Below are 144179 nucleotides of genomic sequence, written 5' to 3'. Positions count from 1 at the left end.
CCTACGTCACTTTGGCACCCCACTGAGAGAAGAAGCACTTTAACCACTTTACGTCTGCTCATAGTAATATTACTGCGGCAGAGTGGCTCGTTATCGTCTGACGACGTAGTACTACGTCGTCAGACACTCCCCCTTCTGGGCGGCGCTTGCGCGCCGCCGGAGGCTCGCTCCCGCTGTTTTCATTCACAGCGGGAGTCGGGCCAGGGGAGGAGCAGCGGCGATCGCCGCTGCTCTTACCCGATCGTCGGGGATCGAGTCTGGAGATCCGCCCGCTGTGTGTAAACACAGCGGGCGGATCTCCATAGTGACAGGGAGTGACAGATCGGACTGTTCAGCATAGCTGGACATCCGATCTGTCCATGACTCACTCAGTCACCTCCCCCCCTACACGTCAGTAAGCACCAGGCATACATTAACCCCTCCCTCTCCAATAAAATTAACCCCTTCCCTGCCAGTGTCATTTTTATAGTAACAGTGCATATATATAGCACTGATTACTGCAGTAATGTCACTGGTACCCCCAAAAGTGTCAAAAATGTCAGTCAAGGGTCCGATCTGTCCGCCGCAATGTCGCAGTCCCGCAAAAAAAATCGCAGATCGCCGCCATTACGCGTTAAAAAAAAACACCAAAAATGACAGAAATCTTTCCCTTTGTTAGTAAACTCAATAACTTTTGCGCAAACCAATCAAAATACGCTTATTGCAATTTTTTTTACCAAACATATGTAGCATAAAACAAATTGGCCAAAAATTTTTAAAAAAATTGGTTTTTACATCTTTTTTGGGGGGAATTTAATATAAAAAAATGTTAAAAATATTGTTATTTTTTCAAAATAAACGCTCTTTTTTTGTTTACAGCGCAAAAAGTAAAAATCGCACAGGTGATCAAATACCACCAAAAGAAAGCTCTGTTTGTGGGAAAAAAAGGACGTAAATTTCGTTTGGGTACGGCGTCGCACGACCGCGCAATTGTCAGTTGAAGTCGCACAGCGTCGAATCGCAAAAAGTGGCCTGAACGGAAGACAGCAAAATCCTCCGGTGGTAAAGTGGTTAAGGAATCACTTAAGAAATTATCACCCATTTTGGAAAGTTCATTTTCCACTATAAATATATATTTTATTTTTAATTACCTAATTTTATACGGTGTGTCACTTCGATTTTGATTTTGATATCTATATCTGTGTTTTATAACGCATCCACATTTATTTGATTTACACCCACATTCTCCTTTTTGTATTGGAGTATGTTTTCCTCTACGTTTTTTATTGCATGAAGCAATTTATTTATTTATATATATTTATCAGTTCTAGTGCACTTATTCACAACACCTGTATGGTTTACCTGAGAAGGATATAGCACCAGCACTTTATTTTTTCCACCATCTGGTTAAGTTTACAATTTTGCACTATCACCTATACTTAATAGGTATTTTTGCCCATTTGCACGAATACAAAGCACTTTTTGATGATTTAATATATATTGAGGTTGTGATTTTCATGATTTTTAGGATTGATTATATCTGTGTGTTACTGCCTCATTACTTCAGCAAAAAAAGTCCACACCATATATTGTCTTGACTTTCACCTGCTATGCTGATGTGTTGTAAACAGCTTAATCATAGAACCTCAATAAAGTGTTTTACAAAAAATAGTACTATAAGAGCTGCATCTTGGGACAAATAAGGCATGACAGTGATGGAATACTTTATATACATATGGCTTATGCGGCCCTTTGACCAAACTCTTTGAACATTACCTGGATATTTAGAAGCACACTGGGATTAGAACCTGCAATTGCTACATCTTGCTATTGACAGTAGAGTTCAGTCTCCTTACTAAGTGCACCACAGAAACATTCAGCTATGAACCTTCCGAAGGACTTGCATATTACATAAAAAATGTTAACTGTAGCAATCACTTTAAAAAGAAGGGCTGTATAAGATAATATATTAAAATAAATGACAGGACACACATATAGAAGCTATCAATGTAATATCAAGAGAAGGCTACGCACTAAAAAAAAAAAAAAAAAAAGCTACAGAGAAGATTAGGACATAATGTTTAATATCATGTTTAAAGCTGAAGTTTATTCTGCTTAGAATTTTCTTTCTCCAATTCCTTCTTTCCCCCTCAACATCATGCTAATGACATTTTTAAGCTGAACTCTGGCCAAATTTTTTTTTTTTTTTTGATCATTTGCACTATAAAAATAGCACAACAGTAACTAATATTCATACTTTCACTCCCTCTGTGGAGTAACTGGCAAAAGGTTTTGAGATAAACCCCAGTGGTATTTCATAAGTCTAGGTGAAGGGGTTGGCTCTGTGGCGCAATGGATAGTGCATTGGACTTCTAGAAAGTGTAGTAATTCAAAGGTTGTGGGTTCAAGTCCCACCAGAGTCGCTTTTTGTTCACATGCTTAAATCATAGTATCAGGTCAGCCCCCCCACCTTGGCAGAAAGAGATCCTTTACCATTTATATTAGGTTGTTCCTTGTTTTTTTGCACTTGAGGAAGGTGATATACAGTAGGGATTTTAGGAGAAAGTGGTACTAAATACTCACTCTCCTTATCCAAAATCCCCAACAACTTTCCCTACCTTATTAGATTTTTGCTAAAATCATTTATTTTCTTCACAGTTGGATCCTCCCTAATATTTTATAGGTATCGACATCAGACAGCAGTTTTCCCTTCCCCTCTTTTAATCCTTCATATTTAAGATCACAATTCACTCCCTCGTTATCCACAGGGCAGATCACAAAATCTTTTTTAGCTGCTAGTGTCTTCATCCTTTTAATAATATCTTTAATCTTCTCTACCCTTTTAGTTCTCAGAATCCTTATTTCATTGTTAACCACTGTCTGAAGGACATCCAAAAAGAGGTCTGTTGTGGATTAAATATGGACCTATTCAATAAACCATTATATCTACAGTATACTTAGAGCCATGTAGCTCCCAGGTTAGTAAGAAAATATTTCATAATATTCTGTTTTCTAGAGAATGTCTGTAATTCAATATAAGTATCAGATTTATTGAGCCCTTTCTTATTGAGCATATTTCAATCCCTAATCAACCACCCTAAAGGGTTGGTAAAGGGTTGCTAAATCCAAAACTTAAAAAAAAAAAAAAAAAATTAAAATAATAAACACGTTATACTCACCTGCTCCTTGCAATGGTTTGCACAGAATGGCCTTGAACTTCTGGGGTCCCTCGCTGGAAATATTGGCTCCTCCTCCTATCCGTGTGCCCCTATAGCAAGCTGTAAGCATCTGGCGATCTCTCAAGGTAACGGTGGAACTTACTACCCCCATCAGAAATATACACTGCTCAAAAAAACTAAAGGAACACTTTTTAATCAGAATATAGCATCAAGTCAATTTAACTCTTGGGATATTGATCTGGTCGTTTAAGTAGCAGAGGTGGTTGTTAATTAGTTTCAGCTGCTTTGGTATTAATTAAATTAACAACAGGAGCTCTGCTGAGGGGAAGGCCAAATAGATGGCTCTGTGGCGCAATGGATAGCGCATTGGACTTCTAGGTAAAGTAGTAATTCAAAGGTTGTGGGTTGGAGTCCCACCAGAGTCGCTTTTTATCAGTTGTAGTATTAGGTCAGGATGGTCATAGCCCATATCATATTACAAGCAGTGAGCTCTCTGGTGAATTCGATTTGTAGCAGTTGAGTATTTACAGTATGTATTTGACCAAATTGCAGCTCACGCCTGCAACCTTTGAATTACTATAATTGCAAACTCATCAAAAAGCTGGATAAGTTTTTCAATAATAGGGATGAGCTTCGAGTTTGAGTCGAAGCTAAGTTCGCCTCAAACATCGCTCGTTCGATCATTTGTCAAATGACGAACAAATGTGCTTCTTCGCGGGAAATTCGAGTTTCCCATAATGCACAGCATGCGCCGCGCGTGCAGCTCGTTATGTGATTGGCCAAAGCATGCACCCTGACCTCATGCTTTGGCCAATCAAATGATCTCTGCCACGATTGGACTAAAGGCAGGCTGCCTTTAGCCAATCATGGCTCAGGGGCTAAGTACACGCCCCACACTACATAAAGGCTGCTCGCGCAGCCGCAGCATGTAGTGTCATTGTGCGGGCGATGAGACAGGGACAGGCATGCGTTTGAGGCAGGGAGAGAGTAATTTTTTTTGGAGTTTGTCAAACATTGCAAAGACATTGCTAGCAGTGTAGGGAGGGCCAGAACGTGTGTCAAGCAGGGCGAGATATCTTTGATTACTTCATATCAGGTCATTGAGTATCTATGGGTCAGTTGCGTATACCCTATATTGATCTGTATCAACATCATGTCCGAAAGGCCGACAAGGAGAGGCTGACGCTCACAGGCCACGAAAAGAGGGCAAGCAGCCTCTGTGTCCATTGTGAAAAGTGGTGGACACAGTTGACATAGTGCATCCTCTGCAGGTGGGGCACGCCCGTTCTTTATTTCTGGAGCTGCCCGTGGTATTCATCCACAAAATGTGGAAGAGATGATGGAGTGGATCAATAAGCCGTCCTCATCCTCCTCTTCCTCTGACACCCAAGCTCCCAGTAGTTTGCCTTCCACAGCAGCTGCCAAAGCGGCCCATCCCAGGCTCCTTCTCCACAGCTACTCCTTCAGTCGCCCCACCATCATGCACGGAGGAGTCACCTGAACTATTCGATCATAGTGTCAATGACATGCTGCTGGAGGATGCGCAGCAATTTGAAAGCTGTTATGTTGGTTCCCAGGTTGATGAAGGGAATAACATGAGCCTAGAGAGAGAGGGTGACAATGACGGACAAGAAACCAACAGTAAAATAAATTTTTATTGATGGATATTTATAAAAACCTAGAAGTACAATAAAATCTAAATATTGGCCTTAAACAAGGCCCACATACATTGTTATAGCAGTAGAATTAATATGTGCTTAGTACAGAATATCCAACTATATATAACAAGAAGTTATGGAACTGAGTGTAAACAAATACTTCACATCAAGAAGATCTTAACGAGGGGTGACAGGTGATGAGACCATCCAACAAGATCAATTGATGCTATATTCAGTTGTTCATAATGTTAACATTCATATTGCTCGACATGTTTTGCCATAATTAGCTTCGCTAGCGTTATAGTAAAGTATTCTGTATATTGCTGTAACGAGAAAAAAACGGCGGTTCCCCATCCGGGGAGGGATATCTGGTTGCTCACACAGGAGCTTGTGGATGTACCCACTTTATGGATTCATAGGCTGTATCTGAGCTACATTATCCATGCTTACTATGATTTACTGATGTCAGCCAGGCATCTACCAACCTTTGGTTGTTACAGCTCCAATGGCTCACTGTCTATTTCATTATATGCTCCATCCACTCCCTCTGTGATCCACGATACCCTCCTCGTTAGCTATATGTGACGCTATTGCGTTTTTTTCTCGTTACAGCAATATACAGAATACTTTACTATAACGCTCCAGACGAAGCTAATTATGGCGGAACATGTCGAGCAATATGAATGTTAACATTTTGAACAACTGAATATAGCATCAATTGATCTTGTTGGATGGCAGTCTCATCACCTGTCACCCCTCGTTAAGATCTTCTTGATGTGAAGTATTTGTTTACACTCAGTTCCATAACTTCATGTTATATATAGTTGGATATTCTGTACTAAGCACATATTAATTCTACTGCTATAACAATGTATGTGGGCCTTGTTTAAGGCCAATATTTAGATTTTATTGTACTTCTAGGTTTTTATAAATATCCATCAATTAAAATTTATTTTACTATTTCTATGTGCCAAAAAATCCTTGCCTCCCAATCCTTCCATATTTAAGTTAATTAAGGATTTGGCACCACCAGTATTTTTTATATGCTCAGACTGCTACTGTTTGAATGCATATCTCCTTCATTGTTAAGAAACCAACAGTCATGTTGCCACAGCTGAAGCATATTGCCAAGTTTGCTCCAGTGACGAGGAGGGAGGGGATGATGAGGTCACTGACTGTACTTGGTTGCCTGACAGGATAGAGGAGGAGGAGGAGGAGGAGGAGGAGGAGGGGGAGGAGGAGGAGGACGCACAACTCCAATGAGGCAGGATGTGCTCCAGGGGCCGCCATAGCAGTAGCCAACCTATTGCATCACAGCACAGAGCTCCACAGATGCAGGGTGCTGCAAAATCCTAGCGGACTCCAAAAAGTTCATTAGTGTGGGCTTTTTTCAGCATCTGTGCAGTAGACCACAGCGTTGCTGTTTGCAACATCTGTCTAAAGCGGATCAAGCGTGGCAAGAACACCAGCCGCTTGGGCACCACATGCTTGACAAGGCATAAGACGACCTGCCATGCAGTCCATTGGCAACAGCACCTGAAAGAGGCACCAGATCAAAACAAGCATACATCACCTTGCTCCTCATCTGTCATCTCTAACCCTACTATACCTCATGCCTTCTCAAATACCAGCATTGAGATAGATAATGGTATACCAATGAGTGGCACAGAGACTTGCATCCAATCTGCTAGCAGTACACCCCCGCTGGATTTGAGCAGCAGGCAAATTTCACTATCCCATTGTTTGAACCGTAGAAAGAAATACTGTCCCAGCCATCCACATGCTCAGCATCTTAATGCTAGCTTGGCCAAATCGCTAGCATTAAATTGCTGCCTTTTCATCTGATAGACCTGGCTCCCTTTCGCAAATTTGTGGAATGTTCCGCACCACAGTGACAGGTCCCAAAAAGGAATATATTTTCATGTAAGGCCATTCCCGCTCTCTACCGTCATGTGGAAGGTAGTGTTTTGGCCTCGTTGGACAAAGCGGTCAGCAGGAAGGTGCACATTACTGCTGACTATTGGTCCAGCAGGCATGGACAGGAACGTTACATTTCTTTCACGGCGCACTGGGTAACTCTGCTAGCAGCTGGGAGGGATGCAGGACAGGGTTCGGTGTTGCAGCTTGTTTTGCCAACACGCCTCCAAAAAGCTGATGCTGGTTCTGCCACATCTGGCTACTCCACCACCTCCTCCTCTTCCTCTTCCTCCATGTCCTCTTCTACTCAGTTGTCCTCTGAAGCAGCAGTGCTTCCTAAGCGTTCAAGGGGCTACGCAAGCAGTCAGGCTTAAAGAGGCCATGCTGTGCTTCAGTTGGTTTGTCTAGGGAATAGGAGTCACACTGGTGCAGAGATTCTGTCAGCTCTGCAGGGGCAGGCTCAGAGATGGTTGACTCCACGACAGCTTGAGCCAGGATTGGTAGTATGCGATAATGGCACCAACCTTCTCTCTGCCCTCCGACGGGGACACTTGACACATGTTCCATGCTTGGCACATGTTCTGAATCTGGTGGTGCAGGGTTTCTTGAGCAGATACCCAGGCTTTCAGGATCTCCTGAGGCAGGCCAGGAAGGACTGTGGCCATTTCCGCCGTTCGTTCAATGCCAGTGCTCGCTTATCTGACATTCAACGGGAATTCAACCTGCCCACCAACCACCTCATTTGTGACATGCCCACCAGGTGGAACTCAATGTTGGCAATTCTGCAGCGGCTGCACATGCAGCAGAGGGTCATCAATAAGTACCTGTGTGAGCATGGCACAAGGATAGGGTCAGGGCAGCTCGGCTTTTTTTCGCCACGCCAGTGGCTTTTGATTAGGGATGCATGCATCGTCCTGTCACCATTAGAGGAGGCCACAAGGATGGTGAGCTGGGACGATGCATGCATCAGTGACACTATCCCGCTAGTCTACCTGCTGGAGCACACACTGCGTGGAATCATGGACAGGGCACTTGAGGCAGAACAGCGGGAGGAAGAGGAGGACTTCCTTTTCTCACAAGGCCCCCTTTATGCAGATATCATTCCTGCAGGGCCACAAAACACGTAGGAGGAAGAGGAGGAGGATTTCGGCAGCATGGATGTAGAGGAAGAGGATCGCATACAGCAGTCTTCATGGGATGGTTTTGATTCCCCAGAAACCACAGGAGTTGTACGTGGTTGGGGAGAGGTTGCTCCTGCTGACAATTTCATCCTTAGTGACCCAGAGGACTCAGAAGCTCATGCCTCCTCCAACTTACAGTATCTCACAAAAGTGAGTACACCCCTCACATTTTTGTAAATATTTTATTATATCTTTTCATGTGACAACACTGAAGAAATGACACTTTGCTACAATGTAAAGTAGTGAGTGTACAGCTTGTATAACAGTGTAAATTTGCTGTCCCCTCAAAATAACACAACACACAGCCATTAATGTCTAAACCGCTGGCAACAAAAGTGAGTACACCCCATAAGTGAAAAAGACCAAATTGGGCCCAAAGTGTCAATATTTTGTGTGGCCACCAATATTTTTAAGCACTGCCCTGACCCTCTTGGGCATAGAGTTCACCAGAGCTTCACAGGTTGCCACTGCAGTCCTCTTCCACTCCTCCATGATGACATCACGTTGATGGTGGAAGTTAGTGACCTTGAGCTCCTCCAACTTCCGTTTGAGGATGCCACACAGATGCTCAATAGGGATTAGGTCTGGAGACATGCTTGGGCAGTCTATCACCTTTACCCTCAGTTTCTTTAGCAAGGCAGTGATCATCATCATGGCCACGTTGCAGGCAAACCAGGAACATGCACCTTTCAGTTCACAAGTTAGACACAGGAGTGCATTCTACCATTAGACAAAAAGGATCTTGAGACTTTCATTCAGAAGGACCCAAAAAGGATCAGAAATCTAGGTTGTGTGTTAGTTACAAGAAGCTGCAGGCCATCACCACTGCTGATGCCAACCCCATGGCCAGGGTTGATCAGTTAGATAAGTTGACAGCTGCCTGCTAGCTCAAAACACAAGAACAGGGCACTGGATTTAGATTTTTTGTGAAGGTCACTGAAATTTGTTACTGGGCACACAGGCTCTGGATCACAGTACTTCAAGAAGGGGACGACTCTAAATAGCTACTACAGTGATGGCCACAGTCTTACAAGTGCTGTGCCAAGAAGCTGCCTTTCTGCACAGTAACCACCACAGGGGGTCTCACTTGGCACCATGACATTATCACTCCCTCATCCAGTCATCCCTGTAGATAGGCCTCAAGTTACAGCCACAACATCTAAGGACAAGGAAGCAAAAAAATTACATAAACATTGGGGTTAGAGATCCTTTAAACCTTAAAACCGAGCACAGTGCTTTGATTCCTGCAGCCAGGCTGTACTTCAACCCAACCCCCACTAGATTTTTTCAGTCTGAAATCCAATTTTTCTAACAAGGGACATGTTCCCAAGCACCCACCGCATGCCCTATACAGAAATATTAGTGTAACAAGGACTAAAAGTCTCACAGCCACCAATAAGTTTTCTGTCCACCAAGAAGCCTTGAATCCAAGTGGTGGCAACATTGAGAAAAAGCTACATAGCATTTCAGGAAAATCAATTGAACACAATAGGAGCTCTGGATTCATTTGAACTCAGTATAAAATAAATGGATTCTCACATCTACAGATGTGATTTAATTAGTCTAAATAACTTATCAGCAACCCTGTGCCACTCAGAGTCCAACTCAGACTGGATTGAAACTGAACATCTGATGAAAAGCAAATAGGCTGCCATTGCAAGCTTTCTGAAATTCTGGCTACAATACTGATGAACGATGAGTCCCTGCTCTGAATCATATATGGAGATCAGTCAAGGCAGCATCAAATCTAAACGCCTTACACGTATACTTGTTTAAGGTAGGTGATCCAAAGCATTGAAGCTAAAGCCACAGTGAGCTCAAGGCGTAGGTAACTAGCTTTCCTTCAAGGGCACAAGTACAAGACCATTTGTCGACTGTCGTACATCAATTGCGTTCCTCTACATACAGGGTAAAATAAATAAATACAAGCCTAAGACATCATAGAATATTGCATTTCCCCACCAACAAAAGTCTTTACAGTAAAGGTTGAAAATAAAAAAATAAATAATAATAAAATAGCAAATACTGGAGCCATTTTCCATAGTAAATAAGGCTTCAAAAAGACAATATATCACATTTCTACGGACAAATGTTCCCCAATGTTCTTTTAATACACATTTAAGACAGAAAAATGCATAACAGTGTTAGCTGTCTCCAAGTCACACTACATCTAGCTCATTATGTAAATGGCTACAGTATGTGGCCATTATCAAGCTGCAAGCACCAGAAGCAAGGCAGACAAACCCAAGAAAGACAACAGAACCTCTCAATACAGATAAAAAAAGGTCCTTGAAGAACACTTACCAGTGTAATCTCTGGATGGTAGAAAATCAGCCACATGTCATAAGATTCAGGTCACTAGCCTTTTTTTTTTTTCTTCAACCACATTCCACAAGTGCACCATTGGTAAGGCAGCCTGAGCAGACATCTTATATAGGCCCGAACGGGAAATTAGACTTCAGCATTAACAGCATCAGCCATCTTTGAAAAGGGCAACATTATTTTGTAGTGCTATTTTCCAGTAATGTCATTTGGCTGCAAGAAACTACCGATTTCAGCCTTATGGTACAAAAGCAACAACAAGGTGTTTCCAGGGTCGTATTTCTCAATAGGTCGTATAGGCTGTGCCTAAGGAGCCAGGACTGCATCTGGCTGCCCTATGCTGTCAATTCTTATTAAGTTCTTGGGTCTTTAAAGAGGAATTTCAGTCTGCTGTGAAAAAATAAAAGTCAGCAGCTACAGCCACTCACCTGTCCCACAATCCAGCGGTGTGCTCACCCCAGCCGGTTTCACCCGCTGTCTTTATTTCTTGGCGCCGGCATCTTAACTATGGGCACCCAGCTGTGACAGCTTGTGGCTTCACAGCCAGGGTGCCCACTGCCCATGGGTGAGCAGAGCTGTGCATGGTGAATGGTCAAGCAGTCTTCTGGGACCTGTCACGTACAGGGGAAGAGGGAGGAGAACTTCCGCTTCTGATCGCCTAGGCGGTCGGAGCAGAAGTGCGAGCGGGTACCTGTCAACATCGGGTATCCGCTCCTCAAAAGTGCCAATTGTTTAAAAGGAGCGGGGGACAAGTCCTTAAAGCGGAATTTTCCCCTTTGGGTGGAGCTCCGCTTTATTCACTTGACTTCCAGAAGATTTACTTTATGACCAGGCTATTTTTTGCATTAACTGCTTTATTTTAACTGACAATTGTGCGGTCATGCAACACTATCCATAAATGGAATGTATGTCATTTTATCCCCACAAATAGAGCTTTCTTTTGGTGGTATTTGATCACCACTGTGTTTTTAATTTTTTGCGCTATAAACCAAAAAATACCAACAGTTTAAAAAAAAAAAAGAACAATATTTTTTACTTTCTGCTTTCTGCGACATATCATACAAATTTTAAAAATCAAATTTCTTAATCAATTTGGGCCAATATGTATTTTGCTACATGTTTTTGGTAAAGAAAAATCCCAATAAGTGTACATTGATTGGCTTGCACAAAAGTTATAGTGTCTACTCTACAGACTATGGTATATATACTGAAATTATACTGCAATTTTTATTTTTATTTTTTTTTTATACTAGTGGCGGCGATCAGTGACTTATAGCAGAAAGGTGATATTGCGGCGGACAATCTCACACAAATTGACACTTTTGACACTAATACAGTGAACAGTGTTAAAAATATGAACTGTCCATGTACTAATGACACTGGCTGAGAAGGGGTTAAACATCCAGGGCAATCAAAGGTTTAAATGTGTGTACTGCGTTTACTAAGGGAAATGCTGGATTTTATTCCCTGCTTTGAAGGGAAACAAAATCCATTACATTCCCACTGTCAGGACGGAGCTCTTCATAGTTTACATATGCAGAGCTCTTTCCAGCCTCTCTCCTTGTCGATCAGAGGGTGCCGGTGAACATCCATTGGCCGCCACCCGCAGATCGGCTTCTGCTTTGACTAATCAGTACTACCCGGAAGTGCAGAATCATGTACTGTATATATATGTGATTCTGCACAGAATCCTGTAGCAGTAAGTCCCCGGTCACACCGGTGCGACTTGGCTTGCGATTTGATCATTTCAAATTGCATTAAAAGTCGCACCCTATTGTCTGCAATGGAATCGGTAAAATCTGTGCGACTCCAACTCCATCGGAGTCACACCAATTTTGAAAGTAGTTTCTGCACTACTTTATACAAGTGCGATGGAAGCCTAAATCTGCTATAGGGCAGTTGGTAAGCAGGTAAAGACAGCATCTTAGTACTTAGAAACTTACAAATGTCAAGAAGCCTGAAATCATGTGGAGAGAGTAGTGGTAAAGGGGGAGAGGCTAGTCAGAGTGCCTATAGTGCATAACAACAAATCAAAGGTTTTAATAGCAGCACATATAGAATGATAAAACAAAATAAGGGGATAATGGCATTGTGGTTTGAATATGTGTATGCAGTCCATTGAATTAGGGTGTTCACCTCAAAGCTCAAACACGCTTGCCTTTCTCTGCAGCCTCAGCTGCACTGGACAGTGAATGAACGGGATAGTGCTCTGCGCTGAGCAGCTTCCTGTTCATTTTCAAACTGAAGCATAGGAAACACAGTTTACTATGCTTCAGTTATGAATGAACACAGTGAGTGAGTGTGTGTTCATTGTGTTAATTTAGAAAAGGAAGGGGTAAATTACATATTTACTAGCCCTATCCCCCACTCTCCATTCTTAAACATCCCCCCCAGAAGCCAGGGGGAGAGGAGGGAAGCAAGCAGCACTACGCGGGAAACCCAGGCATTGCGGGGGAATCAGCACTGCAAACAGTGATTCAGGTGTGCCCAGATAAACCTGGCACACCCCCAGCGCATGCCTATGGTGGTTTCATAGAGGTAGGTTGTTGAACCCGTGTGGTTTGATTGAGGTCCAAGCCAACAATGCTGGCTTGGAACTTGAAGGTTAAAAAGGGAAAAATTAAAACCAACCTTGAAGTGATGCTCCCACCCCCATAACTGAAAAGTTTAAATGCTAGATTTTAAGTGTTAAATGCGCTTTTTATTTACCTTATCCCTCACTCCCCCTGGTAGCTGACACTCATCTGATACCCCAGCAGCCAGAATCACAATAAATCCCATAAATGTGTTGCAAAAAATAATAATCGTTTACAAACTGTGCGGAGCTATACCACCCCAATTACTATGTGCAATAAATAATGTGAACACAAAACAAATTGTATATAATGACATATATGAAAACAGAACAAACAGCTTCAGATTCGTGCAATCAAAACAAAAAGAAAGTTGTCCACATAAATAAGAATCTTTTACTCCAGCCTTTTTCAACCAGGGTGCCCATGGGGTGCCTTGAGGTTTCTTCAGGAGTGCCTTGGCAAAATGCCTAAAAAATCACCCAAATATTGTATACAAGCCGGTGTTTGGCTGAAACCTGCCTTTTAGTTACACAAAGCTACAAGTTTTCATTTTGCACCATTATGACCTTCTAGCCACCGGCATCCTAACAACCAATGGCATCATCAGTTGTTATGGAGGATGTCAGGCGCAGGGCCGGACTGGCGTACCGGGATACCGGGAGATTTCCCGGTAGGCCGACTGCCCTGGGGCCGCTTTGAGAGCAGCAGCACTCAGAGGGCCCGCCCACCCGCAAGTTCCGGCCGCCCGCCCGCCCGCAAGTTCAGGCCGCCCGCCCGCCATTCACGGCCGCCCGCCATTCACGGCCTCCCGCCCGCCCGCAAGTTCTGGTCGCCCGCCCGCAAGTTCTGGTCGCCCGCCCGCCGCAAGTTCTGGCCGGCCGCCCGCCCGCCATTCACGGCCGCCCGCCTGCAAGTTCCGCTGCTGTGTGTGACTGCTCGCAGCTAAGGGGAGGCTGGCTGAGCAGTGTCACTGCAGACCACCTATCCTCTCCGCCCATAGCTTCAGAGAGAGAAGCTGAAGGTGCCGGTGTAGCTGACGACCAATAGAGTGAGGGGAAGGAGCTCTGCTCTCTGCTGGGACTGGGAGACCCACACGTCAGAAGAAGCTTCCCTGCAGGCACGTGTGAAGAGGCACTGAGGCTGAGGAGGAATCGACTGACAAAGTAAGTACACTAATCAGCAGTGCAATTAATCCCATCCTCCATCACCACTGCCCCCTGCTGATCTCACCACCCCCACATATCTTATCCCTGATAGGATTGGGGGGGGCACCCCCCCATCACCACTGCCACCAATCTCCCCTCACCACTATAGCTGCCACTGATCCCACTCCCTCCAACCCCCCCACCACCACCACCCCTGCCACTGATCCCACCCCCCTCACCACCACCACTGCCACCGATCCCACCCCCCTCACCACCACCACCCCTGCTGCCACTCATCCCACCCCCCTCATCACTACCACCATCGCTGCCACTGATCCCACCCCCCTCACCACTGCTGCCACCGATTCCACCACCGCTGCCACCTCCCTCATCACCACCACCACTGCCACCGATCCCACCCCCCTCACCACCACCACTGCCACCAATCCCACCCCCCTCACCACCACCACCACTGCTGCCACCGATCCCACCCCCCTTACCACCACCACCGCTGCCACCCCCCTCACCACCTCCACCACCGCTGCCACTGATCCCACCCCCCTCATCACCACCACCGCTGCCACTGATCCCACCCCCCTCATCACCACCACCACTGCCACCGATCCCACCCACCTCATCACCACCACCGCTGCCACCGATCCCACCCCCCTCATCACCACCACCGCTGCCACCGATCCCACCCCCCTCATCACCACCACCGCTGCCACCGATCCGACCCCCCCCTCACCACCACCGCTGCCACTGATCCCACCCCCCTCACCACCCTCACCACCACCGCTGCCACTGATCCCAACCCCCCCCTCACCACCACCATCATCATCACCACTGCTGCCACTGATTCCACCCTCTTCACTACCACTGCTGCCACTGATCCCACCTCCTCACCACATCCACTGCCACTTATCCCACCCCCCTCAGCACTGCCACTGATATCACCCTCCTCACCTACAACCAGGGCTGCCGTTAGAAATTATAGGGGCCCTGTATAGCCTACCAGACCTGTTTTTTTTATCCTGAAGCTATTCTCCCCTACCCTGCAGCCGGCAGCAGAAAAAAGAGAAGCGTCAGCGCTGCTGTAGGGGCACAAAGGACAGCAGGCGGAAAGTGGTTTACTAGAACAGATCTCCTGTGGTCCCCCCCCCCCTCTGCAGCAACTGAAAACTGGTGGAAGGGAGAGAAGATGAAGCCAGCAGTGCTGCGAGTAAGGGGGACACTGGGCAGCAGGGAAAAGGGGGAATCTTATCATGGACAGGAGAGGGTGATCAGTATAGAGGGGGGCAATTGCAAGAACCAAAGCAGCAGGAGAGGAAGGAGGAAAAGCCAGCTTTCAGATGCTGCAGGGAGACCCATACAGGGGATCGGTTCCTGTAATTTTCTATGGCCCTGCTTCCTAGCTGGGGGGAGGGGGGTTGCCTAGGGTGTCAAAAATCTTTCCACCAGCCCTGGTGGCACCCATATAGTATATGGCTGCAGCTAGGCTGGGAAAGGCCAGTAGTGACGTAATGGCACTGGGCGGTGTCATTTTTACAGGAAGGCACTGATCTTGGTCGGGGTGGTGGAGCGTGCCTTTCTACACCAAGGGCGGGTAAGACTGGACCCCTCCGCAGCCTCTGACATCTCCTGTACCATGTCTGCAACCTCTGACATCTCCTGTACCATGTCTGCAACCTCTGACATCTCCTGTACCATGTCCGCAGCCTATGACCTCTCCTTTACCATGTCTGCAACCTCTGACATCTCCTGTACCATGTCTGAAACCTCTGACCTCTCCTGTACCATGTCTGCAAACTCTGACATCTCCTGTACCATGTCCGCACAGCCTATGACCATCTCTTGTCTTTTATCATGTCTGCAGTCCCTGAGGGGGAGTCTGGAGAGGAGTCAGGAGTGGGAGGGCTGCCGGGATGGGGGTCACGGGAGAAGTCAGATGTATGTGGACTGTGGAGAGAAGACTATAGGATAAACCCAGAGCCAACAAGCTGGAACCAACTGACTGAGCCCTGCACGGTCCCCCTGAGAGGAGGTCAGTGACAGCTCCACCAGACCAGTCTGAGTGGGGGTCAGTGACATAAGGGGGAAGTGAATACAGTAACGTAAGGGGGCACTGATATAAAGGCCCCCCCTTATATCAGTAACCCCCCCCCCATTCTTTCTGCAGAAGGTGGTCTCTGGTCACATTTCCAGAGTTCCTGGGGTTCCCCTTTACATCAGTCTGCAGGATTCACCATTACAGTGCAAGGGGGAACTCTGCGGACCCTCATGTAAAGGCAGACTTTGATTATTTTTTATTCTGGTAATATATCACCATCGCAATAAGTGGACTGTTCTTGATAATTGCTCCACTTTTAACTGGAATTTGCTCTTATGTACAGTATGTATGTATCTATCTATACACATATATATAAAACCCTATGTGATTTCATATCTGTCTTATCTACATATAATACACGCTTCACATGTGCTTTAAAATGCATGGTTTTCCCTTTTATGATCAAGAAAATGACGCTATGCTGTTGGGCCGGTATAATAATGCTATGGGGCTGGTATGAAATTATTTCCAGGGCTGGCTTTTATTCCCAGTCCGGCCCTGGTCAGGCGCCTGCACAGCAATCCTTGTATTCCCCCTCTCCAGCCCCTCTCCATCAGTGTTGGGGTCACATTAGCTAAGTGACGGAGAAAAACTGAGGGAGAAGAGAAACATTGGAATACTAGTAGTATCATATTGCAAAAGTGTAATTCCTTTGGAAGAATAAATCCTATTTATGTGGATGTTGCTGCATTATGTAAAACTATTACAATAGTTTTTACATTTTAGAATGGGGTGCTTTAAGACTGTCCATAACTTTTTAAAGGGTACCTCAAGATTGTCCATCATTTTTAAAGGGTGCCTTGACTAAAGAAAAGTTGATAAACACAGTTTTACTCCATCTGCTCCTTTAGTGCTCAAAATTGGTGAGGACAACTGAATCACCACGAAAAGTGCCCCCCCCCCTTCAAAGAAATCCCCCTGTGGAAGACACATAACCTTGTGTCGACACGCATAGGGGAGGGGCACGGATGGTGACGACACCTTGAACTGTGTTAATGAGCACTACAACGCTGCACAGTTTGTAAAATATTAATTTTCCTAAAACTGCCCGCCTCTCCTACCATTGAAGGCTGAACATACTTGCCTATTTTCAGGCCACTCCGATCCGGTCACATGATCTCCCCTGCGTCAGCCAGCTGCAGGGGAGATAAGAGAGCACCCCAACAATATCTGGTTGTCACGTCACACCAAAGACTTTAATGGTGCATCCATTGTGGGCACTCCCACCTCTCCCCTGCAGCGGAGCTGGCTTGCACAGGGGAGCTAGATCATGTGACTTTACCAGAGTGGCCTGAAAATGAAGTGAATTAATCTTTCCTACACAGGTTAGTATAGGTGTTAAGAGGATGGAGGGGACAGTATTAAGAGTAGTAAAGCTTATCTCAGAATTCCACTTGAAATGTATATTTATTATATTATATTGAAATTGTAGAAAGGTGGCGTTTGGTTGCTATAGGTTACGGCACTTCCTGAATTGGCGCATATGTTAACTCCTAGTCACTGTATGTATCTTGTATGGTTCTGCTCTCTTCCTTTAATGCAGTGAAGCAGGGCTGTGCCACTCACACTGCTCAGAGGGAATAATGAGAAGGTAATTGATCTCTTCACAAGGGTTTGCTGAGGACAACATCTTTTAATAGAGAAACACAATGACTTCCCACTGAAATGCTGTAATAGTTACCTTGATGTGAAATAAATCACAAGGCGGAGAATGCCATCATGTCCTAGCTGCCTACGGTTTAAAACATTTTACATAATTTACAATATGCAGCAAATAACCAAGGCTCGGGATGCACACATGAAAGCACACAATTTCTCTGATGCTGGCAAAATATGTTCAGAAATATTCTCAAAAATCACTTAAAATAGCTGCTAATAATAGAGATCTTATAGAAAAAATCCTGTGCTGTGCAAAAAATATAATAATCTTAAAGTAGCTCTAAAACCTAACTTGGACTGCACTTTGTTTTGCTAAAAGCATGTGTATTAATCAATTGCCATGTTTTTTTTTTTTTTTTTTTTTAAATAAAAAATTTCGTGTTTTCACCTTTTTCATCCTTTTTTACATCTCAATGCTGCTGATCTCCTTCTGCCTTATTCAGCCACTTCCGGTCTAAACATACTTATCCCAGCCTGAGCTGAAAATCATAGACCAATAGGTGTTGGATTGAACATTTGTTATCACCAGGGATGATGCGTGCGATTGGGATGAATATGGATGCAAAAGTCAGTTCACAGTTCATGAACGGGCAAACAATTTGTCTGCTCATGTAGCCAGAAGTCTGTCATTTAGCGATGGTATTGCCCCAGCCTTCATATGACAGATCCAAAGTGAATTCTGTTTGAAATTGTAATTAAACTGGGATCCTGGGTAATGTCATGGACCAAATATGGTCAATGATGTCACCCAGGTTCCCTGGAACTGCGGTAACATTCCAGAAGAGCCTAGGAGCTGTCATTTGCAATGCAGGTAGTGACGCAGCAGTGTTGTGGCAGCAGGTCATAATGGAGGCGAGTCTACATCGTTGGTTGTGATTGAAGTGAATATATACATTGCTAGATGACGTGATTGACATTTGATTTAAATTGGGTGCATTATTTATGTACATATACACTATAATACCAAAAGTATTGGGGCACCTGCCTTTACACGTACATGAACTTTAATGGCATCCCAGTCTTAGTCCGTAGGGTTCAATATTAAATTGGACCACCTTTTGCAGCTCTAACAGCTTCAACTCTTTTGGGAAGGCTGTCCACAAGGTTTAGGAGTGTTTCTATGGGAATGTTTTACCATTCCACCAAGAGCGCATTTGTGAGGTCAGGCACTGATGTTGGAGAAAAGGCCTGGCTCGCAGTCTCCACTCTAATGCATCCCAAAGGTGTTTTGTTGGGTTAAGGTCAGGATTCTGTGCAGACCAGTCAAGTTCCTCCACCCCAAACTCGCTCATCCATGTCTTTATAGACCTTGCTTTGTGCACTGGTGCCCAGTCATGTTGGAACAAGAAGGGGCCATCCCCAAACTATTCCCACAAAGATGGGAGCATGAAATTGTCCAAATTGTCTTGGTATGCTGAGGTCTTAAGAATTCCTTTCACTGGAACTAAGGGGCCAACCCAACCCCTAAAAACAACCAACACCATATTCTCTCCCCCCCAGCCACTAAATTATTTGGACCAGTGCACAAAGCAAGGTCCATAAAGACATGAATAAGCGAGGTGGAGGAACTTGATTGGCCTGCACAGAGTACTGACCTCAACCCGATAGAATACCTTTGGGATGAATTAGAGTGCAGACTGCAAGCCAGGCCCTCTCGTCCAACATCAGTGCCTGACCTTACAAATGCACTTCTTGAAGAATGGACAAACATTCCCATAGACACACTCCTAAACCTTGTGGAAAGCCTTCCCAGAAGAATTAAAGCTGTTACAGCTGCAAAGGGCGGGCCTACTCAATATTGAGCCCTACAGACGCCATTAAAGTTCATGTGTAAAGGAAGGCGTCCCAATAGTTTTGGTAATATAGTGTAAATACTGTATAAATATTATATATATATATATATATATACAGTGCCTTGCGAAAGTATTCGGCCCGCTTGAACTTTGGGACCTTTTGCCACATTTCAGGCTTCAAACATAAAGATATAAAACTGTAATTTTTTTGTGAAGAATCAACAACAAGTGGGACACAATCATGAAGTGGAACAAAATTTATTGGATATTTCACACTTTTTTAACAAATAAAAAACGGAAAAATTGGGCGTGCAAAATTATTCAGCCCCCTTAAGTTTATACTTTGTAGTGCCACCTTTTGCTGCGATTACAGCTGTAAGTCGCTTGGGGTATGTCTCTATCAGTTTTGCACATCGAGAGACTGAAATTTTTGCCCATTCCTCCAAAACAGCTCGAGCTCAGTGAGGTTGGATGGAGAGCGTTTGTGAACAGCAGTTTTCAGTTCTTTCCACAGATTCTCGATTGGATTCAGGTCTGGACTTTGACTTGGCCATTCTAACACCTGGATATTTTTATTTGTGAACCATTCCATTGTAGATTTTGCTTTATGTTTTGGATCATTGTCTTGTTGGAAGACAAATCTCCGTCCCAGTCTCAGGTCTTTTGCAGACTCCATCAGGTTTTCTTGCAGAATGGTCCTGTATTTGGCTCCATCCATCTTCCCATCAATTTTAACCATCTTCCCTGTCCCTGCTGAAGAAAAACAGGCTCAAACCATGATGCTGCCACCACCATGTTTGACAGTGGGGATGGTGTGTTCAGGGTGATGAGCTGTGTTACTTTTACACCAAACATAACATTTTGCATTGTTGCCAAAAAGTTTGATTTTGGTTTCATCTGACCAGAGCACCTTCTTCCACATGTTTGGTGTGTCTCCCAGGTGGCTTGTGGCAAACTTTAAACAACATTTTTTATGGATATCTTTAAGAAATGGCTTTCTTCTTGCCACTCTTCCATAAAGGCCAGATTTGTGCAGTATACGACTGATTGTTTTCCTATGGACAGAGTCTCCCACCTCAGCTGTAGATCTCTGCAGTTCATCCAGAGTGATCATGGGCCTCTTGGCTGCATCTCTGATCAGTCTTCTCCTTGTATGAGCTGAAAGTTTAGAGGGACGACCAGGTCTTCGTAGATTTGCAGTGGTCTGATACTCCTTCCATTTCAATATTATCGCTTGCACAGTGCTCCTTGGGATGTTTAAACCTTGGGAAATCATTTTGTATCCAAATCCGGCTTTAAACTTCTCCACAACAGTATCTCGGACCTGCCTGGTGTGTTCCTTGTTCTTCATGATGCTCTCTGCGCTTTAAACGGAACTCTGAGACTATCACAGTGCAGGTGCATTTATACGGAGACTTGATTACACACAGGTGGATTCTATTTATCATCATTAGTCATTTGGGTCAACATTGGATCATTCAGAGATCCTCACTGAACTTCTGGAGAGAGTTTGCTGCACTGAAAGTAAAGGGGCTGAATAATTTTGCACGCCCAAGTTTTCAGTTTTTTATTTGTTAACAAAGTTTGAAATATCCAATAAATTTCATTCCACTTCATGATTGTGTCCCACTTGTTGTTGATTCTTCACAAAAAATTAGTTTTATATCTTTATATTTGAAGCCTGAAATGTGGCAAAAGGTCGCAAAGTTCAAGGGGGCCGAATACTTTTGCAAGGCACTGTATATATATATATATATATATATATATATATATAAACCTCAATTCCTGCACCTTCATACCTCAGATCACCGCAATTCCTGCACCTCAACACCTCAAATCACCCAATTCCTGCACCTTCATCTGGCCCACCACTGTCCCCTCTTCTCATCTGCCCACCAGTGCAATGCTGTATCTTGGCCTAGGCCTAGGGCGGCACTTTGCAGGGGGGCAGCAAAAAAGCTCCCCCGCATGAAAAAAACAGCCTGCTCTAAAACGAAAATAGTCCCTGCCGGCTTGCGCTACACTTTTAGTGTAGCGGCAGCAGTGGCATTACTATGGAGGTGTGGGGGGTGCGGTTCGCACCCAGGTGGTACCCACCAGAGGTTGTGGTGTGTGTCACTAGCGTTGAGGGGACGTCCGCAAGTTGACAGGACAGGCTAGATGGAATCTGATTGGCCAGCGCTGTCCATGTGATGGTGCTGACCAATCAGAATGCCTCTTCTGCTGAGAGTTACAGATGTACGTGATGTCAGGTTTTCAAATCCTCGGACTTGTGAAGCGGAGCCCTGACAGCGGGGGGGGGGGGGGGGGGGTCGCAGGTCATTGGAATAGGGGGACTGGGGGGGGGGGAGGGTGTCCAGTGAAATTAAGCTTTAATGTCATGCTGAGATCCAAGGACAGCAGAGGAGGGAGGGGAGGGCTGTGCTGTGTACACAGTGGACGATACTCACTGCTACCTACCTGGGACCCGCTCCATCAGTCCTCCTCACCTGACATTGACACAGCTGACATGGATCTCAGGGGGCTTCTATCTGGGTGTCCCAGGATGTATCCCCCCCCCCATAGGAGAAGAATGTAGGATGCCTGGCTCAGGGAAGAGCTGCCATATTACATGGGCTCTCCTCTGCCTACCAGGAATACTACCGTGTGACCGATCCCTGTCTCCTGGATCTTCCAGGATGTCTTCCAGCCTTTGGTGACCTGTTGGGATCTTCCAGGACTGGGAGTGATAGGAAAGTCCTGATCACTCTTCCCTCCATCATCCTGGAGAAGAGTACAGGGATGACTCAGCACACCTGCAGCCTGCTCCACACTGACTATGGCTACGGCTATAGCCAGCTCTCTCATCTGACAGAAGAGAGAGGCAACGGAGTCCAACAGTGACTGAGTGTGTACCTCCAAGAGACGCAGCAGCCCCAGCAAGGACAACTGGTCCCAGTGTGAGAGACATGTCTGGGGGTGTTCACTAAAGTCCACTTCTGCAGTGGGGGGGGGGGGGGGGAAGAAGCCGGTCCAGAGAAAATTAGGTAACAGTCCATGACAGCTACCTTCACTCCATACATCCCTCCATACATTTGTCCCCCCATCCACCCTTCCCTCCTTCCATTTATCCATACATCCATCCATACATCCATCCATCCGTCCTTCCTTTCATTCCTACATCCATAAATCTGTCCATCCTTCCATTCATTCACCCCTACTTCCATCCATCCATTAATCCCTCTATCCATCCATCCCTTCTTTCCTTTCTCCAACAATCTCAATAAAGCTGACACTAAAAAAAAAAATCAGATTGGACATTCTCCTTTATATTTACCAAAACCATGTAATATAAGCACATACCTAAACATACATTCACTCTGTATTAAATCGAGCAGGCCCTTGTACTACACATTTAATGGTAGCTCAAAAGGAGATTATACAATCAGATTGTAGAGAATATGGCCAGTTTAAGGCTCACCATGCATATTACAAAAGGTGGGGCCTAAAGAGGAAGGGGTGTGGTTTACAGATGGCAAGGCGGGTCCTAAATGGTAAGGGGCATGGCCTTGACAGGAAGGGGTGGGTCATATTTAAATTAAGGGGTGCACGAGTTTAGTCAGGCCTAGGGCAGCACAAAACTTAAATACACCACTACCAACCACTGAACCTCTTTTCTCATCTGCCCCACTGCTGTACCCCCCTGCTTATCTGACCCATTGCTGTACTCCCTTCTCATCTCCCCCACTGCTGTACCCCCATGCTTATCTGCTTCACTTCTGTACCCCCTTCTCTTCTGCCCCACCACTGTATCTGCTTTCTCATCTGCCCCACCGCTGTACCCCACTTCTCATCTGCCCCACTGTTGTACCCCACTTCTTATCTGCCCCACTACTGTACCCCACTTCTCATCTGCCCCACTGCGGTATCTCTTTTCTCTTTTGTCCCATAACTGTACCCCCTTCTCTTCTGCCCCACTGTTGTACCCCCCTTCTCATCTGCTCCACCACTGTACTTTCTCTTTATCTGCCCCACCACTGTATCCCATCTCTCATCTGTACCTGGCATTGTACCTCCAGCTCATCTTTTCTAGACATTGTACCTCCCATTTATCTACCGGACACTTGTATCTTGCACTACACCTCCCTGTCAACTGTATCTGACAGTGTTCTCTCTGCTCCGCTGTCGCTTCCAGCACTCCCTGGCAGGGGTTTATGTGGCTGTGTGCTCTGGGGGCAAGAGCTGGATGTCTGGGGCAATAAAAAAGAGAAAAACAAATTTACAGGCCGTGCTAGGTCAGTGGAACTGTCCAGGAGACCAGCGTGTGAAGGCAGCACGTGCCATCTGAGGCAAGCATGCTAAGGGTTACAGACCTCTAAACCAGGTTATAACAAACTTAATACCAATATCATAAACTGATACAAATGAGAAACATCATTAAAGTCACTAAAAGATAATAAAAATAATACAATATAACAAACAGAAGAAAAAAAAAAAACCCTGTTAACCACTTGCCGACTGCTGCATGACTATTTACGTCGGCAGTCAGCCCCTCACAGGCAGAGTGACGTAGGTCTACATTGCTAGCCTGTAAGGGTTTTGGGAGCGAGCGCGCACCGCCGGATGCGCGCTCCCGCTCCCGCTCAGTCACGGACCCCCCTGCGCGTGTGCCCGGTGGACCCGATGTCCGCAGGGCACTCGCGATCGTCCGTGACAGCGGAAGAAAGGCAGGCGGCTGATGTAAACAAAGCCGCCTGTCATTCTCCCCTGTGTAAGAATGGAGAACACACGGTTCTACTATGTAGGACCGTTGATTACTGGTCTTACACATCAAGCCACAGCCAATCACAGTTAGAAACACGCCCCTAGGGACACACTTAACCCCTCCCTCTCAAAAAAAGTTAACCCCTTCACTGCCAGTGTCATTTTTACAGTAACAGTGCATATGTATAGCACTGATTACTGTAGTAATGTCACTGGTAACCCCAAAAGTGTCAAAAATGTCAGTCAAGGGTCCGATCTGTCCGCCCCAATGTCGCAGTCCCGCAAAAAAAATAGCAGATCGCCGCCATTACGCGTTTAAAAAAAAATAACAAAAATGAAAAAATCTTTCCCTTTGTTAGTAAACGCAATAACTTTTGCGCAAGCCAATCAAAATACGCTTTTTGCAATTTTTTTTACCAAACATATGGTAAAAAAAAAATTGGCCTGAAATGTTAAAAAATTTTAATTTTTACATTTTTTTTTGGGGAATTTCATATAAAAAAATGTGAAAAATATTTTTATGTTTGCAAAATTGATGCTATTTTCTTGTTTATAGCGCATGATCAAAGAATCGCACAGGTGATCAAATACCACCAAAAAAAAGCTCTATTTGTTGGAAAAAAAGGACGCCAAATTCGTTTAGGTACAGCGTCGCATGACCGCGCAATTGTCCATTAAAGTCACGCAGTGCCGAATCGCAAAATAGGCCCTGGTCAGGAAGGGGGTAAAATCTTCTGGGGCTTAAGTGATTAATAAACCATTACAAAAATAAATGTAAATCAATATCCATTATACATATACTTACTGTATATACAGTCTATTTTTTTGGCAATAATGAATTATTTATTGCTTGATGATTACTCTCTGTCCTGCTGTAAACTATAGATCTATATTGGCCGTGTTCCATCAGTGTCAGACTCGTACAGTATTTTGCTCCTGCTGTTTATTCTGTGGTCTCCTAGGACACACCATTGTTCACAAGAAGGACTAGTTGTCAGGTTTGAATGGAGAGTCTGTTTACCACAACATGATGAGTACGTTGGAGGTTGTGTACACAAGTTGGGGAAGTATTGATCTCTCCCATAAAAACGAGCTGTGGAAGTCCTGACAATGCTGCTGGACCCCCTATCCCATAAAGGTATGTTCATGTAATAATGGATTTTTATTACTGTATGCCGATTCTCGCCATCTGCAGGTTTTAACACTAAATATGAACAAGACTAAGCATGAATAATCTTGAGCTTCACAAAAAACAATATATATATATATATATATATATATTGAATGTTTTGCTAATTAATTTTTTTTATTTGCCATAGTATTAAAACGGTCGATGGTCTAATTGATTTTTATATAAATCAGGTTACTGCATTTAGGCAGCAGTTGGGAGTCACAGGTTTAAGCTGGTCATATAGCTGTAGAATGGTGTTGGAAAATGTTTGTTTTTGGAACCTTTTAAACATTTTTCTAATGGTTAGTAGGGTCAAATCGATGAATATTTTCAACCGTAATTATGAGGAATGTCAAAGGAGCGGAATGGAACATTTTTTCTCAAACAGAATTTTAACTGTGAATATGGTTTTTATTTCAGGAAAAAAAAATCATACATATTGTAATGACACCTGCTTAATATATCTGGGATTCCATTCAAATAGCAGATCTGGTGAACATTTTAATGGCTTTTAAATGAAATTAGTTGACTCAATGATGGCAAGAAAAAATGTAATGATGAATGCTTTCCTTACGAATTTAAGTGTATGGCCAGCTTTAGTCTGCAAACCAATGAGAAGTAATCTATTGAACTGGTCATACACATTACAACCTGATTGTACAATACTTGTAAACAATCGGCTTTATATTTACTAAGACTGTGTTTTAGGAGGTGAAACAAAATTATAACAGCGCTTAACACATTAATTGGTGTGTTCAAAGTAATCCTCTTTAAAAGTGCAAATGTGCAAATATATGTGCAAAATTTTATGCAGCTGCTGTGCATCCAAAAAAGTTTTTGGAAAAAATGTGTGAAAAAAATTTAAAACAGCGCTAGCATCTTATAAAAACAAATATGGTAAATAAATATATATATTATAAAGTGCAAGGTGATCTGTGAAAAGTAGCTATAAAAAGAGGTGAATCAATATAATCAATCAATGTATCGGCATGGATAATAAATAAATAAATAATTCTTGTGAAAAAGTCCTTATTCCTTGGTATAATAAATATATATAAAGTGCTCAGGTGCAGAAAACGATCCGATTGAATGGTGCTCCAGTGAGTGACCCGACCCTCCAGGTCCCCTACTCACCACAAATATGATTAATCAGCGCCTGAAAGGATCAAAATACAGCTATGGCAACCGAGCTCCAAAGTTGATATTTCCAAGGGATAAGGAAAGCCTTGATGGGATCGCTCCGAACAAGTATCCGTTTTATCCAGATATGAGGAAAAAAGAAGAGGGGCCGATAGTGTAATACGTTTTTGGATAATTTTATTCCCCCAAAGTATAAATTGTACTTACAAAGAAGATAAATAAATTTGCATGGATCAGATCAATGAGGAACGCCGCAATGGCGTGCGTTCCACCGATTCCAGGAAGCAAAACCGGATGTGACGATGCGTGGTTGTACGCCGGAAATTACGTCAACGCGTTTCACCCGACAAGTGGGCGTTTTCAAAAGACCTTAAACATTTTTCTAATGGTTAGTAGGGTCAAATCGATGAATATTTTCAACCGTAATTATGAGGAATGTCAAAGGAGCGGAATGGAACATTTTTTCTCAAACAGAATTTTAACTGTGAATATGGTTTTTATTTCAGGAAAAAAAATCATACATATTGTAATGACAGCTGCTTAATATATCTGGGATTCCATTCAAATAGCAGATCTGGTGAACATTTTAATGGCTTTTAAATGAAATTAGTTGACTCAATGATGGCAAGAAAAAATGTAATGATTAATGCTTTCCTTACGAATTTAAGTGTATGGCCAGCTTTAGTCTGCTAACCAATGAGAAGTAATCTATTGAACTGGTCATACACATTACAACCTGATTGTACAATACTTGTAAACAATCGACTTTATATTTACTAAGACTGTGTTTTAAGAGGACCCACCCAAATAATCCATTTAACCACCTCCCGACCAGGGATGTACCCGTATTGTTGGACTTTTAAGGGTTATACCGGCAGCTGCAGACATCACCCTGGTACCATTTTTTGGAGCCAGCGGTCAAAAGCAATCCTAGTGGCTAACTATTCACTGGACTGCTTTTACAAGCAAAGGGAGGGGATATACCGCCCTCCCTCACTGCATTTTGCAGCTTGCTAATGCTCTTCCATGCCACCGGGAGACCCGAGCGACCAGCTGGCGCAACCACCGCTATAGTAACCTGGAAGAGATAACTTGACATAATTTCTAGTTTATCCAGATGTCAAAGGCGCAATTTAAAAAAAAAAATCAAAAGTATTCAAAAATACTGAACTTGGTATTTTGAATGCTTTTAAAATAAAGAGGAGTCATTTGGAGCCTTAACCGCTTGCCAACCGGCACAAGTACATATACTGCGGCGGTCAGCCCCTCACAGGCAGAGTGACGTATCGGTACGTCACTAGCCTGTGAGGCTCTGGGGAGCGAGCGTGAGCGCTCCCGCTCCCACGCAGTCACGGACCCCCCCGCGCGTGTGACCGGCGGACTCGATGTCCGCCGCTCTCTCTGCGTTCGTCGGGGGAGAGGGAGAAAGGCAGGCAGCTTGTGTAAACAAGCTGCCTGTCATTCTCCCCTGTGTAGAAACACTGATCATACGGTTCTACTATGTAGGACCGTTGATCAGTGTTCCTACAGCTCAAGCCACAGCCAATCACAGTTAGAATCACACCCCTAGGGACACACACAGCCCCTCCCTCTCAAATAAAGTTAACCCCTTCACTACCAGTGTAATTTTACAGTAACAGTGCATGTATATAGCACTGATTACTGTAGTAATGTCACTGGTAACCCCAAAAGTGTCAAAAATGTCAGTCAAGGGTCCGATCTGTCCACCCCAATGTCGCAGTACCGCAAAAAAAATCGCAGATCGCCGCCATTACGCGTTAAAAAAAAAACAACAAAAATGACAAAAATCTTTCCCTTTGTTAGTAAACGCAATAACTTTTGCGCAAACCAATCAAAATACGCTTTTTGCAATTTTTTTTTACCAAACATATGTAGCATAAAACAAATTGGCCGAAAATGTTAAAAAATTTTGATTTTTACTTTTTTTTTGGGGGGAATTTCATATAAAAAAAATGTGAAAAATATTGTTATTTTTGCAAAATTGACGTTCTTTTTTTTATCACAGGTGATAAAATACCACCAAAAGAAAGCTCTGTTTGTGGGGAAAAAAGGACGTCAAATTCGTTTAGGTATAGCGTCGCACGGCCGTGCAATTGTCCGTTAAAGTCACGCAGTGCCGAATCGCAAAATACCCCCTGGTCTTTTAGCAGCCAAATCCTCTGGGGCTTAAGTGGTTAAAGACTTAAGATCTCTCCATAAAGAATACCTGTCACATGCCTATTTCTGTCACAAGGATTGCTTGTGACAACAATAAAAGTGCTAAAAAAAATAAAGCAACAGTGTAAAAATAAAAAATAAAAATAAATAAATAATTAAAATAAAAAATGTAAAGTGCCCTGTCCTCCCATGCTTGCGCACAAAGGCAAATGTGCGTGTCAGTTCCTCACACTAACAGTGACTGTCCCACACACCGTGATCATGGGCAGTAATTCTAGCTCCAGACCTCATCTGTAAATCTAAACTTGTAACCTGTAAAAGTTTTTAAAGCATCACCAATGGATTGTGAAAAATTTAGTCGTTTGTCGCCATTGCACGGGCGTGCATAATTTTAAAGTGTGACATGTTTAGTATCCATTTACTCAGCATAACATTACCCTTTATATTTTACAAAATAAAAATGGGTTACAGTATGTATTGTGTTTATTTGCATTAAAGTGAAAAAATGTTATGTTCATTTGAATAACTGCTGTGCAAATGCCGTTTGACATAAAAAATTGCAAAACCCACCAATTTATTCTCTAGGGCCTCTGCTTTAAAAAATATATGATATTTGGTAGTTCTAAGTAATTTTCCAGAAAAAAATACTGATTGTGACATGTTGACAAAAAGTGCCAGAATAGGCCTGGTATAGAAGTATCCTGGCAGTAAAAACAATCTTGTATTATATAGTTGTTTGTAAATGTATAACTGTTTCAGCAAATGTGTTAAAAAATGCGTGGTAATGTGTGTTAACACAATGCACAATAATGTTTTGTATGTGTCAATTGTGGTTCACAGTCCCAATGCCACTCACATGCTCATATATATAAAATAAAAAAATATCCACAGCAGACCACAACACAGGATATGATTGCCCTGTGCAGTGTGGTGTACTACATTTCCAATAATAATGTTAGGAAAGTTTTTGTGCATTAATTAGAGAGTATGGGCTGCCTTAACTTAACACACATTAACATGCATTTGTTACCATGTGAAAGACTCCTTAAAGAGACCCTATCACCAACTTAAAAAATTGCATGTAAAAACACAGAAAAATCAAAACAATATTGAGTCTGCCCACCGTTTGCAGCTATAACAGCTTCAACTCTTCTGGGAAGGCTGTCCACAAGGTTTAGAAGTGTGTCTATGGGAATGTTTGACCATTCTTCCAGAAGCTCATTTGTGAGGTCAAGTACTGATGTGAATGAGAAGGCCTGACTCGCAGTCTTGGCTCTTATTCATCCCAAAGGTGTTATATTGGCTTGAGGTCAGGACTCTGTGAAGGCCAGTCAAGTTCCTCCACCCCAAACTCACTCATCCATGTCTTTAAGGACCTTGCTTTGTGCACTGGTGCACAGTCATGTTGGAACAGGAAGGGGCATTCCCCAAACTGTTCCCACAAAGTTGGGAGCATGGAATTGTCCAAAATGTCTTGGTATGCTGACGCCTTAAGAGTTCCTTCACTGGAATTAAGGGGCCAAGCCCAACCCCTGAAAGATAACCCCACACCATAACCCCCTCTCCACCAAATGATTTGGACCAGTTACAAAGCAAGGTCCATAAAGACATAGATGAGTGAATTTGGGGGGCAGGAACTTGAGTGGCCTGTACAGAGTCCTGACCTCAACCCAATAGAACACTTTAGGGATTAATTAGAGCGGAGACTGTGAGCCAGGCTTTCCCGTCAAAACAGTGCCTAACTTCACAAATGCGCTTCTGGAAGAAAGGTCAAACATTCCCATAGACACACTCCGAAACCTTGTGGACAGCCTTCCCAGAAGAGCTGAAGCTGTTATAGCTGCAAAGGGTGGACCAACTCAACATTGAACCCTAGGGACTAAGACTGGGTTGCCACTAAAGTTCATGTGTGTGTAAAGGCAGGCCTCCCAATACTTTTGGTAATATAGCGTGTGTGTGCGTACATGGTGTATATATATATATATATATATATTTATATATATATATATATATATATATATATATGTTGGCCCTGCCTGAAAGGTCCTTGTTCAGGTACTTCTGTAATAGGATGACAACCCACTAATTCAGTATACCAGTTGGGATCCTGCATTGTCACCCTGCCACAAAGCATTGTAATGGTGACTACACGTGGCCATGTCAATACATATTACATAGGTTTGGTCTACTTATGTCCCCCCTACCATCCTAATACATACATCTTGGGGTTGGTTTACTAATACTGGAGAGTGCAAAATCTGGTACATCTCTATGGAGAAACCAATCAGCTTCCAGATTTTTTTCTGTCAAAGCTTAACTGAACAAGCTGAAGTTAGAAGCTGATTAGCTGCTATGCAAAGCTGCAGCAGGTTTTGCTCTTCAGTTTTAGTAAATCAACCCCTTTGAGTCTGGTATGAATTCATCAATTTTAAGAGGGCACCTCACAAAAAAATAGCATGAGGCCCCCCAGGAAATCAATTTCAAATGCTTAATCTGAACATGCAGCCTGACTGGCCAGAAAAGAAGGGTGACAAGAACTTCTTCCTCCCTATAGCCCTGGCCATTTGATGTGGGGGTCTGCAGGCGGGGGGCTTATTGGAATCACCATTTAATAATAAGGGAGTCCCCAGATACTACCCCCCCCATGCTTTAGTACCCCTACTTATTCACAAAAAAATAAAAAAAATGCAACCTAGAAATACAGACACCCAAACAAGTTCTTTATTAAGAAAAATTCCCAAGAAATGTCCCTCATTGCAAATCCATTGTCAATCACAATGCTGACCAACTCACAGGAAAACAATCTTGAAAAGCCAGAGCACAAGACTGATTCCCAAGCTGTCATCAGCTATAAAAGGCAAAGGGGCTGTTGTTGTCTGTATCTCTGTTGGCAAATTTATTTTTAAAGTCTTAGAGACATAGCAGAAAGCGAAAGGAAATCTTTATTAGGTAAAAGGAATTTCCATATTGAACATGTCCCCAGAACATTTACCCACATTGGAAGATTCCCCTTACATCTTATTCTCATGGCAACTCTAAAATTTAGGATTTACCTTCTGGTGACAGTGGTTACCAGGACAAATATTGGAGGAAATATCCCCAACTGGGAATCTACCTACTCAGGTTTTTTTTTTTTTCCGGACATAACTGTGGTCCAGCACTGTACTATTTTCCTTGTAATCTGGTGATCTAATGCTGGCCATACAAAAATAATTAGAAAAAGTGTTTGATACCTTAGATCGTTTGACTTTCAAAACATTAGTGGGCTAATTTTAATTATCAAAATGCAAAGTTTCATGTCAAAAATACGAACCGTCAATTGTTCATTGATGGAATCTTTAAAACGTTCCTGCAAATTCAACAGGACTTTCTGATACCTGGCACGTGGTATTTCCGATACCTTCAGTTGAGACACGCGGCCGTGGCGCAATTCGGGCCAGGATCGGTGTCTTTTACTAATTCCCTACTTGAGAAAGAGTTGTTGAGGGACGTACACTCCAAATAGATCAGCTCATACTATAGCACTTTGATCCGGAGTGTATCGTCCCGATTGGATGCCATCTGGGCCGGGTGGACGAAGGATATTCCAGATTTATCTGAGGACAATTGGGAGGAGGTTCTCCATACTTATTTCACGACGGCGATTTCTGCCAGGGACAGGTTGATGCAACTTCGTATTTTTCATAGAACGCATTATACCCTGCATAGATTGGAGGAACAGTGCGGATTGTCACAAATGCTGTAACATGCCTGGGAACCTTCTCCACATGCTGTGGAGTTGCGATAAAATTAGGCCTTTCTGGTCTCAAGTAACACAATTTGTCTTCTCGCACCTTGACCTCCCCAATGTGTGAAATCCTAAGTGGTATATATTGGGGATCCTGGAAGATATAGATCTTCACTCTAGTCAGAAGCAATTTCTGAGGCTCCTGTTATTTTATGCAAGGAAAACAGTGGTAATGCAATGGATTAATACTGAACACGTTCCAATCAAAACACGTAGTCATGGCAACGGGGGCGCTTGCGCTCCACACTGGTTCCTGTCAGACGAGTGGCTTTCCTTCCGGACACCGCATGAGTGCCTTGTGCGCCGCAGTGACGGTCTATCCTTGCGCCGGCGGAGTCTGGCGTGGCTCTCCCACAGCCTCCATCTCTGTTTACCGTGGCAATTGACATTCCTGGCACCTGTCATCTGGCACTCCCACCTCCAACAGTGCTTCCGCCTTCTTTGGGATCCGGTGTGGTAACGTGCATCTATGTTCCTGTTGTTACTTCAATAAACGTATTCTTTCATTCATCATTGGTTGATTATAGTTTCTCTTCTGGCCTTTACAAGTGTTTTCCTGTGCGCTGCCCATGATTGTTGTGTACCCTGTTAGCATTTCATCCCATGCTTTTTGGCTGGCAGCAAGGAGACACTGATTTTGGCAAATCAGAGTGCAATTGTGTTTACAGGTATTACCAAGAGAGCGCCTGGAATTATTTCTTTTGTGGTCCAGCACTGCGTTATTTTCATGGTAATCTGTCGATCTAATGCTGGCCATGCAAAAATAATTAGAAAAAGTTTTTGATACCTTCGATCGTTTGACTTTTGAAACATTATTGATTATCAAAATGCAAAGTTTCATGGCAGAAAAACAAACCGTCATGTCAGAATTTTTGAGCCTAAACGATCGATTTTCTAAACATTAGTAATAAAATCGATCAAACAAAGTTTGAAAAATCTACAGCGCGTGGTAAAATGTAACCCCGGAATCTGCAATCGATCTATAAAAATGTACCATTTATGTTGCTGTTATGTCAATCGATGATATGTCAATAAGTAGTCAACGTGTATTGATACAATGATGGCGTTATCGCATGCACGTTCGTCAGATCTTTGTATCAATACACGTTGACTACTTATTGACATATCATCGATTGACATAACAGCATAAATTGTTTTTTTTTTTCGAACAATTTTCTAACCATGTATGGCCAGCATCAGAACCCATTTTGTTTACCTGTGTGCAATGTGGGAGAAGAGTTCCAAATCACACCTTTTGAAGGTTTTGAGTTTCCATACTGAAGCCTGTCAGTAGTAAGAGGTTTTTTAAAGGCACCATTCACATCTGACTTAGAGGTATAAATAGGATTGATGATATATCCTCCTGCTGATGACCTCCACATCAATACAAGGTACAGTAATGATGTAGAAGTCATCAGGAGGGGCCCAAATGATTTGTGGGGTCCCCAGCAGACTGACACGCCTGAAAGTGTTGGATTCCCAGTGGACTTTATGGCATGATTTTTACTGAACAGAGTAGCGTTCAGCAGCTTGGAAATTAAAAAAAAAAAAGAAAACAATGGGGCGCCAGCTAAGTGCAGCATCAATGGGTCTATTATGATTAAAAAGCCAAATGCAAACTCACAGAAATATAAAATCAAAGAGTTTATCTGCAGCCATGTAACGTTGGATGAAAGCTGTCCACCGGAAGAGCAGCTTGTGACAGCAAACAGCCTGTTGTCAATGAGGAAACCAAATGCAATGTTCCAGGAAGTGAGGAGAGCCACTGTAAAACAGGCAGGATGTGATGTCACACCTGGGGGGGGGGGGGTCTGGTTGCTATGGTAATGCGTTTTAGAACTCCTATTGGCTCCTTTCTTAAACCATTGCCACCATTGGCTTTCTAATCGTAACAAGCCCATTGATGCTGCACCTAGCTGGCACCCCCTTGTGTTCCATTTTAGTAATTTGAGAGATTCGTACCTGTCTCAGGTGGAGCTGCCTACTGAAGAACAACACCTTTCCTATGGGATTGTTTACGAATTCCTTATGAAAGATTTATGAACTACCTATGCTACACAAGTGTATCTTGCAGTTATCTAGGGGGGTAGAGGCTAACTTATGTGGATGGTGCATTAGCATTTGTTTGCGCCACAATTTAATTTGTTGTTTTAGCAGCTTTTTTTTTTTTTTTTTTTTTACAGGTATGACTTAATTTTGAATGTTTAGTATAGAGACCAGAATGCTTTAAAACTCATTGACACCATTGTGGTGCGCTAGTGCAATGCTGTGCATTAATGTGCGTTAGCTTAACCACTTCCCACCCAAGGCCGTCATATGATGTCCTGGAATTTGAGTGGTGATATCTGAATGATGGGTGCGTAGGAGCTCACCACTGTATGTTATGATGGGCGGTATGATAAACCCCATAACTTACAGTGGTGAGCACCTTCCTGGTTCTTTTTTCCCCCCCTTTTCCGTTTTGGTTATTTGTGATGTCTGTGAAGTGTATACGGATGGCAGAAGCCCCAAAGAAGGGGAATACATAGGCCGCGAAACATGTTGGCACATTATGCACCTTTTGTCCGTTATACATTATTGATGTCACTGTATGTATTATTTTTTTATGGGCCCCATGTCTGTTCATGGCCCTACATACTATGAGGTTGTTTTTATATGACTGTGGATACTAAATAAATGCATTTTTGTACTTTTCTAATAAGTTATTGAAATGGTTGTTCTTTTATTTGGGAGTCACCATTTAAAAGCCGGGGTTAGATTAACCTCTTCCCCTCTTCCTTCTTGGTTTTTCATATGTAGCTATAGGACTGGTTTCTCCCAAATCTTTCTGACTCACATCTATTACCATAAGGCACACATTACTTGATGTTTACACTCCTTGTAATAGGGATAAAAGTGATTAAAAAAAAACATTTAAAGGGAAAATGTAAAAAAATAAATTAAAAGATAAAATAAACAATAATAAAAAAACTTTAAAGCGCCCCCGTCCACGCGTGCTCACACGCAGAAGCAAATGCATGCGTATGATGCGCCCACATATGTAAACAGCATTCAAACCACACATGTAGGTATAGCTGCGAACGGTAGAGCAAGAACAACAATTCTAGCCCAAGACCTCCTCTTTACCTCTAAACTGGTAGCCTGTACACATTTTTAAAATGTCGCCTATGGAGATTTTAAAGTACCAAAGTTTGGTGCCATTTCACAAGTGTGCGCAATTTTAAAGCGTGACATGTTAGGTATCTATTTACATAAATGTAACATCATCTTTCACATTATACAGAAAAATTGGGCTAACCTCAGTGTTTTGTTTTTCCAATTAATGAAATCGTTTTTTTTCCCCCAAAAAAACATGTACAAAAAATTGCAGTGCAAATACCGTGCGACATAAAAAGTTGCAACAACTGGCATTTTATTCCCTAGGGTCTCATATATAATGTTTTTGATCTGAGTAATTTTCTAGCAAATAAATTATGATTTTTACATGTAAAAAAGGAGTGCCAGAATAGACCCGGTACGGAAGTGGTAAAGGTAGCCCGATGATTTGCATGGATTGTCTAATGCACCAAAAAAGGTGCATGTAACATTTCTACAGATAAAATGCAATTTATGTCTATTGGCAAGACGCATTGGGTTGCTATTCAGTATTACACTGCATTGTTCTAATGAATGTAAAGCAAATGGCGCCTAATATTCAGTTTTTGCTTTTATTTAGAGATGTACAGCATAGTTCTTAATTTACAGGCTTGAAGATCAAAGTATTTAGGATCAGTTGACTTTTTGCACCTTTTCTATTGAATAATTGTTTCTTGGATTAAGAAAAGCAATCTACATTTTTTTTCAGATGATGAAGAAGGCCATCCTGAAGAAAAGCAGGGTAAAGGAATGCGCTTACCTCTTATCCGCAACACTGCACTCTCTTATCCTAAGTAAGTAGCAATATATCATATATGCTATCCATCTTCAAGGACAATTTAAAGGAAGTAAAGTTAAAATCATCATACACAGAAAAGACATTAGATATTATAGATGTATCCTCGATTGATTCATTTTTGTCAATCAGTTGACTAAAGTTTTTTTTTTTTTTTTTTAATGTATGCCATGGTTGATATCCAGGGCTTACTATTATCATTTTGAACTATTATAAATTATTATATAAAGAAGAGGGATTTATAGACCATACCCCTATTTTGCTTGCATGGGCTTTACAAACTGCTGACACCTGCGCTCTGTGTAGCATGTACTCCTGGTCCCTACACTCTATGCATTACATACTCCTGACCCCTGCATTTTGTGTGTTACTTACTCCTGACCCTTGCATTCTGTGTCTTAAGCACTACTGACCCCTGCGCCAGATAGGATATGCACTCAAGTTTAGCTTTGAAGCGACCTAAATTCTGTATTAACATAGTTTTAATTGTAAGCACTAAGGTTGGATAGCCAACATTTTTAGGGTTCAATTGAACAAACTTAACCCCTGAAAAGTGGGAAATCCTAGAAGTAATTCTGAATGATTCTGAATATTTCTGATCCTTCAGAAAGTATTATATAAGTATATGGAATTCATAGACTATACCCCTATTTTGTTGAATTCCCACACTTATGGTAATCTTGGCACCATCGTTTGCAGAATTGGCCTAGTCACACCAGAGTTGTTGAAAGTAGGATGCACCAATGTTCCAAAATGTGTTCTCAATCCTGTTTCTCATGTACAATTTGAAGAATGAATGTGGTGGCTATCAACTACATTTGCTATTTAAAATGGACTGCAAGTATTGAACGATTTAGTTGGGAGTCATCAAATTTTTCTTCAAACTGGTCCACCAGCAATTAAAGTCTGGAATATGTTGTTAGGTCATTGGTGCATTCTACCTTCAGCAGCCCTGGTTTGAATAGACTAAACCCACCATGATGCCAGGTTTGAAACATTCATGTTTTCTGTCATTTTCTCATGGCTACCCATAAAATTCCAAGTCACTAGGCAGGTATGGATCTGACTGGTGGCTGAGGGGAAGTCCAGCCTCTAGTTATAGCACACAGTGATATACCAGAACTGTAGCTGAGTTCTATATTGCCACTTTTTCATTTCAGCTGTGATCTAGATTGGAAACCTTCTGCAAGATGGTTGCCCTCTCCAAGATACTCAGATGCTCCACTGCCTCACATCAAAGAAAACAAATTCCCGGATCGAATCAGACTTCAACGTTCTTATCCAAGTAAGCCTCCTTAATTCATGGGGATTATTTAGGATCTAAGGAAATTCAGTTTTTTAAGGCTTTTAGCTTTCATATTCTCTTCACGCTTTAAAGTGTAACTCTAGCCAAACTGTTAAGTATGGAGTAAGGAAGAGCAAGAACCTCTTTTTTAAAAAGAAAAAAATGTTTATTAAAAAATTAATAAAGGCAAATATAAACAGTGCAGCATGTTGTCCATATAGTAATCAACAGGGGAGACATGAGTGTAGAACACTTTCATATGCAGAATCACTGGTAGATGGGGTTCACACGAAAAGACAGAAAAGTTATTCCAATCATGATAATAAGGACAATCTAATGAAAATCATACCAAATAACCCATAATGAACAAATGTCTAGAAACTGAGATCCATGTGACTATGAGATAACGTTAGGACATTCAAGACTGCAGAAAGTTAGGAAAGGAAGAGGGGGAGCGGAAAGCAGGATAGCGGAAAGAATGCACAAGGTAAAGGGGGTGAAAAGTTTGGGGTACAGAGGGGAAGGAAGAGAACCGCAGATAAGGAATGACACAATGTCCTCTAAGTCATTAAACAATAGAGCTCCATTATTTTGGTTAAATAGATCAACTGATTTTCATTGCTCACTTCATTGAGTTTTCCCACATTTCTTGTTCCCAGAGAAACAACAAGAAGTAAGTGCAAAGCTCTACAAAATGAGGGAAATAATTCCACCTTTTACATTTTCCAGCAGGTGCCCCCACTGAAAGATCTCCCCTTTACTTCTTTTTTAGTGACAGTTGTAAAATTTTGCATTCTCCTTCATATTCACTCTTAGAGGAAGTCTTATTTCAGTCTGCGAGAAACCTGAGACTGGAGTAAAGGTCCAGTTTTAAGCAGGACGAGGACCTGAACACACAGCCACAGCTACACCGGAGAGTGGTTTGAAGCCAAGAATCTTGATGCCTTCGTACCCCCAAAAAAATTACTGTTTACCAACAGTCAACAGTTAAAAATACATTGACAAGGTTGAGTATGTTGGATAAATCAAATTGTACAAAATTTCAGTAAAATCTACAGTTAGCATAATAAATATCAGCAAATTACATAATATCATGTTTTTACATGATTACAAGCTGAATCTGGGGTATACAGGAGGATATACACCGATCAGCCATTGCACTATCACCACTGACAGGAAAATCAAATACATTAATTATCTTGATACAATGGTGGGAAAGATAAGGCAGCAAGTGAACAAGTTGTCTCTGAAGTTGCTGTGTTCAAAGCAGAAAAAATGGGCGAGTGCAAGGATTTGGCTAACTTTGATAAGGGCCAAATTGTAATGGCCAGACGACTGGGTCAGAGAATCTCCAAAACTGCAGCTCTTGTGGGATGTTCCCGGTCAGAAAGATAATCACAATTGGTCCAAGGAAGGAAAACCAGTGTATCAGCGACAAGGTCATAGTTAGCCAAGGTTCACTGATGCACGTGGGCTGGTCCATATAGTATGATCCAATGGAAGAGCTACTGTAGCTCGAATTGCAGAAAAAGTGTATGGTGGTTCTGATAGAAAGGTGTTAGAACACACAGTGCATAACAGTTTTTTGTGCATGAGGCCGCGCAGCCACAGACCAGTTCGCTTGCCCATGCTGACCGGTGTCCACAGCCAAAAGATCCTATAATGGGCATGTGAGCATCAGAACTGGAGCACAGAGCAATGGAAGGTGGCCTGGCCTGATGAATTCAAGAATGGTTAGGGAACGCAACAACAAGTTGGAGGTGTTGGCTTGGCCTTCAAATTCTCCAGATCTCAGTCTAATAGAGCATCTGTGGGATGTGCTGGAAAAACAAGTCTCATCCATAAAGGCCCCACCTCGTTACTTACAGGGTTTAAAGGATCTGCTCCTGATGGCTTGGTACCAGACACCACAGAGTTGCACCAAGTTATAACATTTGCAATACTCTCTGCAGTATTGTACTTTAAGCCTAGACAACATGTTGACACACCACCACCAGAGGCAGTGCATTAGTACCAATACAGCTGTGCCAAGAGTGCATGCCCTGCACGATCCCAGCACAGTTACCAGTGGCTAACGGAAAGCTCCTGATCGCTGCTTGTGATCGTGAGGTTCCTGATCATGTGACTGCCGTGACAGCCAATCACGGCGGTCACATGATCATAAACCCACCCGGCCCCTGGGTATCCTAAACCTTTTAAAGGTCCAGGAGACACCAGCTCCAAGAAGTTAATACAATTTCAAGGGTATCATTCAAAGCCATCAATGTGTTAATTTGTGCCCTTATGAACCCATTTCAGTCTCAAGTGCAAGTTATGTAAACATTGCATTGGAAAATATTCTAGGAAAATGTTTTTTTTTCTAACCTTTTTAATATTGATTCCCAATAAAATCCAAGGAAATAATACAGTTTATGTATTCAAATTTTCAACTAAATTAAATCCCTGTCTGTGCTGAAAAAATAAGGTTTAATACGTTAGGGTAGACTACAAACACTAAAAGGTATAATATACATGAGATATCACCGATATGAAAAACAAGCTCTGGGATTCAGGGATTTAGGAAGAAAAAGGCTCAGGGATTGAAGTGGGAATTCTCACAGTATACATCAGCAATGTGTAATGTTCTATTGAAAACAGCAGATGGCACCATCTCACTCCCAATGTGTGATCCCAGCTGTCTGAAAATGTCAGCAAGAGGTACACAAGAATTAATGGTACAATTTCTTGTTCGATACTGTACACAGTATATGTAATCTGATCAAATCTGTGCAAACAATCTTATGGTGTGTTTTTTTTTTTTTAAAAGCTTGATTTTACTTTATAGTAGTTGTAATTATAATTAGGCCTCATACACACTGGGCATTTAAACGCTGCTCTTAGGGGCGTCTAGCGTTTTTTTTTTTTCTCGTTTTTTTCTGCCTCTAAAGGCCCCTCCATGTTAGCCTATGTGTCCATGCACAAATAGGCATTTAGAGCTGTTTAGAGGCAGAAAAAAAAAAACCACTGCCAAGTGCGTCCAGTAGACACTCTTGACGCATGTCAAATGTGTAAACACTCGTTAACGCTAGGTGTGTTTAGCACTTGAGGGTTAATTCATTTCAGTGGCCAGAATAAATTATTATTCTAGCCAATTAAATTATTTAAGGCCCAAGTACTTTACGCACCTAAATGTGTTATATGCGTTCACAAGTATAAGCGATTTTTCTGGCAAAACGCTGCTGCCAGAAGGAAAGGTGTCTAGCAGAGATGGCCAAAGCATCCAGTGTGTATGAGGCCTTATAATGTACATAAGTGCAGCTAGATTTATTCTTTACCTGCTGCTTAGCAATGCTACATAGGGGTTATATCTTTATTGCTACAAGTGTAGCAGTCAGGTCTGTCTGATTGGAAGGAATGCACTCATTCTCACTGTTTCAATGAGTTGCAGTGTGTTACAACATGCATGTTTAATATGTGGTATTTTACATTAACACACATTGTGCTAAGGAAGCTGAATCATTCTGAATGGATGCACCATTTTTTTTTTCTAAGCAGGACGCAACAAAGCACAATTTGTTCACATCGGTTCACTGCAATGCACTATATGGCATGTGCATTGTAGTCACTGGCTAGGCCCGCAATTCTCATCTAGGGAGGTTTCTTGAGCTGTGGCTGATTGACCTCCCATCTGATAGTGCCTGCCTAAATCTGGATACAACACTACTTGACAGAGCCAACAGCTTAACACCGCTTTTCATTTATTAGCAGTCTGCAGGGGTGCCATACTGACCAGTGCTGTAAGCAGAGCATTCTTCCCACTGACCACTAATTATATTTTACTGGGGTTCCCTGAGACCTAAAGTTTTTAAAGTTTTTTTTTTTCCTCGAGTAGGAAGACGGAAAAAGGCTTGGCTAGGTATTTATTTTGTATTTATTTTTGTATGTTGCCATGCATTGGGGTAACATGCAGCAGCATGTACACTTCCCTATGCCTCAACACAACACAACAGTTGCAATGGGACCTAAATCTCAACAGCTTGTAATCAGGAAAATTGAAGGATAGTCACATAGATAGCAGATTGTAGTAAAATACCAGTAGTTACTAGAAGAGTGATCTACACATCTGAATGTGTATTACAACAGTGTAAATATGAGACAGCAAACACATAACATGTCTTAACACAGTTTTCCATTACATTGAAACATTACAGTAACTTAGAACTCACTTACACCAGCTGTGTTGGACAGAATATTCCAATTCAGTCCCAAGAACATAGCAATTATGCTCTAATGATAAATACGTTCTGATAATAAATAATGATGTTCTAATAATAAATAAGCCTATGCCCTATGATGCATGCTGGAAAAAAGTAGGACATGTTGCATGTCTGCACTGTTGGCATGGCATCATGCATTCACATAGCACAGTGCTGTGAATGAGCCTAAAATATATATGATTGCTGCCTATACCAGGGGTCTTCAAGCCCTCCAAGTTGTTTAGGAACTACAATTCCCATCATGCCTAGTCATGTCTGTGAATGTCAGAGTTTAACAATGCCTCATGGGATATGTAGTTCTGCAACAGCTGGAGGGCCGTAGTTTGAGGATCCCTGTCCTATACACTATAGGTTTTCTCAAAAAAGTGTTAACTATATAGATGTGCTTTTTGAACCATGGCTGCCCTATGGCCAATTGGAGTAGAGTATGATTAGACTGAAGTATGAATAGAGTATGATTAAAGTGGAGTAGGATTAGAGTAGAGTATAATTAAATTAGAGTATGATTAGAGAAGAATACAGTATATTATTTTAGAAAATAATTTGAGTAGAATATGATTGGAGTAGAGTATGACTGGAGTATAGTATGATTAGAGCATGGTTATGATTAGAGTAGAGTTTGATTAGGAGTAGACTATAATTAGAGTAGAGTAGAGTATGATTGAAATAGAATATGACTGGAGTATAGTATGATTAGAGCATGATTAGAGTAGAGCATGATTAGAGTAGAGTATGATTAGAGTAGAGTATGATTAGAGTAGAGTATGTATGGAGTGGAGTATGATTGAAGTAGGGTATGATTGAAGTGGAGTATAAATGAAGTGAAGTGGGGTATGATTGAAGTGGGGTATGATTGAAGTAGGGTATAATTGAAGTGGGGTATAATTGAAGTGGGGTATGATTGCAGTGGGGTATAATTGGAGTGGGGTATGATTGGAGCAGAGTATGATTGGAGTAGGGTTTGATTGGAGTAGGGTATGATTGGAGTGGCAAACAAAATGGCCCCTGCCCCCACCTATAACTGGCCTTTACAGCAAGGAGCACAAAGAAGTCCAACGCATGCAAGGCAAAGCCAAAAAAATTCCCAGCTCAACTCACCAACCAGTTTGCTTACCAACGGAATTAACCTGTCTAACAGTATGTGTTAAAACAGGGGTTTAGTTAGCACACATTTGAAAACGCATGCGTAAGCTGCAGGACCACTACAAGCTTACGCATGCGTTTGCAAATGTGTGCTAATGAAACTCTTGCTTTTAATGCATACTGTTAGACAGGTTCATTTGGTTGGTAAGCAACTGGTTGGTGAGTTGAGTTGGGTAATTTAATGTTTTGTCTTGTATGTTTGGAGTGGGGTATGATTGGAGTGAGGTATGATTGGAGTGGCGGGGTATCACTGGAGTACAGTATGATTGGAGTAGACTATAATTGGAGTGGGGTATGATTGGAGTGGTGGGGTATGATTGGAGTGGTGGGGTATGATTGGTGTAGAGTATGATTGGAGTAGGTTATGATTGAAGTAGGGTATGATTGAAGTAGGGTATGATTGGAGTAGGGTATGATTGGAATAGGGTATGATTGGAGTAGGGTATAAATGGAGTAGAGTATGATTGGAGTGGGTTATGATTGGTGTAGAGTATGATTAAAGCACAATATGACTAGAATAGAGAATGATTAGAGTAGAATATGACTAAAGTAGGGTATGATAAGAGTAGGGTATAATAAGAGTAGAGTATGTTTGGAGTAGAGAATGAATAAATAGAGTATGACTAGAATAGAATATGAGTAGAGTAGGGTATGATTAGAATAGAGTATGATAAGAGTAGGATATGATTGGAGTAGAGTATGATTGGTGTAGGGTATGATTGGAGTAGGGTATGATTGGAGTAGGGTATGATTGCAGTAGGGTATGATTGGTGTAGGGTATGATTGCAGTAGGGTATGATTGCAGTAGGGTATGATTGGAGTAGGGTATGATTGGATAAGGGTATGATTGGTGTAGGGTATGATTGGAGTAGGGTATGATTGCAGTAGGGTATGATTGCAGTAGGGTATGATTGCAGTAGGGTAAGATTGCAGTAGGGTATGATTGGAGTAGGGTATGATTGGAGTAAAGTATGGTTAGAGTAGATCAGGATAGATGAGTGTTGATAGACCAGGTGGAGTGAAGTTGGCCAATTTCGGGAAATTAATAAAGCATGTTTATTCTGTATCTTTCAGGAAGTGGTTTAGCTGCTGGAGCTGAATGGAGCTTTTACCCCAACTTTGGAATCCCCTTCACTTATCACACTGGCAAACGCTGCATTATTGATGGAGTTCATCAAAGCAATCAGATGTCTTCACGTGTACAGTCATTACCAACCTGCTTGGGAAGGAAAAAGAAAGGTAATTTGTAGATCTTGTTATCGAGTCTAGGAAACACAATACACATTTCATTTAGTAAGGCAGACAGTACCTTGCCTATTTCAGCACGACTGAAAGCTCAGATGAGCAACACCTACGTGTGAAACCTGCTACTGCAGGCCAGCTGTTCATGTAATCACATCAGTCCTTGCCTCTAAATAGCTTACAATCTAATCTTACCATATATATAAATGTGGTAGTAGCTCGCTGCCACCTATTGATATAAATTAGGAAATTACAGGGTGTAGCTGCTGCAATCACCAAATGTGTACCCACATCCGCAATAAATCAATATTAAAATGTGTGAACGCGCTGCCTCTAAAACAAGGAACAATTAATAACTAGAAAGTGACAAAAAAGATAAAATAGGTAAGTGTTTCCTATATATAAAGTGCCAGTACAGATTAAATCCATAAACAAACATATAATTAGTGTTGAGCGAACACGGACTGTATTATTCGTGTTCGTACCGAATAATTGGATTTTTTGTACCCGAACACGGACACGGACACTTTACTGTATGTTCGGGTAAAAATCCGTGTTCGGTCGTTTTATTTCCGGGTTTTGCATGCTTTGGCGCTCTTTTCATGGCGTGCTTTCAACAGCCAATCAACAATCGTTTAACTGGTGTGCCTTAAGCCATCCCAGCCATGCCTGCAAATGTCTCAGTAGCTGTGATTGGCCGTCTGAAGCATGTGACCAAGTCTTTATAAGTTCGAGGCAGCCGCAGCGGCGTCATTATGCTGCTTAGATTCAGGGACAGAGCACACATCAACGTGCTGGCTGCTGATTAGGGAAAGATAGGCAGGAAAAAAACATTTGTGTCCGGATAGAATTGAGGGACAGGTCGGAGTGTTTAGGCAGGGCGAGTTGTAGGCATTTTAGGGATAGAGTCTGCTGAATTATAGGGTCAGTGTCTTCTACAAACTACAATCGATATTGCTGTGTGGGGGGTGGGGTCTGCACTCAATCCTGATCTACGATCTCTTCTCAATCCTGTTAGGGACAGAGTCTGCTGAATTTTAGGGAAACTGTATTCTACAAACTACAATCGATATTGCTGTGTGGTGTGGGATTGGAGATAGGCAGGTGTCAGTGATCCACATCCATTTTTCTGTGTGTGAGCTGCAGTGAACACAATCTTTTTGGGCTGCAGTGAACACAATCTTTTTGGGCTGCAGTGAACACAATCTTTTTGGGCTGCAGTGAACACAATCTTTTTGGGCTGCAGTGAACACAATCTTTTTGGGGTGCAGTGAACAAAATCTTTTTGGGGTGCAGTGAACACAATCCTTTTTGGTGTGCAGTGAACACAATCTTTGTGGGGTGCAGTGAACAAAATCCTTTGTGGGGTGCAGTGAACACAATCTTTTTGGGGTGCAGTGAACAAAATCCTTTTTGGGGTGCAGTGAACAACATCCTTTTTGGGGTGCAGTGAACACAATCTTTTTGGGGTGCAGTGAACAAAATCCTTTGTGGGGTGCAGTGAACACAATCTTTTTGGGGTGCAGTGAACACAATCTTTTTGGGGTGGAGTGAACAACATCCTTTTTGGGGTGCAGTGAACAAAATCCTTTTTGGGGTGCAGTGAACAAAATCATTTTTGGGGTGCAGTGAACACAATCTTTTTGGGGTGCAGTGAACACAATCTTTGTGGGGTGCAGTGAACACAATCTTTTTGGGGTGGAGTGAACAACATCCTTTTTGGGGTGCAGTGAACAACATCCTTTTTGGGGTGCAGTGAACACAATCTTTTTGGGGTGCAGTGAACACAATCTTTGTGGGGTACAGTGAACAGAATCTTTGTGGGGTGCAGTGAACACAATCTTTGGGGGGTACAGTGAACACAATCTTTGTGAGGTGCAGTGAACACAATCTTTGTGGGGTGCAGTGAACACAATCATTGTGGGGTGCAGTGAACTCAATCTTTGTGGGGTACAGTGAACACAATCTCATACTTCTGAAGGTTTGAGGGTGCTGCCTGTTCCATACTCCCCCTACTCCTCATCTAGCCTTTTAGGGGTACAAACAATAGTAATTGGGGCCTAGTGTGGTTGTGTACGTGTGATATACATACACTTTTTTGGGATCATATTTTCTATTCCGCTATTTAATCAAAAACCTTTGGGGATCAGTTAAATTGGGGGATAGTCTGTGTTGGTACGTGTGAGAGAGATCCACCTTTCCAAGTTGTTGGGGTTCATCTCATACTTCTGAAGGTTTGAGGGTGCTGCCTGTTCCATACTCCCCCTACTCCTAGCCTTTTAGGGGTACAAACAATAGTAATTGGGGCCTAGTGTGGTTGTGTACGTGTGATATACATACACTTTTTTGGGATCATATTTTCTATTCCGCTATTTAATCAAAAACCTTTGGGGATCAGTTAAATTGGGGGATAGTCTGTGTTGGTACGTGTGAGAGAGATCCACCTTTCCAAGTTGTTGGGGTTCATCTCATACTTCTGAAGGTTTGAGGGTGCTGCCTGTTCCATACTCCCCCTACTCCTAGCCTTTTAGGGGTACAAACAATAGTAATTGGGGCCTAGTGTGGTTGTGTACGTGTGATATACATACACTTTTTTGGGATCATATTTTCTATTCCGCTATTTAATCAAAAACCTTTGGGGATCAGTTAAATTGGGGGATAGTCTGTGTTGGTACGTGTGAGAGAGATCCACCTTTCCAAGTTGTTGGGGTTCATCTCATACTTCTGAAGGTTTGAGGGTGCTGCCTGTTCCATACTCCCCCTACTCCTAGCCTTTTAGGGGTACAAACAATAGTAATTGGGGCCTAGTGTGGTTGTGTACGTGTGATATACATACACTTTTTTGGGATCATATTTTCTATTCCGCTATTTAATCAAAAACCTTTGGGGATCAGTTAAATTGGGGGATAGTCTGTGTTGGTACGTGTGAGAGAGATCCACCTTTCCAAGTTGTTGGGGTTCATCTCATACTTCTGAAGGTTTGAGGGTGCTGCCTGTTCCATACTCCCCCTACTCCTAGCCTTTTAGGGGTACAAACAATAGTAATTGGGGCCTAGTGTGGTTGTGTACGTGTGATATACATACACTTTTTTGGGATCATATTTTCTATTCCGCTATTTAATCAAAAACCTTTGGGGATCAGTTAAATTGGGGGATAGTCTGTGTTGGTACGTGTGAGAGAGATCCACCTTTCCAAGTTGTTGGGGTTCATCTCATACTTCTGAAGGTTTGAGGGTGCTGCCTGTTCCATACTCCCCCTACTCCTAGCCTTTTAGGGGTACAAACAATAGTAATTGGGGCCTAGTGTGGTTGTGTACGTGTGATATACATACACTTTTTTGGGATCATATTTTCTATTCCGCTATTTAATCAAAAACCTCTGGGGATCAGTTAAATTGGGGGATAGTCTGTGTTGGTACGTGTGAGAGAGATCCACCTTTCCAAGTTGTTGGGGTTCATCTCATACTTCTGAAGGTTTGAGGGTGCTGCCTGTTCCATACTCCCCCTACTCCTAGCCTTTTAGGGGTACAAACAATAGTAATTGGGGCCTAGTGTGGTTGTGTACGTGTGATATACATACACTTTTTTGGGATCATATTTTCTATTCCGCTATTTAATCAAAAACCTTTGGGGATCAGTTAAATTGGGGGATAGTCTGTGTTGGTACGTGTGAGAGAGATCCACCTTTCCAAGTTGTTGGGGTTCATCTCATACTTCTGAAGGTTTGAGGGTGCTGCCTGTTCCATACTCCCCCTACTCCTAGCCTTTTAGGGGTACAAACAATAGTAATTGGGGCCTAGTGTGGTTGTGTACGTGTGATATACATACACTTTTTTGGGATCATATTTTCTATTCCGCTATTTAATCAAAAACCTTTGGGGATCAGTTAAATTGGGGGATAGTCTGTGTTGGTACGTGTGAGAGAGATCCACCTTTCCAAGTTGTTGGGGTTCATCTCATACTTCTGAAGGTTTGAGGGTGCTGCCTGTTCCATACTCCCCCTACTCCTAGCCTTTTAGGGGTACAAACAATAGTAATTGGGGCCTAGTGTGGTTGTGTACGTGTGATATACATACACTTTTTTGGGATCATATTTTCTATTCCGCTATTTAATCAAAAACCTTTGGGGATCAGTTAAATTGGGGGATAGTCTGTGTTGGTACGTGTGAGAGAGATCCACCTTTCCAAGTTGTTGGGGTTCATCTCATACTTCTGAAGGTTTGAGGGTGCTGCCTGTTCCATACTCCCCCTACTCCTAGCCTTTTAGGGGTACAAACAATAGTAATTGGGGCCTAGTGTGGTTGTGTACGTGTGATATACATACACTTTTTTTGGATCATATTTTCTATTCCGCTATTTAATCAAAAACCTTTGGGGATCAGTTAAATTGGGGGATAGTCTGTGTTGGTACGTGTGAGAGAGATCCACCTTTCCAAGTTGTTGGGGTTCATCTCATACTTCTGAAGGTTTGAGGGTGCTGCCTGTTCCATACTCCCCCTACTCCTAGCCTTTTAGGGGTACAAACAATAGTAATTGGGGCCTAGTGTGGTTGTGTACGTGTGATATACATACACTTTTTTGGGATCATATTTTCTATTCCGCTATTTAATCAAAAACCTTTGGGGATCAGTTAAATTGGGGGATAGTCTGTGTTGGTACGTGTGAGAGAGATCCACCTTTCCAAGTTGTTGGGGTTCATCTCATACTTCTGAAGGTTTGAGGGTGCTGCCTGTTCCATACTCCCCCTACTCCTAGCCTTTTAGGGGTACAAACAATAGTAATTGGGGCCTAGTGTGGTTGTGTACGTGTGATATACATACACTTTTTTGGGATCATATTTTCTATTCCGCTATTTAATCAAAAACCTCTGGGGATCAGTTAAATTGGGGGATAGTCTGTGTTGGTACGTGTGAGAGAGATCCACCTTTCCAAGTTGTTGGGGTTCATCTCATACTTCTGAAGGTTTGAGGGTGCTGCCTGTTCCATACTCCCCCTACTCCTAGCCTTTTAGGGGTACAAACAATAGTAATTGGGGCCTAGTGTGGTTGTGTACGTGTGATATACATACACTTTTTTGGGATCATATTTTCTATTCCGCTATTTAATCAAAAACCTTTGGGGATCAGTTAAATTGGGGGATAGTCTGTGTTGGTACGTGTGAGAGAGATCCACCTTTCCAAGTTGTTGGGGTTCATCTCATACTTCTGAAGGTTTGAGGGTGCTGCCTGTTCCATACTCCCCCTACTCCTAGCCTTTTAGGGGTACAAACAATAGTAATTGGGGCCTAGTGTGGTTGTGTACGTGTGATATACATACACTTTTTTGGGATCATATTTTCTATTCCGCTATTTAATCAAAAACCTTTGGGGATCAGTTAAATTGGGGGATAGTCTGTGTTGGTACGTGTGAGAGAGATCCACCTTTCCAAGTTGTTGGGGTTCATCTCATACTTCTGAAGGTTTGAGGGTGCTGCCTGTTCCATACTCCCCCTACTCCTAGCCTTTTAGGGGTACAAACAATAGTAATTGGGGCCTAGTGTGGTTGTGTACGTGTGATATACATACACTTTTTTGGGATCATATTTTCTATTCCGCTATTTAATCAAAAACCTTTGGGGATCAGTTAAATTGGGGGATAGTCTGTGTTGGTACGTGTGAGAGAGATCCACCTTTCCAAGTTGTTGGGGTTCATCTCATACTTCTGAAGGTTTGAGGGTGCTGCCTGTTCCATACTCCCCCTACTCCTAGCCTTTTAGGGGTACAAACAATAGTAATTGGGGCCTAGTGTGGTTGTGTACGTGTGATATACATACACTTTTTTGGGATCATATTTTCTATTCCGCTATTTAATCAAAAACCTCTGGGGATCAGTTAAATTGGGGGATAGTCTGTGTTGGTACGTGTGAGAGAGATCCACCTTTCCAAGTTGTTGGGGTTCATCTCATACTTCTGAAGGTTTGAGGGTGCTGCCTGTTCCATACTCCCCCTACTCCTAGCCTTTTAGGGGTACAAACAATAGTAATTGGGGCCTAGTGTGGTTGTGTACGTGTGATATACATACACTTTTTTGGGATCATATTTTCTATTCCGCTATTTAATCAAAAACCTTTGGGGATCAGTTAAATTGGGGGATAGTCTGTGTTGGTACGTGTGAGAGAGATCCACCTTTCCAAGTTGTTGGGGTTCATCTCATACTTCTGAAGGTTTGAGGGTGCTGCCTGTTCCATACTCCCCCTACTCCTAGCCTTTTAGGGGTACAAACAATAGTAATTGGGGCCTAGTGTGGTTGTGTACGTGTGATATACATACACTTTTTTGGGATCATATTTTCTATTCCGCTATTTAATCAAAAACCTTTGGGGATCAGTTAAATTGGGGGATAGTCTGTGTTGGTACGTGTGAGAGAGATCCACCTTTCCAAGTTGTTGGGGTTCATCTCATACTTCTGAAGGTTTGAGGGTGCTGCCTGTTCCATACTCCCCCTACTCCTAGCCTTTTAGGGGTACAAACAATAGTAATTGGGGCCTAGTGTGGTTGTGTACGTGTGATATACATACACTTTTTTGGGATCATATTTTCTATTCCGCTATTTAATCAAAAACCTTTGGGGATCAGTTAAATTGGGGGATAGTCTGTGTTGGTACGTGTGAGAGAGATCCACCTTTCCAAGTTGTTGGGGTTCATCTCATACTTCTGAAGGTTTGAGGGTGCTGCCTGTTCCATACTCCCCCTACTCCTAGCCTTTTAGGGGTACAAACAATAGTAATTGGGGCCTAGTGTGGTTGTGTACGTGTGATATACATACACTTTTTTTGGATCATATTTTCTATTCCGCTATTTAATCAAAAACCTTTGGGGATCAGTTAAATTGGGGGATAGTCTGTGTTGGTACGTGTGAGAGAGATCCACCTTTCCAAGTTGTTGGGGTTCATCTCATACTTCTGAAGGTTTGAGGGTGCTGCCTGTTCCATACTCCCCCTACTCCTAGCCTTTTAGGGGTACAAACAATAGTAATTGGGGCCTAGTGTGGTTGTGTACGTGTGATATACATACACTTTTTTGGGATCATATTTTCTATTCCGCTATTTAATCAAAAACCTTTGGGGATCAGTTAAATTGGGGGATAGTCTGTGTTGGTACGTGTGAGAGAGATCCACCTTTCCAAGTTGTTGGGGTTCATCTCATACTTCTGAAGGTTTGAGGGTGCTGCCTGTTCCATACTCCCCCTACTCCTAGCCTTTTAGGGGTACAAACAATAGTAATTGGGGCCTAGTGTGGTTGTGTACGTGTGATATACATACACTTTTTTGGGATCATATTTTCTATTCCGCTATTTAATCAAAAACCTTTGGGGATCAGTTAAATTGGGGGATAGTCTGTGTTGGTACGTGTGAGAGAGATCCACCTTTCCAAGTTGTTGGGGTTCATCTCATACTTCTGAAGGTTTGAGGGTGCTGCCTGTTCCATACTCCCCCTACTCCTAGCCTTTTAGGGGTACAAACAATAGTAATTGGGGCCTAGTGTGGTTGTGTACGTGTGATATACATACACTTTTTTTGGATCATATTTTCTATTCCGCTATTTAATCAAAAACCTTTGGGGATCAGTTAAATTGGGGGATAGTCTGTGTTGGTACGTGTGAGAGAGATCCACCTTTCCAAGTTGTTGGGGTTCATCTCATACTTCTGAAGGTTTGAGGGTGCTGCCTGTTCCATACTCCCCCTACTCCTAGCCTTTTAGGGGTACAAACAATAGTAATTGGGGCCTAGTGTGGTTGTGTACGTGTGATATACATACACTTTTTTGGGATCATATTTTCTATTCCGCTATTTAATCAAAAACCTTTGGGGATCAGTTAAATTGGGGGATAGTCTGTGTTGGTACGTGTGAGAGAGATCCACCTTTCCAAGTTGTTGGGGTTCATCTCATACTTCTGAAGGTTTGAGGGTGCTGCCTGTTCCATACTCCCCCTACTCCTAGCCTTTTAGGGGTACAAACAATAGTAATTGGGGCCTAGTGTGGTTGTGTACGTGTGATATACATACACTTTTTTGGGATCATATTTTCTATTCCGCTATTTAATCAAAAACCTCTGGGGATCAGTTAAATTGGGGGATAGTCTGTGTTGGTACGTGTGAGAGAGATCCACCTTTCCAAGTTGTTGGGGTTCATCTCATACTTCTGAAGGTTTGAGGGTGCTGCCTGTTCCATACTCCCCCTACTCCTAGCCTTTTAGGGGTACAAATAATAGTAATTGGGGCCTAGTGTGGTTGTGTACGTGTGATATACATACACTTTTTTGGGATCATATTTTCTATTCCGCTATTTAATCAAAAACCTTTGGGGATCAGTTAAATTGGGGGATAGTCTGTGTTGGTACGTGTGAGAGAGATCCACCTTTCCAAGTTGTTGGGGTTCATCTCATACTTCTGAAGGTTTGAGGGTGCTGCCTGTTCCATACTCCCCCTACTCCTCATCTAGCCTTTTAGGGGTACAAACAATAGTAATTGGGGCCTAGTGTGGTTGTGTACGTGCGAGATACATACACTTTTTTTGATCATATTTCCTATTCCGCTATTCAATAAAAACCTTTGAGGATCAATTGAATTGCGGGATAGTCTGTGTCGGTACGTGTGAGAGAGATCCACCTTTCCAAGTTGTTGGGGTTCATCTCATACTTCTGAAGGTTTGAGGGTGCTGCCTGTTCCATACTCCCCCTACTCCTAGCCTTTTAGGGGTACAAACAATAGTAATTGGGGCCTAGTGTGGTTGTGTACGTGTGATATACATACACTTTTTTGGGATCATATTTTCTATTCCGCTATTTAATCAAAAACCTCTGGGGATCAGTTAAATTGGGGGATAGTCTGTGTTGGTACGTGTGAGAGAGATCCACCTTTCCAAGTTGTTGGGGTTCATCTCATACTTCTGAAGGTTTGAGGGTGCTGCCTGTTCCATACTCCCCCTACTCCTAGCCTTTTAGGGGTACAAACAATAGTAATTGGGGCCTAGTGTGGTTGTGTACGTGTGATATACATACACTTTTTTGGGATCATATTTTCTATTCCGCTATTTAATCAAAAACCTTTGGGGATCAGTTAAATTGGGGGATAGTCTGTGTTGGTACGTGTGAGAGAGATCCACCTTTCCAAGTTGTTGGGGTTCATCTCATACTTCTGAAGGTTTGAGGGTGCTGCCTGTTCCATACTCCCCCTACTCCTCATCTAGCCTTTTAGGGGTACAAACAATAGTAATTGGGGCCTAGTGTGGTTGTGTACGTGTGATATACATACACTTTTTTGGGATCATATTTTCTATTCCGCTATTTAATCAAAAACCTTTGGGGATCAGTTAAATTGGGGGATAGTCTGTGTTGGTACGTGTGAGAGAGATCCACCTTTCCAAGTTGTTGGGGTTCATCTCATACTTCTGAAGGTTTGAGGGTGCTGCCTGTTCCATACTCCCCCTACTCCTAGCCTTTTAGGGGTACAAACAATAGTAATTGGGGCCTAGTGTGGTTGTGTACGTGTGATATACATACACTTTTTTGGGATCATATTTTCTATTCCGCTATTTAAACAAAAACCTTTGGGGATCAGTTAAATTGGGGGATAGTCTGTGTTGGTACGTGTGAGAGAGATCCACCTTTCCAAGTTGTTGGGGTTCATCTCATACTTCTGAAGGTTTGAGGGTGCTGCCTGTTCCATACTCCCCCTACTCCTAGCCTTTTAGGGGTACAAACAATAGTAATTGGGGCCTAGTGTGGTTGTGTACGTGTGATATACATACACTTTTTTGGGATCATATTTTCTATTCCGCTATTTAATCAAAAACCTTTGGGGATCAGTTAAATTGGGGGATAGTCTGTGTTGGTACGTGTGAGAGAGATCCACCTTTCCAAGTTGTTGGGGTTCATCTCATACTTCTGAAGGTTTGAGGGTGCTGCCTGTTCCATACTCCCCCTACTCCTAGCCTTTTAGGGGTACAAACAATAGTAATTGGGGCCTAGTGTGGTTGTGTACGTGTGATATACATACACTTTTTTTGGATCATATTTTCTATTCCGCTATTTAATCAAAAACCTTTGGGGATCAGTTAAATTGGGGGATAGTCTGTGTTGGTACGTGTGAGAGAGATCCACCTTTCCAAGTTGTTGGGGTTCATCTCATACTTCTGAAGGTTTGAGGGTGCTGCCTGTTCCATACTCCCCCTACTCCTAGCCTTTTAGGGGTACAAACAATAGTAATTGGGGCCTAGTGTGGTTGTGTACGTGTGATATACATACACTTTTTTGGGATCATATTTTCTATTCCGCTATTTAATCAAAAACCTTTGGGGATCAGTTAAATTGGGGGATAGTCTGTGTTGGTACGTGTGAGAGAGATCCACCTTTCCAAGTTGTTGGGGTTCATCTCATACTTCTGAAGGTTTGAGGGTGCTGCCTGTTCCATACTCCCCCTACTCCTAGCCTTTTAGGGGTACAAACAATAGTAATTGGGGCCTAGTGTGGTTGTGTACGTGTGATATACATACACTTTTTTGGGATCATATTTTCTATTCCGCTATTTAATCAAAAACCTCTGGGGATCAGTTAAATTGGGGGATAGTCTGTGTTGGTACGTGTGAGAGAGATCCACCTTTCCAAGTTGTTGGGGTTCATCTCATACTTCTGAAGGTTTGAGGGTGCTGCCTGTTCCATACTCCCCCTACTCCTAGCCTTTTAGGGGTACAAACAATAGTAATTGGGGCCTAGTGTGGTTGTGTACGTGTGATATACATACACTTTTTTGGGATCATATTTTCTATTCCGCTATTTAATCAAAAACCTTTGGGGATCAGTTAAATTGGGGGATAGTCTGTGTTGGTACGTGTGAGAGAGATCCACCTTTCCAAGTTGTTGGGGTTCATCTCATACTTCTGAAGGTTTGAGGGTGCTGCCTGTTCCATACTCCCCCTACTCCTCATCTAGCCTTTTAGGGGTACAAACAATAGTAATTGGGGCCTAGTGTGGTTGTGTACGTGCGAGATACATACACTTTTTTTGATCATATTTCCTATTCCGCTATTCAATAAAAACCTTTGAGGATCAATTGAATTGCGGGATAGTCTGTGTCGGTACGTGTGAGAGAGATCCACCTTTCCAAGTTGTTGGGGTTCATCTCATACTTCTGAAGGTTTGAGGGTGCTGCCTGTTCCATACTCCCCCTACTCCTCATCTAGCCTTTTAGGGGTACAAACAATAGTAATTGGGGCCTAGTGTGGTTGTGTACGTGTGATATACATACACTTTTTTTGGATCATATTTTCTATTCCGCTATTTAATCAAAAACCTTTGGGGATCAGTTAAATTGGGGGATAGTCTGTGTTGGTACGTGTGAGAGAGATCCACCTTTCCAAGTTGTTGGGGTTCATCTCATACTTCTGAAGGTTTGAGGGTGCTGCCTGTTCCATACTCCCCCTACTCCTAGCCTTTTAGGGGTACAAACAATAGTAATTGGGGCCTAGTGTGGTTGTGTACGTGTGATATACATACACTTTTTTGGGATCATATTTTCTATTCCGCTATTTAATCAAAAACCTTTGGGGATCAGTTAAATTGGGGGATAGTCTGTGTTGGTACGTGTGAGAGAGATCCACCTTTCCAAGTTGTTGGGGTTCATCTCATACTTCTGAAGGTTTGAGGGTGCTGCCTGTTCCATACTCCCCCTACTCCTAGCCTTTTAGGGGTACAAACAATAGTAATTGGGGCCTAGTGTGGTTGTGTACGTGTGATATACATACACTTTTTTGGGATCATATTTTCTATTCCGCTATTTAATCAAAAACCTTTGGGGATCAGTTAAATTGGGGGATAGTCTGTGTTGGTACGTGTGAGAGAGATCCACCTTTCCAAGTTGTTGGGGTTCATCTCATACTTCTGAAGGTTTGAGGGTGCTGCCTGTTCCATACTCCCCCTACTCCTAGCCTTTTAGGGGTACAAACAATAGTAATTGGGGCCTAGTGTGGTTGTGTACGTGTGATATACATACACTTTTTTGGGATCATATTTTCTATTCCGCTATTTAATCAAAAACCTTTGGGGATCAGTTAAATTGGGGGATAGTCTGTGTTGGTACGTGTGAGAGAGATCCACCTTTCCAAGTTGTTGGGGTTCATCTCATACTTCTGAAGGTTTGAGGGTGCTGCCTGTTCCATACTCCCCCTACTCCTAGCCTTTTAGGGGTACAAACAATAGTAATTGGGGCCTAGTGTGGTTGTGTACGTGTGATATACATACACTTTTTTGGGATCATATTTTCTATTCCGCTATTTAATCAAAAACCTTTGGGGATCAGTTAAATTGGGGGATAGTCTGTGTTGGTACGTGTGAGAGAGATCCACCTTTCCAAGTTGTTGGGGTTCATCTCATACTTCTGAAGGTTTGAGGGTGCTGCCTGTTCCATACTCCCCCTACTCCTAGCCTTTTAGGGGTACAAACAATAGTAATTGGGGCCTAGTGTGGTTGTGTACGTGTGATATACATACACTTTTTTGGGATCATATTTTCTATTCCGCTATTTAATCAAAAACCTCTGGGGATCAGTTAAATTGGGGGATAGTCTGTGTTGGTACGTGTGAGAGAGATCCACCTTTCCAAGTTGTTGGGGTTCATCTCATACTTCTGAAGGTTTGAGGGTGCTGCCTGTTCCATACTCCCCCTACTCCTAGCCTTTTAGGGGTACAAACAATAGTAATTGGGGCCTAGTGTGGTTGTGTACGTGTGATATACATACACTTTTTTGGGATCATATTTTCTATTCCGCTATTTAATCAAAAACCTTTGGGGATCAGTTAAATTGGGGGATAGTCTGTGTTGGTACGTGTGAGAGAGATCCACCTTTCCAAGTTGTTGGGGTTCATCTCATACTTCTGAAGGTTTGAGGGTGCTGCCTGTTCCATACTCCCCCTACTCCTAGCCTTTTAGGGGTACAAACAATAGTAATTGGGGCCTAGTGTGGTTGTGTACGTGTGATATACATACACTTTTTTGGGATCATATTTTCTATTCCGCTATTTAATCAAAAACCTTTGGGGATCAGTTAAATTGGGGGATAGTCTGTGTTGGTACGTGTGAGAGAGATCCACCTTTCCAAGTTGTTGGGGTTCATCTCATACTTCTGAAGGTTTGAGGGTGCTGCCTGTTCCATACTCCCCCTACTCCTAGCCTTTTAGGGGTACAAACAATAGTAATTGGGGCCTAGTGTGGTTGTGTACGTGTGATATACATACACTTTTTTGGGATCATATTTTCTATTCCGCTATTTAATCAAAAACCTTTGGGGATCAGTTAAATTGGGGGATAGTCTGTGTTGGTACGTGTGAGAGAGATCCACCTTTCCAAGTTGTTGGGGTTCATCTCATACTTCTGAAGGTTTGAGGGTGCTGCCTGTTCCATACTCCCCCTACTCCTAGCCTTTTAGGGGTACAAACAATAGTAATTGGGGCCTAGTGTGGTTGTGTACGTGTGATATACATACACTTTTTTTGGATCATATTTTCTATTCCGCTATTTAATCAAAAACCTTTGGGGATCAGTTAAATTGGGGGATAGTCTGTGTTGGTACGTGTGAGAGAGATCCACCTTTCCAAGTTGTTGGGGTTCATCTCATACTTCTGAAGGTTTGAGGGTGCTGCCTGTTCCATACTCCCCCTACTCCTAGCCTTTTAGGGGTACAAACAATAGTAATTGGGGCCTAGTGTGGTTGTGTACGTGTGATATACATACACTTTTTTGGGATCATATTTTCTATTCCGCTATTTAATCAAAAACCTTTGTGGATCAGTTAAATTGGGGGATAGTCTGTGGTGGTACGTGTGAGAGAGATCCACCTTTCCAAGTTGTTGGGGTTCATCTCATACTTCTGAAGGTTTGAGGGTGCTGCCTGTTCCATACTCCCCCTACTCCTAGCCTTTTAGGGGTACAAACAATAGTAATTGGGGCCTAGTGTGGTTGTGTACGTGTGATATACATACACTTTTTTGGGATCATATTTTCTATTCCGCTATTTAATCAAAAACCTCTGGGGATCAGTTAAATTGGGGGATAGTCTGTGTTGGTACGTGTGAGAGAGATCCACCTTTCCAAGTTGTTGGGGTTCATCTCATACTTCTGAAGGTTTGAGGGTACTGCCTGTTCCATACTCCCCCTACTCCTAGCCTTTTAGGGGTACAAACAATAGTAATTGGGGCCTAGTGTGGTTGTGTACGTGTGATATACATACACTTTTTTGGGATCATATTTTCTATTCCGCTATTTAATCAAAAACCTTTGGGGATCAGTTAAATTGGGGGATAGTCTGTGTTGGTACGTGTGAGAGAGATCCACCTTTCCAAGTTGTTGGGGTTCATCTCATACTTCTGAAGGTTTGAGGGTGCTGCCTGTTCCATACTCCCCCTACTCCTAGCCTTTTAGGGGTACAAACAATAGTAATTGGGGCCTAGTGTGGTTGTGTACGTGTGATATACATACACTTTTTTGGGATCATATTTTCTATTCCGCTATTTAATCAAAAACCTTTGGGGATCAGTTAAATTGGGGGATAGTCTGTGTTGGTACGTGTGAGAGAGATCCACCTTTCCAAGTTGTTGGGGTTCATCTCATACTTCTGAAGGTTTGAGGGTGCTGCCTGTTCCATACTCCCCCTACTCCTAGCCTTTTAGGGGTACAAACAATAGTAATTGGGGCCTAGTGTGGTTGTGTACGTGTGATATACATACACTTTTTTTGGATCATATTTTCTATTCCGCTATTTAATCAAAAACCTTTGGGGATCAGTTAAATTGGGGGATAGTCTGTGTTGGTACGTGTGAGAGAGATCCACCTTTCCAAGTTGTTGGGGTTCATCTCATACTTCTGAAGGTTTGAGGGTGCTGCCTGTTCCATACTCCCCCTACTCCTCATCTAGCCTTTTAGGGGTACAAACAATAGTAATTGGGGCCTAGTGTGGTTGTGTACGTGCGAGATACATACACTTTTTTTGATCATATTTCCTATTCCGCTATTCAATAAAAACCTTTGAGGATCAATTGAATTGCGGGATAGTCTGTGTCGGTACGTGTGAGAGAGATCCACCTTTCCAAGTTGTTGGGGTTCATCTCATACTTCTGAAGGTTTGAGGGTGCTGCCTGTTCCATACTCCCCCTACTCCTAGCCTTTTAGGGGTACAAACAATAGTAATTGGGGCCTAGTGTGGTTGTGTACGTGTGATATACATACACTTTTTTGGGATCATATTTTCTATTCCGCTATTTAATCAAAAACCTCTGGGGATCAGTTAAATTGGGGGATAGTCTGTGTTGGTACGTGTGAGAGAGATCCACCTTTCCAAGTTGTTAGGGTTCATCTCATACTTCTGAAGGTTTGAGGGTGCTGCCTGTTCCATACTCCCCCTACTCCTAGCCTTTTAGGGGTACAAACAATAGTAATTGGGGCCTAGTGTGGTTGTGTACGTGTGATATACATACACTTTTTTGGGATCATATTTTCTATTCCGCTATTTAATCAAAAACCTTTGGGGATCAGTTAAATTGGGGGATAGTCTGTGTTGGTACGTGTGAGAGAGATCCACCTTTCCAAGTTGTTGGGGTTCATCTCATACTTCTGAAGGTTTGAGGGTGCTGCCTGTTCCATACTCCCCCTACTCCTCATCTAGCCTTTTAGGGGTACAAACAATAGTAATTGGGGCCTAGTGTGGTTGTGTACGTGCGAGATACATACACTTTTTTTGATCATATTTCCTATTCCGCTATTCAATAAAAACCTTTGAGGATCAATTGAATTGCGGGATAGTCTGTGTCGGTACGTGTGAGAGAGATCCACCTTTCCAAGTTGTTGGGGTTCATCTCATACTTCTGAAGGTTTGAGGGTGCTGCCTGTTCCATACTCCCCCTACTCCTCATCTAGCCTTTTAGGGGTACAAACAATAGTAATTGGGGCCTAGTGTGGTTGTGTACGTGTGATATACATACACTTTTTTTGGATCATATTTTCTATTCCGCTATTTAATCAAAAACCTTTGGGGATCAGTTAAATTGGGGGATAGTCTGTGTTGGTACGTGTGAGAGAGATCCACCTTTCCAAGTTGTTGGGGTTCATCTCATACTTCTGAAGGTTTGAGGGTGCTGCCTGTTCCATACTCCCCCTACTCCTCATCTAGCCTTTTAGGGGTACAAACAATAGTAATTGGGGCCTAGTGTGGTTGTGTACGTGCGAGATACATACACTTTTTTTGATCATATTTCCTATTCCGCTATTCAATAAAAACCTTTGAGAATCAATTGAATTGCGGGATAGTCTGTGTCGGTACGTGTGAGAGAGATCCACCTTTCCAAGTTGTTGGGGTTCATCTCATACTTCTGAAGGTTTGAGGGTGCTGCCTGTTCCATACCCCCCCTACTCCTCATCTAGCCTTTTAGGGGTACAAACAATAGTAATTGGGGCCTAGTGTGGTTGTGTACGTGCGAGATACATACACTTTTTTTGATCATATTTCCTATTCCGCTATTCAATAAAAACCTTTGAGGATCAATTGAATTGCGGGATAGTCTGTGTCGGTACGTGTGAGAGAGATCCACCTTTCCAAGTTGTTGGGGTTCATCTCATACTTCTGAAGGTTTGAGGGTGCTGCCTGTTCCATACCCCCCCTACTCCTCATCTAGCCTTTTAGGGGTACAAACAATAGTAATTGGGGCCTAGTGTGGTTGTGTACGTGTGATATACATACACTTTTTTTGGATCATATTTTCTATTCCGCTATTTAATCAAAAACCTTTGGGGATCAGTTAAATTGGGGGATAGTCTGTGTTGGTACGTGTGAGAGAGATCCACCTTTCCAAGTTGTTGGGGTTCATCTCATACTTCTGAAGGTTTGAGGGTGCTGCCTGTTCCATACTCCCCCTACTCCTCATCTAGCCTTTTAGGGGTACAAACAATAGTAATTGGGGCCTAGTGTGGTTGTGTACGTGCGAGATACATACACTTTTTTTGATCATATTTCCTATTCCGCTATTCAATAAAAACCTTTGAGGATCAATTGAATTGCGGGATAGTCTGTGTCGGTACGTGTGAGAGAGATCCACCTTTCCAAGTTGTTGGGGTTCATCTCATACTTCTGAAGGTTTGAGGGTGCTGCCTGTTCCATACCCCCCCTACTCCTCATCTAGCCTTTTAGGGGTACAAACAATAGTAATTGGGGCCTAGTGTGGTTGTGTACGTGCGAGATACATACACTTTTTTTGATCATATTTCCTATTCCGCTATTCAATAAAAACCTTTGAGGATCAATTGAATTGCGGGATAGTCTGTGTCGGTACGTGTGAGAGAGATCCACCTTTCCAAGTTGTTGGGGTTCATCTCATACTTCTGAAGGTTTGAGGGTGCTGCCTGTTCCATACTCCCCCTACTCCTAGCCTTTTAGGGGTACAAACAATAGTAATTGGGGCCTAGTGTGGTTGTGTACGTGTGATATACATACACTTTTTTGGGATCATATTTTCTATTCCGCTATTTAATCAAAAACCTTTGGGGATCAGTTAAATTGGGGGATAGTCTGTGTTGGTACGTGTGAGAGAGATCCACCTTTCCAAGTTGTTGGGGTTCATCTCATACTTCTGAAGGTTTGAGGGTGCTGCCTGTTCCATACTCCCCCTACTCCTAGCCTTTTAGGGGTACAAACAATAGTAATTGGGGCCTAGTGTGGTTGTGTACGTGTGATATACATACACTTTTTTGGGATCATATTTTCTATTCCGCTATTTAATCAAAAACCTTTGGGGATCAGTTAAATTGGGGGATAGTCTGTGTTGGTACGTGTGAGAGAGATCCACCTTTCCAAGTTGTTGGGGTTCATCTCATACTTCTGAAGGTTTGAGGGTGCTGCCTGTTCCATACTCCCCCTACTCCTAGCCTTTTAGGGGTACAAACAATAGTAATTGGGGCCTAGTGTGGTTGTGTACGTGTGATATACATACACTTTTTTGGGATCATATTTTCTATTCCGCTATTTAATCAAAAACCTTTGGGGATCAGTTAAATTGGGGGATAGTCTGTGTTGGTACGTGTGAGAGAGATCCACCTTTCCAAGTTGTTGGGGTTCATCTCATACTTCTGAAGGTTTGAGGGTGCTGCCTGTTCCATACTCCCCCTACTCCTAGCCTTTTAGGGGTACAAACAATAGTAATTGGGGCCTAGTGTGGTTGTGTACGTGTGATATACATACACTTTTTTGGGATCATATTTTCTATTCCGCTATTTAATCAAAAACCTTTGGGGATCAGTTAAATTGGGGGATAGTCTGTGTTGGTACGTGTGAGAGAGATCCACCTTTCCAAGTTGTTGGGGTTCATCTCATACTTCTGAAGGTTTGAGGGTGCTGCCTGTTCCATACTCCCCCTACTCCTAGCCTTTTAGGGGTACAAACAATAGTAATTGGGGCCTAGTGTGGTTGTGTACGTGTGATATACATACACTTTTTTGGGATCATATTTTCTATTCCGCTATTTAATCAAAAACCTCTGGGGATCAGTTAAATTGGGGGATAGTCTGTGTTGGTACGTGTGAGAGAGATCCACCTTTCCAAGTTGTTGGGGTTCATCTCATACTTCTGAAGGTTTGAGGGTGCTGCCTGTTCCATACTCCCCCTACTCCTAGCCTTTTAGGGGTACAAACAATAGTAATTGGGGCCTAGTGTGGTTGTGTACGTGTGATATACATACACTTTTTTGGGATCATATTTTCTATTCCGCTATTTAATCAAAAACCTTTGGGGATCAGTTAAATTGGGGGATAGTCTGTGTTGGTACGTGTGAGAGAGATCCACCTTTCCAAGTTGTTGGGGTTCATCTCATACTTCTGAAGGTTTGAGGGTGCTGCCTGTTCCATACTCCCCCTACTCCTAGCCTTTTAGGGGTACAAACAATAGTAATTGGGGCCTAGTGTGGTTGTGTACGTGTGATATACATACACTTTTTTGGGATCATATTTTCTATTCCGCTATTTAATCAAAAACCTTTGGGGATCAGTTAAATTGGGGGATAGTCTGTGTTGGTACGTGTGAGAGAGATCCACCTTTCCAAGTTGTTGGGGTTCATCTCATACTTCTGAAGGTTTGAGGGTGCTGCCTGTTCCATACTCCCCCTACTCCTAGCCTTTTAGGGGTACAAACAATAGTAATTGGGGCCTAGTGTGGTTGTGTACGTGTGATATACATACACTTTTTTTGGATCATATTTTCTATTCCGCTATTTAATCAAAAACCTTTGGGGATCAGTTAAATTGGGGGATAGTCTGTGTTGGTACGTGTGAGAGAGATCCACCTTTCCAAGTTGTTGGGGTTCATCTCATACTTCTGAAGGTTTGAGGGTGCTGCCTGTTCCATACTCCCCCTACTCCTAGCCTTTTAGGGGTACAAACAATAGTAATTGGGGCCTAGTGTGGTTGTGTACGTGTGATATACATACACTTTTTTGGGATCATATTTTCTATTCCGCTATTTAATCAAAAACCTTTGGGGATCAGTTAAATTGGGGGATAGTCTGTGTTGGTACGTGTGAGAGAGATCCACCTTTCCAAGTTGTTGGGGTTCATCTCATGCTTCTGAAGGTTTGAGGGTGCTGCCTGTTCCATACTCCCCCTACTCCTAGCCTTTTAGGGGTACAAACAATAGTAATTGGGGCCTAGTGTGGTTGTGTACGTGTGATATACATACACTTTTTTGGGATCATATTTTCTATTCCGCTATTTAATCAAAAACCTCTGGGGATCAGTTAAATTGGGGGATAGTCTGTGTTGGTACGTGTGAGAGAGATCCACCTTTCCAAGTTGTTGGGGTTCATCTCATACTTCTGAAGGTTTGAGGGTACTGCCTGTTCCATACTCCCCCTACTCCTAGCCTTTTAGGGGTACAAACAATAGTAATTGGGGCCTAGTGTGGTTGTGTACGTGTGATATACATACACTTTTTTGGGATCATATTTTCTATTCCGCTATTTAATCAAAAACCTTTGGGGATCAGTTAAATTGGGGGATAGTCTGTGTTGGTACGTGTGAGAGAGATCCACCTTTCCAAGTTGTTGGGGTTCATCTCATACTTCTGAAGGTTTGAGGGTGCTGCCTGTTCCATACTCCCCCTACTCCTAGCCTTTTAGGGGTACAAACAATAGTAATTGGGGCCTAGTGTGGTTGTGTACGTGTGATATACATACACTTTTTTGGGATCATATTTTCTATTCCGCTATTTAATCAAAAACCTTTGGGGATCAGTTAAATTGGGGGATAGTCTGTGTTGGTACGTGTGAGAGAGATCCACCTTTCCAAGTTGTTGGGGTTCATCTCATACTTCTGAAGGTTTGAGGGTGCTGCCTGTTCCATACTCCCCCTACTCCTAGCCTTTTAGGGGTACAAACAATAGTAATTGGGGCCTAGTGTGGTTGTGTACGTGTGATATACATACACTTTTTTTGGATCATATTTTCTATTCCGCTATTTAATCAAAAACCTTTGGGGATCAGTTAAATTGGGGGATAGTCTGTGTTGGTACGTGTGAGAGAGATCCACCTTTCCAAGTTGTTGGGGTTCATCTCATACTTCTGAAGGTTTGAGGGTGCTGCCTGTTCCATACTCCCCCTACTCCTCATCTAGCCTTTTAGGGGTACAAACAATAGTAATTGGGGCCTAGTGTGGTTGTGTACGTGCGAGATACATACACTTTTTTTGATCATATTTCCTATTCCGCTATTCAATAAAAACCTTTGAGGATCAATTGAATTGCGGGATAGTCTGTGTCGGTACGTGTGAGAGAGATCCACCTTTCCAAGTTGTTGGGGTTCATCTCATACTTCTGAAGGTTTGAGGGTGCTGCCTGTTCCATACTCCCCCTACTCCTAGCCTTTTAGGGGTACAAACAATAGTAATTGGGGCCTAGTGTGGTTGTGTACGTGTGATATACATACACTTTTTTGGGATCATATTTTCTATTCCGCTATTTAATCAAAAACCTCTGGGGATCAGTTAAATTGGGGGATAGTCTGTGTTGGTACGTGTGAGAGAGATCCACCTTTCCAAGTTGTTAGGGTTCATCTCATACTTCTGAAGGTTTGAGGGTGCTGCCTGTTCCATACTCCCCCTACTCCTAGCCTTTTAGGGGTACAAACAATAGTAATTGGGGCCTAGTGTGGTTGTGTACGTGTGATATACATACACTTTTTTGGGATCATATTTTCTATTCCGCTATTTAATCAAAAACCTTTGGGGATCAGTTAAATTGGGGGATAGTCTGTGTTGGTACGTGTGAGAGAGATCCACCTTTCCAAGTTGTTGGGGTTCATCTCATACTTCTGAAGGTTTGAGGGTGCTGCCTGTTCCATACTCCCCCTACTCCTCATCTAGCCTTTTAGGGGTACAAACAATAGTAATTGGGGCCTAGTGTGGTTGTGTACGTGCGAGATACATACACTTTTTTTGATCATATTTCCTATTCCGCTATTCAATAAAAACCTTTGAGGATCAATTGAATTGCGGGATAGTCTGTGTCGGTACGTGTGAGAGAGATCCACCTTTCCAAGTTGTTGGGGTTCATCTCATACTTCTGAAGGTTTGAGGGTGCTGCCTGTTCCATACTCCCCCTACTCCTCATCTAGCCTTTTAGGGGTACAAACAATAGTAATTGGGGCCTAGTGTGGTTGTGTACGTGTGATATACATACACTTTTTTTGGATCATATTTTCTATTCCGCTATTTAATCAAAAACCTTTGGGGATCAGTTAAATTGGGGGATAGTCTGTGTTGGTACGTGTGAGAGAGATCCACCTTTCCAAGTTGTTGGGGTTCATCTCATACTTCTGAAGGTTTGAGGGTGCTGCCTGTTCCATACTCCCCCTACTCCTCATCTAGCCTTTTAGGGGTACAAACAATAGTAATTGGGGCCTAGTGTGGTTGTGTACGTGCGAGATACATACACTTTTTTTGATCATATTTCCTATTCCGCTATTCAATAAAAACCTTTGAGGATCAATTGAATTGCGGGATAGTCTGTGTCGGTACGTGTGAGAGAGATCCACCTTTCCAAGTTGTTGGGGTTCATCTCATACTTCTGAAGGTTTGAGGGTGCTGCCTGTTCCATACCCCCCCTACTCCTCATCTAGCCTTTTAGGGGTACAAACAATAGTAATTGGGGCCTAGTGTGGTTGTGTACGTGCGAGATACATACACTTTTTTTGATCATATTTCCTATTCCGCTATTCAATAAAAACCTTTGAGGATCAATTGAATTGCGGGATAGTCTGTGTCGGTACGTGTGAGAGAGATCCACCTTTCCAAGTTGTTGGGGTTCATCTCATACTTCTGAAGGTTTGAGGGTGCTGCCTGTTCCATACCCCCCCTACTCCTCATCTAGCCTTTTAGGGGTACAAACAATAGTAATTGGGGCCTAGTGTGGTTGTGTACGTGTGATATACATACACTTTTTTTGGATCATATTTTCTATTCCGCTATTTAATCAAAAACCTTTGGGGATCAGTTAAATTGGGGGATAGTCTGTGTTGGTACGTGTGAGAGAGATCCACCTTTCCAAGTTGTTGGGGTTCATCTCATACTTCTGAAGGTTTGAGGGTGCTGCCTGTTCCATACTCCCCCTACTCCTCATCTAGCCTTTTAGGGGTACAAACAATAGTAATTGGGGCCTAGTGTGGTTGTGTACGTGCGAGATACATACACTTTTTTTGATCATATTTCCTATTCCGCTATTCAATAAAAACCTTTGAGGATCAATTGAATTGCGGGATAGTCTGTGTCGGTACGTGTGAGAGAGATCCACCTTTCCAAGTTGTTGGGGTTCATCTCATACTTCTGAAGGTTTGAGGGTGCTGCCTGTTCCATACCCCCCCTACTCCTCATCTAGCCTTTTAGGGGTACAAACAATAGTAATTGGGGCCTAGTGTGGTTGTGTACGTGCGAGATACATACACTTTTTTTGATCATATTTCCTATTCCGCTATTCAATAAAAACCTTTGAGGATCAATTGAATTGCGGGATAGTCTGTGTCGGTACGTGTGAGAGAGATCCACCTTTCCAAGTTGTTGGGGTTCATCTCATACTTCTGAAGGTTTGAGGGTGCTGCCTGTTCCATACTCCCCCTACTCCTCATCTAGCCTTTTAGGGGTACAAACAATAGTAATTGGGGCCTAGTGTGGTTGTGTACGTGTGATATACATACACTTTTTTTGGATCATATTTTCTATTCCGCTATTCAATAAAAACCTTTCTAGGGCAAGATCTTAAATTACAGAAATATGAGGAGACCGTCAAATAAGGGCCGTGGCCTGGGTCGTGGTGCTGCTGGTAGAGCTCCTGTTGCAAGGAGAGGACATGGTCGATCTGTGCCAGCTACACGCACAAGTGAAACACCTTCCTCAAGTGTGAGTAGGCGACAGAACCTGCATCAGTATTTGGTAGGGCATCAAACGCCCCTAGAAGTGATGAGGCCAGAACAAGTTGAGGCGATAGTAGATTGGTTTGCTGCTGACAGTGCCTCCAGTTCCTTCACATTGTCTCCCACCCAGTCTACTGCAGAAAGGTCAGAGTTGGCACCTGCAGCCAATGTCCAACCGTCTTTCACCTCACCCCCTTGCAAATCAGGCCAGCAGTCTGAGCCCCAAGCCATACAGCAGTCTCTTATTCTTTTTGAGGACTCTGTCAGCAGGGTTTCCCAGGGCCATCCACCTAGCCCTGCCCCAGAAGTGGAAGAGATTGAGTGCAGCGATGCCCAACCACTTATTTCTCAAGATGAGTACATGCAAGGATCATCGCAGCACGTCTCCGATGATGACGAAACGCAGGTGCCAACTGCTGCGGCGTTCAGCATTGTGGAGACCGACAAGGAGGGCAGGGGTGAAGACTGGGTGGAAGATGATGTGGAGGACGATGAGGTCCTCGACCCCACATGGAATGAACGTCATGCAGGTGACCTGAGTAGTTTGGAGGAAGAGGCGGTGGTCGCACAGAGCCACCAGCACAGCAGAAGAGGGAGCAGGGTGCAGAAGCGGAGCGGCCGTGCCCTAGACACTACGCCCGCTACTGCCCAACGCAGCAAGGGAACGAGCGCACCAAAGTCAGCTCAAAGGAGTTCTCTAGCGTGGAAGTTCTTTAGAAAATGTGCTGATGACAGGACACGAGTGGTTTGCACCCTGTGCAATCAGAGCTTGAAGCGAGGCATGAACCTTCTCAACCTGAGCACAACCTGCATGATCAGGCATCTAAGTGCAAAGCACGAGCTGCAGTGGAGTACACACCTTCAAAACCAAGAAACGTCTCTGGCTCATCCTGCTTCCTCTTCTGCTGCAGTCTCGGCCGCTCCAGCCACATCTGTAGTGATACCGGCACCTGCCACCCCGCAAACAGACGATCTGTCAGCAACACCACCACCTGGGTCACCAACAACCATCTCCACAATGTCCTGTGGAAGCGTTCAGCTTTCCATCTCCCAAACACTTGAGAGGAAGAGGAAGTACCCCCCTACCCACCCGCGATCCCTGGCCCTGAATGCCAGCATTTCAAAATTATTGGCCTTTGAAATGCTGTCATTCCGTCTGGTGGAGACGCACAGTTTTAAAAACCTTATGTCGGTGGCTGTCCCACAGTACGTCGTGCCCAGCCGCCACTACTTTTCCAGGCAAGCCATCCCTTCCCTGCACAACCAAGTGGGGGAAAATATCAGGTGTGCACTGCGCAACGCCATCTGTGCCAAGGTCCACCTAACTACGGATACGTGGACCAGTAAGCACGGTCAGGGGCGTTATATCTCCCTAACGGCACACTGGGTAAATGCAGTGGCGGATGGGCCTGAGGCGGATAGCAATTTGGCGCATGTCCTTCCACCACCGAGGATTGCAGGGCGCTTCAGTTTGCCTCCTGTTCCTAACTCCTCCTACTCCGCTTCCTCATCCTCTACCGCCTCCTCATCCGGACAGCGTAACACCTTCACCACCAACTTCAGCACGGCCAGGGGTAAACGACAGCAGGCAGTTTTACAACTTGCCTGTTTGGGGGACAAACCACACACCGCGCAGGAGTTGTGGAGGAGCATGGAACAGCAGACAAATGAGTGGTTGCTGCCAGCGAGCCTCAAGCCCGGCCTGGTGGTGTGTGATAATGGGCGAAATCTCATAGCAGCTCTGGGCCTAGCCGGTTTGAGGCACATCCCTTGCCTGGCGCATGTGCTGAATTTGGTGGTGCAGAGGTTCCTTAAAAACTACCCCGATATGTCAGAGCTGCTGCAGAAAGTGCGGGCCGTTTGTGCGCACTTTCGGCGTTCTCACCCTGCTGCTGCTCGCCTGGCAGCGCTGCAGCGTAACTTCGGCCTTCCCGCTCACCGCCTCATATGTGACGTGCCCACAAGGTGGAACTCCACCTTGCACATGCTGGAAAGACTGTGCGAGCAGCAGCAGGCCATAGTGGAGTTTCAGCTGCAGCACGCACGCGTGAGTCGCTCTGCGGAACAGCACCACTTCACCACCAATAACTGGGCCTCCATGCGAGACCTGTGTGCCTTGTTGCGCTGTTTTGAGTACTCCACCAACATGGCCAGTGGCAATGACGCCGTTCTCAGCTTAACTATCCCACTTCTATGCCTCCTTGAAAAAACAATTCGGGCGATGATGGAAGAGGATGTGGCACAGGATGAGGAGGAGGAGGAGGATGAAGAGGTAACATTTCCAAGGCTTTCAGGGCAGTCATTCGCAAGGGGCTCCGAGGGTGGGTTCCTGCACACGCAAACGCCAGGGACGCAATTGTCCAGCAGGGGCACAGTTCTGGAGGATGAGGAGGATGAGGAGGAGGAGGAGCTGGAGGAGGAGATGGAACCATGTTCACAGCAGGGTGGCACCCAGGCCAGCTCATGGCCATCACTGGTGCGTGGCTGGGGGGATACAGAGGACACGGACGATACACCTCCCACAGAGGACAGCCTTTCGTCGCCTCTGGGCAGCCTGGCACACATGAGCGATTACATGCTGCAGTGTCTCCACAACGACCGCCGAGTTGCCCACATTCTAACTTGTGCTGATTACTGGGTGGCCACGCTGCTGGATCCCCGTTACAAGGACAACGTACCGTCCTTAATTCACTCACTGGAGCGCGATCGCAAGATGCGCGAGTACAAGCGCACGCTGGTAGACGCCATGCTGCTGGCATTCCCATCTGACAGCGGGGCCACAGTGGAAGCACAAGGCAGAGGAGGAGGAGGAGGAGGTCGCCAACGCAACCAGGGCACCGCCAGCACCTCAGAAGGCAGGGTTAGCATGGCCGAAATGTGGAAAAGCTTTGTCAGCACGCCACAACAAACAGCAGCACCAGCAGCTCAGATGGAACGTCTTAGCAGGAGGCAGCATTTTACCAACATGGTGGAGCAGTATGTGTGCACACGCCTACATGTAGTGAATGACGGGTCTGCCCCCTTCAACTTCTGGGTCTCCAAATTGGGCACATGGCCTGAGCTTGCCCTTTACGCCTTGGAGGTGCTGGCGTGCCCTGCAGCCAGTGTATTATCTGAACGGGTATTTAGCACGGCTGGGGGCGTTATAACAGACAAGCGCAGCCGCCTGTCCAAAGACAATGTGGACAAGCTCACGTTCATTAAAATGAACCAGGCATGGATCCCACGGGACTTTTCCGTACCTTATGCAGAATAGCAATGGATACCGACCTTACCCACCCATTGTTCCATTTTTGCTCTTTCTCACTCTTTTGGGGTGTACCCTCATTTAAAATTTTTGAAAAGAAGCAGTGTTGGCTACCTCGTCCTCCTCCTCAGGGCCAGATTAATGTAGGGGCTATTGGAGCTGCAGCTCCAGGCCCCTACCTTTTATATAGGCCCCGGGTTGGCCATATTCACTGTTACCGCTCTTCTGTCACTTGTAAACACAGAAGTCTGGCTTCTATGCTCGCTTCCCCAGGCAGCACCCTCAGAACCTCCCCACACAGCGTGAAGGCCGGACAAGGAGGGACAGTTGGCGATGCATGGATGTGTTTATGGGCTTCAGAGACAGCATCCCATGTTGAATTAGGCATGCATGGCTGCACCCTTCCTCCTCTGGGTGCATGGCAAGGCACGGCCCTTAAGGCCCTTCAAAATCCTCAGCACCAAGCCCATGATGCTGTTAATCCGGCCCTGGTCCTCCTCCACCGCCGCTTCCACCTACACCGCCCATAGGTGTGCGCAGCCTATTGCATTAAGGTGTGCACCCCAAAGTTGAAATACACATGCATGTGTTTGCCAGCAGGGAGAGTAATGTATCGGGGCCATGTACCTGTAGGCAAGGAGAAATAGAGCAGAGCAGGTCCCAGGGAGATCTTTCCCATCTCCTCACTGGCAATGCTATGTGCCCTAGGTGATTAGGGTGTGCCCAGGCACACCCAGCACACCCTGTGCGCACGCCTATGTCACCGCCACATCCACCACCACCTCAACCTCCCTCCTACTCCATATGGGCCTCGTCCTTCAGAGATGAAGAAGAACATTGTTTTATTTTTCTGTTTTTTTTTTGTTGTTTTAAGTTATTTCCCTATCCACATTTGTTTGCAGAGCACTTGCCATGCTCTTAATTACGTTTTGCTGCCATTTGCAGCACTCTAGCCCTTTCCTTTGGTGTTTTAGAGCCATTTTAGTGCCTTAAAGTTCGGGTCCCCATTGACTTCAATGGGGTTCGGTGTCCGGGAAAAGTTCGGTAAAAGTCCGGGACACGGACCCGGACTTTTTTTTAAAGTTCGGCCGAACCCGTCGAACACGGACATCTAGGTGTTCGCTCAACCCTACATATAATGCAAAAAAGGCCAATGCAATAAATAACAAAGCTTCCTATAGCTTGTGCATTCAAAAAAGTCTCTATTTGATAAGGTGCTTCATAGGGATGACAGCAGAGTGTAATGCCAATTTCCCACTCGTGCTCCTTTCACCAGGTGATGTGCAAGCTCACCTCCATTATAGACCAATAAGGGTCAACAAAGCATAAACCCAGATCAATCTGATGGACCAAATTCTGGTGTTCAGGTTCCTTTAAGAATGATGGCACTCCCTCTAAAAGATGGCTACACACATCTCACACATAGGTCATAGGCAACAAACAAAAAGAAAAACAGCCTCCAATAGTGCAGAACCTGGGTTATTGAGCTCAACACACAGAACCTGCTTCATAAAATGCACTCATATTTATTATGTAAAAAACAAGCATATAGTAAAATCCAGCTTCTCAAGTGATGCAGTGAAACCGCCCACCGCCAGGCTCAACCTTTACGCGTTACGCCACCAATGCACATGGCTTCATCTGGTTCATTGTGGCTTCATCGTGGTTCCCTCAAGATGAAGCCACGTGCTTTGGTGGGGTAACGTGTGGATGAGCCTGGCGGCGGGAGTTTTCACGTGAGAGGGTGGATTTTACTATATGCTTGTTTTTTCTGAACACCAGAATTTGTTCCATCAGATTGATCTGCGTTTATGCTTTGTTGACCCTTAGGCCCCTTTCACACATACGGTCCGTTCAGTTCATCAGTTCAGTCACGTCAAAATGTATCAGTTTTCCATCCATTTTTCATCCATTTTTCATCCGTTTTTCATCCGTTTTTCATCCGTTTTTCATCCATTTTTTGTCAGTTGTCATCCGTTTTTTTTTTCAGTTGTTATCTTTTTTTCATCCGTTGTCATCCGTTTTTCATCCGTTTTCATACATTGTCATCCGTTTTTCATCTGTTGTCATCAGTTTTTCGTCCGATCCGTTTTTTTGACGGATGGAAAATAGGGCATTCATCCTTTCAAAAAAATGGACATTGACAGAAGCGGATGAAAACGGATGTTAACTGATGATCATCTGTTGTCATCAGTTTTTACAAAGAGATACATTGATGTCTGTTTTTTATCCATCAACAGATGGATGAAAAACGGACAAACGGACAGCATGTGTGAAAGGGGCCTTAGGTGTCTATGATGTAGGTTTAATTGCACAAGCTATAAGAAGCTTTATTATTTATTACATTGGCCTTTTTTGCATTTTATGTTTGTTTATGGATTTAATCTGCACTGGCACTTTATATATATGAAACACTTATCTATTTAGTCTTTTTTTTGTCACTTTCTAGGTATTATTTTTACCTTGATTTAGAGGCAGCGCAATCACACATTTTAATATAATTCTTACCATATACTGTTTTTGTTCAGCCTGTGGATAGATGCATCTTCTGCTGCGCCTATTGTATTATGATTGCTATCAAAATACTTAATGACAAGTGCATCCAAACAGATTTTCAGCTGACAATTTTCCTTCCAGCTCCTTTGAATTTTCAATCACGAGATATTAGAAAGGAAGCAGCCAGCATGGTCTGCCCCAGAGTGAATTTCTGCCTTAAGAAATTCATGCCATTTATGGCAAGCTTAAAGTGGAACTAAACGTATTAAAAAACTGCAAGCAGACAGCTATTTATTGCAGAAGAGACCCGCGATTCCTCTTTTGCAGTAACAAACTCTTACCTGCTCACATTTACCTGCTCTTCTATTGAATGCATACTGAGCTGCGCATGGGCAGCTCAGCATGCATTCAAGGCACCCTACAAACTGTGTGCTGGAATGGCTGACTCTAATGCAGGAGGATGTCATTCCACTACTGGCTAATCAAAAGGTTGAAAACCCAGCAACTGGAAGTAGCCAGGGAGAAGATGACAGCAGCCAGCAAGGGATGTAACTGCTGCATCACTGGAAGATGGAGGTGAGCATAAGTGTAGACTCCTTTGTCTTAAACGGGGGCTACTATGTCAATTCAGCTTTTGGCTGGGCTGTAGTTAGTTCAGACTGATTTTATTGTTTTTTACCCAGTTTTCCCTAAGCTTAAGTTGGCTTGTTAATCTCACTGTCACCAGTAGATGTCACTGTATCACTGGGCACAGTATGAGATTTCACAAACAAAACTAAGTTACGAATAGTTATATTTTCTTAAGCCAATCCAGTAGGAGATTTATGCCACTGGTGCATGATGGTGGAGGATATAAATATTTGGGACAGGCCATGTGCTCTCTCTTTTTTCCTGGCCTAGGGAGGTGCTGCTGGATAGAGCTCTGCTGTTAGACTCAATAGGCTAGTTTTGGAGCCTAACGTGTGCTGAAGTAGTCCCAAAGTTGTCCTGCCTGGTCCAGAGGAAACTGTACCAAGGAGGAGACCCAGGGAAGGCCCCTTGCCAGAGAGAGCCAGGAAGAAGGCTGGCCTCTCAAACGGGCTTGGCAACTCACTTAGAAGACTCACTGAAATTTGGGAACTTGCTTACAGTGTTGCCAGGTTGGCCTAAAGGTTCTGACACTGTGAAGATGGACATTGGTCTGGATCTGGAGAGTGATTTGCTACAGTATCTGGTACCCCTAACCCTCACCTTCTTAACCATTTATGCAATAAAATAAAAAAAAATAAAGGGACTGGCGCCCAATATCCTTTCTTGATCCCCCAATTTAGCTATGGACTCAGCCCTGTGAGTGAAATGCTAGCGCAAGTAAAGAAATGTCACCAGCACACCAAGGATTCCTTAAAATAGGTACAAAGCTTTATTAACATGGTCACATGGTAAACACATGGAAATGTTATGGAGCCATGTAGGGCCCCTTAGTCAGGCACGTGACCAATAAAGGGGCCCTGTGTGGCCTTTTGCTTACCATGTGACCACAAAAATAAAGCTTTGGACCCATTTTGAGGAATCCTTGGTGTGCTGGTGACATTTCTTCACTGGGATTGTCTACAGTTCCCAACTTGTGGTCAATACAGCACCCAGCAATACTGAATAGTCTTTTTTCAGGAACGTGTACATGGCAAATACTGCCTTTGAAATGCTCACGCGTCCCTGCCTCTAGAGATGTCTTCCTGTCTTTGGGGTGTCAGAGGGGTGCTTTATATCTGCGAGATTAGTCCTACTTTAAAGTCTTTATCTCTTATACATACACACACTTACTAGTGCCAATTTAGAAAGGAGCCAATTGACCTACCAGCATGTCTTTTGAGTGTGGGAGGATGCCCATGCAAGCACAGGGAGAACATGCATACTTCATGCAGGCTGTGTCCTGTTTTGAGATTTGAACCAAGGACCCCAGTGTTGCAAAGCAGGAGTGCTGGCCACTATGTCACTGTGCTGCCCCACCTGAGCAGGTTGGTGTTTCTTTATCTAGCACCCTCCTAGGTAGGTGCTAGTGATAAGTATAGTTTTGAGTTCTGTCTGCTTACCAGAGGGGCTGCAGGTAAATCTGTATTGTTCTATGCCTACCAGAGAGCAGGATCTGTTAGAAAGGTCTACTCATCGTGCTCAGTATGCAATTCATTCAGAGAACTAGAGAATGTTTCACACTGGTCCAATAGGGAGGCATGTTGAACAGTGGGAGGAAACCTGACGAATGGGTGCATAGGCTTTTGATACAGTCCTGATGATTGGCAGAGGGCAGACTTCCTCGGTGCATGTTGGGGTACTGTATAAAAGCCAGGAGCACATGTGCTCGTGGTCTTTCGTTGGGGAGCGGAGTCCCGGAGGTAGGGGGCGGTGCCTCCTCCTCTGTAGCGGTGCCATGCGGTCTTAGGAGGTTGTCCTGATGGCCAGAAGAGTAGCAGCGAAGAGCTGAACCCAGAGGTCCAGAGAAGCTGACTGAGAGGGGAGACAGTGGAGAACCTGTTTCTACAGTATTGTGAATACAGGATCTCCCGTCAAGGGGCCTGACCTGGGGGGGGGGGGGGCACCCCTGCTCTTAGGATAGTCAATGGACGGGTGTCAGCGGGAAGAGGATGCTAGAGAGAGTGTCGTGAGGATAGAATTATCGTCCATCAAGTCATCTTGTCAGAGAGCCAGCAGAACAAGAGACTTAACCCTATTCACCCTAGTGGCAGAGTGAACCAACAGCCTGGCTGTTTCATATCCACCAACAGAGATCAAAAGATAGAAGTCCTCAAACAATTTGAATAGTTCAATCGGAGTATCCCACTTTTCCCTTCTCCCATCCCAAATGAACAATAAAACAACAAAACAAACTATATCCTAGACTGTTCATTCGTGTGTCGAGCCTTTGGGAACCAGGAAGGATTCAGAGACTTTCCTAAGTAAATATGTGCTGGTAACCAGGGGAGTTCCTGTGGCGGGCAGTGCTACATTTACTGTAGATAGATTTTATTTATTATTATTATTATAGTTTAACTGGATAACATCTCTTTTGCTTCCTGTGTTTGAATGTCTGTGCTGCAATACGTGTTCTTGCCAGGAGGCGGCAGTGCTGGTGAATTGTACTGTAAATAGGTATATTGTATGTGCAGCTGCCAGTCCTGTCAAAACTCAGAAGCCTCAGTAACTCATGATCTTATGGAGATTTTCCATTTAGAGTATAAAATCGGTTTAAAAGCAGCTGCCTTGCATAACATAGTAGTGCACTTAGTTTATTACTTTTAGCAAGTGCAGTCATTCCTCATCTTTAGAGCTGCATGCATGCATAATATACAGAGGTTCTGAAAGCCAAGAAAAATTCATACAAAAATTAGCAAAAGTGTAAAAGATTATAAGGAAAGAAAAAAAAAAATGTGTATAATTCTTAAAACTTGGCTATTTCTTAAACACAGGTGAAAAAGTAAATACTGCCTGCGGTGACCAATCAGGTTTCATCATTTGCTTCTTTAGAACATTAAAATAGGAATGCAAATGATCCTTTTTCTTTTCATTAATGTTTTTTTATAAATAACTTAAAAAGTTTGCGGTTTGGTGAATTAACTCTTCCACTTCCACAACATGTTCAAATGTACTTTTTAGGCTAGAAGAAAACTAGATGCACTAAAAGAAGCTCAACTCCAGCTTACTCTTTATAAACAGTTAGAGCAAACTGCTTTTTCTTTTCCTTTTGGGATAAAGGGGTTACATAAATAAATAAAAGCTGATCATTGTAAGCATCCCCCTCAGTTGTAAATGACTTGTCTCAATCCTCTAACTGCTACATCTACAGAATAGCTTGTTCTGTTGAAAAACAACAGATTTAAGCACTTAAGCCCCGGAAGATTTTACCCCCTTCCTGACCAGGCCTATTTTGCGATTCGGCACTGCATGACTTTAACAGACAATTGCGCGGTCGTGTGACGCTGTACCCAAATGAAATTGACGTCCTTTTTTTCCCCACAAACAGAGCTTTCTTTTGGTGGTATTTGATCACCTGTGCAATTTTTTGATCATGCGCTATAAACAAAAAAAGAGCGTAAATTTTGCAAAAATAACAATATTTTTCACATTTTTTTATATGAAATTCCCCCCCCAAAAAAATGTAAAAATTTAATTTTTTTAACATTTTAGACCAATTTGTTTTCTGCTACATATGTTTGGTAAAAAAAAAAAATTGCAAAAAGCGTATTTTGATTGGTTTGCGCAAAAGTTATTGCATTTACTAACTAAGGGAAAGATTTTTGTCATTTTTATTGTTTTTTTTTTTAACGAGTAATGGCGGCAATCTGCAATTTTTTTTTGCGGGACTGCGACATTGTGGCAGACAGATCAGATCATTGATTGACATTTTTGACACTTTTGGGGGGACCAGTGACATTACTACAGTAATCAGTGCTATAAATATGCACTGTTACTGTAAAATTACACTGGCAGGGAAGGGGTTAACTTTATTTGAGAAGGAGGGGTTAAGTGTGTCCCTAGGGGTGTGTTTCTAACTGTGATTGGATGTGGCTTGTGATGGAACAGCAGAGATCTACGGTCCTACATAGCAGGACCGTATGATCTGTGCTGTTACACAGGGGAGAATGACAGGCGGCTTTGTTTACATTAGCCGTCTGCCTTTCTCCCGGTGTAAACGACGATCGCGAGTGACCGGCGGAAATCGGGTCCGCCGCTCAAACGCGCGGGTGGGTCCGTGAGCGAGCGGGAACGTGCCTCCAGCAGCGCGCTCGCTCCCTAGAGCCTCACAGGCTAGCGATGTAGTACTACGTCACTTTGCCTATGAGGGGCTGACTGCCGACGTAAATAGTCGTTAGGCAGTCTGCAAGTGGTTAATGGCTAGATCACCAGGTAAAAATAAAGGAAAGGAATTCTAAAACAGAAAACAAATGCATCACATCTAAGAATTTGTAAGCTGCAATATAATGTTTGTTTGCTTTTGGGTTTAATACCACTTTAACAATCATTTTCTACAGTTTTCGTTTTTCTTTTTTACTTAACTTTATTGCTATCACATAGGGGGTTGGCAAGCCACATTGTTCATTGGCATTTAAAGTGTCAGGTTCTATTTAAGGACAAATTAGGAGTCTATTACACCCCTAATGTCAACTCACTACTCCATTAAAGCCAATCAAGCACAGATCATGCTCGATTAGCTTCTTCTCTGGCCACAGCGGCTTGGGAATGACAGCTCTGAAACCCAAAGTGATGGAAAGCTTGGGTGTGCAATGTAGATTTTAGTCCAGAGAGTGTGGGAAGGAATGCATCTGCCAATCCAGGGAGTGTGGTGTAGGATGTAGCTGTCATTTTCGAGGAGTGTTAAAGGGGATGTAACTGTCAGTAAGGGGGACTGGCTCAACTGGTATTGGCAGTGGTAAACCATACACAACATGGACACACCCAGGAATTGTCCAAGCATGTTTATCCTGAACTTTTATTTAGCAAAGCAGCAAACAGACAGGAGGAAGAGTGCTTTGTACAGCATGTCCAAAGCATAAAAAAATAAAGCATCTGCTCATCTGAACCACTAACCAAACTCAAGTTAGTTCCTGTCTAACTAGGTGTGCCCTGATGGGTTCCCAAACACCTTTTTTAGACCTCATGTACACTACAGCTGGTAAACTGAAGTTTAGGAGCAGTTGAGCGTCTTTCTTTTCAGCAGCCCCTGAACTCTCCTCCATGTTGTAGTAAAGGAAGGTGCAGCGCTAATCAAATATCAGAAAGTCCACATCCAAAGAGAGAGCATAAAGCAAGTCTTCAATCCATATTATGAGAACCACCACCGACACGCGATCACACAGCCTCTTACCATATGCCACAGACCCTCACTACAAAGGTCTATGGAAGCGGTGTATTATATAATAGGCACAGGTGATGGTGGAGTCCTTCAATGTTCCTCCTCAATGATCCTCTTGAACTCTCCAATTTAAAACTTTCAGCCAGCATAAACTTAGCGTCAAATATGCAAATTATCATGGGCTCATCAAACAGTTCAGACGGTGCCATATTCACATTGTAGTAAACCATTTCTCTGGTCCATGTTATCTTATGTGTACATGTACACTCAATTGTTTATAGTAGTTTAGAGGCAGTTGAGGTCACTGGCATTTTTTTGAAAGCAGAAAAATTATGTTCAGGATTGTAGTTTACTGGCATTTCAAACGCCAAATACTTGTAACTGTGGTAAACCGCGTTTATGCGTGTTTGGGTTTTAGGAGCGTTTTTAAAGAAGTAAACACTTCTGATGATTTTTGAACATATAAAAATGTTGAAAAAACACAAATTTTACTACATGTTGTTGCTTGCATCAATGGATGAGCCCAGTAGTGACAGACTGTAGTGACAGACTCTGGTCCTTTCATGCAATTTTCTACGTCTTCGGAGTCTCAGCAACTTCAAGAACATTCCCTCACACATGTTCATGATGGGATCCATAGTGAAAACACAAAAAATAAGACAGCTATCTATACACTGCTCTCTCTTCTCTCACATAATGGTTGAAATAGTTGATAATTTACTTGTTTTTCATGCATTGTGGGCATTTGGGAGGGTTCCCTGAGGTTATCTTTAAAAAACGCTTCTAACCTCAAATGCTCATACTTGCTGCTAAACTCAAATAAACTTGGTATGTAAACGCTGTAAAATGGATGCTTTTCACTGTCGGTATCAAGCTGTCAAGTTTCCAGCGTTCAGAAGTTTTCAACTGCCCTGTGTACATGAGCCCTAAGTGTTCTGTCAGCACCGCAGCCTTTTCACCCAGCAGCAGCCTGCCACAACAGAGAGTGTTAGCCTTGGGGAGCCATAAGCCCACATATATAAAGGCCTGTAAAAAGCTGAGACTAATAATGAGGTCTACAAAGCCTCTGTATTCCAGGTCCCAGCAAAGAACCTTAAAGTGATACTAAAGTCTCTCTTTTTTTTTTTGTTATTAAAGTGTTTTTAACCCAAAATAAAATAGACCCTGTTCCCTTAAAGCATGTATAACAGCGCAGTGCTTGTGCTGTGTAATTTGGTCCTATGTTTAACCTAAAAAACCTGGCTGATCCTGCCTGGTTTTGCCCTCAACCCTATAAACTGACCACGATTTATCACGGCTGCTGGGCCCTGACACCATGGTCAGTATACGTGCCTCTGTCAGCTGCAGCTCTCCTCTGTCCTCCTCTCCCCCTCCCTGTCTGTCAGCTAGTCTGTGCCACTCTGCTCCCCACCCTTCCCTTCCTGCTGCTATAATATTTCTATATTTAACATACCATCCCCTCTGTTAGCTAACAATATGTGTCCCAGTGTCTGTGTTAAAAAAAAATGCAGATTTAAACCTTATATCAGAGTGTCTCCCAGAGCTCACGTGATGGCTTGGCTCTCTCCTCCTGGCTGACGTTGATAGTAGTTCTCGGCCCCTCAGGCTGTATTTGTCAGAGAGAGAGAGCCTAAGAGTCACGTGAGCGCCGGAAGACGCTCTGATATAAGGTATAAATTGACATTTTTATTTCAGCACAGACACTGGGACACATATTGTTATATAACAGAGGGGATGGTATGTTTATTATACAATGGCTTCACAACCACTTTTTTTTTTTTTTTTTCTTTTTCAATAGTGTTTATTGAGTTTTCAAGGTACAAGAAAACACATACATAAACAAAAAAAAAAAAAAAAAAAAAACAACAATTCACTTTAAGTATATCACCTTTATCTGTAGGCTCTGTTTGAATGAGGATATAATGTCTGCTTTTTCAAATATGTTTAAAAGTTAACAGAATCTATGGAGCATACTTACTTTTTCACTATATGCTGTATACAATATAGTGCAGAGTGGAAAGCGTATTGCCTGCAATGCTGCTGTTCATCCTGAAGAGGGACCTTATGTGTTATAGTTGTACAGAAAGAGCCATATCATAAAAAGGCTATTTCACGAGAAAATCCGATAACCTTTCCACAGGAATCCTTGTGTACTTCATCCAGTAATGAATATTTCATGCTTCTTTTTATATCTCAAAAATTGAATGAGCCAGCAGAAAGAGTGGAAAACAGCCTAAGACATAAACACATTGCCCATTAAAACATAGCACAAAATAGGATTTGCTCTAAAAGTCAGAAGTCATCACTTTCTAACATGTGTGACCATACAAGATATGAGATGTTCAATTATAAATGAATGGGAGATTCCTGGGCTGTGTCGGGAAAAGACATACATGTGAGTTTTCCATAGATATTACTTTTGGGAAATAAATGATAAGGAGATATTGTAGACCAGCATTGCTCTGTATTATCTCTTTACCTCTTAAGGAATCATTTTCCAACAGCAGGTCAACAGTCCCTTTTCTATTATTCTATTACTTTTTAACTAGTTGGACATTCGAGAAATTTTTTTAAATGTTTTTGGACACATGTAAAAATCTTTATTTTTGACCATAAAATTACCTAAACTCCCAAAACATCATACATTTTCTAAAATCAGAGACCTTAATCAGAGAATAAAAAGATATTTGTATTTTTTATGTCACATGATATTTTTGCAACTGTTTACTCAACTAAATTTTTCAGGGAAAAAAATAATAAAGGGAATTTTAGTGCAAGCACACACAACATAATACCCATTAAAAAAAAAAAAAAAATTAAATAAAAGCTGAGTTTGCATTGAGTAAATAGATGAAATGACAATGACTTTCACTTTCAAGCTGGGAGCCAGCTGATCAAAACAGGGACAGGCTGATGGCTGCAGTAGCCAATCCTTCACCTCTTAACCCTTCACTTTTTGGACATGCATAGTACATCCAAAGAACTCAAGTGGTTAAAGTAGACTTGAACTAAAAGAAAAAAAAGATTGGCTATGTTATAGGGAACATCTATAACAGAGGTCCCCAAACTGTGGCCGGATGTGGCCCTTTGCTTTCCTTTATCCGGTCCTTGGGGCACTATTCCTTCCACTGATATGGAGCACTATTTCTCCCACTGACACTAACAATGTGGTACTATTCCTCAAACTGACACCAGAGATTTGGAACTAATTTGCCCACTGACACCAATGATGGGGCACTATTCATCCCACTGACACCAATGATGGGGCACTATTCCTCCCACTGACACCAATGATGGGGCACTATTCCTCCCACTGACACCAACAATGGGGTACTATTCCTCCCACTGACACCAGAGATTTGGAACTAATTTGCCCACTGACACCAATGATGGGGCACTATTCCTCCCACTGACACCAATGATGGGGCACTATTTCTCCCAATTATAGCATATTTCCCCCTGAGGAAGACACGTGACCCTGTGTCGCCACGCGTAGGGGAGGGGCCCAGACGGTTCTCTGCTGTATCCAGGAAGTACAGGAGCAGCTTTTACAGATCTTCCACTTCTGCCTGGTTACCATCACACACGCTGATTAAGAAATGCTGTTTTTAGTTTGGTGCACTGCAAGCACCTTTTAAATGTGAGTACCTGTCTACATGTTTTTTTTTTTTTTTATTGAATAAATTTAAAGAGGTATAAGCACTATTCGAGTCCCCCTTCTTTTCATGTTACTACCACTGGTTTCTATGAGGGGTGTTGTCCGGAGAGTGACGTTTTACTGAGGGACTGACGCATACTCCCTGGCTCCAGGAAAGGTGGCCCTTGAGGGGCAATATTACGCTTTTAGACCTATGCTTAGCCGCTAGCTTGCAGGAGCGGAGGTGAGGACCCAATCACATAGGGTGGAGAGGTGAAGGCACTTGTCACCACAAAGCATACCATTGGATCACTCACAGTGGACTTGTTAGAGTGCACCTCTGGAGAGTGCAATATTTCTCTGATAACGGGAAAACGCCATCAACACTTTATTAAGCGATTATTGTTTATATCTGCTTAGTCACAATTGCTTTATTTTCACTTGGTTCTATATAATTATATCTTATTGTGTTTACTTCTGCACACTCAGCACTTTGTATTATTGCATACAGGGTGGCCCCTGTATACATATTTTCAGTTGCATTTATATTCACTCATTTTGGTGTGCACGATTTATTATCATTTGCATGATTTGCACCTTTTTTATTATTGTGAATATTACTTTTAATCTATATTATTTCATTTATTTCATTTGTTAACATTTATAGTATTTAGCACTATTGCACTTTGTATTTATTGCACATATTTTCTGGATTTGTTTAATTTTCTCATTTGTTTTGCGCGGCACTGTTTTGTTTTATAATGATGGGGCACTATTCCTCCCACTAACACCAATGATGGGGCACTATTCCTACCACAGACACCAATGATGTAATTTGTTTTACTCCCAATTGACCACCAAGTCTTTGGCATTGTTTACTCCCATCGATGACAGGGCATTTTCTACTCCCGCGGCTACAGCCTGGCCCCCCTAAAGCTTGAAGGGCAGTAAACTGGCCCTTTGTTTCAAGAGTTTGGAGACCCCTGATCTAGAAAATTTATTGTGCTCAAGCCCCAACTCGTCTGGAAAAAATTTGAATACCTCGTAAAAAATAGCAGTGCACTTTCAGGTATATTAGTGTGCCTAGGCGCTCCTGAGTTTATAGACTCATAACTGTATATCTGCAATGTGTTGCCTCTGACTGCAAGTGGATTTGGAGTAAGATTTGGTGGTTATTTCTGCGTTGCTCATTGTTTTTCTGCTGGAGGCACCGACATGAGAAAGTTTTGCCTCTACCAATATGGCTGCTTCCATACAGAGACAGGGCACAGGACAAGGCCTGGAAAGTCAGTCATGGTGGAAAAGATTAACTGCAGGAAAACCACAGGTAATGCTGGTGATTAGTCCTTTGCCCTCTACCTGTTTTTTTTTTTTTTTTTTTTGGGCACAGCTTGCAAAATTCAGTTTCTCTTTAGGGGTGACAACAAAATTTGCTGAATACAACCTAAACTTTAGTGGCCCACCTCTCCTCACACCTACTCTATTCATATGCATGCACATTGGGTGTGCTGGGCATGCACTAATCACCTCGTGTGGCGCAGATTCCCTCTGCTGTCCTTCCCCACAGTGCTGCTGGCTTCCCTCCTCTGCTGCTGCAGGCACACGGAGATGTTTCAGGATGGAGAGCAGGGGGGAAGAAGCTGGTAAATATGTTATTTTTTGAATGAATACAGTGAGTGATCATCACTGATCACTCACTGTGTTCATTCATAACTGAAGCATAGTAAATTTTTACTATGCATCAGTTTGTGAATGAACAGGAAGCCACTCAGCACAGAGCACATTCATTCACTGTCCGGTGCAACTGAGGCTGCAAATAAAGGGACTGGGGAATCTGTCCTCAGTCCCTTTTATCTGTCTCAAAAAATAAAACGTTTAGACCCCTGATATTTCTTCAAAGCCCCCCCAATGGGGCTCCTAAAAATATAAAAAATATTGTAAAAAAGAATTGTCACTATGTTGATGAGGACAAGTATCTCTTCCCCACAACAAAAGCCTAAAGGTTGTGGGGATTTATCAAAATCTTGAAGCCCCCTTTGACAAATAGGGGGTATGCAGATACTGCCCCACCATGTGAACAGATTAGGGGTAACTTAGTACCCCTACTTATTTACAAAAAGGTAAACAGTAAAGAAAATCACATACACAATTTTTGACAAATACTTTATTAAAAACAAAGTCAAAATAATGTTCTGTGATGTACATCCATCGTCAATCACATTCTCCAGCGAAGTACAATAGATACATGCCAATCACAGGTTAACGACATACAGTGAAAGGAAAAAAAACTGACAACCCTAAATTGATTGAGCTCAGTAGCCGAAAGACAACTCACTGAGCTGTTATCTGCAGTATAAGGGAAGGGGCAGGGATAGTGGTGACATCAATGCTCAAATATAGCCATAATTAGGTAATGATGTCACCATAGGATTCCTGGCTATGTAGGCAAATGGGGCTGTGTAATGCAGTGGTTGCCGAGAATTCAGTGGTGCAGGCACCCGCGGCATCCTTAACAATCACTGACGTCACCTGATCTATTTACTTACATGGCTGAGGATTAATGTTTGCCATAGTTAAAGTGTAACTATGGTCAAAATGTAAAATTATATATTAATTTAATCATTTCCACATTGTGTTTTGATTGTTTCAAGTCTACTTTTCTACTAAACAAAAAGAAAGCAGCGCCAGTCTTAGGTAAGTAGAGGCCGGTATGGTAGGTGAATGGGATCATCCATCTTCTTGTCCTGGATACCGTTGCAGAAAGGAGGGGTGCGGTGTGTCGGTGGTGCGTGGAGGCTGTTGTCTGGCAGCCTGTCTGATGGTGCTGTGGTGGTGGAGGACTCTCAGTGGGGCCTAATGAAGGAGCACGGATGCTTCGAAAGCTAGCAACGCCCATCTTTCCCTCCGCCTCACAGGAAGTGATGTCGGGCTGACAGGAAGTAGGAAGTGGAGCCCCACTGAGAGTCCTCCACCACCACAGCACCATCAGACAGGCTGCCAGACAACAGCCTCCACGCACCACCGACACCCCGCACCCCTCCTTTCTGCAACGGTATCCAGGACAAGAAGATGGATGATCCCATTCACCTACCGTACCGGCCTCTACTTACCTAAGACTGGCGCTTTTTGCTTTTTGTTTATTCTCCTCAGAGCCTCTCCTTGCTCCAGCTGGCAGCCGCTTTTCGTGGGCCCCCTCCCCCCGCCTTCCACCTCCATCCTTTTTTATATTTTTCTACCCATTTTTTACTTTCTATATTTTTACCTCTTCACCTCATGGTATGCCACCCACCATCAGAGAGCGCCATGTAATCATTGACTTTATACTTTTCTACTAAGGCTGTGGCTGTTTTCCAAGGAAAACAAAGTGTAAGATTTTAAACACCCTTGTACCACCTGGAATGCATTTAGATGAATTAAACTCAGGGTTCAGTTGAGCTTTAAGCTGTAAATACATGTAACTGCACATCCATTAAATTTCAAAATAAAAATTAAAATTAAATGTAAAACTCAGTAAACAGACAAGTGCTTAAATAGAAAAGGACATAATATTTGGATTTAAGGTATGCAAAGGTTCAAAGTCTGGTATTCAGCATTACAAATCCAAAGAATTTAGGAATAACCTAAAATATATAATTTATGTTTAAGCTAGTAAATTTGCCCACACTAATTAGTGCTCATGTTACCAGTAATTATATATTGTAGCAATTTATATAGCATACGGCAAATTTCCAGACAGGTAAATGAATGCTGATATGTTTCTCAACCATTTTTATATATAGAAATTTGGCCTATTTTTATAAAGGGCGCATAATGTATTTTTAGTCTGAGATATCCTAGGTGTTATACAAAAACAATTTCTTAAACATGGTACCTTTACATCTGTTACACTCAATATATTGAATTTGAAGGCAAGTGGGGTTAGACCATGGCCCTGACCTGCAAAGAATCCGGCTAATTTGCCGGGTAACAGTGGGTTTTTCTTGTGGCTTGGCATGCTGTGGAGAGTTGTCGAGGCGATGGGCACAGCAGGGGTTTTTTTCTGAGCTGGAGGTGCCCGATGTCCGTGGATGTTCCTGGCTGCCAGCGGAGCTCGCTTACAGAACGTCCATACACGAGCACTGCGGCCACCCCCTGAATCTCTGCATGTTTTTATATGCACTTTTATACCTCATTGTACCTTGCAGACTTTAGTAAAGACTTTCACTGTCAAAAAAAATAGTATAACTAATGGCTAAACATTTTTTTTAATTTTGGCGAGAGTTGAGAGGGATTAGAGCACCTGTCAATTTTCATTGATGTCTGTGCCCCTGTTAGGGAGATTCATCCTCTCTAGTTTTCCTGTTTAATATTTTCATTGAAACTGCAAGTTAAAGAAAGTCCAAAATTTTGTTTTGTCTCCAGAAAAGTAATAAAGGGGAAATCTTCTATTGGGGACACTAGTTCTGGTGACCTTCATTTTCAGAGGTTTCCTCTCACTTCCTCGCTTTCTGTTTTGGATATGGGTCAGGAAGTGAAGGTAAATCTTCCTTATGGGACAAAGAGGGCAAAAATAAACCCTACAGGAGTTATAAACTTCCCTTACTCTATCCAAAATGGAAGAAAAAGTTTTCCCTATAGTTCTATTTTTTTTTTTTTTTATATAAATTGTATTACTTTTCACATTACACAATATAAAAATATTATTAAATTAGCCGAAAAAACATTTACACGTATATATCCGCAGTTATTCTCTCTCCCCCCCCCCCCCTCTTCCTTTCCCCTTTGTCCCATCTCTATCTCCTCTCGCTTCCCTTTGCGCCCCAATCTTCTATCTGATCCCATTTTAAACACCCACTAGTTCAGCATATCTCTCTTTACCTTTAAACACTTTCCACCCTTCCCAGATTTTCATAAATTTTCCAATTTTATTTTCCCCTAAATAAGAGTTACTCTAAATTATAAAAAAAATGTCTATTCTCCTAATCCAATCCTTTACCGTTGGACCTTCTGATGTCTCCCAATATTTTGGAATTAGGTATTTTGCTGCATTTATTAGATGAGGTGTCACTGATTATTTATATTGTTTTATTGTAAGTTAAGTACTATGAAATAAATAGGTTTCAGGGTTTTTAGGCATGTTAGCTCCCGTTATTTCCTCAATCAGTTGTATTACGTCCTTCCAGAATTTCTGTATTATTGGGTACTCCTACCATATATGTGTCACATCTCCTCCATCATAACGGTGATTTTTCCAAATGGTAATTATGTGCTATAGTGGGTGTTATACTATACCATCTTGATAGACATTTGTATTTCATTTCCCTCATTTGTATATTAATTGCGGTCCCATCCACTAATTTCCTTATTTTCTCTTTTTCGTGCTTGCTTCAGCTTGCGCCAAGCTCCACTTCCCATTTCCCCAAAAAGGGTGGACTGGCTGGGTCTAGCAGTCTTGTAAGGATCTATTAGAGTCGGTTCACACTGGGGCGACTTGTCAGGCGACCTGGTCGCCTGACAAGTCGCCGCGGGTCATCTGCCATAGATTAGCACAGGACCCATTCTAATAGGAGCGACACAAGTCGCTCCGACTTAGAAAAAGGGTCCTGAGCTACTTTGGGGCGACCTGGAGCAACCTGCATTGACTTCAATGATATGAAGTCCATGCATGCCACTCCGAGGTCGCGGTGCGATCGTTGCACCGCGACTTCACAGGTCGCCCCGGGAAGTCGGGTCGCCTGTATGTGAACGGGCTCTTTTAGTTCTATGTTAACCTGGAAAAAAATAAATCTAATGCTACTTTCCCATCAAAGGGCTAGAAACCTGAGCCTGCAAAATATTACATTTCTGTTCTTGGGTTTAGATAACCTTTAAGATAAGCAGCTATTTTCTAAGCTTGTAGGTACAGCACAGAGGTTCAATATTTGTTCTGTCTGTCTGACAAAAATTACAAAAATGACTTTTATAATCAGGTCACAAACTGTTATACTAGACATGGTAACAGACATTGCATTTCCAGGTTCTTTTTAATAGGCCTTTATAAATTTACTCAAGACTTTTAGTCTGCCTGGAGTTCTTTAAATTTAGCATACACAAAAAAAGCTACTTATTACAGTAATCACAATGACAGCTCCTATACGGCAGCAGCTGCGATCGAAAAATGAAGTCAGCATATATATCATCCACCATTTATCACTTTCATAGGCAATCAATAAATATCATGCATGGCTTTTTAATAAAGGCTTTTTTTCAGACCCAGCAAAACCACTGTGAAGCATTAACCGCAAAGCCATATATATATATATATATATATATATATATATGTATATATATATATACTGTATGTATATATATATATATATATATTTATTATTATTATACAGGATTTATATAGCGCCAACAGTTTGCGCAGCGCTTTACAATGTGTATATATATATATATATATACTGTATATAATGTATATCTTGTAGTAAATGTAAACCCAATTGCTATTATGAAATATAATCTTTAAAGTATAACTAATGCCTTTTTTTTTTTGATAGCTTGGTTAAGGGTTAAAACCTCTGTTGGGTTTTTATTGCCTTCTGTGTCCCCATTATGGAGTTTCACTCTTTCTAATTGTATTGATCACCAATATCATTGAGAATGAAAATAGATGCTATCAAGTTTGTAATAGAGAGGAAATCTTCCCATAAAGATACTTCACGTTGTAAACACATCCTCTTACTTTGTTAAATATATAGGACAGGAATTGAAGGAAAATCTCCATGAGGCAAAAAAAAATAAAATAATAAATAATAAAAAAATGACAGTGGTTTTACCTCCCCCAATACCTTATACAATGTTTTTCTTTACATTTGAGTTTTACTTTAACATGTCATTTTTATGCATTTTTTTTATTTTCCACTGTCAGAATACACTGATTATCGGCGACTGATTGACAAAAGTTTTCCAACATTCCCACTCAACAGAAGTTGACTTCTGTTGAACCGGAATACCCACACAAGGATTGAATGTTGATCCTTCTATGGCTAGATTAAGATTTCTTTCTGAGGAAAGTACATATAGTTATTACTGTAGCTAAATAAACTGCTAAGTGGGTTTCACCCAAAACTTAAAATAAATGTAAAATCAATTACTTTAAAGTATAACTAAAGGCAAAACTTTTTTTGAAGCTTTGGATAAAATGGAGAGGGATTATAATGTTTTTTCAGTTTTTACTGTTGTCTGTGCTCCTGTTAGGGAGATTCACACTTTTTGTTGGTCCGTTTACCACTAATCATTGAAAGTGAATGTAAGAAAATTTTCCCAAATTTTGGGTTGTCCCCAGAAAAGTAACAGAGGGGAAATCTTCCAATGGGGACACTAGTTCTGGTGACCTGGGAGTCCCCAAATTATTCTCTTGATTTACAGAGATTTCCTCTCACTTCTTGTTTGGCTATGGGACAGGAAGAGAAGGGAAATCCCTGCAATGGGACACAGATGGCAAAAACAAAAATCTGACAGAGGTTATAACCCTTGTTCTATTCAAAATGAATAAAAAAAAAAAAAAAAAAAAAACAGTTTTGCCTATAGTTCTACTTTAAATCTCATAGATGCATTAACATGGTAAAGAGGAACTGCAGCCTGCTCACATGATTTATAATAAAAACATATTTGCCATTCTGAAGCTTCCCCCCAACCACTTTCCATAATATTATATATATATATATACTGTGATTCTGTACTTACCAAATATACTGCAGAAATCTCCCTCAACTAAGTCTGGCTGCAGTCATTTTAACTGTGGGCAGCTGAGGCTGTTCCCTGTTCACTTCCTGGATTTACGCAGAAACACACACAGACACACAGACACAGACATAGACACACACACACATATATACAGACACACACACACACAGACATAGACACACACACACACACAGACACAGACATAGACACACACACACATATATACAGACACACACACACACACATATACATACATATATATATATATATATATATATATATATATATATATATATATATATACACACAGACAGACAGACAGACACACCACTGCTTGCCTGCACATTTCTCCTCTCTTGATGAATACTCACGGATCTCTGCAGTCCCTTGTTATCTCCGCCCTCATTCAGCCTTCTCCATCTCTGCAGCTCTCCTTGGCTCTCCTATGACTCACCTCTCCTGTGCATGATGTCATTCGCCTAGGCAAATTACCAGACAAGAAAAAGGAAGTGAGCTGTATAAGGTATTTACTGGCAGAAAAAAAAAATGTTTTACTATCCAAAGTTAAAACAGCAAGGGCAGAAGATTTAATAGATGGAAAGATGAAAAAACTTCTTAAGAGCCGCTTTAATGTTATTTAAAAAGTAATTTTCTTTTTTTTTTTTTCATAAAAAAGTAATTTTCAATTTCAGTTTTAATTAAACTAAAACCTAGTGATCCTGCCCCGAAGATCCTTGTTCAGGCATTTTCTGTTATAGAGTGACAAGGCTCTATTCTTAGTACTTGTCACCTTGCCACACAGGCTTTCAAAGGAGACTACAGGGAGACTACAAGCGGTTGTTTTAAATTGCATTATATAGGAATGGTCCACTGTTGGTAACCCATTAATAAATGCTATGCACCCATTGCTGGAAGGCATTCAAGTACACAAGAAGTGGCTGAAAGTAGGCCGTGGGAGTGCTAAGATGCATCATAGGCTGAAAAATGTAGAAACAACACCGTAGTTAAAAAAAAATAATAATAATAATTGTTTATAATACACAGCACTTTAGCAACATATGTAATTCTATTAGGATTTACATCTACTTTATGCTATGTAACTTTTAAAGTGATTGTAAAGCCTCGTTTAAAAAAATAAATAAATAACCCAACATTGTTATACTTACCCCTCTGTGGAGATGGTGTTGCACAGGGCAACCTGGATCCTCCTCTCCTTGGGTCCCTCGTTCCTGCTCCTGGCCCCTCCCTTCTATCGAGTGCCCCCATAGCAAGCAGCTTGCTATGGGGGCACCCGAGCCAAGCTGCAGCTCTGTGTGTCCATTCAGAAATGGAGCTGTCCTTTGGCCCCACCCCCTCTCCCTCTCTCCTGATTGGCTAACTGACTTTGATTGACAGCTACGGTAGCCAATGGCGCTGCAGCTGTATCTCAGCCAATCAGGAGGGAGAGTCCCAGGTCGGCCGAGGGACTTGTGGACATCGCTGGATAGAGATGGGGCTCAGGTAAGTATTAGGGGGTGCTGGGGAGGCTGTTACACACAGAAGGCTTTTTATCTTATAGAATAGCATAGAATGCATTAGGATAAAAAGACTTCCTGACTTTACAATCACTTTATGCGCATTTCATCCCGGTGTGGAACTCTCCTTTCTGAAAGAAAGACATTGTTTGATTTATTTTTCAGTCTACCAGTCCAGAACTGTTTGAATGATGCCTTCTGGGGAAATAACATCTGGTTATTACTGTAGCTAAATAGAATAGTGATTGGGTATGGGTTAATGCTTAGATGTGCATTTTCTGTACGACATATTAGAAGTGAAGTCCAGAATAGCTTAGTTTTTCTTTTATTTCTTAACTTCCTTTTAAGCGTAACTTTATCCATAACACCTTCTTTAGCAATCCACATTAATAATTGTGCCACCAACGTTAGTGTGTGCTGTAAATTGTCTCCAGCATTGCTCCTGTTTCTTCTTGCTGGAGGCCGCCATTTTGCTGAAGCCCAGAGCCCCTGAACAGCAGTAAATCACAAAGCAGAAGTAAACTCATCGGTTAAACGGTTTAAAAAAAAAACAGATACATTTCTGAAATACCAGAATTGCTAACTGTCACATTTGCTTATGCCCTTAACCAAACTGTCAAGCCATCCAATGTTTGGTGTCATAACTGATCACATGTGCAGCACCATGGCAGTTGCAGATCAAACAAAAGCAGCTTCCTTGGCTGTACAGGATAGGAGGGCTTAATTCTGTTTTAAGGCTGCCAGCAGATCGGCCTCTACAAATTCTGCAGTTCTTAAAAGTGCTTAAAATGGAGAGCAACTGAGCATGTGCAGAGCAGGGGGAGACAGTATATTACTGGATTTTAAACAGTATAGACACTTATTTCTAATGTGTTACATAGCTATACCTGCAAAAGGTGCCAGCCTGAAGTCATCTAGCAAGACTTAATTTTCTGACTAAAGTTCCACTTTAAAGAACTGAAATAATTCAGTTAAAGTGTCTGTTAGAGAGTTGAAGCAAACCATTTACCACTGACAGGGGTGCTTACAATGGTCAGCTTTTATTTTTTCATGTAAAACCTTTATCCCAACAGAAAAAAACTGTTTCTGGAACTGCTTAAAAAGTGTCAGCTGGAGTTTAGCTTTCATGCTAGTGTATAAAAGGCTGCTCTCCCAGCCTGATACTTTTGCTGTACAAAGGTAATACTGTTGTTCCTACATCTAGACACCCCAGGAAAAGTGTTAGAGTGTTAAAGAGGGTTTATTATGGCTTTAAGTTAAAACCTTAGGTGGCCAAATGGCCCGAATACCGTAAAGCTTTTCTTCAACTCCCACAATTATTATTTTCATTTTTGACAAAGCTGTTTAACCACTTGCCGACCGGTCACGTTGACTGTACTGCGGCTCGATATCGTCCAGCGATGTAGACCTACGTCGCTGGACTACTCCCCTTGTGGGCGGCGCCGGAGGCTCACTCCCACTGTATTCAAAAACAGCGGGAGTCGGGCCAGGGGAGGAGAGGCGGTGATCACTGCCGCTCTTCCCCGATCGTCGGGGATCGAGTGTGGAAATCCTCCCGCTTGTGTAAACAAAGCGGGCGGATCTCCTAAGTGACAGGCAGGGACAGATTGCAGGATTCAGTGTAGCTGAACCTGCGATCTGTGCCTGTGTCACATAGTCCCCTCCCCCCACACACGTTAGTAAGCACCAGGCATACAGTAACCCCTTGATCACCAATAAAAGTTAACCCCTTCCCTGCCAGTGTCATTTTTACAGTAACAGTGCATATTTATAGCACTGATTACTGTAGTAATGTCACTGGCACCCCCAAAAGTGTCAAAAATGTCAGTCAAGGGTCCGATCTGTCCGCCGCAATGTCGCAGTCCCACAAAAAAAATCCCAGATCGCCGCCATTACTAGTTAAAAAAAAAAACAATAAAAATTACATACATTTCCCGTAGTTAGTAGCTGCGATAACTTTTGCGCAAACCAATCAAAATATGCTTATTGCGATTTTTTTTTACCAAAAATATGTAGCAGAAAACAAATTGGCCTAAAATGTTAAAGAATTTTGATTTTTACATTTTTTTGGGGAATTTCATATACAAAAATGTGAAAAATATTGTTATTTTTTTCAAAATTGTCGCTCTTTTTTTGTTTATAATGCAAAAAGTAAAAATCGCACAGGTGATCAAATACCACCAAAAAAAAGCTCTATTTGTGGGGAAAAAAATGACATAACTTTAATTTGGTTACAGCATTGCAGGACCGCGCAATTGTCAGTTAAAATAATGCAGTGCCGAATCGCAAAATATGGCCTGGTCAGGAATGGGGTAAAATCTTCCGGTCTTAAAGCGGTTAAAAATACGCTCATTGGAAATTTTTTTGTCAAAGACATGTAGCTAAATACATTTTGGCCTAAATATATGACAAAAATGTAATATATTGGATATTTTTTAACTGTCAAAGTAGAAAAATATTGTTATTTAAAAATAAAAAGCGCCGAGGTGATCAAATACCACCAAAAGAAAGCTCTGTTTGTGGGAAAAAAAGGACGTAAATTTCGTTTGGGTACGGCGCTGCATGACTGCGCAATTGTCAGTTAAATTCGCACAGTACCGAATCGCAAAAAGTGGCCTGGACGTAAGACAGCAAAATCCACCGGTGGTAAAGTGGTTATTTGAATTTTATATACCAATTTGTTGGTCATTTTAGACTTGCTATTTAAATCAGATGATTTTTGGTGAGGTTATTGTCAAAATATTTTTGTTCTTCTTCCTAGTGAATTTCCCATTTTGTTGTGTTATGGGCCATACACACTATAAGATTTTCTGAAGACTTTTTCCTTTAGATTTACCAAAACCATATAATATGAGGTCAAACCTAAACACTTTCAATTTGTATGCAATCTGGCAGGCCCTTGCACTACAAAGAAAAGGTGAATCTGAAGGAAATCTGACCAAGTGTGTATCCAGCTTTAGGCCCCTTTCACACGGGCTTTCCAATCCGGTCCGTCTGTCAGTTTTTCAGGTTGACCTGATTGGAAGCTCCATGCAGCCCTATGGAGCAGCGGGTGTCAGGGGAGACATCTCCCCTGACACCCGCTGCTATCCGACCCAATCCTGTCCGTGAAATCCAGATGGATGAAACCCCTATTTTCCATTGTCTGAAGAATTGGATCGGATGAAAATGGACAGACGGTCCGTTCTCATCCAATCTCCCTTAGAGGAGAGTGGGGATCTGACAGCTCTGTCTCTGCAAAGTAAGCGGAGACAGACCTGCCATCCGCCTGCTCAGTAGGGATCGGCGGATTGATCCCCACTGAGCAAAACAGAGTCCATCGGGCGCACCGCCTGTGTGAAAGGAGCCTAAGTGGGTAGTCTGGAATATTTTGCATTTCTATGAATATTATGTGCCGTGGTAATTTTACTTTTAGAGGATGTTTTTTTGTAGAACAGTTCTTTACATGACATACTGTAAGCTTTCCTTTCTTTTTATGTAAGAAATGACATTATTGTATTCAATAACAGTCCTCGGCTATCTAGATTAGTGTTGGGGGGAGTACCGCGCTTTAAAGTGCTTAATGTAACATTAATTAAATCATATAAATATGTAAAAAGGTGCCTTAGTGCTTCTCAATATAATATTCACAAAATGTGCATCACAATGTACAAGATAATTCAATCAAATAATGTAATTCATAGATAATTTGGTGGTAAAATCTACTAAATATAATTAATATTTCTTAAAATAACAATAAATATATAATATAAAGTGACACAAAATATATATAAACTTCTTAATACGTGTCCATCTAATAAAATTAATTTAGTGCTCTTAAATAGGTGGTATCAATATAAAGTGCTGAAGTGTCCTTTAAATAAATATATAAATATGTGGTGAACAGCAAAATCTTCTTATCTAAATTTCACATGCAGGTGCTCTTTTGTGCGGTGCCCACTAGGTGTCCTAAGCGCTCACCTCAATGCTCTTTATATAAAGCCTTAAGTTGTATGCCTCAGCGTACTGCTCCTTTCTCCTTATTGACGTATGGGTACCATAGTAAAATATCGATTTTTCCTCCCTTATATATGCAGCAATATACCAGGGATATTTGCGGACCTTTGTGTCTCCAAAACAATCAAAGCGGGCCAAAATAGTGAAGTACATTCCTTATATTTTATTAAATAAATAAGAGTAACACTCACACTGTATTCCGTCTTGTTCAGAGCATAACAAACAAATCTTTGCCGATACGTCACTTCCGATTGGCTATCCTACGCGTTACGCTGCGTGCCCACGCAGCTTCTTCCAGGGATCCCTGGAATAACTAGAGAGACAGCGCGAGAATTTCACCAACCCCCCTTATATCTAGATTAGTGTGTGCCCCAGGTTTCTGAGGGTTAGCCAGTTGTCAAGCATTCTCTACTCTGAGCTTACTTTCAGTTGCCATAGATACAAATGCTGTATCAATAATACCTGGCAAAAAAAAGCATTATCTAATTTATTTTTATTTTTTTTATTCCTATTTATTAACCGTAATCCATTAAATGCAGATATGTTCAAATCAACTAACATTTTATTTTTTTTTTTTTGTTCATGCCATTTTAAAGTGGTGCATTTACACATACAATATTTACTACACAGAAAGAGGGTGATTCACCAAAACGGATGTTTCAGTAAATGCTAAAGAGCTTCTTATATATTTCAAGGATTGGTGAGATCCCTGTGCTTTTGCTTCTGCTTGTATACACCTGCTATGACCATTATAAAGAGGTTCCCAATCTTCCTGTTGGATTTATTTTTTAACTTTATAAAAGAGAATGCAACAAGTTTGAGTTGAAATATGCAAAGGCGAATGATTTTGGCAGGGGAATCGCATTTCTGGACTTTCCAGGACATATAAGAAGCCAGAAACTAGATCAGTCCACCAGGCTTTACTTATAACCTAATACCATTTTTATTTGGTAGACTGACCCTTGGAATGTCTTTCCAAAATCCTCTCTACTGTTTCTAATGCAAAAGTTGTACACATCTCCGATTTATCTTTCTGAAGCTAAAAAGTTCTACCATTTCCATTGGTGGCTATTGTACACAGTATGCTATATCATAAAATCTGTAATTTGTTTTAATATATCATAAAACATAAATACATGAAAACCATTTAATGGTTGCCATGTTTTTATAAATCATTTCACATATCTTGATACAAAGGTACAGTATACCTAGAGACAACCCAGAAGGGATCATGCATGAACAGCTTTGTGCTTGGGGTTTTCTGCATGTATTTCACAAAACTGAGGTACACCCAATGCGTTTTAAATAGTGTTGAGCGAACACGGACTGTATTATTCGTGTTCGTACCGAATAATTGGATTTTTTGTACCCGAACACGGACACGGACACTTTACTGTATGTTCGGGTAAAAATCCGTGTTCGGTCGTTTTATTTCCGGGTTTTGCATGCTTTGGCGCTCTTTTCATGGCGGGCTTTCAACAGCCAATCAACAATCGTTTAACTGGTGTGCCTTAAGCCATCCCAGCCATGCCTGCAAATGTCTCAGTAGCTGTGATTGGCCGTCTGAAGCATGTGACCAAGTCTTTATAAGTTCGAGGCAGCCGCAGCGGCGTCATTATGCTGCTTAGATTCAGGGACAGAGCACACATCAACGTGCTGGCTGCTGATTAGGGAAAGATAGGCAGGAAAAAACCATTTGTGTCCGGATAGAATTGAGGGACAGGTCGGAGTGTTTAGGCAGGGCGAGTTGTAGGCATTTTAGGGATAGAGTCTGCTGAATTATAGGGTCAGTGTCTTCTACAAACTACAATCGATATTGCTGTGTGGGGGGTGGGGTCTGCACTCAATCCTGATCTACGATCTCTTCTCAATCCTGTTAGGGACAGAGTCTGCTGAATTTTAGGGAAACTGTGTTCTACAAACTACAATCGATATTGCTGTGTGGTGTGGGATTGGAGATAGGCAGGTGTCAGTGATCCACATCCATTTTTCTGTGTGTGAGCTGCAGTGAACACAATCTTTTTGGGCTGCAGTGAACACAATCTTTTTGGGCTGCAGTGAACACAATCTTTTTGGGCTGCAGTGAACACAATCTTTTTGGGCTGCAGTGAACACAATCTTTTTGGGCTGCAGTGAACACAATCTTTTTGGGGTGCAGTGAACAAAATCTTTTTGGGGTGCAGTGAACACAATCCTTTTTGGTGTGCAGTGAACACAATCTTTGTGGGGTGCAGTGAACAAAATCCTTTGTGGGGTGCAGTGAACACAATCTTTTTGGGGTGCAGTGAACAAAATCCTTTTTGGGGTGCAGTGAACAACATCCTTTTTGGGGTGCAGTGAACACAATCTTTTTGGGGTGCAGTGAACAAAATCCTTTGTGGGGTGCAGTGAACACAATCTTTTTGGGGTGCAGTGAACACAATCTTTTTGGGGTGGAGTGAACAACATCCTTTTTGGGGTGCAGTGAACAAAATCCTTTTTGGGGTGCAGTGAACAAAATCATTTTTGGGGTGCAGTGAACACAATCTTTTTGGGGTGCAGTGAACACAATCTTTGTGGGGTGCAGTGAACACAATCTTTTTGGGGTGGAGTGAACAACATCCTTTTTGGGGTGCAGTGAACAACATCCTTTTTGGGGTGCAGTGAACACAATCTTTTTGGGGTGCAGTGAACACAATCTTTGTGGGGTACAGTGAACAGAATCTTTGTGGGGTGCAGTGAACACAATCTTTGGGGGGTACAGTGAACACAATCTTTGTGAGGTGCAGTGAACACAATCTTTGTGGGGTGCAGTGAACACAATCATTGTGGGGTGCAGTGAACTCAATCTTTGTGGGGTACAGTGAACACAATCTCATACTTCTGAAGGTTTGAGGGTGCTGCCTGTTCCATACTCCCCCTACTCCTCATCTAGCCTTTTAGGGGTACAAACAATAGTAATTGGGGCCTAGTGTGGTTGTGTACGTGTGATATACATACACTTTTTTGGGATCATATTTTCTATTCCGCTATTTAATCAAAAACCTTTGGGGATCAGTTAAATTGGGGGATAGTCTGTGTTGGTACGTGTGAGAGAGATCCACCTTTCCAAGTTGTTGGGGTTCATCTCATACTTCTGAAGGTTTGAGGGTGCTGCCTGTTCCATACTCCCCCTACTCCTAGCCTTTTAGGGGTACAAACAATAGTAATTGGGGCCTAGTGTGGTTGTGTACGTGTGATATACATACACTTTTTTGGGATCATATTTTCTATTCCGCTATTTAATCAAAAACCTTTGGGGATCAGTTAAATTGGGGGATAGTCTGTGTTGGTACGTGTGAGAGAGATCCACCTTTCCAAGTTGTTGGGGTTCATCTCATACTTCTGAAGGTTTGAGGGTGCTGCCTGTTCCATACTCCCCCTACTCCTAGCCTTTTAGGGGTACAAACAATAGTAATTGGGGCCTAGTGTGGTTGTGTACGTGTGATATACATACACTTTTTTGGGATCATATTTTCTATTCCGCTATTTAATCAAAAACCTTTGGGGATCAGTTAAATTGGGGGATAGTCTGTGTTGGTACGTGTGAGAGAGATCCACCTTTCCAAGTTGTTGGGGTTCATCTCATACTTCTGAAGGTTTGAGGGTGCTGCCTGTTCCATACTCCCCCTACTCCTAGCCTTTTAGGGGTACAAACAATAGTAATTGGGGCCTAGTGTGGTTGTGTACGTGTGATATACATACACTTTTTTGGGATCATATTTTCTATTCCGCTATTTAATCAAAAACCTTTGGGGATCAGTTAAATTGGGGGATAGTCTGTGTTGGTACGTGTGAGAGAGATCCACCTTTCCAAGTTGTTGGGGTTCATCTCATACTTCTGAAGGTTTGAGGGTGCTGCCTGTTCCATACCCCCCCTACTCCTCATCTAGCCTTTTAGGGGTACAAACAATAGTAATTGGGGCCTAGTGTGGTTGTGTACGTGTGATATACATACACTTTTTTGGGATCATATTTTCTATTCCGCTATTTAATCAAAAACCTTTGGGGATCAGTTAAATTGGGGGATAGTCTGTGTTGGTACGTGTGAGAGAGATCCACCTTTCCAAGTTGTTGGGGTTCATCTCATACTTCTGAAGGTTTGAGGGTGCTGCCTGTTCCATACTCCCCCTACTCCTAGCCTTTTAGGGGTACAAACAATAGTAATTGGGGCCTAGTGTGGTTGTGTACGTGTGATATACATACACTTTTTTGGGATCATATTTTCTATTCCGCTATTTAATCAAAAACCTCTGGGGATCAGTTAAATTGGGGGATAGTCTGTGTTGGTACGTGTGAGAGAGATCCACCTTTCCAAGTTGTTGGGGTTCATCTCATACTTCTGAAGGTTTGAGGGTGCTGCCTGTTCCATACTCCCCCTACTCCTAGCCTTTTAGGGGTACAAACAATAGTAATTGGGGCCTAGTGTGGTTGTGTACGTGTGATATACATACACTTTTTTGGGATCATATTTTCTATTCCGCTATTTAATCAAAAACCTTTGGGGATCAGTTAAATTGGGGGATAGTCTGTGTTGGTACGTGTGAGAGAGATCCACCTTTCCAAGTTGTTGGGGTTCATCTCATACTTCTGAAGGTTTGAGGGTGCTGCCTGTTCCATACTCCCCCTACTCCTAGCCTTTTAGGGGTACAAACAATAGTAATTGGGGCCTAGTGTGGTTGTGTACGTGTGATATACATACACTTTTTTGGGATCATATTTTCTATTCCGCTATTTAATCAAAAACCTTTGGGGATCAGTTAAATTGGGGGATAGTCTGTGTTGGTACGTGTGAGAGAGATCCACCTTTCCAAGTTGTTGGGGTTCATCTCATACTTCTGAAGGTTTGAGGGTGCTGCCTGTTCCATACTCCCCCTACTCCTAGCCTTTTAGGGGTACAAACAATAGTAATTGGGGCCTAGTGTGGTTGTGTACGTGTGATATACATACACTTTTTTGGGATCATATTTTCTATTCCGCTATTTAATCAAAAACCTCTGGGGATCAGTTAAATTGGGGGATAGTCTGTGTTGGTACGTGTGAGAGAGATCCACCTTTCCAAGTTGTTGGGGTTCATCTCATACTTCTGAAGGTTTGAGGGTGCTGCCTGTTCCATACTCCCCCTACTCCTAGCCTTTTAGGGGTACAAACAATAGTAATTGGGGCCTAGTGTGGTTGTGTACGTGTGATATACATACACTTTTTTGGGATCATATTTTCTATTCCGCTATTTAATCAAAAACCTTTGGGGATCAGTTAAATTGGGGGATAGTCTGTGTTGGTACGTGTGAGAGAGATCCACCTTTCCAAGTTGTTGGGGTTCATCTCATACTTCTGAAGGTTTGAGGGTGCTGCCTGTTCCATACTCCCCCTACTCCTCATCTAGCCTTTTAGGGGTACAAACAATAGTAATTGGGGCCTAGTGTGGTTGTGTACGTGCGAGATACATACACTTTTTTTGATCATATTTCCTATTCCGCTATTCAATAAAAACCTTTGAGGATCAATTGAATTGCGGGATAGTCTGTGTCGGTACGTGTGAGAGAGATCCACCTTTCCAAGTTGTTGGGGTTCATCTCATACTTCTGAAGGTTTGAGGGTGCTGCCTGTTCCATACTCCCCCTACTCCTCATCTAGCCTTTTAGGGGTACAAACAATAGTAATTGGGGCCTAGTGTGGTTGTGTACGTGTGATATACATACACTTTTTTTGGATCATATTTTCTATTCCGCTATTTAATCAAAAACCTTTGGGGATCAGTTAAATTGGGGGATAGTCTGTGTTGGTACGTGTGAGAGAGATCCACCTTTCCAAGTTGTTGGGGTTCATCTCATACTTCTGAAGGTTTGAGGGTGCTGCCTGTTCCATACTCCCCCTACTCCTCATCTAGCCTTTTAGGGGTACAAACAATAGTAATTGGGGCCTAGTGTGGTTGTGTACGTGCGAGATACATACACTTTTTTTGATCATATTTCCTATTCCGCTATTCAATAAAAACCTTTGAGGATCAATTGAATTGCGGGATAGTCTGTGTCGGTACGTGTGAGAGAGATCCACCTTTCCAAGTTGTTGGGGTTCATCTCATACTTCTGAAGGTTTGAGGGTGCTGCCTGTTCCATACCCCCCCTACTCCTCATCTAGCCTTTTAGGGGTACAAACAATAGTAATTGGGGCCTAGTGTGGTTGTGTACGTGCGAGATACATACACTTTTTTTGATCATATTTCCTATTCCGCTATTCAATAAAAACCTTTGAGGATCAATTGAATTGCGGGATAGTCTGTGTCGGTACGTGTGAGAGAGATCCACCTTTCCAAGTTGTTGGGGTTCATCTCATACTTCTGAAGGTTTGAGGGTGCTGCCTGTTCCATACCCCCCCTACTCCTCATCTAGCCTTTTAGGGGTACAAACAATAGTAATTGGGGCCTAGTGTGGTTGTGTACGTGCGAGATACATACACTTTTTTTGATCATATTTCCTATTCCGCTATTCAATAAAAACCTTTGAGGATCAATTGAATTGCGGGATAGTCTGTGTCGGTACGTGTGAGAGAGATCCACCTTTCCAAGTTGTTGGGGTTCATCTCATACTTCTGAAGGTTTGAGGGTGCTGCCTGTTCCATACTCCCCCTACTCCTCATCTAGCCTTTTAGGGGTACAAACAATAGTAATTGGGGCCTAGTGTGGTTGTGTACGTGTGATATACATACACTTTTTTTGGATCATATTTTCTATTCCGCTATTTAATCAAAAACCTTTGGGGATCAGTTAAATTGGGGGATAGTCTGTGTTGGTACGTGTGAGAGAGATCCACCTTTCCAAGTTGTTGGGGTTCATCTCATACTTCTGAAGGTTTGAGGGTGCTGCCTGTTCCATACTCCCCCTACTCCTAGCCTTTTAGGGGTACAAACAATAGTAATTGGGGCCTAGTGTGGTTGTGTACGTGTGATATACATACACTTTTTTGGGATCATATTTTCTATTCCGCTATTTAATCAAAAACCTTTGGGGATCAGTTAAATTGGGGGATAGTCTGTGTCGGTACGTGTGAGAGAGATCCACCTTTCCAAGTTGTTGGGGTTCATCTCATACTTCTGAAGGTTTGAGGGTGCTGCCTGTTCCATACTCCCCCTACTCCTCATCTAGCCTTTTAGGGGTACAAACAATAGTAATTGGGGCCTAGTGTGGTTGTGTACGTGTGATATACATACACTTTTTTTGGATCATATTTTCTATTCCGCTATTTAATCAAAAACCTTTGGGGATCAGTTAAATTGGGGGATAGTCTGTGTCGGTACGTGTGAGAGAGATCCACCTTTCCAAGTTGTTGGGGTTCATCTCATACTTCTGAAGGTTTGAGGGTGCTGCCTGTTCCATACCCCCCCTACTCCTCATCTAGCCTTTTAGGGGTACAAACAATAGTAATTGGGGCCTAGTGTGGTTGTGTACGTGCGAGATACATACACTTTTTTTGATCATATTTCCTATTCCGCTATTCAATAAAAACCTTTGAGGATCAATTGAATTGCGGGATAGTCTGTGTCGGTACGTGTGAGAGAGATCCACCTTTCCAAGTTGTTGGGGTTCATCTCATACTTCTGAAGGTTTGAGGGTGCTGCCTGTTCCATACTCCCCCTACTCCTCATCTAGCCTTTTAGGGGTACAAACAATAGTAATTGGGGCCCAGTGTGGTTGTGTACGTGTGATATACATACACTTTTTTTGGATCATATTTTCTATTCCGCTATTTATTCAAAAACCTTTGGGGATCAGTTAAATTGGGGGATAGTCTGTGTCGGTACGTGTGAGAGAGATCCACCTTTCCAAGTTGTTGGGGTTCATCTCATACTTCTGAAGGTTTGAGGGTGCTGCCTGTTCCATACCCCCCCTACTCCTCATCTAGCCTTTTAGGGGTACAAACAATAGTAATTGGGGCCTAGTGTGGTTGTGTACGTGCGAGATACATACACTTTTTTTGATCATATTTCCTATTCCGCTATTCAATAAAAACCTTTGAGGATCAATTGAATTGCGGGATAGTCTGTGTCGGTACGTGTGAGAGAGATCCACCTTTCCAAGTTGTTGGGGTTCATCTCATACTTCTGAAGGTTTGAGGGTGCTGCCTGTTCCATACTCCCCCTACTCCTCATCTAGCCTTTTAGGGGTACAAACAATAGTAATTGGGGCCTAGTGTGGTTGTGTACGTGTGATATACATACACTTTTTTTGGATCATATTTTCTATTCCGCTATTTAATCAAAAACCTTTGGGGATCAGTTAAATTGGGGGATAGTCTGTGTTGGTACGTGTGAGAGAGATCCACCTTTCCAAGTTGTTGGGGTTCATCTCATACTTCTGAAGGTTTGAGGGTGCTGCCTGTTCCATACTCCCCCTACTCCTCATCTAGCCTTTTAGGGGTACAAACAATAGTAATTGGGGCCTAGTGTGGTTGTGTACGTGTGATATACATACACTTTTTTTGGATCATATTTTCTATTCCGCTATTTAATCAAAAACCTTTGGGGATCAGTTAAATTGGGGGATAGTCTGTGTCGGTACGTGTGAGAGAGATCCACCTTTCCAAGTTGTTGGGGTTCATCTCATACTTCTGAAGATTTGAGGGTGCTGCCTGTTCCATACCCCCCCTACTCCTCATCTAGCCTTTTAGGGGTACAAACAATAGTAATTGGGGCCTAGTGTGGTTGTGTACGTGCGAGATACATACACTTTTTTTGATCATATTTCCTATTCCGCTATTCAATAAAAACCTTTGAGGATCAATTGAATTGCGGGATAGTCTGTGTCGGTACGTGTGAGAGAGATCCACCTTTCCAAGTTGTTGGGGTTCATCTCATACTTCTGAAGGTTTGAGGGTGCTGCCTGTTCCATACTCCCCCTACTCCTCATCTAGCCTTTTAGGGGTACAAACAATAGTAATTGGGGCCCAGTGTGGTTGTGTACGTGTGATATACATACACTTTTTTTGGATCATATTTTCTATTCCGCTATTTAATTTAACTGGGCCTCCATGCGAGACCTGTGTGCCTTGTTGCGCTGTTTTGAGTACTCCACCAACATGGCCAGTGGCAATGACGCCGTTCTCAGCTTAACTATCCCACTTCTATGCCTCCTTGAAAAAACAATTCGGGCGATGATGGAAGAGGATGTGGCACAGGATGAGGAGGAGGAGGAGGATGAAGAGGTAACATTTCCAAGGCTTTCAGGGCAGTCATTCGCAAGGGGCTCCGAGGGTGGGTTCCTGCACACGCAAACGCCAGGGACGCAATTGTCCAGCAGGGGCACAGTTCTGGAGGATGAGGAGGATGAGGAGGAGGAGGAGCTGGAGGAGGAGATGGAACCATGTTCACAGCAGGGTGGCACCCAGGCCAGCTCATGGCCATCACTGGTGCGTGGCTGGGGGGATACAGAGGACACGGACGATACACCTCCCACAGAGGACAGCCTTTCGTTGCCTCTGGGCAGCCTGGCACACATGAGCGATTACATGCTGCAGTGTCTCCACAACGACCGCCGAGTTGCCCACATTCTAACTTGTGCTGATTACTGGGTGGCCACGCTGCTGGATCCCCGTTACAAGGACAACGTACCGTCCTTAATTCACTCACTGGAGCGCGATCGCAAGATGCGCGAGTACAAGCGCACGCTGGTAGACGCCATGCTGCTGGCATTCCCATCTGACAGCGGGGCCACAGTGGAAGCACAAGGCAGAGGAGGAGGAGGAGGAGGTCACCAACGCAACCAGGGCACCGCCAGCACCTCAGAAGGCAGGGTTAGCATGGCCGAAATGTGGAAAAGCTTTGTCAGCACGCCACAACAAACAGCAGCACCAGCAGCTCAGATGGAACGTCTTAGCAGGAGGCAGCATTTTACCAACATGGTGGAGCAGTATGTGTGCACACGCCTACATGTAGTGAATGACGGGTCTGCCCCCTTCAACTTCTGGGTCTCCAAATTGGGCACATGGCTTGAGCTTGCCCTTTACGCCTTGGAGGTGCTGGCGTGCCCTGCAGCCAGTGTATTATCTGAACGGGTATTTAGCACGGCTGGGGGCGTTATAACAGACAAGCGCAGCCGCCTGTCCAGAGACAATGTGGACAAGCTCACGTTCATTAAAATGAACCAGGCATGGATCCCACGGGACTTTTCCGTACCTTATGCAGAATAGCAATGGATACCGACCTTACCCACCCATTGTTCCATTTTTGCTCTTTCTCACTCTTTTGGGGTGTACCCTCATTTAAAATTTTTGAAAAGAAGCAGTGTTGGCTACCTCGTTCTCCTCCTCAGGGCCAGATTAATGTAGGGGCTATTGGAGCTGCAGCTCCAGGCCCCTACCTTTTATATAGGCCCCGGGTTGGCCATATTCACTGTTACCGCTCTTCTGTCACTTGTAAACACAGAAGTCTGGCTTCTATGCTCGCTTCCCCAGGCAGCACCCTCAGAACCTCCCCACACAGCGTGAAGGCCGGACAAGGAGGGACAGTTGGCGATGCATGGATGTGTTTATGGGCTTCAGAGACAGCATCCCATGTTGAATTAGGCATGCATGGCTGCACCCTTCCTCCTCTGGGTGCATGGCAAGGCACGGCCCTTAAGGCCCTTCAAAATCCTCAGCACCAAGCCCATGATGCTGTTAATCCGGCCCTGGTCCTCCTCCACCGCCGCTTCCACCTACACCGCCCATAGGTGTGCGCAGCCTATTGCATTAAGGTGTGCACCCCAAAGTTGAAATACACATGCATGTGTTTGCCAGCAGGGAGAGTAATGTATCGGGGCCATGTACCTGTAGGCAAGGAGAAATAGAGCAGAGCAGGTCCCAGGGAGATCTTTCCCATCTCCTCACTGGCAATGCTATGTGCCCTAGGTGATTAGGGTGTGCCCAGGCACACCCAGCACACCCTGTGCGCACGCCTATGTCACCGCCACATCCACCACCACCTCAACCTCCCTCCTACTCCATATGGGCCTCGTCCTTCAGAGATGAAGAAGAACATTGTTTTATTTTTCTGTTTTTTTTTTGTTGTTTTAAGTTATTTCCCTATCCACATTTGTTTGCAGAGCACTTGCCATGCTCTTAATTACGTTTTGCTGCCATTTGCAGCACTCTAGCCCTTTCCTTTGGTGTTTTAGAGCCATTTTAGTGCCTTAAAGTTCGGGTCCCCATTGACTTCAATGGGGTTCGGTGTCCGGGAAAAGTTCGGTAAAAGTCCGGGACACGGACCCGGACTTTTTTTTAAAGTTCGGCCGAACCCGTCGAACACGGACATCTAGGTGTTCGCTCAACCCTAGTTTTAAACAATGTCTTCCTCAAGGGTGATGGTATTCAATATCTATAACAGAATGATACCATTTTTTTACCATACATTCATGCTACATCATCAAACCATAGTATTCAACAGTGTATGTGTATGTAAAAAATGGTGACTGATGGAATTTTTTATGTTGCTTGGTATTTGCACAGCTGTATATCAAATGCAAATTTTCAGAAAAAAATACACAAAAAAAATATTTAGTGTACATAAACACAATTTATTACCCAATTTTTTTGGTAAAATATAAAAGATGGTTTTGCGTTTTGCGAGTAAATAGATACCAAACATGTCAAGGCTTAAAATTGTGTGTACCCATGAAATAATGACAAACTACATTACCTAAAATTTTTTGTAGGTGACTCTTTAAAATATGTTACAGGTTATCAGTGTAGAATTAATAGCAAGGGATAGCCCTAGAATCGTTACTCTCCCTCTAACACTCTTGGTGATACCTCACACGTTTAGTAAATTTTTACATATAGGCACAAGTTTGCATTTGTGAGTATGCATTTTGTTTTTTCACTTTTTAAACTTTTCTGTAATTTTTATTTAACTTTATTGGTATCACAAAGGGGACAAGACAGGTGCTTAGTTTGACCCCCAATGTCACCCTTCCCTCCAATGCAGTTAATCAACCACAGATCTTATATGATCAGCTGCTTTAGCAGCCAGGGAATGGTATTTCTGAAACTGGGAGTGATGGCATCATTATTGCATCTAGGTTCATTAGTAACAGAGGTGATTGGGAACAGATGTCCCTTGATCTTCTCTGTCACTGCAATCCCAACCATTTACTGTGGCCCCTGGGCTCATTGGGGGAACAGTGGGGGGGGGGGGGCTGTAGAACTGATCAGATCACTTTTACTGCTCAGCTAATTGCTGACTGTAAAAAAATTATACTAAGCTACAGCCATGAGCTTTTTATAGCCACCTGAATCCAGGACATTGTATATGTTTTGTGGACAGCAAGTGGTTAAAGTGTACAGTGAGGGAAAAAAGTATTTGATCCCCTGCTGATTTTTTACATTTACCCTCTGACAAAGAAATAATCCGTCTATCATTTCAATGGCAGGTTTATTTTAACAGTGAGAGATAGAATAACAACAACAGAATCCAGAAAAATGCATTTAAAAAAAGTTATAAATTAATTTGCATTTTAATGGGTGAAACAAGAATTTGACTCCTTCGCAAAACATGACTTCGTACTTGGTGGCAAAACTCTTGTTGGCAATCACAGAGGTCAGACGTTTCTTGTAGTTGGCCACCAGGTTTGCACACTTCTAGGTAGGGATTTTGTCCCACTCCTCTTTGCAGATCCTCTCCAAGTCATTAAGGTTTCAAGGCTGACATTTGGTAATCCCTCCACATATTTTCTATGTGGACCAGATTAGGTTGAGAATTTACATTATTGGCTAGGCTACTCAAGGCCCTTAATGTGCTTGTTATTGAGCCACTCCGTTGTTGCCTTGGGCATGTTTTGGGTCATTGTCATGCTGGTATACCCATCCACAATCCATTTTGAATGCCCTGGCTGAGGGAAGGAAGTTCTCACCCAAGATTTGACGGTAAACGGCCCTGTCTATCGTCTTTTTGATGCAATGAAGTTGTCCAGTCCCCTTAGCAGAAAAACACCCCCAAAGCATAATGTTTCCATCTCCATGTTTGACAGTGGGGATGGTGTTTTTGGGGTCATAGGCAGCATTTCTCCTCCTCAAAACACGGCGAGTTGAGTTGATGCCAAAGAGATCGATTTTGGTCTCATCTGACCACAACACTTTCACCCAGTTGTCCTCTCAATCATTCAAATGTTCATTACTGAAATTTAGATGGGCCTGTACATGTACTTTATTGAGCAGGGGGACCTTGCGAGTGCTGCAGCATTTCAGTTCTTCATGGCGTAGTGTGTTACTTATTGTTTTCTTGGTGACTATGATCCCAGGTGCCTTGAGATCATTGACAAGATTTTCCAGTGTAGTTATGGGCTGATTCCTCACTGTTCCCATGATTATTCAAACTCCACAAGGTTAGATCCTGCATGGAGCCCCAGACCGAGGGAGATTGACAGTTTTTTTTTGTGTTTCTTCCATTTGCAAATAATCGCACCAACTGTCACCCTCGTCACCCTCTTACCTCGTCACCCTCCTACCCACATCACCCTCCTATCAAGCTGCTCGGCGATAGTCTTGTAGCCCATTCCAACCTTGTGTAGGTCTTCCTTACTGGTTTGCGGCTCCGCCTCTGTGACTGGCTGAAGCCGCGACGACATCACTCTCACGCATGAACGTGGGAGCCACCAGTCATGGCACACTGCTCTAAAGAAACAGCACGGGCAGCCGTTCCTTCAGAGTGCATGTGCCAGTGACATAATTGGCTGCTAGGTCAGTAAATATATCCTAAATGGTGCATGTTTAGGAGATATTTACACTACCTATAGGTAATCCTTAATATAGGCTTACCTCTAGGTAAAACTTAAAGATGGAAGTTTACTTCCTCTTTAAAATCCAGTGCCACACTGTCTCCCCCTGCTCTGCACATGCTTAGTTGCCCTCTATTCTCAGCAATGTGCGTAAAATCAGAGCCACTAGAGGCTGATCAGCTTACAGCGTTAGGATTTACTGTTGCTGAAGGGGGAAGAAAATTACAGGAATGACACAGACTGTGGAGGTAACATAGATTGAAGAAAATGAGAGGTGACAGGACAAACTCTGTTGCCAGGAAGACAGAAAAGTGTTAAACTTACAAGGATAGTGTCTTATCTTTTCTCCCTAATATTCTTTTTTTTCTCCCTCTCCTGTGAACTTCAGCATTGCAAAGCTACGAGCCTTCCTCTCTATCTGAGACAAGACCCACACTCAAGGCTGGAAATGCACACATTTTGATTACAGAAAGTGACATGTAGTTTTTGAGATTAAGGAGAGGGGGAGAGATTCCAATAAGGAAGCAACTTCTCTGGGCTTCAACAAAATGGCAGCCTCCAGCAAGAAGAAACAGGAGCAATGCTGGGCAATATACAGCAAACACTAAGTTTGGTAGCATAATTATTATTGTGGAATGCATGTTCTTTTTTTAAAGAACATTAATTGTTATTAAACTGTAATGGGTAAAATTCCACTTTAATGGGACATACGCAGTCAATTTGATCCCTGATGTCTCCTCTGTATTACATTAAAGCTAATGGAGAACAGTTGTGCTCTGTTAGCTCCTTCCCCAGCCACAACAACTGGGGAAAGTGACAGAAACTGGAAGTGACAAAATACTTATCACTTCCAGGTTTTTTGTAGCTAAGGAGATCAGTTAACGGACATTCACTTGTCTCCTTCCCCTCTACCCATTAATACCTGTAACGGAACTGCGACCCCACAATGTGCTTGTGTGCTTCCGTCAGAATACCGCTTCCTTCAGTCTTGAACATAGATATCAGATATTCTAGCCGCCCCATACAAAACTAGCCGAGAATGGCTTGTATAAGATCTGGAACATTTATTAAACAAACTCACACCTAATATATACCCCACCAGGTCAGGTGCCTGATTACATTATCATATGCAGATGAAATTGTGTACAGAAATATAATTTACATATTTAAGGAACAACTAACACAAACAATATTCTACTTTTCCACTAAAAACTAATAGATGACAGTGATTTAATTAACTTGAGATAATTAACTTGCAGACTAGTCATCATTGAGCTCATGAAGTAAAATACACATTATTAAAAGTGTAAACACATCACCACAGTAGACAATAGGTAAGTTAATCAGCACAATCAACAGGAAGACAGGTGGTTGAGCTGATGATATTAGCATCTGCCATGAGTCTGACTGTGCAGAGCAGTCCCCTATTGGCAATAGGCTGCTAGGCCTTTAACATGGATCCTAGGCCTAGAGTCTCAGAGTTTGTGTGTCGTGGGGAGATGTGGACTTGAATCCAAAGTAAAAATCCCTCCAGAATACACCCCATAAAGAGCAGTGTTCCCTCACAAGCCAGGGCCCATAGCCAGTAGGCAAAAAGGCTATCTTGCAGTCCCTTCCAAAAGCCCCTGTCCTGAGTGAGTTTGTCACAATACCCATCATGCCAGTCCCGGGTCCACAGCTGTTGTGCAAGGAGGGCGCCCATTTTGTGCAGGGGGAGGAGGGTCTTTGGATGGGCAGCTGCACAGTCAACTGGTGACTTCCATCTGAAAGCGAATAGCTTGTCAGATTTACATGGATTGTAGTGTTCGTAAAACCCCCGTTACTGATATTCGTTGGTGGCAGAAAAAGGCTTAATGATATCCCGGATAGCAGAGAAAGAATACAACAGGTGTTCTAATCTTTCCCCACTCTATCCAAAACTTAAAAGTTTTGGCTGGAGATAAACTTTAATTTTAAATGTTATTTATATATATAAATATATACATATATATATATATATATATATATACAGTATATATATATATATATATATATATATATATATATGTGTGTATATATATATATATATATATAAAGTTTTTTACAATCTGGTCTGGATCTGTCCCTCTCGGTTAGTTCTCTCCGGGTGCAGGTATCTGCCATTTCAGCCTTCACCGGAATTCAGTGGGCAAGTCATCATCTGATTCAGCAATTTTTTAAGGGCGCAGTCAGGCTTAGGCCTCAGAGAAGGCCGAGATTTCCAAAATGGGATCTTCTATTAGTTTTGGACTTTTTTTCTTCAAAGGATGTTGCTTCTATGTCTATCAAAGAACTTACGTTGAAGACAGCATTTTTGGTGGCCATTTCCTCCGCTAAGAGGGTCTCTGAGATACACAGTTTGGGTCACAAAGAGCCTTTTCTGACCTTTTTTCAAGACAGGGTGGTCCTTATCCCTATGCTGGGGTCGAATCCAAAAGTGTCCTCTGTTTTTCACGAAAATGCTGAAATAGTTCTTCCCACCTTCAGAACTGATGGGAATTCTTCAATTCATCCTCTAGACGTGGGCAACACTCTAAGTCAATATTTGGAGGCCACATCCTCCTTCCGCCAAACGGATTTCCTTTTTGTTCTGCTCCATGGCAAGAAGAAAGGAATGCGGGCATCTTCTAAAGCAGTGGCTGCGTGGATTGTTCAGGCTATCCAATGGGCGTATAGAGCGAAGGGCTTGGCTCCTCCAGAGGCGATTACAGCTCACTCTACAAGAAGCGTCGCTACGTCTTGGGCAGCTTCCAAACACGTCGCGCCTGACGTGATCTGCAAAGCAGCATCCTGGTCATCTGTTAATACTTTCCTTTCCCATTACTGTATTGAACCTGCTGCTTTATCTTCCGTTAATTTTGGCATACAAGTCTTGTCAGTTGATAGTGCCAATTAAAGTTTTCTTTGTTCAGCATCTTCCCACCCGGGAGTGTATAGCAAGTTATTTCCCGAACGTATGCTGCCATGGAGTCTTTCAGGAAAACGGAAAATTGATATCAAATACTTACCGTAATTTTCCTTTCCTGATGGACTCCATGGCAGCAGGAGTCCCCTCCCAATTCCTGAGTAGGCTAGTTACAGAACACTGATGCTGAAAGGGAGCAAAGATTTATGGGAGTGGGGTCCTATGAGGTAGGAGAGGAGGCGGAGCCTACCCGAACGTATGCTGCCATGGAGTCCATCAGGAAAGGAAAATTACGGTAAGTATTTGATATCAATTTTCCGTTATATATATATATATATATATATTTTTTATTTTTTATTTTTTTTTTTCTTGTGAAATGTTATTACATTTTCACAGGAATGATGCTGATGCTTTTCTGAAATGTTATCTGGGTATGTAGGTAATGCTTGATGCAAAAATAAAGGGTGAAAAGAAAAAAGTGACAGTGACCTGTGTTTTTTTATGTTTAAAGCAGTTCTCTGCCTTGCTTTTATATGAAGCTGTGTTGGTTATCTTTCACCCGGCATTATCATTGTCACAATCATTTTGTGTAGGCAGCAGTATTCCTAATCCTCCCCTGGTGATGAGCTGTACTGACCCAGCGTGCTTGTTTCTTACAAGGAAACCTAATGGTGAGTCCCCCAGAAGATAGATAGTTGCAGCATGCGTGTCCAGATTAATTATTCATATAGCGGGACACTCTGTGAAAGCTAAAGAGAGCGGCTCATCCCATCCATAAATTACACCATTACATTGGAACTGCAGTGATACATTCTGCAGACCACACAAGCAGTAAGTCATGTTGCTTTTTATATAGCGAGTACAGTGAAAAAGAAGAAAAACCCTCTTCTGAAACGACTATAATGCCACCGCCTGCCTCTAAAGTGCCTGCCTCTTTTCCTATTCTGTACAGCTAGTCTTTGGTTCTATCAGTTTGCCTTATGAAATATAGCTGATTTAAAGTGGACCTTTGCTTTACAATAATGCGTCACAATATATAAAAGCAGTTTTAGTTCTAAAAAAAACGAATTTTTTAAAATAATTTCAGATAGATTTCAAGAAACCCCCTGTAAGCAACTCTACATCTACTGAATGGTATACCATAGATCTTCCTGTTGGAAGTGGTGAAGGTCCTCCCATGGCTAGATGCAGCTGTTTTGGGTCAGCTCCAGAAAAAGCACTGGCCCCCCATACCTCTCCATACTGCCATGTTTCGGACAGTCTGAAATTCCCTGTATTGCGGCCTCTAATGGCCACTCTGGGCCATTCAACCTGCGCACATGCACAGTGCACCTTTTCCTGGTTTCAGCTAAACTTAATAGTGGCTGTACACATGCGCAGATATTGAATAGCCAGCAGCTGCCACTACAAAGTGTAGCTAGGTGCTGGGCTACAGCCATATTAAGATGGAGATATTGCTCTTTAAGCTTCTCTCTCTCTCTACTGAGATACTGATGTTATGCTGCATCATTCTCCTGAGGCATGCAGGGGGGGGGGGGGGGGGAGCTAAAGACAAGCAAGCCTATAGACATCTATGCAGAGCACTGAAAATCCTGGGAGTAGTAGTTTGAGGCAGCAACCATATAATGACTACACTATAATGGTTACACTACATTTCCCAATATGCACTTTGCAGCAGGAGGAGTGGAGAGAGGATTTTTATTAAAATGACCATTAGCCCAGAGGGAGTTAGAGAGAGAGCACTTCTGTTGCATATTCGCCTGCCAGCTAGAGACCATACGAGTAGAGAACTGAGACTGGGAGTGAGGTCACCCGGGAGCAGCGCAGCACCGTCCACATCGCAGCACATGCACGGCTGCAGCATGGAGACTGGAGCATCCACTCAAACTCCATTTCTGACCACTGATCAGCAGAGGCTTTTGAGGAGAGACTGAGGGGTCTCGCCTTCTACAGCAAGGCATCCCAGGGACTGGTGGGAGGGCCATTTGCCCATTGCTGATACTTCCAGCAGGGACTGAGCCACTGAGAGCAGGACACCAAGTGTACCCAATCCATACCACACTTATATTGCACCCTATACTGCACTTATTCCTAACCTAGACTGCAGAAACCAACCCTTTAGCGCATTGTACTAAATCTTTACCGTATCTGAACCACATCTACCTTGCACCAGTGCCGAAACTATACTGTACTTTTAATGCATGCAGGTTAACTAGGACTGTCGTTAAAGCGATGGTAAAGCATTTCAAAAAATAAAAACAAATACAAACCCTGCAAAGTAAAGGCATAATGCAAAAGCACAATTATGAAACACTTACCTTACAATGAAGCGCTGTCACCACTGCAGAGGCTTCCATCTTCACCCACTCTCCCTTTCGGGTTCAGGGACTCCGGCTATCTGACTTTACAAGCCACGATGACATCACTCTCGCACATTTGCACAGGAGTCTCACCCGCAGTACCCAGCTTTGAAGGAACAGCACAGGTATGCAATTCCTTTACAGCACATGAGACAGTAATGTCACTGGCTGCTGCTTGTTAGAATATCTCCTAAACGGTGCACACTTAGGAGATATTCATTTTACCAATAGGTAAGCTTATAATAAAAAAAAAGTATAAATAAAAAAAAGTTTACTACCACTTTAAGTGCACTGACCCATTTAAAGAGTAGGGATGATCGAACTTTTCAAAAGTTTGGTTCGGCCAGAACATCCGAACTTCGGCCCAGATTTCAGAACCCCATTGAAATCAATGGGACCCAAACTTCGGTAATCAAAAAACACCATTTTGAAGCCCTAAAACCCAATAAATGCCCCTAAAAAGTGCCTAGGGTTCTGGGTCATGCCCCAGGGACTATTAATCACACAATAGTGGATTTTGACTTTGGATTTAGTGTCTGGTGGGTCTAAAAAGTGTACCTGTGAAGTTTCAGCTCTGTAGCATGTCCAGAACCATTAAAAAAAAGATTGTTTGTATTATGTCACTTATAGAACAGGGATATGGCTCCGCTATTTTCACACCTTGCCGGTTTAGTAGCAAGCGTTTTTTTGGGGGACTTTGGAGGCAGGCAAAACATCTGAACTTCTGTGTAGGGGTATATATACATACACCCATGTCTGTATATATACACATACACATATATAGGTGTGAAAATAGCAGAAATCTATGCTTGCGCTAATTCACACTAATATGCCTTCTCTCCTATAACACCTATATATGTGTATGTGTAAAATACATATAAGTGTGTGTGTATATATAACCCTATACAGAAGTTCAGATGTTTTGCCTGCCTCCAAAGACCCCAAAAAAATGCCCAAAAAAAACGCCTGCAAGAACACACCTGGGAATTTTTTTTTTGGCGCAGGCATTTTTTTGGGCATTTTTTGGGGTCTTTGGAGGCAAGCAAAACATCTGAACTTCTGTATAGGGTTATATATATACACACACACACTTGTATATATTTATACACATACACACATATAGGTGTTATAGGAGCGGAGCCATATGCCTGTTAATTATTTAATTAGCGCAATATATATATACATATATAGGTGTGAAAATAGCAGAAATCTATGCTTGCGCTAATTCACACTAATATGGCTCCGCTCCTATAACACCTATATATGTGTATGTGTATATATACAGACATGGGTGTCTGTATACAGTATATACACCTACACAGATGTTCAGATGTCATGCCTGACTCCAAACATCTCCTCAAAAAAGCTCTATAAACGCCTGCAGCCAAAAAGCAAGCTGACCGGTGAGAAGCCATATCAGTGCTCTGAATGTGACACAAGAGAAACGATCTTTTCTCTATAGCGGTAACCCTGATATGGAAGGGTTTTGTCACCCTGCCATAGCAGTCAGAGTCAGTTAACCCTACACTACACTACGGTCCCCTTACACTTAACACTTTCCCTACAGAAACTAAATAATTAAAGCTAACTATAGTGGAAAATAGCACCCTAACTACACTAGATATCCCTTTCCTCACACTAAAAATTGCTAAATGACACTTTGAAGCAGAAGTAACAGAACTGCTTCCACTCTCTTCCATGTCCCTGTATAACAATGCTAGGAATTTGGCGGGGGCTATCTTATATACTGGGGGGCGTATTCACTAATGATTGGACTATGGACCCCCTATTCACTCCAATCACATTCCTAGCATTCTCCTGCCCCCTCAATTGGCTTTTACTGATGGTTCTGGTCCAATCACGAGCTTTTAAAGCCCATTTCCTGAACCATTGCATTTTGGTCGGTTCTGGTTGCCGAATTCCGAACTTTTTCAGGAAAAAGTTCTAAATTCGGCCGAACCTCCAACAGCCAATGTTCGGGCTGAACCGATGGTCGACCCGAACCGTTCGATCATCCCTATTGAAGAGCCCAAACAATAGCTAGCAGACGAACAACTCTGCTACCATCCTCCTTTTCTTTTGGACTGTGCATACCCAGTCTGTCTAGGATTAGCATTGCCATTATAAATGCATATTAGCAGTATAGTTTCAGTACTCTGTAGATTAAACTTTACTACTGCTTTTTGCTGGACTTGAGGTGGCCTAGCTACGGTTTCTGCTGATCTTGATGCCAAATGTAAATTTTTGCCTAGTCCTTACTATTAATCACTTTGTATATTAAATTGTGTTTTTACCATTGTCATTCCATTTTATGCTTGATTAGTTATCAACCATATTGGGTGACCATATGTTAAGTTTGCCTTTACTACATGGTTTGGGGACTGTTTCTTTGATAAAGCCCTACTACTGGGTACTAAGTATTACCTTCAGTGATTTCCTGTGATATTGTATGTTTGTAGACTCAACCTGTAGTGTTGGAGGGGCTGATGCTTTTTGGAAAAAGTCAAGACAAAGAACAAATGACCCATCTTAATCAGTGGCTCCTATGGGGGTAGTGCTACATAAGCTTATCTGAAGCCAAGAGGGGACACACTGCACATGCATGCAGTTTGAATGGCCCGGAGCGGCCACTAAAGGGTGCAATATAGTGACATTCCTCCCACCCTGAAAACAGGAGGATGGAGAGGTATGGGGGGGGAAGCAGTTTTCCTGGAGAGAACCTAAAAGAGCTGCATCTAGAATTTGAGGGCCTTCACTGCTTTCAACGGGAGGAGTTATAGTACGTACTATCTATTAGATGTAGAATTGCATAGGACAATTTTCTGAAAACTTTCTAAAAGATGAACTTACACTTTAAAATGTGTCCTTTAACTCCCATCCAGTAACTTTGTGATAGCTGAGAGGATGTAATCTGTCTGCTGCAGGCAGCATTTCCATAGTCTCTACTGACCCGTTATCAATGAAAAGCAACTCTGTAGCAAGTCATGAAATGGGAGGCTGCAGCATATGCTGATCTTTGTCAGATATTTGTGGGCATAGCTAAGCCACTTTCAGCATCTCCGCTCACAAAGTAGATGGTGGCCCTTGATAATACAGAACAAAGATGACTCCATCCTTCTTGAGTACTGTGATCTACCTGAGAGTTAACAAATACCTGCAATTGCTACACTTACACATTACCTAGCTTGCATGTACTTAACATTCAAAAATATCTCTGATGCTAATTCCACTTTAACCTGAAGAATCTAGCGAAAGGGTTAATGGTGCCCTGGAAAACAGTAAAAACTCAACAGAGGTTTAATATCACCCCTCTCCCAGTGCCTAAACCATGATACTGCCAGAGATGCTGATATCAAAAAAATACATATATATTTAGGGTCTTGTCATCTGGCTCCTCTCTCAACAGTCAAAGCAGATACATAAAGCCTGATGTGAGAAAAGTTTACAAGTTTTTCAACTAGTCCAAATGCACCCACCTTCCCCCACACATTCACACAAACATTGCTGAGGTAACTGACTAAAGGGGGATATGATCACATTATACAAATATATACTGTAAATGGTCTATATACTGTAGTCAACTTGGCGCAAAGTTGTTCACTTTAATATCATTGAAAACGGGGCATGCGTTGTGTCAAGAGGTCTAGAAGTTTAACCTCAGCATACAGAAAGGCTTCTTTAATGTAAGATGTTTAAAAATGGGAATAGTTTTCCACAGAAACTGGTTGTAGCCAAGTCAGAAGAGTCCTTCAAATTAAAGCTGGAAGTGTTGTGTTTTGACCTAGCTGGGTGATGGGAAGCATGTCCTTAACATGTACAGCCATGTGGTGAAGGAGCACCTGTACTCTGTAACCTGTAAGTTGGCCCCTTAGACTTAGGTGATATGGGCATGGGGTATTTCCCTGAGTGCCAATGCAGAGGCAACCAAGGGAGGCCCTGCCTGGCCTAACCAGCATCACCCAGTAGCTGGTTCGGTAGCATCCTCACCCAGCACAAGTTTTGTTTCCAGAAGATGTTCCCATCTTGAGGATACGATAAGGAAGAGTCCACACAATAAAAACCTTTTAACTTTTTACAGAAGTGCAGTTAATTTGCATATATATACATCCTTCCAGTCATCTCTATGGAACATTCCTTAGTTGCAAACAGAAAACAGCAGAGATGACAGCCGACACAAGGGGCCACCCATACTTTGAGGGCTTTTTATCAGAGTCATGTCAAAGGAATATGAGTAGTCCCAATAGGCCTACACCTCTTCTTTCTGGCTTCCTCTAAGGGGAGCTAGAGCCTCAAACATGAAATCTTTGTCATTTATCCTTGCACTGCTTCCCATGACCAATCAACAAACAGGATGACTACTGTCGAGTTATATAAATATACAAAGTCCTCACCTAAGATGTACCACGCTGGCATGGGTTGGCCTTTCCATCCATCTATGGTACATCCCACTCACTACTCTGGGGACCTCTAAAGACTATTTAAGCACTTACAATGCCTACTTACGCCGCTTGGTTGAACTCAATAGATATGTATCATTTTTAACCTATATAACTTTTAAAAAATCAACTGTTTTAACAGTGATCTGCCTTTCTTCAATGAGCCCAGCTATTGCATTCTCAGTTGGTTGCCAAGGCTGGGGCCATTAATGCAAACAGTAGATTGCCAAGGCAAGGCTACAGTGAGTTAAAGAAAGTAGAGTCAAACATAGGAGCCCCCGGTATCACTATTGGTCATGCACTGTTTTCCCATTTAACATAGGATTATGTTAATCAATTACATACAGTTAGACTTCCTGATATTCTCAGTGTGTCTGCATACAGCAATAAAAGCCATTAAGAGGTTTTATATTTCCTCTCCTCCACTAAAAAAAGATGGTTTTGTTGGTGTCTATATCATCATTTGGGAGACAACCCCCCCCATTTCCCCCCATTTCCTGCCCACAGTTAAAATAGGGTAGGAAGTGACGAAAAATCTACCCAACAGTGGTTGTAACTTCTCCCCACGCTCTGCAATGCTTGAAGGAGTAAAAGCTAGAGGTGGGTTTTAAGGCTGAACTACAGGCTGATTAATGTAGTGTTTTAATCATGAATACTTTATTAAATGTATGTTTGTAACCACCTAACCTCTGGAAGATTTACCTCCCTTCATGCCCAGGCCATTTTTTTGGGATACAGCACTGCGTTCCTTTAACTGACAATTACACGATCGTGCCACGCTGTACCCATATACAATTTATGTTCTTTTTTCCCGCACAAATATAGCTTTCTTTTGGTGTAATTTGATCACTTCTGCGGTTTTTATTTTTTGCACTTTAAACAAAAAAAAGATCAACAATTTTCAAAAAAAAGTCTTTTACTTTATCCTATAAAACATATCCAATAAAAAAATGTAAAAAAATCAAATTTCTTAATCAATTTAGGCCAATATGTATGATGCTTCATGTTTTTGGTTAACATAATCCCAATAAGCATATTTTGACTGGTTTGCTCAAAAGTATCATGTCTACAAACTATGGGAAATACGGTATTTATGGAATTTTTATCATTTTTTTTTCTGCATTGCAGCTGAATATTAAAGCAAATGCTTTTATTTTAACTTGTTATTTTTTGCTGGAGTTCTGTTTCAAACACTAATGCATATTATTAAGGTGATCTTCCTTTTTTGCTTGTTTTTCAAGTCTCTGATCCCAGAAATGGAATCCCTGAGGCCCAGCCAGGTGATAAACCTTTCCATACAGTGGAATACAGCCCTAACTTCCATAAATTTGGATCAACAATGCCGGTGGTGAATTTTAGGTAGGTGTTTTTATTAGGTGTTAGGTCCTTCTATTGGCATATCTTTTGTGTACTGAGCTAAATTCCTTGTAAAATCAGCTTTTCACTAGTAACTAATTACTTATTAGCTGCAATGCTATATATATGCAAACAGGGCTGCTGTTGGAAATCACGAGTAGTCTACTATACAGCAGAGCTCATAGAGAGTAATTCAGAAGCAGCCCAAGGAGCCAGTCTGGTGTGCTGCAGTGCAAGCAGCATGCAAATAAGATAAGAAAGCAGAGTGGTAGTGAGCTGAGCTTATCAGTGTGCTTCTCATTTCACTGTCTACTCAGGTTGGTAGTGAGGAGACCTGTACATGAAAGTGAAACAGCAACATGGAAGGATCAGCCCTCGACTTACTAGGCAGGACTGTGTTGTGTGGCAGAGCTGTGTAAATCCTATGACTGAATAAACAGAAGTACAAATCCCTTAGCAGGAAAAACAGCTCTCATATGCATTTCATCTGTATATTTAACTGTTTGCCTGGAGTTCAGCTTTAACCGCTTTACCACCGGAGGATTTTGCTGTCTTACGTCCAGACAACTTTTTGCGATTCGGCACTGTGCGACTTTAACTGACAATTGCGTGGTCGTGCAATGGCGTACCCAAACGAAATTTACGTCCTTTTTTTCCCACAAACAGAGCTTTCTTTTGGTGGTATTTGATCACCTGTGCGATTTTTATTTTTTGCGCTATAAACAAAAAAAGAGCGTAAATTTTGAAAAAATAACAATATTTTTCACATTTTTTATATGAAATTCCCCCCAAAAAAATGTAAAAATCTAAATTTTTTTAAATGTTTGGCCAATTTGTTTTCTGCTACCTATGTTTGGTAAAAAAAAGTCACAATTATCGTATTTTGATTGGTTTGCGCAAAAGTTATTGCGTTTACTAACTGAGGGAAAGATTTCTGTCATTTTTGGTGTTTTGTTTTGTTTAACGAGTAATGGCGGCGATCTGCGATTTTTTTTGAGGGACTGCGACATTGCGGCGGACAGATCGGACCCTTGACTGACATTTTTGACACTTTTGGGGGTACCAGTGACATTACTACAGTAATCAGTCCTATAAATATGCACTGTTACTGTAAAAATGACACTGGCAGGGAAGGGGTTAATTTTATTGGAGAGGGAGGGGTTAATGTATGCCTGGTGCTTACTAACGTGTGTGGGGGGAGGTGACTATGTGACACATGGACAGATCACAGGTTCAGCTATGCTGAACCCTGCAATCTGACCCTGTCTGTCACTTAGGAGATCCACCCGCTTTTTTTACACAAGCGGGCGGATCTCCAGACTCGATTCCCTGACGATCGGGGAAGAGCGGCGGTGGCCCGACTCCCGCTGTGACTGAATACAGCGGGAGCGAGCCTCCGGCGGCGCGCACGTGCCACCCACAAGGGGAGGAGTCCAGCGACGTAGGTCTACGTCGCTGGACGGGAACGAGCCACTTTGCAGCAGTACAGTCAACGTGACTGGTCGGCAAGTGGTTAAAGACAGAATATTAGGACAATAAGGAGGATATAGTCAGGCACAGAGTCTAGGTACATCATGTCACAGTCTTCAGTATAATACCCAGATCACTCCTTTGCACATTTTCTTGCTTATTTTTGCATCCATTTGCACTGTAAGGGCACGCTGACGCACAATTACACTTTTGGGGTTTTATCATTTTTTTTCCTTCCCCTTTAGAAAATATTTTTTAGGTTTTAATGTTTGGGGGATTTAAAAACATGCCAGATGTTTATTGTGTTACAATTCATAATGCAGGGCCTATAAAATGTTTGTATAGAACCCAACTGACCCGCTAATCTTAATAGAACTGCTATGGAATGGGAGGATTAGCATTTCACCTTGGAGCGTAGTCCTCAGTAATAGTGGAGCAATGTGTACATATAGGCACCAATCACTTTTAGATGCAAAGCAATAGAAGGTTACTATCACTCAAAACTTCAGGGGAAGAGTGTAAGCTTACAGGACAGACAAGAGCTTGCAGGCTCCATAGTAGGGGAACAAAAGCATAGCTCCCAACTGTCCCTAATTTGGAACAAAGTCCCTCTGTCCCACTTTCCTCATCATTTGTCCCTCATTTTGGTCTGATCTATATAGTTGTGTACAAAAAGCACTTTTTATCTTTCAAAAAGTGTTTCCAGTGCTAAATCTTTCATCCAATTTCTAAATAGCTGCATTTGTAGATTTCAAGAAAGTATAAAGCAATAGTAGTAGTAAAAAAAAAAAAAAAAAGCACTTGTGGGTTTCAGTAATCATATTTTTTTGTGTAGCACTGTCCCTGTAGGGCTTGCTGTAAGATGACTTCTGGGGCCTCCTCTGATTACCTGCACACAGTCACTTAGGGAACAGTTCACACATCCCTCCTTACTCCCAATGGCTTGTCACTCAATAAACAGTCCAAGGGTTTTGGTTTTTAGTGTTAATTTTGGAACTTGGGAGGGAGAAGGGAATAGTGGGATACTCCAACTGTAACTATTCACAATGGATAAGGACAACTCTCACTTGACCTCACCAAGTTGCTTGTGGAAGCAGCTGTACTGCTAAATCCATACTGCCACATGTATGGAAAGGGTTAAATCTCCTTGCTCTTTCTCTGCAGCAATAGACTTGGTGAACTATATTCTCTTCGGGACACTAACTAGAATCCCCTTTACTGACACCCATCCACTGACTCTTCTAACTTCAGGGGTGGCCCCCCTCAGGTCAGGCCCCTTGACACAGATCTGTACTCACTGTACTGCAGAATCAGATCCTCCAGTGTATTCCCTTTTAGTCAGCTTCCCTAGACCTCTGGGTTTAGTTCTTCACTAGCACTCTCCAGGCCCTCAGGTCAACTACCTGAGGCGGCATGGCACCTCTATAGAGGAGGAGGCAGCCACCCTCTCCCTCCAGGACTCTGCTATACAGCCAAAAGACCCCGAGCACATGTGCTCCTGGCATTTAAACAATATCTTAGCATGCAACAAGGCACTTACCTCTGGCAAATCACCAGGGCTGTATCAAACACCTGTGCACTCATTTGTCAGGTTTCCTCCCACTGTCCAACATGCCTCCCTTTTGGACCAGTGTGAAACACTCTGCAGACAGAATGAGTTGCCCCTAAGCACATTGAGCAGACCTCACTAACAGATCATGCTCTCTAGTAGGCAGAGAACAAGATAGATTTAGCTGCAATCCCTCTGGTAAGCAGACAGGATTCAGAACTCTACTTTCTATTTCTAGCACCTACATAGGAGGGTGCTACATCTGTATAATTCTCCTTTAAGGGGGCGTGGCTGGGTGTGTGTTCCATGCCTACAAACTTTTGTTAATAGGTGTCCCTCATTCCCATCTCTAAAAATTAGGAGGCCTGCAAAAGTACTTACAGTCTTCACAGATGCAGAATCTTTAGGCCAACCTGGCACTCTGTGATTTAGCTCCTGACTGTAAAGCACTTATCACATCAGCTGCTAACACCTTAGGAAGAAGACACCAGAATCCAGGAAGGTCCAAGCTTCTGATCCAAGCTTCTCTGGCCCCTTAAGACATTTGGAGTTACTCCAGGACTCCTCAATCTCCAGGTGAAACAAGCTACACATCAAACCCAAGAAGATTCAGTAGCAAACACATCTTTCCCCAAGTCTTTATCTCCCTCACTCAGCTAATGTGACCCTAGTGCTGATGGAGAGGGGCACGTGGGGGCAAAGAAGGATGCTGTGTAGGGACCCAATGTCCTTCTTATCAACGAATGATGTCATTGGTTGTGAGGATGCCAGCAGCTGGAAGGTCTTAATGGTGCACCATGAAAGCCTGTGGCTTTCTGTAACTAAAAGGCAATGCTCGATCAAGCCACTGACTTGTATACAATTTTTAGCAAATTTTAGGAATTTTGCCAAGGCACCCCTGAGGAAACCTGGAGGCACACCAGGGTGCCTGTGCACTCTGGCTGAAAAAGGCTGATGTAGCTCTCATACTATTGTCAGAGGCACCAGTGACTCCTACTGGCAGCATAAAAAAAACTTATGCTGGGTACACATGGGTACACATGGGCTAAAAACCAGCCGAAAACTATTGGTTTGGCACTGACACCGTGTGTCTAGTTTCTCCTCTGACAGAAGCCGATCTCACAACCAGCTTCTGTCAAAAGAGCATGCTGGAAAACCAGCAGCTGATCTGCATGTCAGAACACAATACTACAGCAGGGAGATCCCTGTACTAATAAAGGAAATATAGTAACCGCGCTAGTCTAAAAAAAATTATATAAATCAAAAGCAGCAACTTCAAGTGTGACCGCACCCAAAACAATATGTATATAAAAAGTCGCTCTAAATAATCAATAAATATGACAAGTAAATGTCCATTAGTGAGTCCATAAATAAATAGTCATGTGAAGAAACAGGAGGTTATCAATTCGAGGCTCCCAATGGTGTTATATTTCCCCTTAGTTAAAATGGCTGATTCAGCATTTCCGACTTTGAGAATAGTGAGCTTTCCGCTTTCCATTAGTTGTGGTAACTTCCCAATACCAAAATGGCCGCAGCGGAGGTTCTGATTGCCAATTCCGGATGTTGTTACTTTGCTGTTCCTATAAATAGGTGGCGTCAGCACGCCGTCCGCACCTTTGAAAACGTCATCTGTGATGAAACGTGTAAGGTCACTGCGTGCTGACATCACCCCTTAGCGTCCAGGAAGTGCGGGCGAGCATAGCCAACCGGCCGGCGGCTTATACATCTATGTGATCTATATTATCCTGCATGTGAGTGGTATTTTTCTTTTTTGCAATAAAAGTCTCTTGGATTTTATGCTATGGCGTTCCCCTCTTCTCTTTTATATTGGTGGCATATACTTGGGGACCAATACCTTGAGCGAGTTTTTGGAGCCAGCAAATTTCCCATAACATCAGAACAGTTATATGCGCTTATCCTCCGGTGATCTGGAACACCATACATCTGAATTTCCTGGGAGTTCCATAAGGGTTTCCATTGGTTAAAGACATCAAGATCTCTGACCTAGATTTCCTGCTATTTATATTTGGCTTTTTGGTAAGCATAACACCATTGGGAGCCTCGAATTGATAACCTCCTGTTTCTTCACATTACTATTTATTTATGGACTCACTAATGGACATTTACTTGTCATATTTATTGATTATTTAGCGCGACTTTTTATATACAAATCCCTGTACTAACATGACGTAGTTAGTACAGCGACCTCCTGAGTTTTCTTTTTTTCAAAAACTGCCTGTGTGTACCAGGCGTAACAGTCTACAGAGCTTAAGAGGAACCTAAGAAAGCTGTACTATCTATTCAGCTAAGCTGACAGAAGCTTAACACTACTAAATTGAAATGGTTACATCTGGTTAAGGCCAGATGTCTACACTTGCAAATGTTGGAAAAAATGCAAAAAAAAAAAAAAAAAAAAAAATACTTGTATCTCCCCTGAAAATAGGGATTTTGTCCTGTGTGATGCAGTGTCTTTGCAGTGGAGAGATTGGTTGTATTACCAGTCAAGTGTTAATGTACACCATGGCAGCAGTTTTAGATTGAAGGTCTTCTGCATAGAAAAAAGACACCAGTTGGACAAAAGCTTCTATTAGTGTGTGAAAAGCCTATTGCCTCTTTTATTCCTTGAAAAAGAAGTTAAAATCTACCAAATAACTTTCTGATGGCATTATGCAACATGCAGCTGTTCCCGAAGTCTTACACAAAGTAAATAGGAGGAAATTCACTTATATCAGCACTATATTTGTGTCTCAGGAACTTCTTGGCCGGGCTGAGGTCTCAGCAAAGCTGCATCATTATTAGTGAAATGCTAACAGTGCAGAAGTTTAATGTGACTAAATTTTTTGGGCAGATGTCCACATGACCAGGTAATTGCTTGAACGCAGCATGATTTATAACAGAATATATTACAAGTATGGCATTTCTGTAAAAGAAATACTGTTTTTTAATGTTTGAAAAATTGGTTTCATTTCATGCAAACTAATTAAAGATGTACGCCAAACAAATGGCTAAAGACATGGAAGAAATACAAATATGGGAGCTATTTTACCAGCCAAAGGTTTTGTATTTCTCTCCATCTAGAAAGGCCGGAGTCAAATAAGCAAAACAATAGATGAAGGGCCGGCATGACAGGCGTTAAAAGGGGCTGGGACATAGGAAAGGTCAAAGAACGTTGAGGTTGTGATATAGTTGGTACAGTCAAATAATTGGATTGAGGAAAGTTTGGGAAGGGAGGTGTAATGGATCATCCGGCACCTCGACTGGGCACCTCCATTGACGGTTGCTCCCAGTGCTTCCCGAGGGCTCCAAGGACTCCACCAGACACCATAACCACCTCAGACCCCACAAACCGCCGTAGCTTGGTTGGGGTCTCGCTGTCTCCTACCCACCCTGGACCTATGACAAGGTTCCAGTGGGTGAACCTCTCTTTCCCCAGAGAGTACAGCAGGAACAGGAACAAGCCCTTACAAGTGCTTAGTGATTATTTAAGGGAGTATCAAGAGCATAGCAATTCCTTGTAGCAGATTCCACCAATAAGAGACAGGACTCTTGATTGAGGGTGAAGTCGAACTCAAAACTGTTTTTTAAACACATGCACAAAGACATATACACTGTAGGACAATCCCCCCTCCCCCTTAGCAGCCAATCCACATACACATATACATCCCATAATAAGTTTATCTTAAGGCAGACAGAAACATTAGAACAATGGAATACAGGCACTTACTAATAACAAACCCCAACCCATCTCACTATCTAGCAAGGGTCTATGAGACACTCCTGCAATATTCTATCAATCTGAAAAGTCAAACCATTCATCTTCATACATTTCCTGAGAGATATTGCTGAAAAATATTACTGTCCCATCTGAAGCCATCCAAACCATTCTCTTAGCGTCCCCCAAGTATCTGTCCCTCACTCCCAGTGATGGTGAACACCGTCACAGGAGGAGTTTAGGAGGAAGGTTTGAGCTAACAGAGGGGGTGGTCTTCAGTTGGAGGACAGACAACAAGGAGCAGCTTAGCACCCTCCCACCCTAGATTTGCTGGTTGATATTCCATGTTGGGTATATGAAGCGGTGAGAAGCTGGGTATGGAGCTAACAGAGGCGGTGGTCTTCAGTTGGAGGACAGACAGCAAGGAGCAGCTTCCCACCCTCCCACCCTAGATTTGGTGGTTGATATTCCGTGTTGGGTATATGAAGCGGTGAGAAGCTGGGTATGGAGTTTGGCGGGGTGCAAGGTCCTTTTAGGTTATTATGGGCTCAAAAGGTGTAGTAACCTCTCTGAGGTACGGATTCCTGGTGTTGGGACGTGTATCTGAGTTGTCTCCGAGCAAGTGGTTTTGCGACTGGAGGCCTGAGAAGTGGCACGCAGGTAATGTCCTTTGGTTTTGATGCCTATTAGGACCTTGTGGCTCCATTTTGTTTATACACTATGTATTTATGTTATGTTAGTTATCCTTATTATTTGTGATTTATGTTTTGGTTAATAAAAGGTTGCTATAGTCAATTAACTTCAATCTGTTGTATGTGGTCTTATTCTAATGGGTGGGGGCATTGGTATAGCAGAATTTCACAAGCCATATTTATTACCTTAGTCATTCCCTGAGATCTACAAAGCTATATCACAGAGACAGCAGGACTGGAGACCCATTTTTCCCCACTGATGTTAACCACTTAAGCCCCGGAGGATTTGACTGCTAAACGACCAGAGGGTATTTTGCGATTCGGCACTGCGTGACTTTAACGGACAATTGCGCGGTCGTGCGACGCTGTACCGAAACGAATTTGGCGTCCTTTTTTTCCCACAAACAGAGCTTTCTTTTGGCGGTATTTGATCACCTGTGCGATTTTTTGATCACGCGCTATAAACAAAAAAAGTGCGTAAATTTTGCAAAAATAGCAATATCTTTCCCTTTTTTTTTATATGAAATTCCCCCCAAAAAAAATGTAAAAATCAAAATTTTTTAATATTTTCGGCCAATTTGTTTTATGCTACCTATGTTTGGTAAAAAAAATCGCAAAAAGCGTATTTTGATTGGTTTGCGCAAAAGTTATTGCGTTTACTAACAAAGGGAAAGATTTTTGTCATTTTTGTTGTTTTTTTTTTAACGCGTAATGGCGGCGATCTGCAATTTTTTTTGCAGTACTGCGACATTGCGGCGGACAGATCGGACCCTTGACTGACATTTTTGACACTTTTGGGGTTACCAGTGACATTTCTACAGTAATCAGTGCTATATATATGCACTGTTACTGTAAAAATACACTGGTAGTGAAGGGGTTAACTTTATTTGAGAGGGAGGGGCTGTGTGTGTCCCTAGGGGCGTGATTCTAACTGTGATTGGCTGTGGCTTCAACTGTATGCAGAGTGATCAACGGATCTACATAGTAGATCCATGTGATCATCTCTCATACAGAGAGGAGAATGACAGGCAGCTTGTTTACACAAGCTGCCTGACTTTCTCCCTCTCCCCCGCCGATCGCAGAGTGGCCGGCGGCGATCGGGTCCGCCGGTCACACGCGCGGGGGGGGTCCGTGACCACACGGGAGCGGGAGCGCGCCTCCGGCAGCGCGCGCTCGCTCCCTAGACCCTCACAAGCTAGTGACGTAGCCCTACGTCACTTTGCCTGTGAGGGGCTGACCGCCCACGTAGATAGTCGTGCGGCGGTCGGCAAGTGGTTAAAGCAAAAATAAAGTCTGCAATACTTACTTATGCACCAACAGTCTGACCCCAGAGATGTCCCTTGCCGGTGCAAGCATCTTCTCCTTAGCTTATTCTGAGTGTTGATTTTAGGCTGTCTTGATTGGCCAGTGCAGGATAACATAACTTCTGCACATGCTCGGGGGTTCAGCCATCCCAGCACACAGGCACTATACCAGGAATGTAAATTGAGCTACGCATTTCAGAGTTCAGCTTTAAAGTGGCTGTAAGCCAGACATGAAATATAAGCAAAGCATATCCCTCTATAATGTGTACTTGTTTCAATCCAGAGCCCTAAGTGTCATTTTTGTCTGCTGCCTCATTCCTCTGCTATCTGCATGAGTCACTTTTAACAAGTTTTCTTGACACCAAGAGGAAAAAGGTGACAGGAGAGGAAGCTCCAGCACACAACCTGTAAATAACAGCTTTAGCTCTGTACCTGTGTGAAGGGGAGGGGGTGTTCTCCAATCATCTCTGAGCTCTCCATACTGAGTGTAACTTCAGCTCCCTGCACCTTGCCTCTGAAACTCAGACAAACTGCATTAACACTTCACTTTGAACAGATGTAGAGAAGAGAAGACTGTAGATAGACAGGTACAACTTATGTAGGAGGATTTGTTTCAACTCTCTGTTTTACCTAAGGCCAGTCACTTCACTGGGTATATGTAATGGTTTACAACCACTTTAGGGTATGTTAAAAATGTATTTTTGCATTTCCCATATTTATTTTTGTTTCATTGACATTGATGACCAGAACAAACAGGGTACAGTAATACAACCTTGACAGGGGTCCTAATACATCCACACTCTATCAGAAAAACAAAAAACAAATTTTCTATACATACACTTAAACCTCTTCCGGACCGCCCCACACAGATATACTGCAGCAGGTTGGCCCTCCTGTATGTGATTTTGTGCACTGGGTCTGGGGCGCTTGCCTGCCACAGGCGACCCGCTCCCGCTGTGATTGGACACAGCTGGATCCAATCAGTGGATCCAATGGACCAGATGTTCGCCGGAACCGGTGATCTTTCTCTGGAGAGGCAGAACAGCGGTCTTCCTATGTAAAAAAGGCAGGCCGCTGTTCTGTCAGAGGGGAAGATGGAAATCAGCAGCCAGCTCCCCCTGTGATTGCACACAGGGGGAACACATCAGCGGATCCAGTGGACCTGATGTGCACCGGGACCCACTGATCATTCCCGAGAGAGGCAGAACGGCGGTCTGCATATGTAAACAAGGCATATCGCCATTCTGTAACAAGGGAAGGCAGAGATCATGTGTTTCTGCTAAGCAGGAACACAGATCTCTGTCTTCCCCCAGTCAATGCATCCCCCACACAGTTAGAAAGTACTCCCTAGGAGTGCATTTTTTTAGCACTGATCACTGTATTGGTGTCACTGGTCCCCTAAGATTGTTAAAGGTGTTAGATTTGCCCACTGCAATGTCACAGTCCCGCCAAATTTCCATAAATCTATCCCATAGTTTGTAGGCGCTATATCTTTTGCGCAAACCAATCAATATATGGGATTTTTTTTTGCCAAAAACATGTAGCAGAATACATATTGGCCTAAATTGATGAATGAATTTGATTTTTCACATTTTTTTTTTTTATTGGATGTGTTTTATAGCATAAATTAACAAAATTACTATTTTTACAAAATTGTTGGGCTTTTTTTGTTTATAGCGCAAAAAATAAACACAGCAGAGGTGATCAAATGCCACCAAAAGAAACCTCTATTTGTGGGAAAAAAAGACATACATTTTTATTGGGTACAGTGTTGCATGACCGTGCAATTGTCAGTTATAGTAACCCAGTGCCATATTGCAAAAAATGTTCTGGTCATTAAGGTGGGTAAACCTTCTGATGCTGAAGAGGTTAATTTATGACCACTGGTATAAAACCAACATGGTTAGCCATAGTGACTTTCTAAAGATAGTGTGCCTGTGTTCCTGTTTTATTTATCTGCGTATGTTAATAATGCATTTCATTTTGCTTTACAGGGAGTCATTTAAAGTTAAAGCTGACACATTTATTCCCCTTCAGAAAATGCCCAAGACACCGAGGTAAGTATGATGGCCATTTATTGGCTATGTCACATTTCGCACATTAAAACAAAACTTAATCCCTGCAAGAAAGTAAACTCCCTCCCCTCCCAGGGTACTTGCAGCTTACCAATTCTTAGATGTGATGGATGCATGTTTTATTTTTTAGGCTTTCTTTACTTTATTTGTCATGTGGTGATCCAGCCAGTAAGGCTGGCCATACACTATACAATTTTTTTATTCAATTTCCTTTAGATTTACCTTAAACTATGTAGTGCAAGGGCCTGCCTGATTGCATACAAATTGAAAGTGTTTAGGTTTGACCCTATATTACATGGTTTTGGTAAATCTAAAGGAAAGTTGAAGAAGAAAATTGTATAGTGTATGGCCAGCCAAGGTCTGTTGTTTTTCAACAACACAAGTGGTCCTGCAGATGTAACAGTGACAGGGTTGAGACAAACCAATAGGCACTGACAGGTTTGCTTACAATGGTCATCTTTTTTTTATTAAAAAAACAAAAAAAAAAAAAAAAACGTTATCATAAAAGGAACACATCTGTTGGTATTACTGCCTAAAATGTGTCAGCTGGATTTCTTCTTCAGTTTGTTAGTGTATTTAAGTCTGCCACTACATCTAACACCCCCTCCTTCAGATTACCAATGCTGCTGTCTAAAGGGGCCCCCTGTGCTCCTTCATCCAGAGTGGGGGTGCTCTAATACAGGAAGTGTGTTACTGGCCAGATCACCAGGCAAAAATTGAGGGAATAAATAAAAAAAAAACAAACAAACAAACAAACAAAAAGAAAAAAACAATGCAACAACCACATCTAATAATTGGTAAGCTCCAATATTACATTTTTGGTTATTATATATTATATTATATTTTATTTTATTTTATTTTATTATCATGTTATATTATATTATTGTCCCTTTATTAGTGGGGGACAAAATTAGGAGTTAAAGGTAGAAAAGAGTTATAGAAGACTGGATGAGAGCGCATTATTGATAGTGATGAAACTGGTCTGTTTGGATAGAGGGAGAAATTAAAATTTAGAAGTGCAACTGTACAGAGTGAAGTCTCTCGGAGACCTAATTTTGCACCACATTTAAAAAATGTTGTTAAAGATCTACGCTTGGGTAAATAATAAATAACAAGCTGTCAACACTAGAAATTGTGATACCCAATATAAATAACATAGAACAAAAAAAATCCAGCACTGAAAGTATATCATTTTATCCACATAGATAAGAATATTTCAATGGTGAAAACATAATCAGCATTGTGAAAAATAATAGCTACAAAAAAAATTGAGTCCTTAATGTAAATAGTCCTTGTAAGCTAAGAAACCATCTGCATAACATCCAGGATAACAAAGCACACCACTTATCCGGAATGTAATAACCCCCTATTTACGCATGGTCATAAAGGACTTGATGTTAGTAGAAATAATCAGCATGGACATCTATGAAATTAGGTTTCCACACTTACTTTTTTGAACCATGGACCAAATGTCAAGAAGGTGGTATGTAAAACAAAAAAAAGTGTAGAATGTACTGTAACACCACCATGATTAAAGGCAAAGTACAAGTTTTTCTGGTAATATCCTCTCCTGCAATATCTTTTAAACTTGTATATTTTATGCTAGCTCTGTAACAAATGCGCTGCATTAGCAACATAACTGGTGATTGATTCTCAACTCCATTTGGCTTGAGTGATCAAAAGACTCAATTACTATTTATGACCCTAGCCTGTATCTGTGGCTGGCCTGGTATTGTCAATCTCCCCTCCCATTTTAGTATCTCAAATCAGATACTATATTGATCAATTGACAAATGCTTGCCTACTCAATCTCCCTATAAAATTAAAGCGGCCTATGGGGAGGCTCTTTCCTGAGTGTCTCTGTCACAAGTGTTGTGCAGTTTCACCAATGCAGTTTAACTAAAGCAGGATAACTAAAGCTGTATGAAGATACAAAAGGAACTCTGCTCCACTCTGGAAAATTTGCAAGCAAACCAGCATTTGATATTTATATTATTTGAAGTCACATTCCCACTCTCTATCCACCAACATGCTACTTCTACTTTTCCTTCTCACATTGGCGTTCTCTATCCTCAAATCATCCTTACTCTACCCCTCCTCTCTATCCCATACCATACACATATCACCCTCACTCCTATCCCCTAACTACTACTGCACCCGTCACCTCCTGCAATTACTGAACCCACATGCTGACCTAAACACCAGGGCAGTTAGACATGTGCCCTCATACACATCCCACTCCCATCTTACCTTCTCCTAATCTCAGGGGACATTTCTCCAAATCCCGGTCCTACATTTTCTAACTGCAAACCACATATGCAGCACCCCTCCTCCTCTGGCCACAGTGGCAATCCATTCATTTTAATTTCTATCCCCCAGCTTCCCAAAACCAGCTCCCCAATTTCATGCTCCCTTTGGAATGCCCACTCCATCTTTAAAAAGCTCACATCTGTGTATTACCTTTTCATGCCTGGCTTTCACATACTCACCATAACTGAAACCTGGCTTCAAGATTTTCAACCGACTTCTCCTGCTGCTCCATCCCATGGTGGCCTCCACTGGACTCACCCCCACAGCCCCCTCAGACCCAACAGACAGAAAGGAGGTGAAGTTGGATTCCTTCTATCCACGCAAAGCACCTTCCAAGCCCTTCCTACCATTCCCTCTCTTTCCCACTCTTCTTTTGAGATGCACTTTATTCGTCTGTTTTCTCCTATTTCTCTGGGGAATTGCAGCAATTTACCGGCCTCCTGGAGCAGTATCGCACTTTTTTGATGAATTCACTGCCTGGCTACCCTACTTTCTCTCCTCCGAAATACCCATTATCATTCTTGGTGACTTCAACATCCCTGTTAATGTTAACAGCCCAGCTACAGCTTAACTTCCCAACTTAATCTCATCTTTTGACCTAACTCAATGGACACACACTTCAACTTGCTCCAATGGTAATTCCCTCGACCTTGTATTCTAGCATCCCTGCATTCCTGGCAACCTCACCAACACCCCCTTTCCTCTCTCTGATCACAAATTAATCAGTTTTACAGTATCCTTGCCCCCAACTACCTAGCAGCAAATGGTTACTTATAGGAACCTTTGTCACTTTAACCCTTCTCTTCTCTATTCTGCTACTGACCAACTCTATGACAAAATTTCCCCCCTGTCCTGTCCTGACCTGGTCACCTCTGTCTACAACAGTTCACTCTCATCCTCACTGGATGCACTTGCTCCTCTAACTATATGCAGAACCAGGCCCCGACCCTTACAACCCTGGCAAACTGACAACACTAAAAATCTCAAGAGACACTGTTGTGCTCTTAGATGACTGTGGCGTAAAACCAAATCCTTGCAGGACTTCACGCTATATAAATTTGCCCTCCTAAAATACAACTCCTGCCTCCATGCTTCCAAACAAACCTATTTTGTCTCTCTTATTAATACCTTGTCACCCAGTACCTGTTGGTTGTTCTCTACCTTTAAAGTGATTGCAAAGTTATGTTTAAAAAAACAAACTTGTTATACTTACCTGCTCTGTGCAGTTGGGTCCCTCTTCTGTGCTCCAGTCCCCTGCCTCCTGTTGAATGCCCCTACTTGGGGGCACCCAAGCCGAGTCACAGATCCCTGTGTCCATTCAGACTCAGGTCCTGCCCCCTCTCTCTCCTAATTGGCTGGCTGACTGACTTTAATTGACAGCAGCAGGAGCCAATTGCACCATGCTGCTGTCTTAGCCAATGAGGAGGGGAGTCCCAAGGAGCTGAGTCACTCCTGCAACATTGCTGCATAAAGATTGGCTCAGGTAAGTATTAGAGGGGCTGTGGGGGGCTTAATTCAAAGAATGCATTAAGATAAAAAAAAAAAAAAAACTTCTGCCTTTACAATCCCTTTAACTCTCTGCTTTGTCCCCAACCCTTCTATCAACTAACTCACTCACTGCCCAATTGATTGCCAATCACTTCAAAGACAAGTTTGATGCAATACGTGAGGACACCGCCACTTTGTATACATCTTCCCCACTCAACATACCTTGCCTAGCAGCACAATCAACACTCTCCTCTTTTGAACTGGCTACTACTAAAGAGCTTACAAAACTTTTCTCAGATGCCCACCTAACCAATTGTCCCCTGGATCCTGTTCCCTCACAATAACTATGGTCGCCCTCTTCTTCTATCCTATGCTCCCTAACTCACATCTTCAATCTCTCCCTCTCTAGTGACATCTTCCCCTCCCCTCTAAAATATGTGCAGATCACTCCCACACTTAAACAGCCCTCACTGGACCCCCCCAACCTGAACAACTTAAGACCCATCTCATTGCTCCCTTTCCAATGCATTGTTCAGGGGAACAATGCATTGGAATGTTTAGATCTAGAACGCTTCAGTGGGGTACACACTAGTAGAAAATCTGCCAAAAACTCCCGTCCGAGGTAAAATCGTACGATTTTCAGCTAGTGTGTACACAACTTTCAGCAGCCGATGCCGACATTTTCAACGAAAAAAAACGGAGGGACAAACACCAAAATTTTTATTGTCCGTCCCCAGACTACCAATTTTTTTGTTTAATGTGTATGCAGTACGTCCACGAAAAATCGGATACAAAAGACCACGCATGATCTGAAGTTGCTGATGACCCGGAAGTCTAGGAACAAATGTCCCAACAAAAAATAAAAATCGGATGAGAAATTTCATGAACATTATGTACTGTCAACTAAAAACGGTTATGACCGCTGAGCATGAGAGAGAAAAATCGGAGGATATTTCGTCCGATTTTCGTCAAGTGTGTACAAGCCTTTAGTCTACAACCATCTTAGATCCTACCTCAATGAAAAAAACCTTCTTGACCCCTTACAGTCTGGCCTTCGCTCACAACACACCACAGAAACTGTCTTACTAAAACTCACTAACAATTTATTAACTGCTAAAACCAATGGCCACTACTCCATACACCTACTACTAGACCATTCTTATACTGTTTTATATACTGTTTTCACCTTTTTTACTGTTGACCACCCGCTCCTTCTCAATAAACTCAGTTCCCTTGGCCTGCAAGAATCTGCTCTATCCTGGTTCTCCTCCTACCTATCACAGCGCTCCTTCAGTGTTACCTACAACTCTGTCTCCTCCTCTCCATTGCCCCTTTCTGTGGGGGTCCCCCCCGAGGCTCTATTCTTGGACCCCTTCTCTTGTCTATTTACACCTCTTCCCTTGGTCACTTGATAACCTCCCATGGCTTCCAATAACATTTATTTGCCAATGACACCCCCAAATCTATCTCTCTACTCCTCACCTTCAGTCTCCTCTTGCATTACTAACTTACTGACAGACATATCAGCATGGATATTGCACCACTTCCTTAATTTAAATCTCTCTGAAACCGAGCTGATAATATGCCCCCGCTCCATGACTTTTCCATCAAAACCAATAATGCAACCATTAATCCTTCCCCTCACGCCGGGGTACTAGGTGTAATCCTAGACTCTGACCTGTCCTTTCAGCCGCAAATCCAATCGTTGTCAAAAGCTTGTAGACTTCACCTCTGTAACATCTCTAAAATATGCCCTTTTTAACCTATGAAACCACCAAGCTACTCATTCACTCCCTTGTTATTGATCGCCTTGACATTTGCAACTTTCTCCTCATAGGCCTACCTCTCCATAGGCTATCCCCTCCTCAGTCTATCCTGAATGCTGCTTCCAGACTCATCTACCTTAGCAACTGTTCAGTGTCTGCCACCCATGTCCACCAATCCCTCCACTGGCTCCCGATCACCCAGTGAATGAAATTAAAAATACTATCTACAACATTCAAAGCCATCCACAACTCAGCCCCGAGCTACATCACCAATCTTGTCTACAAATATCACTCAAACCATCCTCTCCACTCCTCTCAAGACCTCCTGCTCTAGCTCCCTTGTCTCCTCCTTCCAGGCTTGTCTTCATGATTTCTCCAGAGCCGCTCCTATCCTCTGGAACGCTCTACTTCAATCTGTTCGGCTATCTCCTACTCTAGCTGCCTCCAGGCGATCCCTGAAAACTCATGCCCTCAGGGAAGCCTATCCCACCTCCAACTAATCTTTTCCAACTTCCATCAGCTCATTTCCGACAGTTGCAACCTTTTGTACCACCTGCTGCACCTGATTGGATTGTAAGCTCTTCTGAGCAGGGCCTGCTTAACCCTCTTGTATTTTATTGTATTGTAACTGTATTGTCTCCCTTTTATATTGTAAAGCGCTGCATAAACTGTTGGCGCTATATAAATCCTGTATAATAATATTAATAATGTGAATAATCCATTGTGACCAAAACCAAACGCACACAGCAAACGTGACACTTCAACAGGTGTAATCAAACCCACTCAATAAGAATTATTCATGCCCAAGGAACATCAAGTGGTTAAAAGCGTGACATTTGGGAAGAACAGCCAAACCACCTACCAGAATTCCACTGACCATCAACATATGAAAGGTCACAACACACTGGAGATCTATACTCTAGCTCTGTCCCTTGGGATGAATGAGAGAAGTCCCACCCCACTCAGCTCAATAATATGCAGCAAGAAAATGGTAAACATAGAGGAAATGTTCCATAGTGTAATAGTTGGAACTATTGCCTTATTAAAAGATAAGTAGTGCACTTAAATTAAAATAGATTAATTACGGTACCACTACAATTTTTAAGAACAATCCATCTGAAGTTCCCATAGGTCGGCCAGTATTTGCAATGATGTCAGTAAATCCTGGCTCTGCCCTACAGTATTTCATCATCAAATAACATCATCAGGGGCTCCACACTTGCTGAAGAAGGCAGCTATGTCTTTTGAAATTTCCATTGTTGTCTCTTGGCCTGGATTGTAGTAGCCAAGCCTAGCTCTGTGTGTAGTTGGTAGGTCCCGTTATCAAAGTTATCAGGTTAAGTATTAGCCAATCTCACTGTTGACAGTCAGAGAACCATCTGGTTGCTTGTAAGTTGGTTTATATTATTATGCTATATAGACACTGTAGAATGTTTTCTCTTCCTGGCATCTACTTGATTTTTTTTTCTAATCTTTAATTTCAATTCTTCCCAGCCTGATAGATCTAATCCATTTAAAGTGATACTGCCAGGCTAAATAAAATCCTAAAGAAAGGTCCCTGGAATAGAAAGAACATTTATACCCATGTCTTCCATGGCCTGTGTCTCCTACCTCTCCTCCGTTCCAGTGCTGCAGCCTCCATCAGAATCTTCAACATTTGACACCTTGAGGAGTGTCGGATCCTGTGTCCCCACTACACACTTTGGTTCCATGCTCTGATCCTACAGGACACTGCAATGACATAAGGATCAGAGGATGGAGCCACAGTGTGCAACTGGGGGACTAGCATCTGACAATCCTGGAAGTGTCAATTGCTTCGGTGGAGGAATTGTAGAAGACACAGACTGCTGGAGAGGTTAGTATAAGACCTGAAAATGCAGCATTGAAGGGTGACATATGTAATATATTACATTTTTATGTTTTCTAAATTGAATAATAGTTACTCTTTACATCCTCAGTGTTCCTTATAAAGTCCAAGTTCAGAAGAAGAGTCTGGAAGAAGAAATGAGAAATGTGAAAGAGCTTAACTCCTGGAAACCTGCACAACGAAACTTCTTTCTTGATGTACCTAGCAACTGATGCAACATAAAACCAGAATAGAGGGAAACTAATGTAGCACAGTGCAATACTTTCTTTATACAGTCATTCATTCTTTGTATTGTTGTTGCATTGTTATATTATTATGTTCATTGTGTTCAATGTGATAATATTATTTTTATATCTGTGGCCAGTAGTAAGTACAGTAACACACAGGTGCCTGGTTTCCTTTAAGCTCAAAACACTGCCTGGGGCTGCTTTGACCAGGGCAGCACAGCACAGGTCTGTATTTGAGGTTTCCATAAGGGTTGATATTTTTGTGAAGAGGTGTGAGCTTTGGTATTAAAAGTAGAATTAGCCTTTAGTGTTAGGGTGTAGGGGTTTGGGTAAAAGAATGCTTATCTTACGCACAAGACCAAAAATGTAGTATGTTGTAGCTTACTAATCCTTAGATGCGATGACTGCTGTGTGTTCTGTTTTCAGGCTTTTCCCCTACATTTTCACCTGTTGATCCTGTAATTAGCAAATCTCCCATCATAGGGTGATTACACTCACTATACTCTACCTATGATAAGCAGCATTGTCACCCTGGGCTGCTCTCCTCTTGATTGAACTACAAACACATCTATTCTCTTCGTCTCCATAAAATAGTCAATGATATTATTAATGGGAAGGCTGATAACATTGCTTGAGATTGCAGTTCAATGCAAATCTTTATAGAAGACGTTACAGGGACACACTGGATATCTTGAGGTCAACAAGTATTTTCTTATACTTGCAAAAAACATTCTAAGCATGAAAAAGAAACGAATGCAGCCACCATATCTAAGGACTGGTAAAATGTATAGTGTTTCGCTCTTGTGTTTAGATATCCTTTAAACGTTAAAGGACAATTTTCAGGAATAGGCTTGGATTTACTTCCTGGACTCAGGTTGAGTTATTCTTAGGAGTTTTGAGGAGTTAGGTATAGGTTTAGATAGCGGTACTTATAAAGTATAATTTTTTTGAGTGTGATACTCTACTTTTTAATGTGAAAGAGAAGTTTAGGACCATTAATTATTAGAGGTTTCAGTTAGAATATGGCCTCTGCACCTGGGATAGGGGCTGCCTAACCATATGCAAATACCCTCAACATCACCATCACCATCACCTTCAGTAAGCATGCAGCTAAATCACTTCTCGAAAAGAGGTCATATAGAGGTTTATGAAAACAAATAATTTTTTTGTTCTGAATAAAGTCAAGAATTGTCCTAATGTGCCCTTATTGCTCTCTGAGACTAGCACAGGTACTGTAGATTTCCCCTATCCTTGGTACTGCTTTGTCAGCCAAGGCTCTGCCATTAGCTGAACCATGTCTGAATACCATGCTAAAAACCTCATTAGCAGAATCAATGAAATGTGATGTCAAATTTCTCTAATGGAAGTTGCTCCCTCTTTGGCCAGAATGCTGCAAAATCTTAACTGTTAGCAAGGGAGCAATGACAGAGAGACACGTTGCTCATTTGGACAGCTGAAGGAGCTAGAAGGGTAGGAGAACTTCCACAAAGTTTAAAGGGTAAAAAAAATCAGCAAATAAAGAAAAAACAAAATAGCGTATAAAATTGTGACACAAGTCATATTGTAATTGAATGGTATTAAAAATGACCTTTCTGTTTCAATCTGCAGCTGTTGTAATTTTCTGAAAATGCAATGCAATATGGCTACCTGGAGCTGTTCTGTACACAGAAGGTGTACTGACCACACCCCAGAAACATCATTTTCTGCTTGTGTGATTGGCTCACCAATTTTCCCAGAAGTCTGCACTCAGATACAAGTCAGATTTCTGGCATCCCCTGCAACAAAAATTTCATTTTTTGTGAGATACTCACAATAGGAAAATGTCTAAAGGGATGCAGGTCCAGCAGCTTCCCTCATTAGAGCCCTGCAGCTGCCACAGCTGATGATAATTATGAAACCACTCCCAGTAGACCCACTCAGCACAGAGGAACAAACAATGATTTCTTCAGAATACCAAAAGGTAGGAATCTGCAACAAAGTTTGTTAAAATCCCTGCAATATACAGAGATCACCCAGAGGGGAATGTTTTTTTTTCTCAACAAAGGTGGAGTTACGTTTTTTAAGTGATTCTGTGGCTAATGAACAGTCTCCAGCTACGCAACCGTTAGTTTGACATGAGCCCTACCTTATACACCCGCTGAAGGCAGAAACTCAAGTTTTCTGATTGTGAAATAACTTCTTTTATGATGCCACTTCCTTGCTGGCCAAACCACCGAGATGTCACATTGTCTTTTCTCTCTAGTTAGTTAATGAGATTCTGCAGGATTTTGAGGATGAATTACTCCATGGTGCCTTCAGATGCAGAGTTCAGTGAGATCTTCTTTTACAGCTTTTTTTACTGCTTGTTAAGAATATGTAAATAGTTAAATGTCTATAACCTGGCCACAGTTTTACGTTATGCATCCAAGAGTTACTGCCTTATCAAATGCAAGACTTCATACGAGCATGTGCGTAACAGAGCTCTGTTATTTGATAATATTATGGATATTCAGGACCTGGGTAATCTTTGATGAAGATAAGGACTTGGACAATAAATAAAAAAATAAAAAACAAAGCTAAATACAGCCAAATACATGTGAAAAAGTAAGCATGCCCAATGAAAATTGCTACTTTTTTCAATCAAGTTGGACAGGCAAACATTAGATCTTTTTTCAAGTAGTACCTATAGATAAAGGTGATATACAGGAATAAAAACACAGGGAAAATTTGCCATTTTAATTGTTTAGTCAACAAAAATATTAATAGATGTTATGGTGTACTATGAAAAAATATGTTCATGCTTGGCCTTAGACGGTTGTATTCCCCCCCTTTAGCAGAAATGACTTCTTGTAGACCTTTTGTTTAATTGCTTATCAATATCTGACATTCTGTGTGTGATACATATGATCAATGCAAAATTCCTTAAGTTCTCAGATGTTTGTGGGTTTTCTTGCATGAACTGCCAATTTCAAATCCCCCATAACATTATGATAGAATTCAAATCAGGGATTTGACTAGGCAAGCCTATAACCCTCTTTCTTCTTTTCAAGTCATCCCTTGGTGGATTTGCTAGTGTGCTTGTGTTCCTTATCATGTTGAAAGATTCCTTTACAGTTCAACTTTACCTTTTGGATAGATGGCCTCACATTCTCATCGTTCACACTTTTCCTAAATTATTTTCATTGAGAAAAATACAGCTTTTGGTTTGTTTTTTCCTTTAAAAAGAGATAAGAAATATGTTGCAAAAATATTTTGTAGAACTGTATAGTTTCAGTAAAAAGCAAGAACCAATACAACAACCTCGATCCTATTCTATTGCCATCAACAACACAGTATTGATTAGCATAAAGGGAACGCCCAGAACATCACTCTAAAAGTAACAAGTTAATCTCCAAACTCCCGTGTGAGTTATTTTCTGTCCAGCGATGGCATGACTAGGTCGTGTGGCAGTATCAGGATAGTCACATCATATTTAACATAGGAATGATAATTAAACCTTGTCTTGTGTTTTATTTATATTCTTATTGTGGTGGCATATTAACAGTATAGGATTACTTTTCTAGGGAGTGACCTAGGGGGCTTGTGTGTTAAAAAGGCCTCCCACACTTTATGAATGATTTGTGGGTATCCCTTTCGTTGGCAAGTATGTTTCTACTTCTAGTAGAGTCCACTGTATTTTGTAAAACAGTCTTGGCAATTGGAACTTTGATAGGGTCTGGGACTAAGTACTCAGGCAGATTGCCTTATAGAGAATAGAGACTTCCATTACCTGAAAAGTTGGGGCACCTCCACAGCACATGGATAAGTGTCCCTGTCACAAGTTAGCCTGTAGTTTTGTTTGTATACTCTTACCTCCTTGCTGCAGTGCTTCTATCTTGCCTCCTTTCACATGTGGTGTTTGGCTTCTCTGTTCTCCTATGGGCGTCGCATGATCCACTGTGGGTTATATCCTTTTCCTGTCTATTACTTCCTGGGTCACCTCCCTGTGTGCTTCCCTATATATACACACAGGCTCAGTGCACTGCTCCTTGCTTGAGCAACATTACTGTTCTCTGAGCTCCCATCCGTGTACACATTGACTATTGTATCTGATTTCTTGTGTACCGACCCGGCTTCGGTTCTCCGTCTATGTTCGTTTGCTGCCTGGCACACGTCAGCGGTCTCCACATCTTCAGCTGGGCCGACCTGGTTCCAGTCTGCTGCAAGTCCATCCCCACCATCAGGGGGCCCTGGTGAAGAAGCAGGCTGGGGCTTATACTCCGCGCCCTGGGGAATCCTGTGCTGGGGAACTATAAGGGCTCACTACCACAGACCCGCTGACAGTCTCTGTAATATGGCCACATTTGGTACAACTTGTGGAATTAATATCCCCCCATTTAAGTTGCTTTTGGGGAATGCTTTAGACTCTATGGAAAATAACAACTTTTAAGATAGTGTTAAAGAGGCAGAAAGAACTTTTTCTAGAGTTGTGGCCAATTATCATATGTAAGAGGGCAAAGTGGAACGTACCCTTTTGGGTGAAGTTCTGTTTTAATTTATCCAAAATACCTCCCTCCTACTTAACACCAAAAAGTTATCACATCCCTAATCGGTTCATCAATTTTTTAAATATAATCTGG

General features: G+C 42.5%; 1 protein-coding gene across 1 annotated transcript; it reads left to right on the top strand.

The window, feature by feature from the left end:
* Window positions 1–25273: 25273 nt before the first annotated feature.
* SPATS1 (spermatogenesis associated serine rich 1) lies at window positions 25274–139665 on the top strand. The gene is made up of 7 exons (XM_082249509.1): window positions 25274–25400; window positions 36383–36467; window positions 37630–37754; window positions 44228–44392; window positions 121007–121124; window positions 131843–131905; window positions 139446–139665. Exons 1-7 carry the CDS (start codon window positions 25373–25375, stop codon window positions 139564–139566), a joined length of 705 nt encoding a protein of 234 aa, XP_082105635.1. The 5' UTR covers window positions 25274–25372; the 3' UTR covers window positions 139567–139665.
* Window positions 139666–144179: the final 4514 nt, after the last annotated feature.

The sequence above is a fragment of the Pelophylax lessonae genome (assembly GCF_965119305.1).
Source record: "Pelophylax lessonae genome assembly, chromosome: 3".
In the NCBI taxonomy this organism is placed as follows: Eukaryota; Metazoa; Chordata; class Amphibia; order Anura; family Ranidae; genus Pelophylax; species Pelophylax lessonae.
Note: the sequence above shows the minus strand (reverse complement) of the source record. Positions and strands in the feature narration are given on the sequence as shown.

Bases quoted from the DNA above. Each gene is read 5' to 3' on its own strand.
- SPATS1 (XM_082249509.1), top strand. From the start codon at position 25,373: ATGCTGCTGGACCCCCTATCCCATAAAG. The intron at 44,393-121,006 runs GTAATTTGTAGA...TTGTTTTTCAAG, and splicing joins CTTGGGAAGGAAAAAGAAAG to TCTCTGATCCCAGAAATGGA. The intron at 131,906-139,445 runs GTAAGTATGATG...TTACATCCTCAG, and splicing joins AAAATGCCCAAGACACCGAG to TGTTCCTTATAAAGTCCAAG.